Source organism: Marmota monax, unplaced genomic scaffold (genome assembly GCF_021218885.2).
Source record: "Marmota monax isolate L192 unplaced genomic scaffold, Marmota_monax_Labrador192_F-V1.1 WCK01_AAM20220418_F8-fsc00124, whole genome shotgun sequence".
Taxonomy (NCBI): Eukaryota; Metazoa; Chordata; class Mammalia; order Rodentia; family Sciuridae; genus Marmota; species Marmota monax.
Genome location: NW_026692505.1, coordinates 2267658 through 2411836, shown reverse-complemented (window position 1 = coordinate 2411836; position 144179 = coordinate 2267658).

Genomic DNA, 144179 nt, shown 5'->3' with positions numbered 1-144179 from the left:
GCCAGGAAGTGGTTGGAATTTCTGACTGTCCTCTTCGCTTGCCAACAGAGGCACAGAGACTAACCAAGTCTGTGGGAAAAAATAATTCCGTCTCTGTCATACATTTTCAGACACTTTTTATACTTTCTGCTCCTTTTTTTCACTCAAATAAAAAAATCCTAAGAGCATCGCTAGAGTCCATTAAAGTGTCCTTTCTTAGAGCTATTAGCTGGTTCTCCATGCACTCTCTTCACCCTCGTGTGAAGTTTCTGCCTCATGAATTGTTGGAAAAAAGACTTTATTAAAAAATCTGTGAATTAAAGGCCCCTTTGAAGAATGCTCCTACTGTGTTGATGTTTCTTTAATTTTTCATTCATGCTTTTATACTCTTCACCCTACCCAGATAATCATCTGGACTCTGGTGCTTGTGAACACCATGTTGATGCATGTCTTTTGTAGATTCAACTGTCTATGACATATAGGTGATCTTTGCTAGGCTCCTAATGACTATAAATTTTTCATTAAAAGAACATATCTTCAGAACTTTCAATCCTTTTTATTAACAACTATACTGCTTACATCTTCCTCAAAATGAGAGGAGTATGGTAGGGAGGCAGGTGGTTCAAGTTTTATCTCTGAGCTCTAGTTCTTGAAGTTCTTTGCATGTTTGTTCTTGAACTCCTTTTCCTCTCCTGAAAGGTTAAGCTCAATACTTCTACCCTTAGTGGCAAATAATAATCATCCGTTTTTTAGTAATTTTGATATTTTTGCTAATATATCCAGGCATTATACTCAACATCCTACATGCATCATGTTTTTCCTTGTGGTTAAAAACACAAAAACAAAGTTTATAATTTTAATACTTTAAAGTGTATAACATAGTAACTATAAGCACATCATGCTGCAAAATCTCTCTACATCTTTTCAACTGCAACTCAACCACTGAACAACATTCTTACCATTCTCCCTTTACCCCAGCCCCCACAACAACCATTCTGGAGATGTTCTATTTCTATATCCAGAAGCAATACTTCTGGATCATGAGGCAATTCTATTTTTAATCTTTTAAGGAAACTCCATACTGTTTATCTAATTCCTGTACCATTTACATTCCCACAAGCAATACATAGGTTTCCAATTTCTGCACATCCTCACCAACACTTGTTATTTTCTGTTTTAGAAATAGTGTCCAATTTGACAGGAGTGAGATGATAGCTTGCTGTGGTTTTTATTTGCATGTCACTAATGATAATTCATGTAGAGCATATTTGCTTCTTGGTCATTTGCATATCATCTTTGGCAAAAGGTCTTTCTAGGTCCTTTGCTCATTTTTCAATTGGATTTTTGTTGTTGTTGTTGAGTTGTAGGAGTCCTTTATATATTTTGAATATTAACACTGTATCGACTATATTTCCTTGAATTCTCATATTCTTACAATTTTCTCACAGATATTTTCTTGCATTCCATAGGTTGCCTCTTTACTCTGCCATTTGTTTTCTTTGCTACAAAGAAATTGTTCAGTGTGATGTAATCACATATTTTCTGTTTTCATTGGTGTCATACCCAAGAAATCATTGCCAAATCCAGTATCATGAACACAACCCACCTCATGCTTTTTCTAGAAATTTTATAGTTTCAGGACTTACATTTAGGTCTTTATTCCACTTTAAATTAACTTTTATATATGTAAAAATATTTTTTATTCATTTATATATTGGTATTCTGTTTTCCCAGCACCATTTATTGAAGAAAACTAGCCTTTCCCCTTGATGTAGCCTTAATTCCATTTTCAAAGATCCTTTTACCATATATATGAGGGTTTATTTGTTTTTTCTTTTTAATTCTATTCCAGTGGTCCATATATCTGTCTTTATGCCAGTACCATAGTATTTTGATTACCATAGATTTGTAATGTTTTGAAATCAGGAAGTGTGAGTCACCCAACTTTGTTTTTATTTCTAAAGATTATTTTGGCTATCCAGGGTCATTAGTGGCTCCATATTAATTTTAGCATACTTTTTCTATTTATGTAAAAAAAAACCAAAGCATTGAGATTTTGATAGAGATTACATTGCATCTGTAGTTCATTTTGAGTAGTATGGACAATTCAGCAATATTAATTCTTCCAATCCATGAACACAAAATTGCTTTCTATGTATTTGTTTTTCCTTCAATTTCTTTCATCACTATTTTATAGTTTTCAGGGGATGTTCTTCACCTCCTTGATTAAGATTAGTTTGAAGTAATTTATTGTTTTTGAGGTTATTATAAATTGAATTATTTTCTTAATTTCCTTTCCTGATTTTTTCATTGTTAGTATGTAGAAATACAATTTTATGTTGAATTTGGATCCTAAACTTTTCTGAATTTATTAATTCCAATAGAACTTTTGTAGAATCTCTAGTGTTTCCACATGAGATCATGTGTCTACAGAAGTAATTTTACTTTTTTCTTTTCTATTTGGATGCTTTTATTTCTTTTTCTTGCCTGTAGCCCCATCTAGGACTTTCAGTATTAAGTAGAAGTGGTGAGTGGTCATCTTTGCTTGGTTCCTGATATTATATGGAAAGATTTCAGTTTTGTATAGTGTTGTTTTGTTTTTACCATTGAGTGTGCATTAGTGTGGGATTTTTATATACAACCTTTATTATTTTAAAGTAGTATCATCTCTACCTATTTTGTTGAGTTTGTTTTAATTTTTAGCATGAAAGAATATTGCTTTTGTCAAATGCTTTTTCTGCATTGAGTTCATCTGTGATTTTTTAAACTTCATTCTGCTATGTTCAATCCACAATTTTTCAATTTTATAAGGATGTTGCAAAACTGATATGCATTCAATGGAAACCTTACTCCAAATTTTGAATTTTCACCCTTTCTCAGTTTAGAAATACATATTATGATACTCTCTCATGATAATGGGCAATGGGCAGTGAGCCACAGCTTGCAGTTAGCCATATAATCACAAGAGTAAATAAACAATATTCAACAATATGCACTGTGGCTAAGCTATGATGTTCAATATGGTTGGTATATTAAATGCACTTTCAAATTACAATATTTTCAACTTTTATGACTTGTTAGGATGCAGCCCTATTGTAAGCCAAGGATTATTTATTTTACATTGGTTGTCTTTCATACGTTGAACAATTTTTGCATTCAAGAAATAAATCCCACTTGGCCAGTGTGTATAATATTTTAAATTTGTTGTTGAATTTTATTTTCTAAAATTTGGTTGAGAATTTTTGTACTGATACTCATTAGTGATATTTATTTGTAGTTTTATTTTCTTATATATCTTTCTGATTGTGTTACCAGAGTAGTACTAGGCTTATATATGAATTTGGTAGTATTTCCTCTTCTTTAATTTTTTGGAAATGCTTAAGAAAGATCAGTGTTAGTTCTTTAAATATTTTTTAGAATTCTCTGGGTAAGTCACATGGTCCTGCTTTTACTTTGTTGATATGTTTTGATTATTGATTCAAATTTCTTATTTATTATAGGTCTGATCTGATTTTTAATTTCTTCATGATTCAGGCTTGATAGGTGTATTTATTTCTTCTAGGCTATATAATTTGTTGGAGCATAATTGTTCATAATAATCTCTTCATGTCCTTTCTATTTCCGTGACATCATTTATAATGATTTCTCTTTAATTTCTGAATTTTGTTATTTCAGTGTTCTATTGTAGCATAGTAAGCTTCTTAAAGATAATTTTTAAAACAATATTTGCCAGGTATCTTATAGATCACCATTTCTATAGGTTCCATTTCTGGGAATTTAATTTGGTCCTTTGTTTGGATCATGTTTCTCTCATTTTTGTTATTTTTGTGTGTGTGTATTTGTGTGTTTGTGTTGTTATTTTTTGTTGTGAATTATACATTTGAAATAACCAACCACTTCTCTCAGTCTTTACAGATTGGCATCCTATAAAGGGATATCCTCATCAATTAATCCAGTTAGAGATTCTGGAAACCTCTCAAAATTTTCATAGGGACATATTTTCTCTGAGTTTATGCATGTAATTTCTCAATTAGAGAGATTTGCTGGGTTTTTCTTTCAGGAACTTTTGATCTGTTTTCTATCTGAAGTACTACAGGTTCTCTAGAACTATAACAGTGGCTTAGCTTTCTTGTTGTCTGCAGCCATCAGCCATCCAAGAATGTTAGTTAGTCCCATTACAGTTTCATGTCAGATGAGACAGAAATAAGTCCTTCAGATAAACCCAAAAGCCAGAACAATGCCTACATATTCTACTTTTCTCTTTCCCACCCAAGAGAAACCACAAGCTGAGCAATCTCTCCTGATTGTGGTAAGCCAAACTAGCTTTTCCCTGACATAAGTTCTTTGGGGTGCTGCCACAAACTATTGAGCTCTCTTGCCCTAAGTAGCCTCCAGGCACCCAAATTATGCCAATTTCTCATTAGTGCTTTGAGTTAGGCACAACAGAAACCAGTCCCTTATCCAGCAACCCCAAAAGCTAAAACATTACACATGTGTTTCACTCTTACCTTCCAAAGTTGTGAGTTGGAATTTCTTCCAAACTACAAGCTGTGTCAGTCTACAGGAAGGACTAAATATGGTTAAAATTAAACACATATTCTTATCCATTTCAATGCAGCTGTTCTTGACTTTGAGCTTGCCTGGGGTACCATGATTTTCAAATTTTGGGGGGGACTCTCATAAGGGCTTTTAATATTATATATATATATATATATATATATATATATATATATATATATATATTTTAACTCAGGGTTTTCAGAGAGAACAAATTCAGTGACTTCCTATACTTCAGTTTAACTGACATCATTGTATTATGTCTTGATCTTTATTTTATAATGGGGTAAGCAGTTATCATCCCCATCTCATAGAAAACAGAGGCCCCCAGAAGCCAATAACTTCTCTAAGTTTATACAGCAAGATAAATGGTTATTTTTCTCAATAATGTAACCAAGGAATTGCAGTCTCAAGTACTATATATATATATATATATATATATATATATATATATGTGTGTGTGTGTGTGTTTATGTACATATATATGATGCATGTATATATACATGCACAAACACAAATAAAAAAATGTAGAGTAGGTTTGATTCTCCTATCTCTTAAGTATTTTTAAAAATTAGAAGTTCCTATATAAACATAGTATTTAAGCTCTAATCTTCCAATACCTAAGTCATTTGCCTATGTGTATGTTCACAATTCAGTATTAATTTGTTTATTAATGTTAACAGTAGTTAAATGTACAGGGTTCATGCCCTTTTGACTTCACAGTACAGTAGAGCATAACTTGGGACTACATTACAGATTTTTTAATAGATTTTAAAACTTGTTTGGCTTCAATATCCCTGGGCTTATCCTAGACTAGTGGTTCTCTACAAGGCAGTTTTGCTTCCAAGGGAATTTGGGCAATATCTACCAAAATTGGGAGTGTCATATGTTGTTGCTGGGACTATGAATCAGTACAACTACTCTGGAAAGCAGTATGGAGATTTCTCAAAGATTAGGAATGGAACCACCATATGGCCTAGCTATCCCACTCCTGGTATGCAGCCAAAAGACCTAAGATCAGTATACTATAGGGATAGAGCCACACCTATGTTTATACCAGTGTAATTCACAATAGCTAAGTTATGGAACCAGCCCAGGTGCCTGTCAACAGATGAATGGATAAAGAAAATGTCTATGTACACAATGGAGTTTTGCTCGGCTATAAAGAAGAATGAAATTATGGCATTTGCTGTAAATGGATGGAACTGGAGAATATCATTCTACATGAAGTAAACCAGGCTCAGAAAATCAAGGGCCAAATGTTTTCTCTCATATGTGGAGGGCTAGACTGAAAATAAGCAAAGAAAGGGCCGGGAGAATTCCATGAAAACAGAAGAGACATCAGTGGAGTGGTGGAAGGAGAATGAGCAGAAGGGTGAAGGGACAGGAAAAGGGAGGAATGGTGAGAGTGAAATGAAACTGGCCAAACTCTCCTATGTACATACATAAATATGCCACAGTAAACTTCACCTTTATATATATTTATAATGTGCTAATTTAAAAAAAAACTATAATAGAAGACCAGTAGCATAGAGAAAAGGGAAGAGGGGTGAGGAAGGGAAGGACACAGAAGTACTGGGGACTGATTTGGAGTAAATTATATTCCACACGTGTATGATCATGTCAAAATGAATCCTGATTATTATGTATACTTATCATGCACCAATAAAAATGTTTTTATTAAAAAAAAAAACTGGGAGTGCCTTTGGCATCTAGTAAGTAGAAGCCAGGGATATTGCTAAGCATCCTACAATGGCCAGAACAGTCCCCACAATAAAGAATTATCCAGTCTAAAATGTCATTCAAATGGAGGTTGAGAAACCCTGCCCTAGACAAACTAGAACTGGCACAGAGAAGGTGCATCTTTATTATCAGTACCACTGTCCCTCCCCAGTATGGGCAGACACACATACAGCTTCAACTCCTTTATGGTCAGTTCTCTTCTGGGATGTCTTATCTAACCACAGCTCATTCACTAGATCTTTCTGAGCCCTTCAAAAAGCTTTTTTTTCCCTTTTGGTTCCATTCTCAAAGAGCCTGTAAGATGATTAAGTAACCAACCTCACATACAAAATGCCTGAAACTTGGTTTTGAGTTATAACAGCCATTCACTGAATGAATAGGACTAGAAAAACTTGAAGTAATGTTTTCTATTATTCCTTTCCAAACCCTTAGTATATAGTATTTTATTTTCTTTGGTCAAATGAAGCCTAGCCTTCAGACTTACCATCTAAAATGAATATATCCTATGGGAGTCTCTAGGAGAACAGGTGGGTGAGTGGGTGTAATTCAGTCAGAAGATAAGAAATTTAATCTCCTCAAATTGTCAAGAATTTCCCCCCTGATAATTAGAAAAGTGCGTTCTGAAACTCTGCATAATTTTAAATATACTTCATGTGATAATGAAAAAGAACTGAGAATAGAAACAAATCTTTGCTATAAATAATCAATGCTATCAAAATGTCATGGCAAAAAAATTCTCCTCTGATAGGAGCAAAGACAGATCGTTTTCAAGAATTTTATCAAAGAGTGCCAGACTTGTTCCTTCTATTTATTTATTAGTTGGATGCCTCACTCCAACTACTTTCATAAGACTTTAACCTATATTCAACGTAAAATTCTATCTGTATGCTATGTAATACAGAGGGTAAAACTAGACCAAAGAGACTTGGAAAAATAATAGCTATTTCTGGGCAATTGAGAGTCCATGATTCTCCAGAGTTCTCATCAAATGATTATCACAATTGTTTATATTTTCCAGTACATCTCACCAGTGCGCTTGCTACTCCTTGAAAACACCTGTCTTATTCATCTTTATATTTCTTTTACCCAGCACAGTGGTCAGCATTTTAGAGACTCAATAAATGCATAACTGACTCCATGAATTAATATATGAGAACATTAATTTCAACTGACATTGAATTGCCAAGTTTCCTGGAAGCCTGAGGTTGAAACCAGAAAAAGGGAAAAAAACATATTAGGAGGGAAGAAATGATGTGCATTCATGAAAGAATGTGGTATGACTTACATTAAATAAGAGAAGAGCAGCTATAACAGGATAGAATTATTTTAATTACTTAATGAATTCATGAACAAATACAGCAACAATTGAGTGATATCATGATTATTTAAATCCTTCCAAATAATCCAAAATTCAGTGTCTCCTATAACATGTTGATTTGGGCCCTGCAAATCCAAAGATGAGCATGACAAAAGCCCAGCCTTTATAATACTCTCAGTGATGGTTCTCATCTTTTGACTACCCATTTGAAATACCTAGAGAGATTTTTAAATACTAATACCTGGCCCTTCTCCTCCCTAGAGCAATTAAGTCAGAACTTAGGGGATTGTGATCTACCTGGCATCAGTAGCTTTTATGATACCTCTGCAGATCCCAATTACAATCGAGCCTGAGAATCACATGCTTCTACTGTTGTGGAGGAAAGCAACAAAACCAGGCTCACTGAAGCAATGTGCTTAGATCACCTGGAGCAAAGGAATGAGTGGAAGTTAATGCATTCAGCATCTACTGCATGCTAAGCAAGGTGTCATGGATTTACATTAGTCTCATTTTATTCCCATGACATCCCTGTAAAGTAAGTATTGTTATCCACAGTTTCAAGAAAGAAAATTAGAACATGGATGACAAAAACATGGTCCCTGCTATATGGAGTTTTCAAAAAATAAAATGAAGGCCAGAATATAGGAAGAAACAGAAAAAGAGAAAGAGAAAGTGGATTCTAGTGGAACTCAGGAGACTTGGTTCATGTCTAAATATTGTCACTAATTATGTCATTTGGGCAAGATGCTTAACCTGTCAATATCACTAGAATATGAAAAATAAGGTTAAAATCTATTCTATGATTCTAAGACAGAATAGATATAAATAGTTTCATGATATTTAAAATAAAGAAGACATGACAGGACACGGGCACTGTCTCCCTGGTAGAGCATTTGCTTAGTTTGTATCAGGCCCTCGGTCAGTCCCCAGTATCACAAAAAATAAAAAACAAATAGAATGTCAGATAACACAGATGCAAGTTCAGCCAACAGAGTAGCTTCCAAGATGTGTTAGAATTTGGCCCAGGTTACCATTGTTTATAGACAGCCTTTGATTTTCAGATACAAAATTCTGTTGGACACTAGTTTGGCTCTTAGGGACTAATGCCTAACAGTATTTATTTCAAAAGGTTGGTATACAAAGCATACCACCAAAGTAATGTTGGATAAAGATAGAGATGTTTCCATTACCTTTGTTCAGTCCAAGGTCATTTGGTATATGAATTAGGCCCAGGGAACATGGTCATGTTAAGGAATTTTCTTCCTGGTCTTCATAGCCTCATTTACATCTTTTGCCCTTTAAAGCCTGTATACTTTTTCACAACAAAGCAGTTTTTTTCCTCTTTGAGATTTCTTTTATTGCATTCCATTACCACATCCTTCTATGAACATGGTCTCTCTAGAACACAATTGCTATTTCAGCTTCTTGATTGTCAGCTTCAGCTGTTCACTGTTTATAGGTGGTTGTGTTACACCTTCAGACATATGATCACAATGCATCAGCTGCCCTCCTCAGCTATGTTCCTAGACTCCTGAAGAAAATTAAAATAGGACTAAGATGAAATGACTGTTCTTGTCCAGGCTCTGCTTCCAATTGTCACACTGCCTTTGGCAAAATATTTGACCTTTCTTAGCGAGGCAGGAGTCCTTTTGTGAAAGGAGGAGAAAAAAATATTACTACACATATTTTCTATGTATGAAAGGTTAAAAATAATATGATCGTTTATTTATAATACAGTGGACATTGAGTAATGGCTAATGTTTTTGCTAACCCTTCCACCAAATCATCTTGATTGGTTTGATATCCCTAAATTATCTCCACCACTGGTTTATTGCAACAAATCATTAATCTAATTTGCTACAGTTAAATTCTTAATCATTGCACTTTGTTACTTTTTATTGATGTTATGGGGCACTTTATGTTTACCTTGGATTCTGATGACATTTCTATGCCATCCACCATTGTTTATAATGGTCTTTTATGAACTTGATGAAGTCTCTGGGAAAGAGAAGACATTGTTATTCCCACTTCACACATGGCCAATGAATGACACAGAAGGTGGGTGATAGACTAAGACCTTATTTTGATTCTAAGCCTGTCTCCATTGGGTACTCTCTGAGTTCTTTGACTCTACCCTATTTCCCCTTTCTCTTGAGGCTCTAGGCAGTCATTTTATTCCTGAGGTTCCAATTTTCCCCTGTGAAAAGGAAGTTAGTAAGTTGTTCCTCAATTACGCTTACCTTTTTCAGATCTTTGAGGACAGCATATGTGGAATAAAGCAGAGGGACCAAAAAAATACATAGAATATCAATTGAAATTAATTAAAGAATCTATAAATCAGACCCATAAGAGAAAAATTTAACTGGTTTGGGGTCTTTTAATCTAGACAAAATAAAAGAAGACCACACAATGACCTCATTAACTTTCTCTCTTTACATGGAGAGTTAGAACAGGAGACATTGACAAACTATCCTCAGAACTAAATACTAGAGAATTTGCAACTATAGGGATTTAGCTTAGAGCTTCCTGACTTCATGGATAATTACACTTGGAAACAAAAATCAAAAGGCAAGCTTCTTATGTAGACGCTATTCCTAATGATGTTAAAAGCAGAATTCTTGTGGGTGAAAAGAAGGGGGGTCACAGGTGGCTAAGAGCAATTGCATGACCTCACTTGGAAACATAGCAGCATTTTAAAGTAGCAGAAGTGGAGAATGTTAGCTTTTAAAGTATATTCAACACTGGAATATTACATATTTGTAAAGCTCAAATGGCTTTATATTTTCATGATACAGATTAAAAATTCAAGTGTATGAAAGACTTTTTGTATGCTCATGAGTCATGAAGATTCTTAAAGGGTAAGGGCTAGAGTCATGGCACCATTTTATGGTCATAAAAATGAGGGAAGGACTGGACAGATTGTTTAAAAAATTATGACTGAGGTAGAATCAACTTGGGGACAGAAGACCAAACTAGAGGTCTGTAAATCTTCTTCCTCAGGGGTCTGACTACCAGCTTGTGTGAACATTTGCTTTCAATCATCCAGCCATCCAACATTTAAAAAGTGCCTAAAGTACCCTAGACCCAGGTTCAACATTTGGGAAAAGACAAAGTATAATCTCTGACCTAAACAAACAAAAGACTTATGATTATAGCATGAGAGGCAGGTAATGTGCTATATATAACAATGAGGGGTGAAGAATAATAACAAGGGCAACGGATCCCAGAGGTATAATGGACAAGTAATATGGAGTCCACAGAATGGGACAAAGACTTGATCAGATACTCTTTCAAAAAGAGGCTTAATATCCAGAATATATAAAGAACTCAACAACCTCAACACCAAAAACTAAAAATAAAATAAAAGTAACCCATTCAATAAAATGGCAAATGAACTGAATAGACACTTCTCAACAGAAGATGTATGAATGACCAACAATTACATGAAAACATGTTCAATATCTCTAGCCATCAGGGAAATGCAAAAACACTACACTGAAAGTCTATCTCACTCCAGACATAATGGCAATCGCCAAGAATACAAATAACAATAAATGCTGTCAATGATGAGGAGGAGACTCTTTAAACACTGCCACAATGAAATGTTATAGTACAGCCATTATGGAAATCAGTATGGCATTTCCTCAAAAAATGAAAAATAGAACAACCATATAGCTAAACCACTCCTTGATATTTATCTGAAGTAATTAAAGTCATAATACTTCAGAAATACACACATACTGCTGTTCATAGCAGTGCAATTCATAATAACCAGGCAATGGAAACAGCCTAGCTGTCTGTCAACAGATGAATAAAGAAATGGAATATTATTCAGCCATAAAGAGTAATTAAATTATGGCATTTGCCAGTCAATGGATGGCTGGAGACTATTGTGCTAAGTGAAATAAACTAGTCCCCAAAACCCAAAGGCCGAATATTTCTCTCTGATTGGTGGATGCTAAACCACAACAAGGGAGGGTACAGAGGGGAAGATTAGAAGGTCATTGGATTAATCAAAGGGGAATAGAGGGAAGGGAGGGGGAATGGGAATAGGAAACACAGTAGAATGAATCAGACATAACTTTGGTAAATGATTTATCCTTAAATTATTAGTTCATTATTAATACACAACAATTATTTCATTATGAAACACAACCAGTGTAATTGCACATCATGTACAACCACAAGAATGGGATCCTAATTAGAATAAAGATTATACACACATACACCCCATGTGTGCACAATGTGTCAAAATATACTCTACTGTCATGTATATATAAAAAGAACAAATTAAAAATTTAAAAAGAATGTGGTACATATACACAATATAGTTTTATTCAGCCATAAAGAAGAATGAAAAAATGTCATTGAAGGCAAATGGATGAAACTTGAAAACCTCATGTTAAGTGAAATGAGCCAGAAAAACTATATATTTTTTATATGGAACCTGGTGGGGGGGAGGACATCATGAAGGTAGAGGGAGAAAAATAGGGTAGAAGAAGTGTAGGAAGGAAAGGAAGGAAAGGGAAGTAAAGTAAACCCTGAAAATTGGACTTGCCAGCCTCCATAATCACTTGAGCTACTCTATGTACATCCTATTGGTCTGTTTCTTTAAAGAACTCTGACACAGATGTCAAAGTTATGTCAGTTACTATGAAATCAAATGGATTAAATTATGTCATGTTCACATGCCAACATGCCACAATGAAACTCACTATGCTTTATAGTTAATATGCACCTGTAAGAAATAATAATTAAAAAATATATGAACTAACATAAAAATCTAAGGAAAAAATGTAAAGAGATTTATAGACTAAAATTTACAAAGTAAAAATGAACCTCGACTTTTCTTGAGCCTAGAAATAAAGAGCATGGATTAGAAAGGCAGCAAAAAATAATAACAAAAAAATACCAAAATATAACACTCATCTCCTTCTTACCTGTCTACCAACATATACTACCACTAACTTCAAGCAAATTTGTAGTCAGATATACAAAAACCCACACACAAAGCATTAAATAGAGCTGTTATGTATTTATCAAACATGGAACCATTGAAATAGTTCCAATCCGGGCTCTGCATATACAAAGTAAACTTTTGACCAGTTAAAACTGTTTTATATTTGCATTTATATATTTTTTCCCAAAATGACCCTGTTTATCCCGCTGTGAGGAATAGATTCATGGAAAGTTTCAAATTTTAAATTTATTTTGTACTAAAGTCATTCATATGCAAAAAATAATCTTAAATTGTTTTATAACATAGAGCTGAGGGTGGGCTAATTTTTTTTATTTTTCCTTTTTCTTCAATTTTCCCAGGTGTCATAAACAGCTGAACAGATATTTCTCTCAACATTCAACAATCAAAAATATTCATCTTTGGAGTGAAATAAAATATGAAAATTGAAAATTTAGGGAAAAGTTTCCAGTAAGCTCTAACCAAGCATACCAAGTTAGGAAGGCAATGACTGTGACATCTTACGTATAGCTCGCTCTTAGCAAAGACCTAATGACCCAAGCCAAGTAACTGCATTTATTCATCATATGTATATGTATGTAGTAAAAAGAAATACTCCTTACCCTCTAGTGGATTGGGTATTAACAATTAATCCAAGCAAAAATATCATCTGCTAATGTCAGGTTCCATTGTACCTTACTTTTGTGATTGCATATGCTTTTGAAAAGTTGGATGTAAATGACTGAAACATTCCTCATCAGTTCTATATAGGAGGCATAATCAAGATATTATCTACATGTTCCACTTGAATAGAAGGATGCTTAAGATACTACTTGTGTGTCCTGTGCAAGTTGAAGGATGCTCAAGGGACCACCTATGTGCTATATCAAAATTGAAGGACATTGTGATGATTAATCTTCTGTGTCAACTTGACTGGGCCATAGGATACCCAAATATTTGGTTGAACATTATTCTGGATGTTTCTGCAAGAGAATTTTTGGATGAAATTAGCATTCTGCTGGGTAAATAAAAACAGATTGCTCTACAATGTATGTGGGCCTTGTATAATTGGTTAAAGGTCTCAATAAAATGAAAGTACTGACCCTCCACCAAGTAAGAGAGAATTCTCCAGCAGACTGCCTTTAGACCTCATCTGCATCAATGACTCTCTTCCTCCCTGATAGACTTGAACAGAATAATGGTTCTCTTCAGTGTGACAAACCCTGATAATTAGCCTTTCCAATTTTCCATGTACTATATGTACTATGTGTACATCCTATCGGTCTGTTTCTTTAAAGAACTCTGACGCAGATGTCAAAGTTGTGCCAGTTTGTTAAGAATGAGTTGAAGCATACCTTTTGAATCACCTTCTTCTTTCTTCTGACACCACCCCCATGCCTAATCACAACCCAGTTAGACTTCACCCTTCCCAGCTAGCATAGGATCCCCACAATTAGTCAGTCCTCAGAGTCTGACAGCAAGGTAAGAGCATGTCTAATACAATTTCAAGCACAATAGAAATATACAAAAGGAATTTAACAACAGTTGAGAAAAATGGGCTCTAGTGCCCACTTTGTTGTAATTAAAAATAGAATAACCTTGGGGAGTCTCTAAACTAACTATTGTGGGTTTCAACTTTCATTAGTAAAATTAGGACGTTTGAATAATTTCTATATCATTGAGTACAGATACAGATTGCAGACTATCTGATGATTCCCACTGAACCATTTCCTGTTGTCCTGATTAGCTGATAGTAATCTTGCTCCCATTTCCCTGTTTTGAAGAAAGTGAGCCCAGGTTAGTATGTAATTTTTTAAAATGCCATGTCTTAATGTCTAATTTACTTCAGTTGACAGATTCACTATAATCTTTAAGGTTTATTTTCTCAGCTTTGAGTTAATGGTAAACAACCACTTAAAAGTTGGCTGTTTTCCAGATCAAATAATGTATTTAGAATAATAGCAAACCTTACCACCAACCCCATGCCCAACAATTCCCCTTAATACTTAGCCACTTTTGCATTTTATATTATTTAGTGAAAAGAAAATTTTTTCATGGACTATTAAGAATATTTTAGAATGAGACATTGTATTGACATTTAAGATTTGGTATGAAAAAGCTTCCTAGGATAGGAGAAAGTTGAGCTGAAATTTACAGGAAAGACTCCTTTGACTTAGTAGGAAAAACTGAGCATTTGATAACAAAAAGAGAAAGGTCCATTGCTAGACACAAAGAGAATCAAAATAAAGAAAAAAGCAAATAATAATTACCAGAAGAAACAAAGGTAATGAATAAAAGTAGGAGAGGACTGACAAATAAATGGCATACGAGACCCTCACCCCTTCACACTGGGTGCCCATTCTTCATCAATGGCAGATATTATTAATTGTTTGGAATTATTTTCCTATTGACTCCAAATACTTCCTGTTCAATCCCCAGTCCAAGGCATCCACTTTTGAATCCATTGGAGATGGCACATTCAGGGAAACCTATTTATCATCCTATATATAATATTAAGTGCCATAAATATTCATTGAACATCTGTCATTCACTAGTGATATAATGAGATAGATGGTATGGGCAATAGAAAAGATGAGGAAATGTCTCTCCCTACTTCCAAAATGCTTGCAATTTTAAAAGTATGGACTAAACTAAGAATTAAAGCATGTAACAGGAAGAATATAAAAAGTGCTTCATAAGAAATACAAAGTGATACAGGTTCAAGGATCCACAGGTATCATTTGGGGGAGCAGATCTACAGAGGCTTCTTGCCGCAGTCTGGCTGGGGCCACAGTGAGCCAATCAGCTGGAAGTTTGCTGGGGCCACAGTGAGCCAATCAGCTGGAAGTTTGCTGGGGCCCCTTCAGCTGTGGTTCTCAACAGCTTCTGAAAAAAACTAGCATGGGGGCTGGGAATGTGGCTCAAGCGGTGGCGCGCTCGCCTGGCATGCATGTGGCCCGGGTTGGATCCTCAGCACCACATACAAACAAAGATGTTGTGTCCGGTGAAAACTAAAAGATAAATATTTAAAAATTCTCTCTCTCTTAAAAAAAGAAAAAAGAAAAAAGCTAGCATCTGCATTACATTTTGGGAAAAGGAGAATTTCAAAGATGGAAGTGAACCAAAGGAGTTTGAGAAAGACATGATTACCCTGGGAGAGGAAGGTGCTGATGAGCCCTGTCACTGCTCTTAAGTTACCTAGAGGGACCTGAAGAGATGTGGTGTGATCCCTACAAAGATTGCATTAGAGTAGGATGTTTATGTAAGGGGAAGGAGCAAAGGGAAGTGTGGAGCAGGCCACATTCATGACAAACATGATCTAGAAGGTGCATTCCATAGACTTGGCCTCCGTCCAACAAGGTGCATGTAAATACAGGGGCAGAATTTGGTATTTTGACTGACACAATGAACTTCAGATCTTCACTGGCTGATAGGGAAACTAGAAGTGGAGACAGAAAAGAGCAGGGTCTTCTTTTATTTAAAGTAGAATGTCTTAGTCAGCTCTATCTATAACAAGAAAAAACTGTTCCTTTATTCACAACGCTTCTGACACCAAATGTGTGGGCTTTCCACGCCAAGACATTTTCTAATTCTCTGCAGACACCATCTGGGTGTCCTACAGTTTAATTCAATTCCGACACCAACTCTCCAGAGTTAGCACAGACCCCACAGTTTAAGGACTTAGTTTCATGAGACTGCTCCCCACACCCAATACTATTTGAACATAGTGGGTCCCAGGTTACCCAAACTTCTGTTTGACCTGGCTGCAAATGGGGGGTTCCTATGACCCTCCTCAGTGTAGTACAGTAATTTACTATAATGGCTCACAGCACTCAGGAAACACAACTTAGCATTACCAGCTTGTTTTAAAAGATATAATAAAGGCTCCAGATGAAGAGGCATAAGGGTCAAGGTCCAGAAGAGTTCTGTAGAATTAGGATCACCCTCCCAGCCCCTGTACAATTTCACCAATCTAGAAGCTCTTGGGACCCTGTAATTTAGGTATTTTATAGAGGCACCATCATGTAGAAATCACTAATCAAATAATTTGTCATTTGTAATTAACTCAATTTCCAGTCTTCCCCTCCCCAGAGGTCAGGGGTGAAGCTGACAATGCCAACCTTCCATTCATCAACCTTCTAAGTTGTTATCTCCTACAACCCTCCTCCATCTGCATTGCAGCCCACCACAAGTCACCTCCCCAAGTCACCTCAAGTATGGTTGAAAAGGACTTACTAGGAATAACAAAATATCCTCCTCTTACACCTATCATTCAGAAAACCCCAAGTTTTAGAATCTCTTGTGTCAGGAACCTGGGTCAAAGAACAAATATTTGGACAAAAGATGTTTCTAGTATCCCTTTAACAAGGGTTTTAGGAAACCTGTCTCACAAACCAGGGGTAGAAACCAAAAATACATTTCTATGTCACACAGCCTGTTAAAACTGTGTGGCTTAAACGATAGATAGTTATTTCTCAGTCTGAAGGCTGGGTGCCAGCATAGTTAGATTCTGGTGTAGGCTCTCCTCCTGGCTTGCAGATGGCTGCTTCCTCACTGGGTACTCACATAGTATAGAGAGAAAGCTCTGGTATCTCTTCCTGATCTCATCATGAAAGTTCCAACCTTATAACTTTGTCTAAACTCACTTTCCTCCCAGAGGCTTACCTTCTATTTCCATCACATTGAGGGTTAAAAGTTTCAACAGATGAATGTTGAGGGCATACATCCATGTTTTGAGGGCAAACATCCATTCCACAACATGGAGGAAGAGATTCCATGTAGAGATGTCCTCACATTGTAAGAAAAAGGAAAAGGTGGGGCAGACAAGAGTAACCTTGTGTGTTCAGAGATAGGCCACCAATCAGGCAAGGGCCACCCTCAACTTACACTAGGCACCAACACACCCAAAGAAAAATACATACTGAGAGGCTGGGTTGGGGATGTGGCTCAGTGGTTAAGTGCCCCTGTTTTCAATCCTGGGTACCAAAAAAAAAAAAAAAAAAAAAAAGAAGAGGAAGAATTATATGCCACTTGTTTATAAACCTGTGTTTCTTCTACTCCAATTTTTTTCTGTGCCTCCTATTATAGGTGGGTTACACTGGTCTTTATAAATACATTAATTAGTACTGAATTTATATTGCACTTATAATATACTTGTCTGCAATGGAGATGGTGAATCTCTCTAGCAAAGTCCCTGTTTTCTTCATCTGTGCTAGCTCCTTGTCAAGGGGTACCCAATACGCATTGACTGAATTGTTAATGAATGCACAGGTGGATGGATGAATGAATTAGATAGCTTATGCTCAGATTTCGTATGGAGAGAGCTGTGACCTAAATAACAACTCATCTACCTTTATATGACTCTGAACCACTATCTTGTGAGTTTCGTGGATTATATTTCAGTTGTCTTTTCATAGCACCTAGGAAATAGCCTGGCTCATGGGAAGCATGTAATAGATACATGGTTGAGTAATCAAGGAGACGACTTTACATTTAAGGTGATTCTTTCCCCTGAATTCCTGTCTAGAAACACAGGGAGGATTTTGTTTATTCAAGGCAGTAATCTTACTTCCAGGATCATAGATAACTGGTAAAAGTCTGGTTCCTGTTCTAAAAGAATATTTTTCTCCAGTTTAGAAGTTTGAAAATACACAGAGGATAAGGAAGGCAGTAGGATTGTAACACTCAAAAAACAGGGAGAAAGGGGGCTCCAGACTTGCTGCAGTACTCAACAGGGTGTGGTGATGAGGTGGGAGAAGGAGGGTAACACCCCCAGAGACTTCTTAGAATGCTGCAGTTTCCTCAAGCCATTTATCTTGTGCTTCCTCTGCCAAGTACTTTTATTGTATAATATGAAGCCACTACTATCACTAAGTTGCTTAGGGCCTTGCTAAGTTGCTAAGGCTGGCTTTGAACTTGTGAGCCTCCTACCTCAGCCTCTGAAGCCACTGGATCACAGGCATGCACCACTGCAACTAGCAGTTTTCAAGAAAAATAGACATTTTTTTAAGGTATAGAATTTTTAAACATAAACCCCCAGGACTCACCTGTTCCAGCCACAACCTACCTGCCTATAGTCACCACCAGTTAATACCTATCAGGGGATTAATGTACTGATTAGATTAAGGCTCTCATAACCCAATCGTTTCAATTGTCTCACACATGAGCTTTTGGGGCCACTTCATATCTCAACCATAAAGATGCCTTGAAGCCTACTTAAAAGTGTGAGGAAGTAAGAGTTCAAAGTCCAAAGTTCCCCATTCAGCTTCCTCCTTGGTTCCTACATATCTCCAAGATCCCCCTCCTGAATCTGGGTTCTCACAATATGAAAAATCTCTGCTCTCCCAGAACAAACAGTAGGACAGGTGCTACTTGGGTCCTTTTCCACGACCTCTGGCTGACTTGACAGATAACAACCCAAGCACTGCTTGACCAACCTATGCTTTAGTGTCCTCAACAGGAAAAGGAGGGTGAAGACAGGCCCATGTTTACTAACTCCCAGCAATCCTGGGAGAATAAATTAGGCACCACCTGCTAATCCTTGAGCTTCGAAGAACAAAAAAAGGGAGAGGGAGTGGAGGGCTAGCTCAGGCCTTATTAACAGCAAGCCCTTGACAGTCCCAAAGCAGAGGCATCTTGAGCAAAACACCCAATTACCACAGGCAATAGTTCTCCCCTGTGATAGAAGCTCACATCCTGAAATGTTGTTTAAACATTTTTGGTTCAAGGCAGAGAATTTTCAGATAAGAGGAATGATTTCGGAGTCAAGAATATAGTGATTCATTTGAGGATAGAAAGAAAGAGATGGAAAAAGAATGCCTTGTAAAAGATCAACTCTTCCCAGGGGATGCACACTCAGTCCCTTCCCAAGCTGAGGAAAGCAAGTTGATTGTTCCTAACTTCATTGACTTGACAAGGCAAACCAGCCTTGCCAAAGACAGTCCTTCGTGGACCTGAGAAGTCTAGCTTCACAGGGAGTGGACTCTGCCATGTGACTCTTCCTACTTTGGTGACATGCTGTTCCATATAAGCAGGTTCTGCCACCTCTCTCTGCTTCACACATTTTCCATTCAGCAACTTCTTCCTCAGTCCTGGTTTGGAATTGACAGTACAATTGTTATACTACAATGTTTAAAATAACTAAAAATAAAAATCTGTAATTAAAAGTATACAATTTTCTCTGGACATACACCAAGATGTATTTTCCTAAAAATTTTAACTTTAGTTTTTAAATCTCAGAAACGGGTCTTCAAAAAAAAAAACACTCATAATTCTAGAAAAATTAACTAAAAAAAGACATTTCTTCAGACCAGGGTCATTCTGCCAGCTCCATTTTCCCAGCTCAGGGGTCCACATGTCTGATAAATAAATCTGAATTGGCTATTTTCACTAGCTTATGTGCTGTCTGTGGCACACTACAAGGACAGAGTTGAGCAGTAACAACAGAGACTGCCTGGTCCTCAAAACCTAAAATATTGACTGTCTAGCAGTCTGTCCTCCCCCTTATCTAAAGGCCTCTGAATAACTCAGTCTGGATGCTGTTTTAGTCAGCTTTTTTGCTGCTGTGACCAAAAGACCAGACAAGAACAATTTCAGAGGAGGAAAAGTTTATTTGGGGGCTCAGGGTTTCAGAGGTCTTAGTTCATAGATGGCCGACTCCATTCCTCAGGGCCTGAGATAAGGCAAAACATCATGGTGGAAATGCACCACATTAATCCCTATTAAGAGGATTCATGCACAGATAATGCTCTCATAAGCCAATTATTTCACCTCTAAACTTTCTCACATTGTCTCACACATGAGCTTTCGGGGGACACTTCATATCTAAACCATAAAGGTGCCTTGCAGCCTACTTAAACTCAACATGTCCAAAACTGAAGTACCTACCTTTCTGTCAAATCTATGCCTTCTCCAAAGTTTACTTTGCTAAATGTCATTTCCACCAATCCAGTTGTCCTCATCAAAATTTTATTGATCAATTCTTCCTCCTTTTTCCACATCCTCAATACAATCAATCACCAGGTCCTGAGCATGTCATTGCCTTCCCTGAAGCTGGAAGAGTCTTTCTGAAATATTAACACGGTTCTGTCACCCTCCTGATTAATAGGGTTTAGTGGATGGTCCATTTATATTGTCCACAAAGACATATCAATCTCCTCCACAGCTTATTGAAATCAAGAGGTCATTGGCACTTGCCTGGGTCTTCGGGTCCCCTTCCTACCAGACTCCCAAGGTGCCATCAGTTATTCAAAAACCTCACTCAGGCTCCCTCTCACCTCCGATGAGATGCTACTTCCTTATGTCCCCCTGAAGAACATTTTCTGTATCATCTTCAGGATCCAGCAGATAAGGGGCTCCTTCAGGAGTTGCCTTTCCTCACATCTGAAGTATATCTTTGATAGTCCTGTTCATGGCTCTCTCCTGCCTCTGCAGTCGTCACACCTCACTGTTATTATTTGTTCATTGTCGTCTCAGCTATGCTGCCAGTCTTTTGAAGACAGGTCTCCTATCTATCCCAGTTACCTCAAAGTGCTTGAAAAATAGAAAGTTTAGAGTATATATTTGTTAAATGAACGAAAGGATCCAGCTTACTCCAGGAATTAGAGGCTTGAGAGAGAAAAGAGAACACCAAGAAACAGTTACATAGGCCACTCAGAGAGCTCTGACTTGCCTTCTACCACATTTTCTACAGAGTAGACAGTACATCACGAGGCTGAGGTGAACAAGGAAGCACGTGATCGTAGGTGTGAGAAAGAAAGAGGAAAACTGAAGAGATTATGGAAATGTCATGATATTGTATTGGCTAAGGCCTTGAGCAATATTAACAATGAAAGAGGGCACTATTTTTACATCATCTTTTACAGATTTAAGAACCAGATTATTTCTCCAAACTAAAAGAAGCCTTTACAATATAAGCTTTCTTTTAGTTAGTCATCTTACTCAGCTGAGTCAAGTTAAAAACAAAGCTCTATCTCTAAGTGAATTTATAGAACAGGAGGAACCTCTGCTAGTTGCACTTACAGGCTACTTGATGCTGTTGAGCATTCACTGATCTTCTAGGTTTATATCACCAGAGGCATGCATAGGTATTAAAGAAGTTTCCCAAGATACACAGGGAAATATTTCTGACCTTTTCAAGAAAGTGCCCTAAAGGCACTTTGGTTTGCATGTACAGCTAGTCTTTTGGTTTGAGATGGACTGAACAAATAGAAAAACTAGGAAATAAAAACCAAAAGTGGCCAAGAAAGGCCTTGTGTGATGCATACTATCATTTGTAATAATGCAGAGGAATGTATAAGCATGTTATTTGAAGATTTGAAGATTGCTTCTAAAATCTATAAAGACCAACATTTCCATGTAGCTGCCTCACTTCAGAAGGAAGCAGCAGAAACCAATGGTAGAAAAATATAAAATCCTCCCTCCAGGATCTCAGTTCCTAATACAATATGAATATAATGAAGACAGGAGCTTTTAGATCATAGTGAGATAACATCTCTGAGGAATAAGTTTACAGGCAGCATTGAAACAGAAGTAAAGATGATAAAATGGCAGTTTCTGGTCTTCAGAAACAGAGAGAGGTCCTGGGATCCAGAGCTTCCAAGGGCCTGAGGGCTAAAGTGCAATTGCGCTGACACTCCATAGAACAATAACCATGGAAGTGTAGAAACTTAAGACAGCAAAGAATTACCTTACCTCTGAATATCATGGAAGACCCTCTGGACAGCACCATCCCATTGAAAAATATCCATGAGTTTCTACAGATCACATATTTTTTCAGAGAAGCTACTTATATTTGGAAATGTTTGCTTTCTTGGAGGATAGCTTCTCAGAAGCTACTGGAATAGAGCTTGCCAATGAGGAGAGTTGAGAGATGATATCCTACATAGAAGTAGAATATCTTCAGGAGAATTTTATGTCCATTTACATGGACATTCCTTCATGCCCTGAGTGATACCTTCAAACCTCCACTAGTGAGCACCTTGCTAAGTGATGTAGTGTGGCATACCTCCACTTCATGCCCTGCCTGTTGCACATGGCCTACCTCTAAGATTTTGAGATATTGTTCTCCTGCCTTATTATCCAACAGACCAATATGGCAAATGTCTTTGATTTCCTAACTCTTCTGGAAAATGTCATTAGTACCCTTAGTCTGCAACCTGAAATCCTATGGGATCTGAGAGAAATTGGAGCAAACTCTGGAGGCTCTTAGAAATCATAACCTCTCAGGGCATCTCTCCCTAGACCCAGAACTGGATCAATAAGCAGGAAAGATATTGCACTTGAGCACAACAGAAATCAAAGGACAGCCAAAAGTAATAGCTGCCTCTGGGTATAAAGGACACACTTGTGCCTACAAAAGGAATCAGGAAACAATTTAATTATTTATTCAATATCAGTATTTTTCAAACCAGGTGACATAACCTATTAGTAGGTCATGAAACCAACTCACAGGGTCACAGCCAGCAATTTGCTGTTATTGCTTATTTTGTTTTGTATTTTAAAATATTTTTCTATGTTAATAAGTACTTAGGTTCAAATTAACTCCTGTTTTTACTATTTAATAGAAATCTAAAGTAAATATTGTTTTATATTTTTTCAGTTACATATTATGCATGTATATGTGTGTATCTATTGAGTTATAAAATAAAATTATAATTGTGTTTAGGTTTAGTTGTTTGTAAAGCACCGTATCTATGTGGTTGTGTTACTGATTTATTTACTCAGTGGGATCAGGCTACAGAAAGATTTGGGTTGATATACACATGACCTCCTGTACCAAGCTCCTGGTCAATTTGAATGAAAGCTAATTGCTTCTAAAACTCCACTGCTATTATTGGAATTATGTTGAAAAAAAGTACCAGATAACAGAAGATGCTGAATTATCCTGATATCAAGGAGTGAAAAAAGGCAGAGTATGAACAAGGAAGCTCCAACCAGTAGCCATTTCTACGTTAGCCAACTTAGTGGCTACAAGAAATTTATGTGAAAAAAATCCCAACATATGCATAGAAGGGATTAAGCAGAAAATCTTCCCAGGTTCTCAAGAATCAGGGACAGAGGATTTCTCAATGCCCAAATGATCACTATAGAACTGATAGAAATTTATTTTCCAGTTAATTATTTTCATTTTACAGTATGGATCAAAGTAGAAAATAAATAGGTAATGGATGGTATTAATTTAAAATATATGACCTGAAAAAGTGAAATTACTCAGAATACATACGTCAGGGAAGCACCAGTCAATTGTACAAACAGAAGTTAGAGTTCTGGGAACATGTAGGCCTGTCCCCATGCTGTGGCCTCCTTCAAGGTGTAATTTATAGAAAATGGGTATTTAGAGATTTGGAAGAAAGAGAAGAAGTTTTATCAAGTTCTATCAAGATTCTTGCACAAAAAGTGTATTATCTGGCTTCAAAAGAGTATGTTCAATGCTGTAAATGATTTTGTTCACATATTAAAACTATCCTATTCATTCAGAGTAATTGGGCTCACAAATAGCTGATGGGAAGTACTGAATGCCTAAGGAAGGGTCCACTGTGGAAATCACAACTGATAAGAAAGTTAGATTGTTTACTTGTTCAATGCCATGTCTACTGTAGGTAACATGATCTCACTGGCAAGATGGAAAACCACCAGAAGCTTTGGAATGAGCTTATTCTCAAGAGTAGAAGGCTATGTTGTAGAATTGGATAGTGTAGTGTGCTCAGGTTTTGGTAACACTGGAGGTGTCTCAATAAGGAATTAACCAACCAGAGTCAGTAGATGGTGGAGTCTGAGAACAGAAAAATAGTCCTCTCCATCCATATCCCATCACTTGCTATTCTTTGGCTTTGCTATCACACTTTCTGTTTTATTTTCTCTCTCTTTATTCACATCCTTTCTTCACTGGTAAAATTATTTATAAGAAAAGGCTTCCAAAGCCATAAACATTTTTGTATACATCTTAAAGGAGATTTTCAACAGATATCTAGGATTGCATTACAAAGAACCCATTGCCATTGGTAGTTGAAAACAAGTACACAGCAGAATCATACACACATTATCACTGTATATTTATCTTTCTGGAAAGATGACTATGAATATTTTGACTATTTTCTAGTCAAAACTATTTTATGTATTTTCTATTTTAAAAAAATGACTTTATAAAGATTGTTTAAAAGTTAGTCTCTCGGGAATAAGGTTGGGGAAGGATGAAGAATTGTTACTATTTATTATAAGCCCTTCTATATATTTGGTATTTTACTATATGCATTTATTACTTTAATAAAATGAAATTAAAACCTCATTTTATCTTAATTCAGCTAAATATAACTCTCATCTAACTAGATTTTTCTTCTCAGTACCAAAGAATCATATGAAAATGAAATTCACTTAAAATTTTTATAAAACTAATGTCTGAAATCATTAAGCATAGTAAGCAAATAACAATCTCTATATGTAACATTAAATTATTATATAATGGTTTTAAAATTTTTGCATTGATTACTCTGAGAAAATGCAAGGTCATTCCATACTGCATTTGGGTGATTCATATTTCTCATATATCCTTTTTGAAAATTAAAGGCCACCAGCTCTGGCCTTTCATTTCAAGATTTTCCCATGACGCTCTCCAGGTGAGTTCCTGTCAGCCAGCATTCTGCCTTACCATCGTATGTGTGCCACCTGGTGGTCAAACTGAGGCCAGCGAGCATGAGGTCAAAGGGTGATTTGATTCCTAGACACTGCCGTCCAAGTCACCTTCAGTGTCTAGGAATCCAATGCATGATGCAAATGGGGGCTTCCTGTATAATACAGTGGCATAAAATATGAATTATAGACTGAAAATATTGGGAAAGAGACAAAAATTCAATGTGCTTTAGGTAATCAGTTGATTGCCAAGAAAACCAATGAATAGTTACTTATTTTAACAAAAATGCTCTCTTGGAAAAAATCCAAATAATGCAGCTCGCAATCATTAAAATTATTCAATCCATCATGAAATTTTACTCCTTAAAAATAGCCATTTGATTGATTATGCTCCAAGGTAAAAAGCTGTGGGCAAACTCACTATAGTATAGAAACCTTGGGCTAAGAAAGCATAAAAATAATCACAGGACTAAAGTCCTTATAAATGATTTTCCAGAAACATTTTTATTGGTTTCCAGTTCTTACCCAGCACCAATCTATTCTGAAGTGAATTTCCATTCATTCAGCGCTTTGAGTAACTACCATGTGACAGGAGTTCTTCCAGGGGCTTAGATAAAGCAGGAAACAAGGCAACTAAGACTTTTTCTCTCTTGAGCATTATATATCAGTGCAGGAAGACAGTAAGAACAATAAGTAGATTATAAATTTAAAAAAAATAATTTTAGATCGTGATAAATGCTCAGCAGAAGATGGGTAAGTAGTAAGAAAGAAAGATAGCCAAGGCTAAGGGGATTCATCCTTTGAGTTGGGCCTTGAAAGTTGAGAAGGAGCCACCTTGTGTTGAGATAGGGAATGGGATTCCAGGCATTGGGGACAGCAAACAGGAATGCTCTGAAGTTAGGCTGTGTGTTATGTGGTTGAAGAATTGCTAGAAAGTTTTAATTGTGGCTCCAAATTAACTAGAGAGGGGAAGGTAGGGGAGTAGTAAGAGATGAGAATAAAGATGTAGACATGTTTTAGTCAGCTTTTTCAGTGCTGTGACTAAAAGACCAGAACAACTGTAGAGGAGAAAAAGTTTATTTAGAGGCTCATGGTTTCAGAGGTCTCAATCCATAGACAGCAGACTCCATTTCTTGGGGCTCAAGGGCAGGCTGAACATCATGAAGAGTGAGGCAGAGAGAAGAAGCTCACATTATGATCAGAAAACAAGAGAGAGAGAGACTCCACTTGCCAGACAAAAATACATACCCCAAAGTCACACCCCCAATGCACACCTCCTCCAGCCACACCCCACCTGCCTTCAGTTACCACTCAATGAATCCCACAGGTTATTAATTCCCTGATTATAAGAGCCTTGGGTTTAGGCTCTCATAACTCTATCATTTCTCCTCTGAACCTGCTAGCATTGTCTCACATGTGAGCTCTTGGGGGACACTTTATGCCCAAACCAAAACAAGTCAGAAGTCAATTATTTGAGGGTGGAAGGTAAGGAATAATATTTTATTTTAATGGTAAAACAAATATAAGAAGCCAAAGGAATTGAGAAGGGATAGAATATGGTCTAATAAATAATTTTGAAAAATTATTGGCCATGATGTGAAGATCAGACTGAGAGAGGTACCGTTGGAAACAGGTGCTAGAAAAGAGATTACTGAAGTTGTACAGGTAAGAGATGTATATGGCCGGAAATGGGAGATGGCTGAGAAGAGGGTAAGAAGAGTAAGATTCTGGATTTGTTTTATTTATTTATTTATCTATTTTATTTATTTATTTATTTATTCATTCATTTATCTACTATTTATTTATTTATTTATTTGGTACTGGGGATTGAACCAAAGGGGCTTATTACCATTAGGCCACATCCCTGGCCCCTTTTGTTGTTGTTTGGTTATTGCGTTTTGAAACAGAGTTCACTAAATTGCTTAAGGCCTCACCAAGTTGCTGAGGCTGGCCTTGAATTTGCAATCCTCCTGCCTCAGCCTGCCAAGTCACTGGAATTATAGGCATGTGCCACTATTCCCAGATCTGGATGTATTTTTAAAATAGAATCAATACCCTGCTGATGGATTGGATTTGGATGAGAAGAGAAGGGAAAAACTAAGACTGATAATAGGATCTGAGCCCTTAAGGAGAACTGCTAGGAGAGGCATGTTTTATTTAAACAGGAGAAAGATAATTTCAAGAATTCTGTTTGGCTATATAGAAAGCTTGAAGGACTTGTTAGAAACTCCTGAGGTAATTACTACAATCAAGAACTTTTAAAAGTCTGGTATATATCCTCACCAACTGCTGAATTTGAGTCATGACCAAAGAATGAATGTTGGGAACAAGACTAACTTCTTTATATTACTTCTTTTCTACCTCTTTACCAGGAATCTTAGATAGTGTGAAATTGTCAAAAAGAATGAATGTTGGGAACAAGACTAACTTCTTTATATTACTTCTTTTCTACCTCTTTACCAGGAATCTTAGATAGTGTGAAATTGTCAAACATACTGATTGCAATGTGCTTACCTAGCCAGGCATTCACCTGGGGGTCCCAGAACAATGGTGAGCTAGAGCTTCCTCTCTAATATAGGAGACAGATGTGAACAATTCAAACGATCATGACTATACAGCTAAAATCTTGATAGTAAGGGAAAATGCAGTTGGCTCTGGTCTTATCTGAATGTATGTCTATGAGCAGGAAATGTTTGGGTAGAGATCAAAGCCCGAGTCATAGAATGAGAAGCTACAGGGACATGAGGCAGGATAAGCAGGCAGTGACCAGAGTTAAAAAGGACTTGGGCTTTATCCTAAGGGCAGCGGAAATCAGGAAATGACAAGATCACATCTTGCTTTTAAATGGCTCTGCTACACACTGGAGAATGGATTTGAGGCAGGGTCAGAATCAGTCTTGTGGAGACACTATTTCCTAAAACAGTGTTTTAGGTCTTGTGATTGGGGAACAACAACAACTTGTAGCACCACCACTTAAACACAAGAATACTATTCTGTAATGCAAAATTTAACAATCATATAGTTTTCCATAAAATGGTATTTAATCTTTAAGTGACCCAAGTGGACATGAATGCTGATATATAAATAGACTTTTTCTCAACTTTTTTAATGACTTATGTTTGGATGGGGAAGAAATGTGTCCCTGATTTGTTGAGTACCATAAGCACATGCTCAGTCTACCAATAGGGAAACCCATTGTTAAGGAGAAGGAGGTAGTAGTTCAGGCAAGAGGTATTGATGGCTGGGATGAGGATGGTGGTAATAAACTACCTAAGAGGTAAAAAGAGCTGGGTGGTGAATTGCTAAAGGAAAGATGAGGGATGGATAGGAATCAAAGATGACTCCACAGGCTGAAGGCTGGGCTAACTACATTAATAATGTTGCTCAGTGAGACAGGGAAGTAGAGGACTCTTAATGATGGTCTATTTAAGGGTCACTAAATGGAAGGCACCAAGCACTTTTCTTACCCTGAAAAGAAACTGATTGTCAACCATAGAAAGCATCCTAACCTGCGTCAGTACTTCAGATAAGGCCTATTGGTCATCCCAGAGCAAGTACAGTACCTCATTCAGAAGGTAAATAAGAGCTGATTAATAAAATATACATTTCTACAGTAAAGGCATTTTGAGTAAATGCATCCCCTTGAATTACTTTTTTTTTAATTTTAAAGTTTAAAGAAAACATTTAATCAAAATTCTACATACCTACATTATGCTGTACTATTTTCTTACATCTATAATTTAAGAATCCTACCTGGATTCATAGTAGAACATTGGCAAACCACTAGAAAAAATAAAAATAAACCAATACTAAATGTAAATATATTAATAAAGCATAAATGTCAATCAAAAGATGCAAATTTAGAGTTGCATCTAATGGCTTTATACTTCAGGATTATGTGTTAATTCTGGAAAGAAAATGAAAGATGATCTAGTCCATCACTTTGAAGATGAGAGTGTTCCAGAGAGGTAACATTTCAGTCTCAGAATCACAGACAGACCTGTTAGCAACACAGGTCAAGCAGAATCTGGTGACTTCTAATCCCTAGCTCATCATCCTTACCTATGAACCACATTGTCTCCACGATACATGAGCAAATATATCCAGGAACCCTAGCTGGAAGACAAATGTGAAAAAATTCAGGAGAATTCAACCCACTGGATTAGATGCAATTATTACCAGTCATGTTCATAATTTCCTAGGCAATACTGTTTTAACAAAAGGACTTCCTCCTCATTTTTCCTGTTATCCTACCAGTGTTCTCAGCCATCACTAGAGCATCCAATAATCTACCCACAGGATAGCAGGATTTGTCCTTTCTTCTCCCCATCAGTTTATAAGAGGGTTGAAGGGATATAATAAAATGATGGGTGAGAATAAGATTCCATTTAAGAAAATTCAATATTCATGTATCCAAACTTACAAAGAGATAAATTAGGGGAGATCACTCAAATAATAGCAGACTCTCTTATAGGTTTGCTTTTAATAGCATGCTCCATTAGAACTTTCTAAATATTTATAGATCATTAAGTATTTGACATGAAGATTGGAGGTGGAGGGAGAGAGCCTTAAAATTAGAGTGTTAAAATATTCAACTAACTGATGGAGAGGGACGTTTTAAAAATAAAAACTACTTAAATTACATTGTAAAACAATGCAAAAATGTAATCTTAAGCATTAAAATAATCTCATATGAATTGAAAATTCTCGGGAGGGAGAGGGTTGGAGAATTGATTATCTGATCCTTGCATTTTTCCCAGCTCTAATTCAGTGGACTGAAGTATAAACAAAAGCATTGAAGAAGCTCCTGGTCATGTGTTCTAGGAACTAACTAAAATCCCCATGTTTTTCACTTTGAGAAATTTATTTTTTTTATTTTTGTCCCGACTTTCAAAATTAGAAGACAAAGTTTCAAACACAGTTATATCTGACATAGAGATGAGCTGATTTTATGATTTCTCTTATTAAATACCCTCCCCAATGTGTCACACCTATTCATTCTCAGAATCTCTCACTCTGAAACACTCCTACCCAATAACATACTTGCTCTCAAAATCACACTCCTCTGCTTTTGGCTTTTCTGATCTTACAGAACTTTGGGGACAAAGAAATCATATTTGATCTAGAATGGTTTAGAAAGTTTTTCAGTGGAAAGATGAAATCTCATTTTGACTTCTTCCTAAAATGCCAGGAAGGTAGAGGATGCAGTCACCTGAAGAACCAGACAGGAAAAGTGGACCCTTCTTTAGGAAGGAGATGCTCTGAAGTTGGAATACCCCACTTCATTGTGAAGTAGTTCAAAATTACTTGGAGGCAAGGAAAAGAAAAAAAGGGAGGACTTAGAGATTCTAATTAGAGGAAAATTGGCCTACTCAGTAGAGAAAACAAGTGTTTGGAGACATTTAATGCTAAAAACACATAGTGAGGCAACTTAGTGCAACACGTGGTCCTGGTCTGGATCCTGGATGGGAGAGAGAGAGAGAGAGAGAAGACAGAAGGAAGGAATGAAGAAGGAGAGAAGAAAGGGAGAAAAGGATAAAGGGAAGAAGAAAGGAAGACAGGAAAGAGACACTAGTGCAATAAAGGATATCTAGAGCAGATGGAGAAATTTGAATGAGGTCTGTATATTAGGTTATATCATTGCATTAAGGACAAATTCTTCAAATTTATAATCATACAGCAGAAGAGAATGTCTTTGTTCCTTGGGGTCATTCATATGCTAATGTGTGCAAGAGTAAAGGATCAAGATGGCTGTAACTTCAAAAAGTTTGAAAATAATAATGATACAGATGCATATAAAAGTGATAAAAGCAAAAATGTAAACAAATGAAAAAATCTAGGTGGAAAGTGTCCCAAGTTCATTGTGCTGTTCTAGCAACTCTTCTTTAAACTTGAATTTGTTCAAAATAAGTTTATGGAAAAGGATATAGTGCAGAGGTATTAAATAAAGAGACTTTATATTTTAAATATAAACCAGGGTCAGAAGAAAAATCAAAATAAATATATACATGGATTTCTCTCCTCAAAGCATTTGAGGTGATTTATGTAAATGCATAGAAAGAATAATCAGTATATTATTGCATTCAAATATAGCTCACATAGATATTAGCTAAAAATATTAGCTTAAGTCTTAAAAGTAAGACTTACTGTCTTCAAATTTGGGTTCTGTCATGACTAGTTGCATGATCTTGAGCAAGTTATTTAACTATTTCACACCTTAATTACTCCCTGATAAAAACATGGATAACAAACCGTCAGCATCATTATGAAGATTCAATGAAATAATCCTCACTAAGTGGTTAGATTATACATGATACACAAGGAGTACTGCATAAAATTTAAGTATTCTTAAATACTGTGACTAAAAAAGCTATAAATAAATGTAGATAATCAATTCCAAGATAAAGAAGACTAAAAGGCAATCATCTGGCATTAGCGTAGGTGTTAGAGATATGCTTCGAACTTGAATCTGAACATCCTGAATGTCAAAGTAAAAAGAGGATATAGGCAAGTACGTACAATTAATTATCAGAATAAGGGTTTCATACCTATTCCTGAAGGGACGTAAAACTTTTCCTAGCACTAAATTCTAAAAGAATTAATTTAGGAAGTAATTGAATATTCTAGAGGAAATAATGTTCTAAGCAAGATTACTACAAAAAGTGTAGTTATAGACGTGATGTGGCTTTTAAAAAAATGTAATTCTCTGATAAAAGCTAAGGGAATACCATTAAAAGAAAACTCAATTAAGATATTAATTCCAAAAGCAGCTAAGGTAAAAAAGAGTTCAACTATGAATAATTCTGAAAATAACTTGAGCCAAGAATAGAATCTATGGTATCTAGAGGAGTGGGTGAAAGGGAGATCCTTTGAATGGCCTGTCACAGATATCAATTCTCTTAGCAGGGCTTTGTTAAGAATCAAATAGCAAACCAGTAAAGATTTTACTCTGTCAGAGGGCCCACAATGGAGATGTTCTGTATTGCTTCTTAAAGCCGAGTCATGTTTAGGAGCAAGGCTAGGACTTGCAGCAACCCTAAGAGTGACTATCTCTTGAAATTTTTGTACGCTAGGTGCCTGCCTTGCCTTACCTTAGTCATGATTCTGTTCAAGCAAATGATTCAAGAGAAAGAATTGGCAACAATAAGTTAGACCTGCCACATTTCATATATATGCCATTGTTAGGAAAGCACAAAATAATGTTCTTCCTTTGTCCCCACCATTCAGAAGGCAGACGGGGCACATGTAGATCAAGAATATCACCTTCTACTTAATGATTGTATTACAGGACTGATTAACTTCTAAGTCAAAGGCTCAAGTGCCTTCCAATAACAGACCATTGTTACTCCTCTTAACAATAAATAGTATGAGGGTCTAGCATTTTGCTTGTGAACAGGTTACACACATCTCCATAGCTGATGTAGCTATCCATTTACACATTATACCTAAATAAACATCTATTATAATTGCTTTTATTCTTTAAATACATGACAGAAGAATGCGTCACAATTCTTATTACACATATAGAACACAATTTTTCGTATCTCTGTTTGTATATAAAGTATATTCACACCAATTCGTATCTTTCTACATGTACTTTGGATAATGATGTCCATCACATTCCACCATCATTTCTAACCCCCTGCACCCTCCCTTTCCCTCCCACCCCTCTGCCCTATCTAGAGTTTGTTTATTCCTCCCATGCTCCCTCTCCCTACCCCACTATGAGTCAGTCAGAGAAAACATTTGCCATTTGTTCTTTTGGGATTGGCTAACTTGACTTAGCATTATCTTCTCCAACGCCATCCATTTACCTGCAAATGCCGTGATTTTATTCTCTTTTATTGCTGAGTAAAATTCCATTGTGTATATATGCCACATTTTTTTTATCCACTCATCTACTGAAGGGCATCTAGGTTGGTTCCACAGTTTAGCTATTGTGAATTGTACTCGTATAAACATTGATGTGGCTGTATCCCTGTAATATGCTGTTTTTAAGTCCTTTGGGTATAGACCAAGGAGAGGGATAGCTGGGTCAAATGGTGGTTCCATTCCAAGTTTTCCAAGGAATCTCCATACTGCTTTCCATATTGGCTGCACCAATCTGCAGTCCCACCAGCAATGTATGAGTGTGCCTTTTTCCCCACATCCTCACCAACACTTATTGTTGTTTGTCTTCATTATAGCTGCCATTCTGACTGGAGTAAGATGGTATCTTAAACTTTTAAATTTAATATCTAGGCCATTAAATTTTAAAAAGAAATCTTTCTACCCCATAACCATGCCATTGCCCCACCCAAAGTCCTGAAGTAAAGACTTTCTGTGGTTGCCTTAAGTACCATCTTGGCTATTAAATTAAATAAGCAGAAAGTCAGTATCCTAAGGCTGTCCCCTTACTATAGTGAATTGCCAATCACAATCAGCCAATCATAAGCTGCCAATTGATCAGACCATGTCCAAATAGGATGAATTCCTACCTGTTACCAGTAAAACTACTTCTGTACTTTACTTCCATTTTGTTTCAGTCAGCTTTTTCACTGATGTGACTAAAGGACCCAACCAGAACATTTGTAGAGGAGGAAAAATGTATTTGAGGACTCAGGGTTTTAGAGGCTTTTTTCCATAGAAAGCTGACACATTCCTTGGGACTCAAGGTGAAGCAGAACATCATGGTGGAAGAATGTGGCAGAGGGAAGCAGCTCACAGGAATATCAAGAAGCAGATAGAGAGACTCCACTTTCCAGATACAAAATATACACCCCCAAAGCCATGCCCCCCAATTAACCATTTCCTCCAGGCCACACCCCACCTGCCTCCAGTTACCAGTTAATCCCATTAGGGATTAATTCACTGATTAGGTTAAAGCTAAAACCCAATCATTTCTCCTCCAAATCTTCTTGCACTGTCTCACACATGAGATTTGGGGGGACCTCACATCTAAAACATAACACATTTTCTTCTATAAATACTAATTGCCTATGTTGCAGAACAGAGCTCTCCAAACTACTTAGGATTCTGAAAGATGCCCTGTTCATAGATCATTATTTCTCTAATAAACTTTGTTAAATTTATTTTGATGAAAGATTTGTTTTTGTTTGACATGGGCTGTGTTTTTTATTCCGAGGCCAACATAGACACAATATTAGATTATCTGACTCTGCGCCCATTCTGAGTCTAAGTAGAGAAGTGTAGGCTATTGATGCCTTTTTCTACTTTCCCAGGAGCTCCTCCCAAGACTCACAGGCTTCCTCCTATTCTTGTTAAAATAGTAATGAAGACTTTATTCAAGACTATTGTAATAAGGAAGATAGATTGGACTCAACTCGCAGTACAGCAAAGACAGTAGGGGATTTATAACCAAGAAACAGAGTAAGGAGATTATTGTATGAAAAATTAGGTGTTTTTTTTTTTTTTAAAAAAGACATCCAAAGTAGGGAGATTCTTGCTAAACTGGCCTCACAGGATTCTTGCTAAATGTTGGCCAAGGTGGGCGATGAAAAATTTAAGTTCTTACAGTAGATCATATGTCCAGGGTGCAGGATCCTCCCCCAGCTGAATTAACAGGATCCTTGCTACAATGGAGTGAGGCAGGACCAAGACCAAGGTCGGGTCTAGTTGAGAGGGCACAGAGGAGCCTGACCAAAGTTTGATCAAGGGGAAAGTCTTTGTCACCAGACATGCTGAAGAGGTTACCCGAAGGAAAACATGGTACTTAGTTTTGTGGCTCCAAAGTAAAAAAAGTCCAGAACCATTACAGAAAGAAATGTTTACAATGTTGGAAGACAATGAACTTTCTCAAAATGAGCCATCTAAGCCCTCAGTGTGCTCAGTAAAGATGATATCTTTAATATATTTATTCCAGATCCCATTAGGATGAATTTTAATGGTGCTGAGGAATGTGAAATGCCTTACTTTTCTCGTGCTTTCCAGGTGGTAATTAAGAACCACTGATAGAGAATGGCATTTTCAACAGATTAGCATTTTAGCTAATTACATGAGTGTGTGTGAGATGTGGTGTATGTGTGTGCATGCCCATGTGTCTGTATGTGTGTGTGTACATATGCATGTGTTTATGTACTTGTTTGCTTTCATTTATTCAGATCATTTCTAAATATTGCCATATGGTAATTGAGTTGTAATGTTGCAGCCTCTTTGAAAGGAAGATGGAGTATGAAACGAGTCTCCAAACAGTTCAGCCCAGCCAACATGGGCCATAAAGGGGAGGGAAGAGGAGGGAAATATTCTATTTAACATCTTTCCCCTTGGAAAAATGTCGTTTCCGGAGAGGTCAGAATCCTACACTCCAGTGCCAGTCAGAATTAGGAACAATCTATTCAAATGTCCTTTATGAGCCCAGAACAACTGTCAGGGCTCTGTAGAAATTGTGTGGATCAGCAAGTATTTGAAATAAAACAGCTGTGCCTGGTGGTGGCTCGACTCAGTTAACATGGCTAATGTCTCAAACACAGAAGAGCCGGGGAAACACCTTCCCTTCCTCCTAGGAAGACCTCGTCAGCCCTCACCCTTGAAGTGGCTTTTTCTCTCATGGGTTTAGCAGGAGCATAAGTGTGTGTGGGTTGAATGCACACATTCTCCTGGAGTGCGGGAAGGGAAGGGCTGGGGTGTGCTGTGCATGTCTTGAGGTGGTTTCTCATTCTTTATATCCACCTCTAGCTCCCATCCACCCAGGAAAAATCAGAGACAGATATACAATGCCTTTGTTTAGTAGAAAAGATGAGCTAAGGAAGATAATGTGCGTTTTTAAAATCATGCTTTACTTGCATTACATCTCTTGTACCTCACAGTGAAGCCACTGAATTCTCTGAAGGCTGATTGGCTTTGAAAGTTCCAGGCAGCTTAAAACAAAACAAAACACAGAGCAGACTGGGTGCTTTGGAAATACTAACCACAACCACGCAGCAGAGTCCATAATGCAGGAATGATAGCTGGAGGTATGGAAGGGGCAAAGAGGCAGCTGAAGGCCAGGGGTTAGGATGGGGAAGATTTTTGAAGATCCCCTTTGTATACACCCTAAACATCCAGGGTTACAATGTGCTATCTGCAGTGAAAGGCATTTTCCCATGGCTTCTGCATGCTAATGAGCTCCTGATTCACACACTGGGCTCAGAAGGGGACATGGCAATGTCTCTTCACTACCAAGCTGATTCTTCTATGGCTGCTGACAAGCATTTCAACGGGAAGACCAGATTTAGTTATAATTGCTAACTGGCACCAAAAGCCTTAATGTGACTTCCAGAAACAAACAGGGAAGCAGTGGTAAGGTTTCCATTTGCTTATCAAGCTGGGGTCTCTGTCTTCACAGGCAGATCCTGAGGACCTATCCCAGCCTTTAAGGTTTTCCTTCCCAGGGCCTTTGAACAGCCCTCAGTGAATGGAAGAATATTCGCAAATGTGTCTCTAGTTTGTCATTCCTACAAGGGCACTAAGGACAGAGAATGTGTTAATCCCCCAAGCAAAGTCATTTGGACGGGTATCTGTCAATGCATAGAAATATTCCACTAAAGGAAATAAAAATGGCTTTGAATAAAATCAGAGTGATAAAAGCAAAGATCATCTTTTCTTCCTCTCACCCAAATGTATTTTTAGTAAAAATCACCATCTACCCACTCACATTCAAACATATTAACCCCGAAATCTGTGACAGCCTCCTGCTCTCTCTTTGAAAATAGAAGGAAGCCTGTTTGGGGGAGTGTGTATGCTCCCCCATTCTCTTTGCCTGTTTGCCTCCCAGCTCTTTCTTGCTTGGACCATATACTCAGAGAGTGAGAGCATCGAATTCTGAAGCACCCTAAGTGAGAGGCTGTTTACTTGCCAGGACCAACCTCAGATCACACATGAAGAGCAGTCCTCGTAGATCTATTGTCGTGTTTTAGTAGATAAAGATAGATGTAGTGATTCTAGATTTAAAGAGGTAAGAAAACCAGTCTAGGAGGACAAGCACAACTTCTAATCTATAAATCAAACTGAACTAACCCCTTATCCACATACTACTTCTCCAAATTGGACCCCAGGTTTCCCATCTCTGCAATGCGGCTGTCACCTGCTCCGTTGCCCGGATCATAAATCTGCTCCTCATCCTAGTTTTAGCCTTTTCACTCGCCTTCTGTGAAGTAGAACTGGTCCTATCTCCCACATGTCACAGTTGTGTTGCTTTTGTGTCGTTTCCACCTAGACTGTTGTATTTGCATGGTATGTATCCTTGATAACGTCATTCAAGTTACTGAGCATTTATTATGTGCTCAATGTCTCAGGGGAAACTACAAAAAGAGTGTATAGTGCCTCTATCTTGTTAAAGTTCAGGCCTGTAGTAGTTTTCTTTTCTCTTTTTCCCCTCTATACTAGGGATTGAATTCAGGGATTGTACCACTGAGCTACATCCCTAGCACTTTGTGCATTTGTGTGTGTGTGTGTGTGTATGTGTATGAGGCTGGCCTCAAACTTGCCATCCTTCTGCCTCAGACTCCCAATATGCTTCAATTGCAGGTATGCACCACAAAACCTAGCCCTGCATTTATTTTCTAAGGCTGCCATAACAAAATAGAACACACAAGGTGTCTTAAACAGAGATCTATTCTCTTACAATTCTAGAAGATGGAAATCTGATCAAGGTGCCTTCAGGGTTGGCTTATTCTGAGACCTCTCTCCTTGGCTTGTAGATAGTCATCTTTTTCCTGGGGCTTGTTCTTTCTGAATGTGTCTGTGTGCTTATTTCCTCTTCTTATAAGGACACACCAGTCATATTGAATAAGTGTCTACCAAAATAGCTTAATTACTCTTTTAAAGACCTGAAGTACTTCCTCAAAAAACTTGGAATGGAACCACCATTTGACCCAATGATCCCACTCCTCATTTTAAATTCATAGGAGTTAAAATCAGCATACTAGAGTGACACAGCCATGTCAATATTCATAGTCTCAATTCACAACAGCTAAGCTATGGAACCAATCTAGGTATCCTTCTATAGATGAGTAGATAAAAAAAAATGTGGTATATATACACAATAGAGTATTACTCAGCCATAAAGAAGAATGACTTTATGACATTTGCCAGCAAATGGATGGATCTGGAGACTATCATGCTAAGTGAAGTAAGCCAGTTCCCAAAAAACAAAGGTCAAATGTTTTCTCTGACAGGTGAAAGTTAACAATAAAAGGTGGGGGTGAGAGGAAGAAAAGAAGTGCAGCAGATTAGACAATGGGAAATGGAGGGAAGGAAGGGAAATAAGCAAAGGAAAGACAGAAGAACGAATCTGACATAGTTTTTCCATACACATATATGAAACAACACATGAATCCCAGAACCATGTACATCCATAAGAATGGGACTAGAATAAGATATATTCCATGCTTGTAGGATTACATCAAAAAGGATTCTTCTGTCATGTATAACTAAAAAGAACCAATAAAAAAAAAGAAGGCTTGAGATACTAGGGGTTAGGACTTCAACAGTAAATTTTCAGCATTCAGAGGAATGACCCAATTCAGACATAACAGAACGCTTTCATGTTTCTTACCTTTTTCATTCCCACAAGTTCTCAAGACAATATCTGAGGACTGGGCCAGGTACTAGTATTGGACTAATAAGAACACTAAAATTCAGAGAGCTCCAGTGATGCCCAATGCCACTAGCTTGTTGCTGGTCAGGCCTGGACTTGACCCCTCTCCTTTCTTAAACATTGCCACCTCTCTGGGCATTGCTGTTCCCATAAAATTCTGTAGTTATGATTATTTCAGACTCTACAAAGTTGCCTGCCTTGTCTTCTACTTTTCATTCAGATACCTTCTAAGTGCGCTATTATCTTTCTCATCAGTTCCATTTCTTGAGTGTTCTTTAGTCTGTGTTTGATTAATTTCAGTTTTTTCCTGTCTGATGTACACGGACTCTTCCCACCTTCACTCCTATCAAAGCTCAAGTGGAGCATGAAGTCAGCATCATTTTATCTGTGGTTAGCTTCTGTGGTTGGGACAGCAGCTTATCATCAATGTGTTGCCCATAGAGAAGGCTTACATCCTGCATACTAATAAACTGTAATCTGGCCCCCCATTAATGCTGCTAGCTCCAGGGGGAGGAGGTGCTGACTTGCATCACAATTTCCATTTCCTGAATAGCGAAACAAATGCAGAAATTCTGGCTAATTTATCTAAGGCTGTTTCCCAAATAAGGTGTCAGCCTGTTTGGGGGTATCCTAATTTTATTATTGGCACTTTAGAGTGGCCTGGGTTCCTTTATTTTATTTCCCATTCTGTATAGAAGTCTGAAAGCAAAAATGACAGTGATCTGGGGTGAAGGAAATACCGATACACCCAATACACCTATGGGGTTGGCAGGCAATTAGAAAACAGGGGCAAAGACATACCTGATAATTATTAAATAAATAAATAAATAAATAACAGCCATCATTAATGATTGTGTACTCACATGAGTCAGATGTTGTACTGAATGCTTTTACTTTCCCACCAACCCTTGGAATATTCCCCTTTAGGTAGTTTACTTTGGTTCCATGTACAATACTATATCATAATAGGGGTGCCCCAAAGGCAAGGACCAGTAGGTTTTCTCAACCACTTTAGAGATTTCTTTACTCTATGCCACTGTCAGTGTCACTTCCAAGATATTTCACAAAATGGAAATAGGATTAAAAAACAGGCCATTTTTAAATATTAAGAATAAAATTAAAATACCCCCAAACATACTGACCCTTGGCTGGGGAACATAGCCTTTAGATAAATTACTTCAGATAAATTCTCTGTACTTCACTGTTCCAGATACATCATAAGTGCTCAATAAATATTTGCCAATGGTATGAATAAATGAATTAAATTTATTTTATGCCATTGCAGAACGATAACACATTGCCCTTGCCAAGAAGCAATTCGCTGTCCTAGGAAGTCTGGATGAAAACTGCCCATAGGAGCAGGGTTAAGATTTAACATAATATGTGCTAATTCCTAGCTTAACTCTCTATCTTGTTTAGAGTATCCACATTCTACACATTATCACATGAGTAAATATCAAACTTACAATGAATTTCAAAAAGATTCAGGAGCCTGATTTTGAGAGAAAGGTGATTATGGCTAAATGTTACACTGGAAAGAGGCAACCTGCTCATTAAGTGCTTTCTGTTCAGCCAAGAAATGTTCTTTTTTCAAAGCAAGAACTAATCACTGATCCTTGCACAATTAGTTCTGCACCAGGAGTCTGGGGACCGTTTGAGAGTCTCAGAAACATTTGCAAACATTTCCAGTTTAACCTGTAATACCTCAGAAAGGGAAATGTCATGGAAGACTAGTTATACAGCAAGTGAATGTCCCTTTGGAGACATGTAACTAGTAGGTTACTGCCTGGCATTTTAAAAATCCAAGAAGAATGAAATAACCATTGCTGGTAACGAGTCAAATGCCAAAGCCAGTGTCTTTCAATTCACTTTTTCCTTTGATAAGTTTCTCTAACTCAGAGATGATACATAATACGTCTAACAATTTGTACATCTTAGGCTCTGAGTGAAGCTGCCCAAATACAAAACCAAATAAATTGAACAGCCTGACCACTTAGGTGCATGTTGATTGAAAACCAGACCAATTTCTGGCCACTTTTCTTCTTAATTTCATTTCCAGGCCTATTTCCTGTCTCCCTCAGTCACTTGGTGATATCAGACAACCTCTTCTAATGTTATGAGAGCAGACCTTTGCCCAGGAAGTAGAAGAATCTGGGTTTCAGTCTTAGCCCTATGAGTTTTATAATTTTAGGGAAAACATCTCATTTTTATATGTTTCACTTGTTCTTTAGGAAAACAGGGAGACTAAGATGAAGTTTCTCAACAAGAGTGCTATGAACACTACCATTAGCATGCGAGGAGCCATTGCTCATGGTGCAGGATTGTCCTAGCTGTGGCAGGAAGTTAAGTGGTACCCTCAGTTACTGAGACAACTCAGAAATCTCTACAACTTCCTACTGCTTGAAGAAAAGCAAAACTAGTCTAGATGGTCTCTAAGGCCCTTTTCAGTGTTAATCTTTCAATATTTGTTTCATATGAGCGTCAAGGGTTCTACCCTAGTGAGGGCTTTTTTATTTTGGACTATGGTCTTTTCTTGCTCTCCACAATAATAAGCTTACTGATACACAAGACCCAATGTTTATCACAGCTTCATGACTTAGATATGTAAAAGGCCTTGCCAACTTGGTAAATGAGAATCTACAGTGAAAAAAAAAAAAAAGAATCAGCAGGTCCCTCAACCAACAGCTGAGCAAATTGGCAGTCCTGGACTTTCAGAGGGTATCAGCAGTATTCAGTTGCAAAATACAGATACGTGAAATCAATAAATTTCAATAGAATGAGAGTTAATACAAGAAATTAAGAATTTCCTGATTTTAGAAGATTTGGAGGTTCTAGGTCAAACCTACAGAATGACTCCTAAAAACATGTATTTGAAAAATGGTCTATTGAGAGAGCTACTTTCTCTGCCTCTGTCAGAAAAAGGTAGAGTCTACTTCTGGAACTGTGGTCATCAACAACATGCTTTCCGAAGAACAGTGAACAGAAATCGGAAAACCACTGTGCTCACCACCACTCTCAGTCAACTGCCTCTTACCACCCATGAAGCTCTTGGCTTGTTCCTGGAAAAACTGTAGAAAAATCTACATGACCACCAAGACCCTTTCCAGAAGAAAACAACCAAAGAAGCAAAAATATGGCCCCCTGCCTCAATTTGCCTTCCAAATTGCATTTTAAAACATACACTTGGAAGACCTAAATGTATATCCAGTACAATAACAAGTGAGTTTGGAAAATACAATTTTTAACCATCCAGCTTCTACAATGCAGGAACTCACAAGAAAAGCTTAACGCTAAATGCCAATCTGCCATATTTACCAATATCCACCATGGAGGGTACAGAATTTTGTCATAATTTGAAGAAAACCATGGCTCTTCCTTGGGGGGCTGGGTGCAGGGAGCACATATTATACATTGTAATGTTGAATACATTTTGCATACAAATTTCATAAAACCCACATTGGCCCCTAAGAACATTTATACTATAGTAGTTTCTGAACCTGCACACAAGTGATACTTGGGTCTGGATAATTCTTTGTTGTGAAGCCACTGTAAAGATGCCTGATGTTTAGTAACATCCTTAGCCTATACCCATCAGATGCCAGATGTCCTCTCCACTTCAGTTGTGACAGCTAAAAGTACTTTGCAGACATGGCCAAGGGTCTCCTTGAAGACAGACAACTAAACACAAAACAAAACAAAATAACCCATTCAAGTTCTAGTTAACTTTAAAGGATCAATATGAACATTAAACTTTGTGAAGGGAAAACCTTGATCAACAGAGTCATAAAGAGAAGCATCATAAAAGGTAACAGGTAAAATTGCTGCAAGACATAAACAAGAACATGGATGAAGCTTCAAAATGGTTCTGGAAAACAGACTTAATAATACTGTAGTTGAGCATGAAGAGCATGGAACTAACTCAGAAGGCCTCCGTAATAGTAAGTTTTTTTATGTTTCACTTGACTGGGCTACCAGGTGCCCAGATACTTAGCCAAAAAGTATTTGGGGTGTATGTCTGGGATGATATTTCTGGTTGAGATTAAAATTCGAATCAGTATATTGAATAAAGCAGATTGCCCTTACTAATGTGGATGGGCCTCATTCAATCAAGATTGAAGATATGAATAGGTTGAGTAAGAGGGAATTCCTCCAGCCTGACTTTTGAGCCCCAGCTCCAGTCACTGGTCTTTCCCAGCCTTTAGACTTGAACTAAAACATGGATTCTTCCTGAGTCTCAAACCTGCCAGTTGCACTGGAACTTATAATCTGGTTCCCAGGTCTTCAAACTCAGACAAGAGCTACACACCTGCTCTCCTGGTCTTTTGCTAACTAAAGATTTAATACTTGTCAGTCTTCACAATCATGGGAGCCAATTCCTTATGATAAATCTCTATACATACACAGGCTGTTGGTTCAGTTTCTCTGGAGAATCATAATACATCTATGTTTAATTGTTAGCTCTATTACCCATTCTGTGAACCTGGACAAGTCAGTTAACCTTTTTGAGCTTCAGCTTTCTCACCTACAAAATGGAGCTTATGGAAATACTTATCTCATCATCTTACAGTTTGGTAGAAGCAAGGTAATCTTAGTAGTACTCTTTATATATAAGACATCAGAATCACGTATCTTTTAAAGCATTCCTCCTTCCTACCACAGCCACCCCACAGCCATGTTTGTTTTCCACCCTCTCAGAGTAGAATCAAGTGGACTGACTCTGTTCCATTTGATGAAGTTGATTCCTGCTGACCCATTTGGAAATTGTATAAAGATTTTTGATTTTGTGTTTGTTATTTCTTTATCCAAATAACATTGTCCTTTTTTTTTATCAGAGAAGGGGAAAAAAGCAGTAATATTGTGTTTGAAAATTATGCTCTGTATCTGGCTTTCCTGTGTATGTTAACCACTTTGATGTTATCCTGCTTCGGTTTTATAGTGATTAGTGAGGCATTCAATGCAAGTATACAGTTATTTTCTCATTAAACTCCCCCCCCCAAAGAAAAATACTTTTTCCATTTAACATCATTCCTAAAGATGAATTTGTAGAGTAAAATACTCAAACTTTAGCAAGTTTTCATCTTTGAGGGAAATTTTTTTTCATTTTTTAAATTGGAGACATTAAAGAAAACAATTATTGGGTATCAAAAATAAAGTGATTTCCCTGCCAAACTATAAGCACTGAAATTGTTTCTGTCAATGGAAACAGTCCAAGAATTTGAAAAACAATCACAGTGAAAACCCACAAAAACAAGTTGGCAATTACTTCTTTTAGATTTTTTAAAAAGATACCATAAACTAGAAGACATAGAGCTTTTTATTTTTTAAATTAAATTCTCATCTTCCAGCAGGAGCCATTATTTTCACAAATTAATGCTTACTGCTAAAAAGAGAAAGCTTAATGGATGAACACTGCAGTAAAAGTGAAGGACCCTCCAAACAGATTTTAAAAAGAAATTACAATTCAGTAAATTCTCTTTCCTCTCTCATTCTGTTTGCATTTCCATTGTCTGCTGTTGCTAATTCCAAAAGCCAGATTTTCATTCCACTCCTCATTCTGTTCATCTTTGCAACATGGATAAGTCTTTCTGACACAAAAGACTTTATGTTGTAGGAAAAGAGGTCCCAGCCCCTGGACTCAAAGTCTAATTTGAAGCCCTCTTGTGCCAAATTCATCCACTTTTTTGAGTACATAGCAATAACATAGTGAAGGTATTAAATCTCAGTATAATCCGTAGTTATTCAAATGTATCTAGAGAGGCAAGGGCTTTTCCTTAGGCTCAGATTGGTATGAGGGCCCAAATATTGTCCTAAGACAATAATAAAAATATTTTTCATCTTAAAACAAACAAATCAGGAAAAAAATAGCCCTGTATTTCAAAGAAGGGAGCCCTACTAGGGATAGTTGTCAAAAACTATTCATAAAATCTTACTGATTACCATGATTAATTTTACCATTTGTAAGATCATAGAATTTATAAGATTTATTTAGACCAGCAATCCCTAACCTATGTTATACATGGCATTAATGATAAAATATTCAAAGAAAGTAATAATAGGTATTGATATCAATTACCTTTGAAAAATACTAATACCTTCTTGAAATCTCATATTCTACATAGCATATTAAATGACCTGAGAAATCTTTTTTTTAAAAAAAATATTTTTTTTAGTTGTAGATGGATACAATATCTTCATTTATTTATTTTTATGTGGTGCTGAGAATTGAACCTGTGCCTCATGCATGTGAGGCAAGTGCTCTACCAGCCCCAGGACCTGAGAAATCTTGCAGTAAAGAAATCTGATGTGTAACCGATGTGATTCTGCAATCTGTATACGGGGTAAAAATGAGAGTTCATAACCCACTTGAATCTAAAGTATGAAATATGATATGTCAAGAGCTATGTAATGTTTTGAACAACCAATAAAAAAAATTAAAAAAGAAAGAAATCTAACTTTGTTTCTCAAGGTTTCCTAACCTCATTTGACTGCAGACCCCTGTTCCATTAGTTCAATGTCCTAAGAGTTGTCAGACTATAATTCTTTGCAAACACTGTTTGAAAATACAGGTTCAGGGTCTCAACCTACTGTATTGTCACCTCACCCTGGTCTATGTGCACACGAGAATACACACACACACACACACACACACACAATATCATGATTGCTCCTTTTGGAGGATGGAACCTACTTTTCTTTTCTGAGTATAGCTCTCCAAAACTAGCTTTCTCTCACCCCAAAGCACTTTAACCCTATGTAAACATTCTCAGGATACTGTTCTCTGTTAACAGATGACTTATCCAATCATCTAGATGAAAATTCCAGAGTTAAAATGAGGACTCTGGAAAATAAAAGTAACTAGATGAATCACAGTTTTATAATTTGTGAGCACTGTAGTCTTGAGCATGTTCCTAGATTCCACTGAACCTTAATTTTCTGCTCTGTAAATTGGGTGTGATAATAATGCCTATTTCATTAGGATACTGTGATGTTAAAATGAGACGATGCCTGCAGCAACAGGTCTGACAGACAGCAAGGGTCAAAACACGGAAGAAATAAGCAAAGTCATACACAAATTACACCAATCAATCTTATTTGATGCATTTATCCTTCCACTTTACAAATTTCCTCTTAGGTAAGGCTGTGTAAATCCTTGGGGGAAAGACTTGGTAAGCCTTTCTAATAAGCCTGCAGCAGACAATGCACAGTGTTCAGTCTTCCTAGCTCCCAGCTCTATCTCATGGCTCTCTCTTCTTGCTCTCTGAGCCAGTTCTAAGGAACCTCATCTGGTTTTTTAAATGTACAACTTCCTAGATTTCACACATGCTGTTCCCTGTGCCTGAATCACTCTTCCCTACCACTTCATTCCTTTGAAATAATCAGATTTTGGCTCATCTGATCCTTCTCTGGGAATTTTCCTTGATACTATCTCTCTACCAGTCTAGTTGAGTCACTCCATTTTATTCCCCTATAGTAATATTCATCTAGCTTTATTATACCATTCTTTGTCTCCTTAGCCTTACTTCAGGGAAAGTCGAGTCAATTTTCATTCTCTTCCCCATACTTATCACAGAATAGGATACACTGTTGTCTTATGAATAAATGGCTAGAACAGGATCTTTGTCCAACTGTCCAATCCCATCCTCCATTCTGCACATGGCGCAAAAGGAATTCTCCCATGCATAATTCTTACACGACCCTAGCATGTGGAGCCCTTACAAAGTTGCAGAAAATGTTTCCATGAACCAGGTGTAGGAAAGTTCAGAATCAGATTTAGAGTGACTTAAAGAAAATAAGGAAGACTGACTTTTATTTATTGCAATATTAATCCTGCCACAATGGCAACAGTATTTCCATTTTGAGGATACAATTTAGAGAAGAAAAGTAACTTGCCCACATCACACAATTAGTAAATGGCAGAGCTAGAATCTAAATCCTAGATTTGTAACTTTTAAGCAATTCCCCTTCAATTTTCACAACACCGTCCTGTCTGCTTTAGATATCATGCCAATCAAAAGTAGTATACCCAGAAAAAGTTCTGAATATAGACATCTCAAGACATATGGGGTGCAGCAGTGCCAGCAGATCAATGCCAAGCAACATCTATAGATGAGGGATTAGTGCTGTATGTGAGCAGCAGTCACCACCAGGATGAGTTCCTACCAGGCGCAGAAGTTCTCTGTCCTTCAGCCCTCCTAGCAAGAAGTGTGGGGAAATGGGAATGATTTTGAGTTTCAACTAATCAAGTCTCATTTTAATCACTGCTCTGTCACTTCATTGTTGGGTGATATTGGCCTTGCCACTTCCCTTTCTGAACTTCAATATTCTTGTCTGTAAAGTAGGGATAACTTTATCTATTTGTCAGTGGTAGTGTGAGGACCCAGTGACTTCATGCACTGGAGTCTTAACACTATCTTCCTGAGCAGCAGCTACTTTACCTACCTGCTGATTGATGCTACCCTAGGGGCTAGTTCTAAATGTTCACCTATTAACCCCCAAGAAGAAATGAATTTGACAAAAGAAGATAGTAGATCCTTTTTCCAATTTGACTTTGGACCCATAGACCTGAAGTACATCATGGAGCTCTGTGCAAAGAGAACACATTGGAAGTGGATGTTCTTTGATGGGGGATAAAGCAAGGCATGCTACTTAAGGCCTTTCACAATTTCCAGATTGTGAAACTCAACACCATTTACCATCCCCACAAAAACTCTCGAGGTTGTGTGGTCCTGAACAGCTGTCAGCTATCAGTATAGCATCCATCCATCTCTGGCCCCAGACCTCCCAAAGTCAACCAAACACCAACCTTCCTGGCAAGGCTTAAATGGAAGGGACATTATTTGGGCCTTGAAGTTGGTAATGTGAAACCTTGTAGGGATTCCAAAAGGGAAAAATTGGGAGCTTCTCTTGCATGGTGCTGTTTCTACTGAAGAGATGTCTTTGCCCCTGTAGTTCTCCAGAGCTACCTAATAAAGTCTCTACAAAGGAATCTGGCTCTACACATGGGTTACCTATTGATTTCATCAGTAATTCTGTAAAGGGTCCAATTAAGGGTGAGAAGGAAAGCAAAGCAAAGTTATGTTTAAACAGTGGGAAAACCCAGATCCAAAAAATGTGAAGTTGGAATTTTCAGTCTCCCTAAGTGTGATAAGAATCAGAATGTAGAAGATTGTGTCATTAAGGAGGGAAAAGAAGCTCACTAAAAGGGGAAAGAAAAAGAAAAGAAGTGGAGAAAACCCTTGACAAATTCAAGAAGACAGTGTCTGACAAAGGAAGTGTTTTCTTAGTCCTTCAGAAAAAGTCCTGTGTCTTTCTCCCTCTATGTCCAAATCCACCTCATTATTTAAAGTTATAGACATCCAATTTCAGCCACTGACCTTCATTATTCTTTGTTTATGCAAAATGTGAGCCTGCTTACTAGTTTTAGGTCTTGTGCTAGAGTTGTAAACAACAAAATGTGAATAAAACTAGACACAATCTTTTTGTCAGAAAACCCCAAAATATAATTGGGGAGATAGACGCTAATCAAATAATACCTTTTATGAATTCTTGATTATTAAGTGACATGTATGTGTTCTGAATGAAAAGAACGCGGTCATATGAGGTCACGTTGACCTCCCCTGGGTTGGGGAGTCTTTGGTGGCCTGTGTAAGGAAGTGGCTTATCAGCCAATATCAAAAGTATGAGTACTGCAGCCAAAGTACGTCAAAAGAGGAATGTATGAGGAGCATATCAGGTAAGGCACCAATGGATGGGGACACTGAAGGGAGGAATAAGTTCAAAAAAGCACAAGCAATTGAGGGAAACTTCCAGCAGAAACACCCCTGGACCTGCTGCTAAGCCTGCAGCCTCTCAGGTGATGAAGCCACTGAGTCCAGCAGTTGAGGCTCATGGACCCTTTGGCTTTTTGACACTAAATCAAGATTTAAAACCCCAGCTGTGCAATTCTAGGTGAGGCCCTAAGAAGGAGGCTTCCTTCCTTCTGACTCACAAGTGAGAGTTCCCCAAACTAGGAAGAGGGGTGGAATGCAGGAGGAAAGAAAGAAAGACAAGGGCGGAGAGAAAAAGGAAAAGGGAAAGGGAAAGGAAAAAAAGGGAAGGGGAAGGGGAAGGGAAGAGAAAGAAAGGGGAGGGAAAGTCTTCTGAGGTAGGACACATGGAAACAGTGCATTGCAGAGTGAAAATACTACATAGAGCATCCTTCCTTGAAGTGTAGAGAGATGGAACCAAGCTGGAAATCCAGGCAAAGTCATACTGACTCAGGTCCTTATGGGGTGTATAAGGGTTGGGTCTTTACTTTGAGACAATTAGAAATTAAAAATGATCAGTAAAGTAGGGGAGGGAGAACAGGGAGAGCATGGAGCAGACAGGAAGGGGAGATACTAGACAATGAAATTGACCAAATTATGCGCACGCACAATATGTAACAATGAGTTCCGCTATTATGTATAATTATAATTCACTAATAAAAAATGAATTATAAAAAGAACATTTTTTTAAAAAAAGAAGCTAGTAATAAGTTTATAAGCAGAAGAATTTCATAATGAATTTCATTTTAGAAAAATACTTCAGGGAACACTTTAGAGAACAACTGAGGGGGGACAGAGGAGTAGATGGAGGACAGTGTAGTAATACTGTGGTGTGCATCCAGGTTCCGCTTTCAGAACCCATGTGTGCTTTCCAGCTATAGAACTTTGTCTACTGACAAATTGCAGTTAAAGTCACTCTCTGAGAATATTCCTTAGCTCAAGTAAGCTGCCACAGGGAGGCTATGTCCCTCCCTGGGGATAGCGGACAGTGGATGACTGATCAGTGCTGTTACAAATGCTTCCATTCAAGGTGTCTCAGAAGAACCATCTGCACTCTAGAGCTCCTTATGGTGTCAGCTGAAGCCTTGCTGCAGCTGCACACCATTGTGCTTTGCCCTTTTTCCAATCCTATCATCCTCATTCCTTATGGGTAGTGATCCCAGGAACACGACCAGAAGTCCTCCTACATGCAAATCTCCACCTCAACATTTGTTTCCTGGGGAGTTCCACCCAATAAATCAGGGCAGTCAGAAAACTATGGAACCTGGCCACAGTAGCCTCTGCCACAGTAGCAATGAATATTGGGAAAGGAAGTCTAGCCGATGGTACTTTTTTCAAGACTCAAGAGTCCCAGAACTGGGATTGAGAGAACAGACAATTTGCAGAGTCAATGAAAGAAACTTGGTCCTCGATTAGAGGCTTTCAACTTCCCTCACACTTGGGTGGAAGAGAGGAACAGTCATTTCTTCGTACACTAGCCCCTACACAATTTCAAACCTTTTCCCCATTCTAATACCCACTAATGCTCCCACTGCAGTAGGCATCTGTCGCAGCGTGCAGTGTGCTGGGAACTGGCTGCCTCTGGCGCTCAGACTCTTCAGGCTGGAGCAGCTGTTCCAGCTCTGGCTCTCCTGTCTGATTCTTTGTAGCCATGTCACTGAATATCCAACAATCAGTTAACTTTATGGCCTCTTTCCCCTCTTTCGCTCATTTCAAAGTTGCTGCCACCCAGTACAGAGGCTGCCAAAAGGCTTGATTCCAAACACAGGGCTTTTAAAAGGTGACAGATGAGATGATGTCATGATATTTAAGGTAAAAAGCCCTTTCTTCCTCCAGAGTGGTTTAACCAATAAAAATAATTTGCCTGTTTAAATTTTAAAATAAAGACAAGATGCTTCTATTTTTCAATAAAGAAGTTTGGCAGGAACAAAGTGAGGTGTTTGCATGCTGATCTAGCTAATGGGGAGCCAAAACATGGACAGATCATCCTGTAGCTACAAGGGGAGAGCCTTGCCTCTCCCCTTCACCCTGTTAGTTGCAAAGAAAGATACCAAGATGCAGCTCTCTCCAGAGGAAAAACAGGCAGTGTGGGGTGAGAGCTGATAGAAGATGCAGACATTGCCCAGTTGGCCAGTTGGCCCACTTGAGCCATTGAAAGAACTTACCAATTCAGTACCATCCTCAAAGGGAATCACTGGAGCCCAGCAATGACAGTTTCCCAGCAGTATTCCTCCCCATCGCTGGGTCCCAACTCTCTTCGTCGTTTGTGGCAACCATCGAACAGATGAACTTTGCAAAGCCTCATGAATTTCTGGCAGCTCCTCTGCAGTGTCCCCAACTCTTGTTTTATCCCCCCAGCTGCATACAGATGGATCAGCATTTCCTCCACAGCCAGGATGGAAGAGCTGAGTCCCAGAGGGGCAATTCCATTATCCCACCCTCTGCTCTAGACTCCCCATGACCCACTGTTCAGAAGGATGGCTATTGGTCTCCGCTGGAGGATGACATTGACATTGTTTCTGTATTCAAAGCCAGAAAAACTTTGAAAAGGTCTGTATATTTGTAACCACTTCCCTTAGGACCTGCTTACCCCTGAAAGCCTTTATTTTACCAGGCCATCATTAACTCTTTAAAATTTATGACAGTCTGCTTTACAAAATGTTCTCATATATATGATCACATTTGATGTACCTGTCATCCGATTCTATAGGTGAGAAAACTGATGATAGAGGAGAAGGTGAAAAAGAGAACACTGTGTGTGTGTGCGTGTGTGTGTGTGTGTGTGTGTGTGTGTGTTTACTCCAGTAGGCATTCTAAACTAGGTGGAAGATTTATTCCATGGTAAGGAATCATCATGATAAGGTATTCCAGGTAAGGAATTACATCCCATGTACAGATAAGAAAAGGGGGGCAGAATTTACCTGATCACACAAAATCACATAACTGACATTGTATTTATACTTGAGCCAGTTTGCCTTTAAATCCTTCCCCTATGCTGACCAAAGGTTTACTCCGTGGCAGATGGATAAATCTATTGGGTCCATTCACTTTTCAACTGCCCTTCCAAGCTAGAATACCTAACAAACTCTCCCCAATGAGTATCTTTCTCCACGCTCCTGTTAAAAAAATACAAAATGCTTTTCATGCACCTAGAAAGACAAGTCACTCACACTACAGTTCTCATCTTCATTCGGCATCAAAACAGGGAATAGATCCAATGTTGTCATCACCATCATGCCATGTCCATTACCCTATCGTTACCATCATCATCATTATCTTCATCAAAGCCTGTCTTTGGAGCTCCCTCAAGCACTTTTCCTTCCTTAGTGGGCATTTTTGAGAACACGAAGCAGACACGGTCCTTGCTTTCGAGTTGCATTTTGTGGTAATGTTCAGTGAGGATATAGTCTCTAGAGCTGGTTGAAATTAATGAACATTTAGGATAAGTGACTTAGGGAAATTCAATGTATGAACCAAAGTAATAGGAATCTGTTTACAAGGCAACCCTCATAAATAGTATAAAATGAATATGCTGCTCAAAAAAGGAATTAATTAACATTTAACTACTGTGCATTTTCTATCCATTAACTAAACATCTCTACAAATGGCTATGGAATGGACAATTTATTCCCACCCTTTTTGGTTTTCATCACTAATGGTGGAAGTAAGAGGAGGAAAATGCTTGATGCATCAGCAAAATAGACACTCAGTCAAGGTTGAGAAGAGTTCTGTAAGAATTTAAACAGTACAGGATCATACGTAATCCTTCCTACACTGCTTCCTTCCCCCTTCACCAGGAAGTACAGAGCACCAGAGCACTTCCAGGAGATGCTGACAAACACCTGGCATTCCCAACACGGCCAGCTGTATTCCCAACATGTAGCAGTGCTCCTTCCTTCTGTATCTTGCACCTGTATTAAATACATCTTGAGTTAATTAATTAATGTCAAACTTGCTTCTTCTCAATGCTTTGATAAAAACTCTCCCTGCCAACATCAACTTCTCATTCCATATTCTAACCTTTTCCTTTTTCCACCCAAAATAAAAAGCAACTCTGAAATATGTCACGGGAGCAATGGTAATCAATCACTTCTCCATTTTTAATCTTTTCATCTCATTAGCATTCTGAAAATGGAAACAATTACTTTGCATTTGTTCCACTTCCTTAAACCCCCAAAGCAATATTTTTTTCTTCCTCTCCCACACTGCTTGTTATAGGTTTTCTTTTCCCAACTCTTCGTGAGGGAAATACTGGCATACTGTATGGTGGCATCTTCAACTACTTGCTCAGGAAATGTGTCCATAGTGGGTGCTTAAGACAGGCTTTTTTCTTTGAATGGGGACACACATTTCTTGTTCTCTGGAAACCTGAAGAGTTCCTATGCTGGGGGTATTTGAGATGCAGTTCCTTCCACAAGAAGAGGAAAAGCCTTAATAACTATAGGCCAACCCTTCCCACCAGATGTGCCCGAGACTCTACTCCCCTCATCCTTAGTGAGGCAAGGGTGAGGGAGAGCCAGCTCTATAATCCAGGCTTTCAGGTTTTAAGAATGTAAGTAATAACTCTGCAAGCTGAGTTAATGGAGCCCATGTCTCAGTGATGACATAGGTGTTATGTGGCCAAAATACAAAAGTGAGGCCATCCAGAAGGCCTTGCGGTTTGGAGGGGAGCAGCGAGGTCTGGAAAGAGGGCAGAGGAGCTGATTAGCACCATTTTCATTAACCTAGAGAAAACCATTAGTGTTCAACTTATGTACAAAATTTCCCTCTGGCTCAATTAATTCATTTCCCATGTTTGGCTTTTCCGTGTGTGTCTGAGTGCACGTGGGCTGGTAGATCTAGGAGTCTTCTGTTGCATGGTTGATGTGTGCATGTGTCTGGGATTCATTACATGACTGAAAATAGAAAGCAGCTGGAAATTCATGGGGCAAAAAGGCAGATCCTATTACTAGAAACATTAGAGATCGGGTCTTTGGGGAGGTAGATTATACTATGATAATTTCATAGAATTCTTTGGCATTTGACCCTGCTGTCCACCCTCTCAGACTTACAATTCTGTTGGGGGCTTTTACCTTCCCAATGTCTCTTGGTTCTCTTCTTGTCATTCAGCCTCCTCTTTATTCAAATAATAGACCTCAACCAATCTCAAGAATAAAAGTGTACCCCAAATTTCTATAGTACTTTTCACTGGATGAGACCATTCACTCGCATTACTTGCAGAGAAGCACTCCACAAATTACATCTCCATCCTATACCTTTGCCGCAGTCTGGCTGCAGCAAAATAACAGGGGGGTGACGAACAACTTGTGTGCATTGATACAGCATGAGTGGGAGCCGTTTATTGCAGGACAGGAGCAGTATTTATACATTCCACACAGCTTATCTAATTAGCATAAACTAGATACATCAGTCAACCAATAAGGAATCTCCACACTTAATGGCTCGCTTTTGTTACTTCTCAAACCACTCCCTCTGGCATTTTGCCAGGCACCATCCAGACTTGTTTACGAACTCTAACATTCCCCTGGCAAAATGCCAGGTGTTATTTTTGACTTGTTTACAGACTCTAACATACCTTCCTCCAGGTTCCAGACTTGTATGAAAGACCAAAACCTGTTCCTCCTCCTCTGTTCCTCTCAGTTGATGGCAACAGCACACACTCAGTTTCTTAAGATGAGGCTTCTGATCCATCTTCCCTTCATCCTGCATCCTCATTCCCAATCTGTGATCAAGTGAAACTTTTTCTACTATGAATGATATTTTTGTCTAAAATCTATGTATCATGTCCCAGGTTCTAAAAGTTTAGAACCCTGTAAGGCACTACCACCACCTCCATTTTAAGAGAAAGAAATTGAGATGGGGAGAGATGAAGTAACTTGCCCAAAGACGTGGGAGTTTATAAGTGGCAAAGACAGGAAAACCAAGGCAGCTGGCTGTTAGCACCCCTAACACCTTGTATCCTACACTCTGCTGCCTTTATATCTCCAGTTCTACTGCCTGGTCAAGCCATTCTCTCTTTGTCTACTACCTGCATATGAGATTTTCTTTTCTAAATCAGAAACTTCTTTTTTAATACAGTATCTCCAATATAATCTGCTCTTCATAGATATAATATCTACTAAATAAAATCCAAACTTTTCAGAGACTTTAAGTCCCTTCAGAAATCTATCCCCAACCTTAGACCCCAACCTTCCCTCCAAAACACTCTGCTTCTGCACTCTCTTCACTCTCGCCTTTTCTAAACCTAAAAGTAATTGTTCTAGCATCCACATATTGAGCATCTAGAATGTATCAGTCTTTATTATAGGTGCTTTCTGTATTTGTTATCCACTATTATCATAACAATACTACTTGTAAATACATTTTTATTCTTTTTTTCAATAAGAAAACTCGAGCTTTGAAAAGTTAGAACTCACCTACTACTCCTTTAGAAGCAAGCAGTGAATCAGAGTTTGAATATAGGTTCTAAAACACAAATCCTTCTTCCTCTTCAATAAATGGATTTATATAATAGAGCACATATAATTCTTAGAGGTATTCTCTAGGTTACAAACTTTCCATATGACAATGTTGCTGAGTGTATTTGGGCAATCTCTTCAGTATTATTTAAAACACCCATGAAAGGTGGTGGTGGTGAGGACGTGAATGGAGGACTGTGGGCCCATGGCTGATCCAAACAGGCTGAGCCAATGCTCCTGGAAATCTGGCTGCCTTCAACTTCTCCAGTAATCAGAAACTACACTCCCAAGAAGCTTTAGTTAACCATGATCAGAAAACAGACATGTGAGTAGCCCATCTCACAGTCTGAGGTTTGGAAAGAAGGCAGGGAAGAGGGTAAGGAAAGACGTTCTATTGGAAGCTCTCCTGAGTTTCTTCAGCTCCTGCTATGCAAAGGAAAAAGCACACTTGGATCCCACCAGATCTGCCAGATATCCTCACATACATGGCAGGGAAGTAAGAGGGAGCTTCAGAAGGTTTATCTTGGGCCCCTGAAGTCCCCATTGCTCACTTGCACCTACCTATATCATCAACACTTAGAACTGCTTTCCAACAGCCAAAGGTGTGTGGTTCCCCTCTGAGACCGGAAGTAATGGAGCCCACACATGAGATCTCCTCCTAGTCCCAACACAGACTATCCTGATTTTTGATTTCCCATTGACAATTTGCAGTAAAAGATCACGTATAGAATATAATGGCATAGAGGACTTTGGAGCTCTTCTTTTTGACAAGTACAGCAAAGAAATCTTCCTTCTTTCCATCCACTCTCTTGTCATCTCCTTGCCTGGCTCTCAATTCTCTACACAGGCATCATCCTAAACAACTACATGTGGTACCAAATTCACTTCAGGACTCCAGAGTCTAATTTTGAAACACTGTCCTCTTCCAGTTTTGGCAGCTACCCTTAGATGAAACCTCTCCCACCCCTTATCGCCCTGACTGTAGTCCTCTAATCAGGACTGCTAATTAGAAAAAGCAAGTATAGGTAAAGGAAGATGTTGACTTCATTCAGGCTGCTATGAAAAAAATCCACAAACTGAGTGATTTACAAATAATGGAAAATGGAAATTTGTCTCATTTCTGAGGCTGAGAAGTCCAAGGTTAAGGCAAATGTTGTGTCCATTAGTGCTGCGACACGTGACTAAATCAGTCAGGATCACTCCAGGTGAATTGGGTTGGCACTGAATAATCATACAGAGAGGTTCAGTGATGGCTCCTAGGCCCCAGCTCCCACAAGGGAAGCAAGAGAGGCAGGAGAGAGAGAGAGAGAGAGAGAGAGAGAGAGAGAGAGAGAGAGAGAGAGAGAGCGAGCGCACACCTGAAGCCCTATTTATTGAGGAAAGACAAGGAGAAAGTTCCACCTAAATGAGGCAAGGGATTGGGTTTCAGGGGGGTGTAGCCCAGACCCATTGGGTGACGTCCACTCCCAGAGCTTCATTTTCCTGCTGATCAGAAGTGAGGTCCACCTGTATTCACATGCAGTGGAAACCAGTTCCATACCTCCATCACTCAAGGCTAAGAGTACAGGCTCATCTCCTTGGGTTCAGCTCCTGTTCATGGCGGCCCTGACACATTAGAACCTGCTTTCTGGATAGACAGTGACTATATTCACATGGTGGAAAGAGGGAGGGGTCTTTTATAAAGGCACGAATCCCATTCATGGGACAAAAACCTTATCTCCGAACAGCCCCACTTGGGGGATTGGGTCTCAGCATATAAATTTTGGAGTTCAAATATTCAGACCATAACAGAAACTTTTACAGTATACTAACAATAGGGTAGGCTAATTATTTTGGTGTGTGTGTGCGTGTGTGTGTGTGTGTGTGTGTTGTGCCTATATTCTCTCAATCTTCACAGGAGTTAAATGACCAGTGGTACAATTTCATTTTACTGATGATAAAATTGAAGTTCAAGGATATTAATAAACATTCTCAAATGTAGCATAGATTGAACATTTCTTTGAATGAAATAATGGAAACTAAACAGAAAAAATATTTTCATAGACCATGCCTGAAGCTAGAAGTTGGCAAATTATAGCCAATGGACCAAAATACTACCATTTGATTTTATAAATAAAATTTTGTTAAAACACTGCCATACCATTTGTTGATATAATTATCTGTGCCTGTTCTTATGCTACTATAGCAGAGTTGAATAGTTGCAACAGAGACTTTATGATTAAGAAAGCCTAAAATTTTGTCCATTAGCCTTTTGCAGACAGTTTTCCAACTCCCACTTTAGGTATATGTGATTTGAAATACAGAGAGAAGTTCTCACTTCAAACTTTTAATGGTAATGTAAAATTTTCACTTACCCCTTTAAGAGCAGTATCACCCCATGGCCCTCTCAAATTCAAGGTATTAAAACAGGACTTAGGAGCTGCAGGTGACTCAGGGTTCTGAGAGATTACTTCAAAACTTCTCACCAGTTTAAGAGCAGAGAGAAGGATCTGAATGTGAAGCAATGGTGTCACCAGGCACCTTAACATGTTGTGGCTCAAGCAACTTTGCTGTAGGAATAAACTTAATTGAGCATAAGACAATGGGACACTCCTTGATGTGGCATGAGTGCTATTATTAATTAGTCTCTGGATTTCTAGCAACTCCAAGAATTCAATGGAGTTCTTGCTTCTGTAACAATGCTGTCCAAAGGCTCCAAAGCCACCTGCATAATGAACCTGATGGCAAACCAACAGACTTCCTGCCCCACACACAGAAGCAGCTTTTCCTGGAAGCTGAAACAGATTGACCGCTAGGATTAACATCTCTGTTAGATTTACTGAGACTAACCACTTTTTGCTCAGCTAGTGAAGTAGCAAGAAGACACTAGGATTTGCCCAATAGTATGTTTGGAAATTACTAGAAATACTTGCAGATAGGGAATCTCTAAAACAACCTGGACATCTAGCCCTGTGAGATTTGGAAACAAGGCTCAGTGCCATCAAAACTAGGTTTTTAATGTTGATGCAACCTCATTTGTTCTCAGAAGCTGAAGAAACCCAAGAGCTTTGACTTCCATATTCGTTGACTAAAACAATGAGAAGTATATCACTGCCTCTCAAGAGGAAGAAAGCAAATTATTTTCAAGGCATTTAACCCCACTTTTTTTCTTATAAAGGGGTTCTAGTTGCTACATTAAACATCTTTCCACTCACCATGCACCTGTAATAATAAGACCTACAATTCTCTGTTGCCTGCTATCAAAAAGAAATGGCTTCAACATGTGTAAGCCAATCTGACCCCTTTCCTGCATTCATACTCTTTCTTGCTATACTATAACATTTATAGCTTTTGTGGCTAATCAGACTGCAGTATTAATCCCAGTTATTATCTTTAAAAGTTACAGTAAGTCATCTTGACCAATTTATTCACCATCTCCATTTCTTAATCTTAAAAAATGGTGGATAAAATACTTGTATCACAATGAGGAAGGGCACAAAAATTGTGCTGGATGGCATCTTCTGGCTACTCAATAACATATCATTTGCTCAGAACACCTAGCTAGATCAGCGGTCTAATGAGGAAAGAACCCAGGGTCATCTCCCTCTTTCCTTAGGAAGGTCTTCCTTCTGAAACACAAATGGCCAACAAATATATAGGAAAAAATGTTCAACATTGTTAGCAATCATAGAAATGCAAATTAAAACCACATTAAGATTTTATCTTACTACAGTCAGAATGGAAATGATTAAGAATACAAACAATAATAAACCCTGGTGAGGTTGTGGGAGAAAAGGTACACTTATACATTGTTGGTGGGACTGAAGGCTAGTACAACCACTCCAGTAAGCAGTATAAAGATTCCTCAAAAAACTAGGGATGAAATCAACAGTTGAGCCACCAACCCACTCCTTGATATTTTCCCAAAATAATTAAAATCATCATACTACAGCAACACATCCAAACCAATATTTATAGCAGCATAATTTTCAATAGCTGAATTATGGAACCAACCCAGGTACTCAGATTAATGGATTAAGAAATTGTGGTATATATACACAGTTGAGTTCTACTCAGCCATAAAGAAGAATGAATCATGGCATTTGCCAATAAATGGATGGAAATGGAGAACATCATGCTAAGTGAAATAAGCCAGACTCAGAAAAGCAATGCTGAACGTTTTCTCTCATATGGGGAAGCTAGAATAAAATAAAGGAAAAGGGGAGAGAAGAATAGAATATCATAAAAATATACAGAAGATCAGTAATATAGAAGAAGACAATCAAGGAGATCAAAGAGATCAAGAGGCAGAGTGGAGGTATTGGAAAGAGGAGGCAATGCAAAATTGAATTCTTAAAAAAAATTGAATTCTTAAAAAATATGCATATATAAACACGTCACAGGGAATTTCATCTTTATGTATAAATAAAAAGAACCAATTAAATATAGATAAATAGATGAGTGAGAGGAAGCCTAGTGGAGTAGAAGAAGGAGAATGGGGATGGGGAAGAAGGAAGAAAAAAAGGGGGATTATGAACTGAAGTCAGATTCCATGAATGTATAATTTTTGTCAAGATTAACCCAACTACTATGTTTAATTATAAAGCTCTAATATAAAAAAAGGAATATCTTCCTCTGGCTGCCTGTTTCCCAATTCTTCAGGCATGGGTTGATGACCAAGAGAGTTCCATCTCATCACACCTGATTCCATATCCTTATCTATCTCTCCCAATTCTAGGTCCCTTGAGTTTTTCTAAAAGTTTAAGGGTTTGCTTGCACATTAGCAAGTACAATAGCTAGATTGACAGATTTCACCTGTCTTAAATTTATACCTGAGGATGGGGGGATGCATCATCAAGTATTAGGTATCTGCACTAGTAAAGTAGCCCACCAGGTGATACCCTGAAACTCAGGATGGTCAGAAGACACAGCTCCTACCTTCTCTTTCTCATTTGGTTAGTTCCACTGTTAAGATAATGGTTGTGGTGGTGGTTTGGAGATGAGGATGACGTAGCAATCATTTATTAAGAATCTGCCATATGTCAAGTATTATATTAACCCATAGACTATCTGAATCCTCAACATCTCTTTATGATGGCCGTTATTGTGTTCATTTTAAAAGGAAGACCTGGGGTTGACTAGCCTGACAGTTTATAATAACTGAGGATCCAAATTCAGTTCTGACTCTAGAATTCATGCTGTCTCTTCTTTCAGCACTGCCACTTAGATGTAGGGTTGCCACATCTTTCTTTCCCCTATATTTGCCCTCCCTCCCTCCTTTTTTCTTCATCCCTATCTCTTTCTTCAAAAAGAGAAATAACATTTTTAAACTTCCTTGTCTCTTTTCCCTGGTTTTTTTTTTCCTCCTGAGAAACACATTTGAGGAATCATTTTTAACGACATCAAATCATTTTTTATTGGTGCTTTGCAAAAATGATAGTGGTGTCACACCAGTGTTCTGAAAGGCTGGTATATTACAGAGGGAAAATGCTCAAACTACAGCCTCATGCTGTGGTGCTGCTCACAACTGCTTCTTAATCTGCCACCCTGGGGCTATGAATGACAACCTGTAAAGGTTCTTAGAAAGTTAAAGCTAGGGGGAAAAAAGGTCCAAATCCTCATTCATTTATTTAACCAAAGTATATCAAACTTGTACTGTGTTTAAGAGCCCATCTTAGGCATGGATGTGAAAAGATGATCAAGCCATGATATCACCCTCATGGAGCATGTGATCGGTGTGGAAAGTAAACAAGTAAACTGTGGTAATTAAATTACAATAGGTTGAGAGTCATGGTAGATTAGTGCAGGGTGCCATGAGAGAGGAGGAGACAGAAACACAAAGGATGAGCGCAAGGGGTGCATGCTCTTAAGCCAAGTAAACCGAGATATGAGGATAGGTTCACATTAAGTCCATTATGCTGGACACCATTGTCCACTTGTCCCTGGTTCTGGTTATCATTTCCTGAGAAACAAACTACCCCACATTTCAGTGACTTAAAGCCACAAGATTTATTCATTGAGATCAAGAATCTACAATATAAAACGTGTGTGGTGAGAAGTACTGGTGTGCACTATGTACCGGGGCGACTCTACTGAAGGCTGAGGATCCAAGGCTGCTCTCTCACAAGGCTGAGCGGACAGTCACCTGGGAGCTCAGCCAGGGCTGAGGGCTAGAGGGATCAGTTCTTTACAAATGATTCTATGTGCCCTGGGCTTTCTTGTGCATAGTGGATAAGTTCCTAAGGGAAGTATCCAAGAAAAAAGGGTCAGGTGAAAGTTAAAAGTTAAGTGGTTTCACTTCCACCCTATTGTATTAGGTGGGGCAGTCATAAAGTCCCACCCAAGGAAATGAGATCAGACTCCAGCCTCTCGGGGGGCCTGTGGCAATGGCCTGGAAGAAAAAGGCAGGGCAAGGAACAGTGTTGCAATCATATCTGACAAATTAGCTACGACACCTCTTCATATCCACTGTCCATGCTTTTACTCTGCTCTTGCTTGGAGAAGCTAAGACAGTATATGGATTGATTCAATCTCTCGTCCTCTGGTTTCTGTTGGGTTTCACTAAAGAGGTCATCAGCAAGAAATTGAAGGGAGAGTGAATTCAGGATATTCATCCCTCAAACTTTTAGAAACAGATTCACTTTGGCTGACTGTGCCCCTCAGAAGACTTGTGCCCAGATCTTGATTTCTAAATGCTAATTGCTATTAAAAGGAACCACAGCTACCTGAAGAAATGGCCAATTGCTGGGCTGAGGCCAAAATGTAAAGATTAGCTTGAAATATTTTGTTATTTAAAAAAGTAAAAGAATACTAAAAAAAAAAAAAGAGGGGTATGTCACAAGGATATAAGAGTTAGCTTGAAGGATCTCTCACTGGCCAAATTTGAGAAATTTGATCCCTGAAATAAATAAGGACAGCAATAGGCCAAAACCTATTAAGTAAAATGGAACCAATGGACCTATACTCTAAATAAGCAAATGCACAAATTGATTTTTTAAACTTCCTTTTATTCCTACTAGGAATTTTTAAAAATCCTAATAAAATGCTGATTATAAAAATAGGAAAAAATAGTGGAATTTTAAAAGTCACTAAGTTGCAGCTATCAAATAAGAAATGATCCAAGCAAGAATTATCCCCAGATGCTTATCTGGGGAGCAGAAAAATTTGATGGAAAAAGGGTATATCTGAAAGTATCTCTCCACAATCAATTAGTGACTACGAAATAAAACAGAGTAACCATACAGTGTAGAAACTGGACAATACTTTCATCCATCGATCTAAATTAACATCATCTATAAGAGGCAAGCATACATACCACTTCATAATGCCTAATAACATTTATCATTTATCTAGCAGTCCTTCCCCAAATGCAAAACCTATTCTAATCATGAGGAAACATCAGAGAAACCGAATTCAGCCAGACATGGTGGCGCACAACTGTAATCCCAGTGACTCCTGAGGCTGGGGCAGGAGGATTCTGAGTTCAAAACCAGCCTCAGCAAAAGCAAGGTAATAAGCAACTCAGTAAGACCCTGTCTCTAAATAAAATACAAAATAGGGCTGGGGATGTGGCTCAATGGTGGAGTGCCTCTGAGTTCAATCCCCGGTCCCCCTCCCCTAAAAAAAGAGAAACCAAATTCAGGGACTGCATCAAATAGCAGCCTCTCAGATTAAAGAAGAATAAAACCAAAATAACTAAAAGCAATACATGACCATAAACTGGGATTTTACAAAAAAGATTCTATATAAAAATACCACATTATTTGGGGAAAATGATAAAATTTGAATGGGTACTGTAGATGAAAGTGGTCAATATAAAATGTCTTGAATTTGGGTAGATGCAGTTTGATGGTAAAGTTCACTTTGGTGGACAGAATATAAGACAGGGTCCTTGTTCTCAATTAGAATATAATTAAGAAAAGAAAACCAGCACATGGAAAAATCAAAGAGCAGAACAAAAATGGTGGCAGATTATCAGAAAAGAACGTGATTAACATGAGGCAGTGATTTGAGAAGTCATTACAGAAGAGATGGAACATCAATGAGAACTTTAGGAAGGATGAGTTTTGGGTAAGCAGCAAAGGAAGGAAGGATTTCTTTGTAGAGGGAACAGCAGTATAAGCAAGACAAAGAGGTGGAAATAAACACAGCTCATGGGATAAAGCATGAGGAAGACTTTTGGTAGAAATTTAGTGATGGAGAACAACAGGAAAATTATTTGATACGTAAATGGAAAGAAACCTGATTTTCAAATAAAATTTCAATACACATCAATTTGGTCAAAAAAATTAGATTATGGCAACATGGGGTTTTTATATTATTATTATTTTTACTTTGGAACCATTAAAAACTTTGCTCAAATCTTCTTCTCCTAAGAGCAAGTCCTTTTTTTTATGTGGGAGACATCTGTCCACTTCTGTTAAAGAACTTCTCTGATGATGGAAACATTCTGTATCTATGCTGTCTCATATAGTGGCCATATGTTGCTAGTGAATATGGCTAGTGTGGCTGAAGAAATGAATGTTCAATTCTATCTAATGTAAATTTTAATGACCACAAATGGTCATTGGCTACCATAACGTACTGGACATTGCAGGTGTGTACCAAAACTCTCTCACTGCAGGCATCAATGATACAGACCAATCAATGTTGCCTTTTCCCTTTTAACCTTCCACATGTAGCTACAACTCCAGTACTCTCCTCTAACCCTTATTTTTTTTGTAAAGGCAGCAGGTATGACAGTACCAGAGAGCTTAGAAAATAATTAGGTCAGGGTTTCTCCTTTCTGAAATGTAAAGGTCACCATGAAGGATCAGGAGAGTTGAAGCAAACTTGAAAACTAAGCAAATATTTGGAATTCCAGTTTCTTTCCTTAAGCTCACCCTCTGCCTGCTGTAATGAAGTCTATGATCAAAAGTTCACAGCAGTCCTCACAATGGCCTCCTACTAAGGCTCCTCCATGGAGCATATGAAGGGGTCATGGCATGGGAACTCTTTCACTGTGATCTGAGCTCCTTGAACCCCATGAGGCAGAACCAAATTAAGCTGCCCATCTAAAAATTCAGCTCCCAAAATGTTGGCACGTTTGGGCTTTTCCTTGGGTATAAAAATCCTTCAGGCCCTTATGCTCAAGAATGTATATTTTCTCTCCTAAAAATAAGTGAGCAGCAGGTGCCATACCAAACAAGTCTTAAATGATTTAAGCTGCAGTTGGGAAGGCTCCATAATATAATTCATTCCAGTTACTGCTCATTTGGAGCTGGGGGAGGCTTTTGATCTAGCTGCATGAATTTCAGATCATTTCTATTGGACAGTTATAATTTTGTTATCAGTCTTTGCAAGTTGAATTTATAAGTCCATTTGGAGTAATGAGCATGCACAAGCACACACACATCCCTATCAAAGGTCAACATCAGTCAATGCTTCTAAGAATAGGTAATATGTAATATTTAAGGCTTACCCCTAATTCCTTTTCAGCATTCCTTATGACATTTTATGCTCAAGCTTTATTTTATCACTGCTAGAAAAATGCCATAAATAATTGGCTTGGGATGGGCAAGGGAATGTGCACAGGCTCTCTTCTGATTATAATATAATGTTGTTTTGTACAAGAGGCATAGAAAACATTTTCCTCTGTTTCTAGATGAGGCGAGTCCACATATTTTATCAATTGTTCCCATCAAAACTTGCTAGAAATTTTCCTGACGTCTTGCAAATCAATATTACTACACCTGAAATACACTTAAATCTCCAAAAAGGGAAGTCAAAAAGGATAAACAATCACAGTTCAAACAAAATTTATAGTTATTCTTGAAAATACATCATTTGTCCTAATTAGATATGCATATAGTTATGTTTATAATAATATCAACATTCAGGAGTGCATGAAAACAAGAGGTTTCTACCAAGAAGAAGGTAAGAAGTCAGTTGAAGGCTGGAAATCTTCCATCGTTATCTTTGATGGACACCTGCAATTCTCATGGATAAGGAGCAAGTTACACTGGGAGAAGAGATCCAACAAAGATGCTTTACTAATGAGTATCTATCTATTCCCTTGTGAATCTGCAAGGAGTAAGAAAGATAGAGCAGAGACCAGAGAACACCTGTGGAAGTATGACATCATGGGACGCTTCTGTTTCTTTGTACCTCAGATCCTAGGCAGGTGATATTAAACCAGTTTATTTCCAGCTTCAATTTATTCCCATATAATTTCTTCTCAAAATGTCCTCTATGCCCCACATCTAAAGTAATTAGCTCTCAAGTTTGTATGAATATTTCAATTCCAAAAATTATTCAAAATAATTCCATGATTTTGTATAAAACAACAATTTTAAGCCTCTGTAGTTGTATGCCATGGAAACAAAAAAGGCTGAAGTTTTGTCATTTCCCCTCCTCCAAGATGACGACAATGCCCGATGCTGGAAAAGGTTGCTTTTTTCTAATTTGCACAACTGCATGATGTAGGCTAGCAATGGCCTTCCTGGTTGGCTTGGAGATGCCTCCCAGAAGGCCACTTCCTGGTCACAGAGTTGTCCACACAGATTCTGTTTGATTCAAGGCTATAGCCAATTAATTTCATAGAAAATTGGATGAATTAAACAAACAAACCAAAACATGGTCAGCATCATTGGAAACCAGGAAAAAGAAAGTCAATGTCCAGCTGTAGTGGATTGCATTATTTCCCCAAATTCTTCACTGTTCCCAGAATCCACATCATTTTCCACTTGCTTTTGCAATGGCTACCATTAAAGTGGCCAAGTGTATTTCCTCAACTTTTGACTTCAGGTTGAGACATGTGAGCTGTTTTGGACAATAAAATGGGGCAGAAATAACAGTGTGACAGATCCTAACCTACACTTTGAAAAGCCTTGTGTATTTCTGCTTCTGGCATTGACATAAGAAGAACATTCTCTAGCTTGCTCACAGGTCCTAAGAAGGTGAAAAACTAGGTGGAGCAGGGCTGTACCAGTTACCACAGCATGAAGCAGAACCTCCCCACCAATCCACAGACCTGTGACTAGTAGGGCCACTACCCAAGCCCAGACTAGATCTGAGAAAACCCAGAAGAACTGCTGATTTGTGAACAATTTTGAATGTTGCTTTAAACCACTGTGGTTTGCAATTGTCTCTTACACAGCATTGTTGATATAACAGCAACCTTAGATCAGCCTCCACAGGAGTCCACTAAAAGCACTGTGTGTTGATAAGAAACAAGACTCTATCATACCCAGAAAATCCTACTCCTTTACTTTTCCTCCCACAATCTCCAAATAAGGTCATTCCCCTCCCTCCTGATGAAGAATAAAAACCTTGTCTTCCCCCAATCTGTACAACTCAAGCTTAATGTCTCAATTAATTATATTTTTTTCTACATGTCTTTGATACTTTACCTACTTTCTGTAAGCTCTAGTTTCTTATTTGGCAAGTGGGGCTAACTGTAAAATGCCTCCATTATTGTTAAATTAAGTGAGATAATGCATGTAAAGTACCCAGTAGTATTAGTAGGAATGTACTAAGGACACAAAAACCAATAATCACTATAATTCTCATCCTTGAAAATTGCTCTTTTTGTATGATCAGCCCTGACACCCAGAGATAAGAAAAATTTCCTCTTGATAAGACTGTGTGAGTATAGTTAAAGATAATTGCTAACTCTTCCCATTTTTTTAATAAACAGTATTTACATGACTTGAAAAAATTACTTTCAATTTAAGCATATTTTTAAAAAATATTTATTTTTTTAGTTGTATTTGGACACAATACCTTTATTTATTTATTTATTTTTATGTGGTGCTGAGGATGGAACCCAGGGCCTCGCACATGCTAGGCAAGCACTCTACCGCTGAGCCCCAGCCCCAGCCCCAAGCATATTTTTTATTGCTCTTTTCTCAGTTTTTCTGAAGTTTGGACACTTTTTTAATTACCTGGAAAATGTTCTAATCTCTTTGGAGGTGTTTCATTCTTCATTACCTCAAATATGTGAGATTCAAAACAATCAATTAACATTTCAGTCGTTCATTGAACCAATATTGAGCACACCGACAATACACCAGACTCCATGCTAGATGCTGCATGAGGTTAAAGGAGCATTCGATGATTTATTTTCTCCTTGGAAAAATTACAAAACTATGGGAAGTTGGTGCATTGACATAGAAAGAACTACTCCAAGTGGCATGTACTAGACTCAATTGTGAGTGAAGCTGGCATTTAACTAGAGTAGAAACCTAGGTAGAAAATAGGTGGAATACTTGAATTGACATATTTACAGAGAGATTAATGGAAGGACTATGTACAAAGATGAAGATAGAGTATGTGGAAACCCTAAGGTGAGTTCCATCCTGCGGAGCTGGCAGCAGTGGGGCAATGTCACCACCTCACACTTGAAGGGATGAGAAGAAAGCATTTACCTAAACCAGATGAGAAAAATCCATGTAAAAAGCAATGTCTGACCGGAGTTATGATTTGAGGGAAGGATCCAGCTCAAGCAAAGGGCAAGGGAGAGGGAGCCTACTAATGTGATCCATACTTGTCAGCCTCCAAAGACACAGAGCAAAGAGGAAAGAGGGTCTGACGGGCAAGAATAGCATAATCCAGCACACCAGGTCCCAGGAACCAGCACCCAAGAAGGTATTTTCTTAGCCTAAGATACAGATGTGCTTATGAGTGTACTGGTCAACTTTGACAGTGAAAATTCACCCCACCTGAACTCTCCCAGGCATTTGGAATTTGAATTATGTTGGAATAGCCCCAGGGAGACTTCTCTACAAATCCAAGGGGCATTAGAAAAGATGAACCTTGGATAAGATTGTGGTATGTTGGAAAGTGATCTATAAATGAAGAATCCTAGGCTCTTTCCATACCTTTACTCCAGAGGAAAAACATAGGCAATGGTTCTCAAAGTATCTCCCCTCTAGCCCTGCTTATTTACACTCAGAAGAGATTCTGCCAAAATACTCCATAAAAGAAATGGAGGTGATTCGAGATTATTTCTTAGCTAAACTGCAAGGTAAAGTTTTAAACATCATCTAACTGGACTATTTTCATGCTAGTTAAAATAGTTGGCACAGTATATTTTTCATGAGTGTATTGTACTAAACCTTTAACCCTAGATTTTCCTGGTTAAAAACAAAAACAAAAACAAAAAGTAAAGTTCACTGCTTCTAATGGGACCCTATACTTCCTGCCAATGTAATTGTGGATGGTGGTGCCATTTGGAAATAGCAATTACCATTTTCTATACTGTTAAATATGGGTCTGAGTTCCAGAGAGCTCTGAAGAGAAAGTGATATTTTGGCATTTTCAGTTCCTTGCTTGCAAAATGCATTAGCCTGTATGCATATGTAGTTGCTTTCCAATTCAAAATGAGGCTTTTGTTTTGAATCCCAATGAGTTTCCCATCCTTCCTGAAACCTCCAAATGATTTCATTGCCATTATTTTCTTAGCATCATCAGTGGATAAAAATGCAAACAAAATTTCAAGTCTTCCCTGGCGTCTCTGATTCTCTGAGGGTTTTATTTATACTAGCATAATAGGGACTGATTGTACTATAGGATAAACAACCTTCAGCTTATGTAGGAATGTTTTCAATGTGGCATTCTCCATTCCCACATGTTCTCAATAAGAAACTCATCAACCAAGTCTTATTTTCTGTGATCTTCAATGCTTGCCTTAGGGCCTGTTCTTTTTCCTAATATTGCAAAGTAGTAGCAAATAATGCCATAGTTAAGATTTCAAAAGCTCAACATTATAACCTCCTCATCTCTATTGCCTGTAATGAAAATCCATATTTCAGTCATAGTTTTCAAAGGACTATCTCATAATCAAATAGTATGCTTTTTGGAAATCCAGCTCTTCTATTTCATTTTTTAATCTGAATCCTCTAATTGAGAAATTTTGATGGCTTCTGGTTCTTTACAGGATGAATACAAATCTCCTTAGTATGATATTTTTGCGTTGCACAAATATTTATTGAGTGCCTTCTCTGTGATAGGCATTGTTATAGATGTAGTGGCTACTTTAAATATGTCCTCACTGAACTGCTTGACTTTATCCAGTGTCATTTCTTTCTTAGCTTGGTTTTTACCTGTGTTGCAGTCCAGACCACATTTCCAATTATTCTTCCCCATTTTCCTGAAAATTATTATTTCTCCTTCGGCACTCTCCTATGCAGCACCTTTTTTAGGAGTCCTCTCCCTGACCCCAACTATTTCTGGCTGAGTTCATTGCCCCTTCCTCTGAAGCAGACTGAGCAGAGTTCTCCCCAACTTAGAGTCCTCATCAAATCAGCTGAGATTGTGGACATGTCTTTCTCTCCCCCAGTCTGTGAGCTCCATAACACTGAAGTTGGGGTTTTGTTCATCTTGAGCACTTCGCACAGTATACATGTTCAAACACTTGCTAAATAAATAAATGAACTTAATGAATTGAGAACAAAGCTCCTAGTCAAAAATCCTGAGAAGAAATTCTCTCATCCATAATTATGAGTTATTCAGTTGGAAATCAAAGCCATCATCGAGACCACAAGTTATTTGGAAACTTCAGCACCAGGTGGGAGGCAGATAGGCTAGGCTACTGGTGATTACAAATCCTGGAATCTACATTAGTTGTTCCTCTTTTGCCTGTCCCTCAGCACAACCAAATGAGTGGCTGTATCTCTCTGTTTTCTTTTCAATATTTATTTATTTATTTGTTTGTTTGTTTTTGCATTACAATTCTTAATACACCATTATATCATAATTTATCATATCTCTGATTGTATATAAGGTATGTTGACACCAAATTCACATCTTCATACCTGTTCTTTGTATAGTGATGAGGGTCTCCTTTCACCATCCATGCTATTTCCCTTCTCCCTCCCTTTCCCTCCCACCCCTATTCCCTATCTAGAGGTAATCTTCCTCCCTTGCTCTCCCTCCCAAGTGGCTATATCTCCAAGGAAGCTGATCTGCATAACCTCAGAGACGGGTAAATACAGAACAGGAACTCAGGAAGTCCTGACTGCTGTGCATACATATCCTTGTGTCCAATGTTCATTGTCTCTCCAAATTGTAAACTTCTCCAAGGAAAGAGATGATGTCTTAACCTCTTACTCTTTCTCTTACCCCTTGTCTGACACAGGACAAAACACTCAGTTAATGCTTAATAGCACGTGATTTTTTTGTTTATTTGTTTGTTTTTTGTTTTGTTTTGTTTTTTAAGAGAGAGAGAGAGAGAGAATTTTTTTAATATTTATTTTCCAGTTTTTGGTGGACGCAACATCTTTATTTTATTTTTATGCGGTGCTGAGGATAGAACCCAGCGCCCCACGCATGCCAGGCGAGTGCATTACCACTCGAGCCACATCCCCAGCCCAGCACATGTTTTTAATATTTAATTTTTAGTTGTAGGTGAACACGATATCTTTATTTTTATGTGGTGCTGAGGATCAAACCTGGTGCCTCATGCAGGGTAGGCAAGCGCTGTTTCTCTGAGCCACAACCCCAGGCCCTAATAGTACACTTTTAAGGAAGAAAATTTTTCTAGGAAAATAAAATGAGGATGAGATTCCATTCTTAGGGAAGATCAGCTGCTGTAACAAATATATTACCCCACCCAACAACAACAACAACAACAAAACAGTTTTCTCATGGTGGAGCTTTTATTTCTGGCTTGTGTAGTGGTCCACTGCAGACTTACTGCTCAACACACAGCTTTCCTCCACGTGGTGGTTTAGAGTCCTTGTACAATTGGGGCTACAGCATCTCCTTCTTCTATCTAGTTGAAAGGGAAAGAAAATTTGAAGGAAGCACACCTGCTGCTTACAAACCTTGGCCCAAAATGGCACGCATCACTTCTGTTCCATCCTAAGGGTAAGCTTAGTCACCTAGAGGCAAACAGCTGGGAAATGGAGACCTTGCTGGGCAGCCTCTTCCCAGGAACTACTCCACATACTAGAAGAGGAAGCCCTGACTTTGGTGCTCAGGAACATTCTCTGATACAGAAATTCCTTAGGAAGTGGTAATAAAGAAATTTGGTTCTATCAAATGAATCCCATTTCTCCAAAACTGAAGCTTTTTGTGACCATAAAATACAATCATCTTGACTTATCCTCTTTTCTATATAACCCACTTCTTCTACTAGAATTGCTATTTAACTTCCATAGTCAGAACATTAATTTGATGAGGGTCTCCTTTCACCCTCATCATTATACAAAATACATGTATGAAGATGTGAATTTGGTGTCAACATACCTTATATATAATCAGAGATATGATAAATTATGGTATAATGTTGTATTAAGAATTGTAATGCAAAAATAAATAAATAAATTTTAAAAATAAAACAAAGAAGACAATCTCCAAAGACAGTTCAAAAAAAAAAAAAAAAAAGAACATTAATTTGAGAGTTCAGAGAACTTTCTCTCTTGAAAAATTATGCTGAATAAAATACAGCATTTCCCAAACTGTGTTCTACAAACCATTGGTATATTCATGCCAAATTTTTTTCCTAGCAATTAAGTTTGAGAAACCCAGCATGGTATACTGCTGTCTTGAAAGTACATAATGAATATTAACACAAAACAAACACCTCTCAAACTAATTTGATCCCTAAGTTTCTATTACAAAGAACATCTGTTAATCCTGAAAAGTAAAAGAAGAAAAATAATAGTAGAAATAAGAGTGAGCATTCATTGAAATCTCTTATGCATCAGACATGCTATCCAATTATATGAGAGCAATGCCCTATGTGGCAAATTTCATTTCTCCATTAAGGCAAGAAAAAAATTAGCCTCAAAGAAAATAAGTTTTGGAGTTTCACCATTAAGATATGAACTGTTTGGGTCACTAAGAAAAATTATCAAGAGTGTATATTTCTATCCTTTTAGAGATATCATCAATGAAAATAATGCAAACAGTATTGTCAGTTCCTCAGCTTCATGCCAGATGAATGGTGGGAGTTCATCCAAAGCTTAGCCAGACCAGCCCAGCAAAACTCTTCAAGAAATACACTGTTTACTTTCTAACCAGGCATACTGACATGCATATTCTGTAATGAGAATGAAAGAAAAACAGAGGGAGGTTCGGGATCCTGAGTATAGAATTTCTCTCAGAAGTTTCTCCCTCTGGGACCAATAAGTTCCAGTTCTCAAGAAGTGCTAGGACTATATGGGAGCAAAGTTTTACCAACAGCCTTGCTAGGTAGAGGTAACACCTCATTAAATTGTATATGCCCACTCTTAAAATGCTTAGCTATTCACTTGGGGAACCCAAAGAGTGGACATTTTGTTCCCATTTACCACTCCTGTCTCCTGGAAATGCCTGAATTTCCTGAAATTACAATTATGTCATTTCCATCATTGCAGTCATTCAGGGAAGGAAATGCTTGAAAAGTGTAAAAAAGCTATTTGATCAGGAATTGAATCATCATCACCATTTTACTGATAATAAAACCAAGGTTGGAGAGGTCAGGTAACTTGCACAAAGTCACATGAAAGGATTGGCTCTATGACTCTGTGATCCAGATGGATGGATCCCAAGATCCACAGTCTGATCAGTTCCTCTACTGCCTCCTCTTTAGTCTTTACATTTTTCATCCCAAAGCCATTCTCTCATGTTTCTTCCCACTTAAGTCCATGATCTACAGAACACACTCTTTAAAAGTTATTTGCTTTCTTCTAGGAACAAGCTGTAACTTTCAAAATATGACAGGATATCTCGATATTAAATATTATGACAGAGAATCACAATTACTAATCCTCCACATAAGGAGAAAATTCATGGTTCAGTAAAGCAAATGAGATCAATATTATTCTCAAAAAAATGAACTTCATCAAAATGGTGCACGCTGTAGAGATAGAGAAGATTTACTCTGAATCTAATGAAGCTGATGTTTTCTAGGCCCTGGCAGGGGCCCATGTGTTTTTAATTTTTTCCCATGTGTTTTTTATATTAATAATATTTGTATTTTTTCTCAAAGAGGGTCCTGAAATTATATAAGCTTCAGAATCCTTCACTGTTTAGTAGATAGGAGTGTGGACCATGTGGTCTGCCTTGGATACAAATTATGGCCATGATTTAATAATTGTGTGACTTTGAGTGGTTATTTCACCTCTCTGTGCCACCATTTCCTTTTTTTGAAATACAGGTGTTATGATACAGGATAGATGTAGGATTATTATCTAGATTAAATAATGTGTTGCAGTAAAGCAATTAGCACAGAGCACATGAAGTGATCAATAAATGTAAACTACTATGTAATTATTTATCTATAATTACTATGTAATTATTTCTGTAATTATTAATAATTACTATGTATTTATGTGATTATTTATAAATAATTTGTAAATAATTTATAATATTTAATTATAAATTTATGATATTTATAAATAATTTGCAACGTAAGTATTTGTGACTTTAATAGCCCATAGGAATACAGACAGCATATACACTATTTGAGTAAAATTTAATGAGCTGCAATACTTTTATACAATGTCTACGTTGCCCTGCTGGAGTGTCACTATTACCAATCATCAAACTTCCTGGGATGTATTTATTATTCATAGATTGAGCTTTATCAAATAACTTGAATCTAGTTTCTGGCTTTTAAACAAGAATTACTGTAGGTTCCTAGCTTTCCTATTAAGTCCTTGAACCATCTTCTCCACTCTGAGTTCTTGATTATCAAAATTAAAAATCATCCTATCTTCATTGTCCCAAAGTACACATTAGCCATGTTCTATTTGGGTTTCTTTTCCTGTTTAATTGGAAGCATATTAAGCTACTCACTTGCTCAAAACTAAGTGCAAACCACCATGATAGCAAAATTACAATAAAAGCAACTAAGTTGGTTTAATAAACAAAAATTCCATCTAATCATAATCATAATGCTGTGCTGTAGTCCAAGAAAGCCTCATTATTTTTTTACACATGCAAAAACAAATGAAGTTGAGAGTAGTGAAGAACCTTGTTCAAGTAACGTAGTATATAGTGGAACAGGTGTAGAAAGCAGAATATCTAGGACTCCAGTTTTGCACTAGTATACTTTTCAAAATTCTAGAACCTTGGGCTGGGGATGTGGCTCAAGCAGTAGCGCGCTCGCCTGGCATGCGTGTGGACCGGGTTCGATCCTCAGCACCACATACAAACAAAGATGTTGTGTTTGCCAAAAACTTAAAAATAAATATGAAAATTCTCTCTCTCTCTCTCTCTCTCTCTCTCTCTAAAAAAAAAAAATTCTAGAACCTTGGTCGGATAATGCTTATTCTTTTATTTTTCCAAAACTATATTCTCAGTAGAGACTTATATAATCAGGTAAGACTTTTGTTTATAAAATCTATCAAATCCATTAGAATAAAGTGAAAGAGGTGTCAATAAATGTATCTAATACACTTCTAGAGTATTTTAATAATTTTAATAATTTCAGGCATACTAACATGTGGGGAAGCTCTCATTTAATAAGAACCACTGCCAGGGCCAGATGTATGCATATGTAAATGTAATAGAAATTGTCTTGTGAACATTATTTGAGGAAGTAGGAAAGACCGCCTACCAAACAGCTCCTCTCCAGACTTACTGTCACACCAGAGAGTGCTCCATTATTCCTTTTGAGTTAAAACTTTGCCCACCCAAGGAAGCTTAGTTTTCATATGCAAAATTCTCTGGAATAGTCAACAGTTGAAAGGCACCAAAGACAATTAAAAAACTAATGCCACAGAAGTAGGTAAATGGGAACCATAATTAAGAAGGAGACCACAACCAAGAAAGGTTATAATTAGGAGTTAGAAGGCCTGAGTGTTCATCCTCCTTTTATTTTTTTCCATTCTGGTATTCGCTCTTCTCAGCATAATGCACTTATTTTTTTTTAAAGACATTACCTGGTACTCTCTTATTCAGACTAATATTTCTGGATCTTTCAACCTTCAGAGTTCTTGTTTTTTTCCTGTTTAGCCAATTCTACCAGTGATCTTAATGAAGGAGTAAATAGCACATTAATGAAATTTTCAGCTGATATTTTTTTAGGAGGTGGTGGAAACACCAATGAGGGCAAATAAATAAGGCAGACTGATAAAGATATATCAAGGTCCAATTTAGGAGGGAAATGCACGATATTTCCCTAGGAGCCAATAATCTAAAATACCAGTGATGAGATGAAGTAAAATAAACTTGATCATAAAATCAAAACACTCAAGCTAGGAAAATGAAGGCATATTTGCCATTAAAAGTAAAGAAGTCTTAAACTATTCTATGCCCCAAAGAGTTTAATAGTACATAATGCTACCCCATAAAATCAGGAGCCACTAGTAACAATGAGTGATTTTGAATCTAAGAGTCAATAGATGGTTGACTATCATAGGGTTCAGGGTTGTAGAAGTGATACTTGTAATTTTCATAACAATAACAACAACAATAATAATGCCCTAGGTTTGCATTGTACTTTACAAATTTGCAAACATTTTCACATGCATGGCTTAATTTGAGCCTCAAAATGACTCAGATGAACAAGAGTAGAACTATGATTTCCACTTTAGGAGAGACAATCCTAAGTGAAAACTGGAACATAATTTTTACAAAGTTATTTAATTCATGGATCCAGAACCACCATACAGTATCAGAACTTGATGGTTTCTTAAAAGCATATACTCTAATTCCCTCTTTTACACACTAGGAAACAGAGTCAAGAGGGGAAGTGATCTTCTCTAGAAGAATCTGGTTAATTAGTGACAAAGCAAGCAGTTGAACACAAAGGCTACCTAATCAATCTTTTATCCAAACTCTGTTGCCTCCTAGATGGTCTTGAGAGGAAAGGATAATTAAATAAGTTCAGGTTAGTTTTGAAATTTGGCAGGAAGAGTCCAGAGATGCCTTTAATATTAGATGAGAAAAAAAAAAGATTTTCAGTAAGATATTTGCAATGATAGGGACATTTGCAATGGAATAAATGAAGGTAGTTTTGAACACTCCAAATCAGAAAGTTATAGGTCATATAGGAAGAGGGGCAAAAATGACACCAATAATATGAGCAATGATTTATGAAAAGAGTCTAGAAGATTAAAAGTGCTAAATATGCATGACTTGGCTAATGACTTAGCAAAGACAAGGAAGTCTATAAATATTTGAAGGGTACAAATGCTATAGAGGATGCAAAATTATTTTAAAAGCAAGAGAGGAAAAAGTCAACACTATAAGGATAAATGAAACCCAATGAAGGAAGGAAAAATAAATGTTGAACACAAGGAAATAGTAAAAACAAGATTTATGATTTTCCAGGTATATTTTCCAAGACCAATGGCAGAGTTTATAGTGTGGGGCATTTAATATCGGATAGGAACAAAATCCATCATTACTTAGAAAAACAGGGACTGCACCTTGAAACCTTGGAGGTCTTTTCCATCTCATTTTTGTAATCTTGGAACAACTCAACATTGTTTTGTTTGTCATTCATTATGAGACCATTGCTATGGAGCTGTGTAGTAAGAGTAGTGGGCTCTTAGGGTATTGACACCTCTGTTCAATTCAGGGTACTAGAGAGGAATAAATTAGAATTGACTTTATAAAGCTATTCTCCAAGTACATGAGAAAATTTAAAATGGCAGCCTCAATGGAGGGAAATATGAGTGTATTCTACTTCCACCTACCCTTCTATTCCCATGTGAAGAGTTGGGAAGAACTAGCTCTTGACCAGCAAATGGCAGCTAAGAAGCCCTTTGGCTGAGGCAAAGATGGATCACATTATTGTTTCCTTGTTGCTGTTATTTTACGTATGTCACCTAGATTCTAGCCTGTGCTCCAGGCTTAGAGCTTTGCCATGTCCACCAGTAAATATTTGAAGAGGCCTGACTGGCCTGGGCCTACCTTGTCTTGTTCTAAACACCCATGCCCTTTTTGGATCTGCTTCCTTGGGCAGCTATTGCCCTGCCTTGCATAGTAATATCTATGCGGTTTGATACTAAGATGCAGCTGGTATAATGACTGTGTTAATCAAAATAGTACTACGAATTGACAGTTTACTTGCTAAGACAAAAATTGTTAAGTCCACTGAAGCTCTTATACAGACTAAGCTTCCAAGGTTCCAGTCTGCCTTGCCCACAGCTTGGACTCTGGTTGCCTGCTTACTCCTCCATTCCCAGGGACAGCGTACCTACCTTGCTCACAACCAGTATCTAAGAAGTGCCATATCTGGCAGAAAATGAGTGTTAAAAAATATTTCAATGAATAAATGAACCCTGTTTATTGAATGCCACTAATTTCAACATTCATTTCAACAAAGGAATAAATGTTAAATGGAAGACCCCAGCCATGGGTTGACTTTGTATCTTTAGATCTTGGTGGTTTGTTTCCAGGCTCCATATCCTCACCCACTGGTGGGATCCTGGCCTGAACCTGGAATACTGACACATAGCCTATGTTTTAAATAAGTGACTTCCCAGAAATTCTAGTGATTAGGCCCTATTTACCATATTGGAATTATGTAGATTCTGCCACTAGCTTCATAAAATCTAGTTTATTACATTTGACAATGTAATTTGGGTGTGTGGTCATCACCAAGGTTCTCTGTAGGTTAGCACTCCAAAGCCTGGTCCCTTCATGTTACCTAGATGCTACTGGAATGTCAACATAACTCCCACCAGAACACATCCCACTTATATAAGCAAATTGCTTTTTCTTTTTGAGTCCTTTTTCTCCTTCCCTTCTTCTGAAGACTCATTTGTTCTTCCAAATGCAAAAGTATTATTGAAGTTTTCAGTAGGAACTCTGGTTGCCATCACATCTTAGACCATTCATTAAAAATGTGTGATATGGAAAACCACTGAAGATCATTACAGCTGTAGTCAGAAGCCAATGTGCCAGGATAATGAAAAACAATTCTGCAGTTCCCCATGCTCTGTTAGTTGTGTTTGTCATAAATGAGTTGCTGAGATTTGGAGTGAATGATCCATATCATATTGAACTGTCCTTTTTTATCGCTGACAATTGAAGGTGACTGAGAAGCAGGGCCAGTGTCAGACCATATCTAATTAGAAACCTTCCCTCATTAACGTCCAATGTTGACTTGTATTACTTGATGAAATTAGGACCACAGTGGAATGGATTTTATTATACTGAATGAGCTGGTTGAGCTCTCTTCCATTGCAGTGTTTTTCTAACCTCATCCCATCCCTAACTTTGTGGCATAAGGAACCCAGCAGAGCAGGAATTTTGAATAAGGCAGGTCTGTGCACAAACAAAGCAAAACCAGTAACGTAGTGAAGGAAATTGAAACCATATGGACTTTTATGCCACATATGTTAGAGCAATTCTTGGGTATTGCAGTGGAACCAGAGAACAGGGGAACATCTGAGAGGTCACCTTGGCTCCAGGTCTCCAGGCAGAACTGCCCTTAACCCAGACCAAGCAGTTGAGAACTTATCTTGCATGTAAAGGATGTAGCATGGAGATAAATATCCACATCTTCCCTCCATCATTTCCTGGTCATTGGCTGCCTTGATATAAAGCACTCTTAGATGGTCTCATTAAAACGTTGCAACTTTAGCTATGACATTGTTTTTTAAAGAAAGAAATGTTTGGATGAAGGCATGGAATTTTTACTCTAGCTATGTTCCTTCTCCTCTGAACTTTACCCTCTTCTGGATAAGAGGAATATTCCAGACTCCTGGAAGAAGAAAACAAAACAAAACAAAACAAGACCTCCCAAAAAAGAGACAAGAAAACAAACTTGTTTTGCATAAGGAAAACTTTGCCAATGCAAACTGTATGATTTTTATTAAGTACATGCTAGTGACATAGAGGTTAAAGTTTTGCAATCTAATTTTTGGAAACCCACAGAGAGGACAGGGTTTTTTTTTTTTAATAACTCTACGAGCCTCAGAGTAACTAAAGTTTGTAATAACTACTTACTTTCTGATTAGTTGAGCATTTCACAAATGTAAAGGTGCTTTCAAAAGATTTTAGAAAAACTAGAAAGTTTAGAAATTTCATCTGGAGAACATTGCAAACCAGTACCCATGCACAAGACTTACTTATTTTCTCAAAATTCCCTTAGCTTGGAAATATGGTTTTTTAGAATATACATTGTATTGGCTCAGTCATCGTCATTTACAGAAGAAGAAGCAATGACTAGTTTTAGTTATTTTAATGCCTGCTTAATGCCTGAATTTTTTATAGCCTTTAATTCTATTGACCCTGAGATGTTATGATCCAACAAAATTTAGGAGACAAACCTATTCTCGACAAAACCATGGTATTGGCAAAGTTGGTCCTCTGGGCCCCTCGGTCCTCTGTCTATATTCTCTCCCTCACTTTTCACCCCTTCCCACTCAGTGACTGTACCAAGACTTTTTACTATGGCAATAATTTATAACTATATTTTCTTTATAGTGTTTCCTTGTGTTTATCTCAAACCACATTTACTTGTGTTTCTTGGTAAAAATTAAACTTCAAAACAAATTGACAATAGTATATTTAAGTCAGTGTCACACTTAATACATTGTTCAGGAATAGCTAGGAATATTTGGGGATACGTGGAACCCCTAATTCATTGTGCAGTGTCTTTTCCTACCTATATGGAATTTTGTCCTCAAGCAACAATGTGAATTCAGTGTCATGACATTGGTTATATTACATCCATCACCTCCTGGGTTTCAGAAAAGCACAGACTGTTAGATCTGGAAGGAGCCTTGCAAGCATTCACTGTGTTCATCATTTTTCAAATTAGGAAATGGAGGCCGAGAGATTTAAACTGATGCCCAGGGTCACTTAAAGTTAATGAATGAACTGAGTCTGGAGCTCAAATTCTGACTGTAATCTGGTGCTCTTTCCACCATAGCACATTACCACTTCTCTCCTGCACTGCTTCTGATCCCAGGTGCTTCACTCAATGCTACCAAGAGACTTTCTGTCAAACATAGAATTCCCTAGATCAATAGGAGAAGATGGGAGAAAGGGCAGGGTGATGTTCATTCAAAATCCATACTGCCATATGTATATCCACAATGTCTAGTGATATTGATAAGTCGTATCATCTCCCTAGATCATTCTACAAAGAAAGTTCAATGCAGGGATAATTTGTAAAACCTTTTATGTCATAAAAATATATTTGAACATCCTTTTTATGCTCGTACATTTTTGCACTGATAAAACTTCCACTAGCAATTCTTCAGTAATGTCTTTGTAGAAAAGGAAATTAAACAGAGCTGGAAGATTGTTGATGGGTAGTTGGTAAAATGTAAAGACATTATACGGTTAGTAAAGCAAGTAGGATTCCATTGCAGAATCAAAAACTGTGCTAATATAAAAGGACTTCTATAAACTAGATGTTATGGGGGCCTCAGGAGAATGCTCTTTTAAAGAGTCTATTCACACACTGTACTTTGTTGATACCAAACATCTGGCTGGAGAGAAAACCATGCAGTCAATCAACCAGATGTTTAGTCTACCCCCTGCCAAACATCTGGGCAGTTGATGGGATCATTTCCTTTTCATTAGGGAGCTTGGCCACAATGACCCCGAGGTGTAATCAAAGCACGGGAACACAGCATGAGGATGACGGATGTCTTGATCCTCCAGGATCCCCAGGGTGGGACATTTCTCAGGTCATTTTGGGTCAATTCAACATCACTTTAGTTTAAGATTTGTTGGCTGCTTGTTATTCTGAGACACTTTGATGCCAGCACATTTTTTAATCCCTACTTCATAAAGAGCAGAGACCCTAGAGTTGAAAAAGAACACCTTATTGACATTCAAGAATAGAAGGCCATTGGCTGAAAGCTACACTGGTTTCCTCCCAAATTGTCATTAAGTGACCTTCCTCTGCTTTTTTAACTGCCGCGGAGGAAAAGGTGCCGACATTTTGTTGGCACTGGCCTAGGGATTTATAATGACTATAGAACTTGGCCCCATTACAAAACATAATCCATCTGACAAAATGAAATCATTTAATGGGCACTCTCTTAATTATAACAGTTTAGAAAAGGAAGAAGTTGAGGACAATAGCAGAAAGCATAACGAGGTCACTTAATGAGAATTTTGTCTTTAGATCCCTTATGGTAGACCAGCATCCCTAATGGCTGGAGAGGAAAAAAATCAACATTTACCAATATTTTCCTCATCTATTCTAATCAAAGATGGTAGGGGAAGAGGCAAAAAAATAAAACTGAGGTAAATAAAGTACTTTATTGTCTTATATATGAAGGAAGAACAGGATATCCATGACATTTGTAATTTATTATGTTATTCTCTGGAATTTTCTTTTGGAAGTGGAGGGGTTCTCTGGAGGAAGATTATTGGCAGTCAGCCACAGGTCACACCTTGCTTAGGAGCATTGTAGAATCTGATCTAGAGTCTTCACAAACAAGGTTTGCAACCTTGCTGATAGCCTCCTAGTGAGACTGTTCCTCTGCAGAGTGCTCCTATCTTAGTTTGTCTTCCTTGTTTACAATAATAACTATGGTAATGTTTTACAGGTGTTCAGAGTGCTTTTGCACAATAACTTCTTTTGACCCTTGCTCTTTGCTAGGTGCAGTTTAAAGGAAAAAGAAGGAAGAACATAACCAAACATGCACTTTATGCCCGTCCCTTTCCAGATGCTTTGCCAAGCACTTTCACATGGCATCTTATTCAGCACAACACACACCAGGGCACATGTGTTTTACTTCCTTTTTAACTAAGGAAGACAATGGGCCCAAAGAGGTTAAGTAATTTGTCCACAGTCACCCAGTCAGTGAAGAGCTGGGTTGAAATTCAAACCCAAATCTCTTCACAAATTCCATGCTTTATTATACCATACCGCTGTCATAATTAATGCTTTCAGTTTACCAAGATAAAATGAAGCAAAAACTTTCATTGTAGGATTCAGAAGCCATAATATAAATTACTTAGGGACACACACACACACACACACACACTCACACACACTAACATATAATGTAATATACACAAGGCATCTACATTTGAATCATCTTGGAGGCAATCCACACTAACATTAGACCCTCTCTATGTGTCTGAGTAAAAGCAAAGACAGCCAACTTGGTAAGTTATTTAGTCAGTTATTGAAAACCCATAGAATTACCATGTACTTATCATTGCATATTAAGCTAAGAAAAAGAAGTATAATAGATGATCCCTCCTTCAAGATTTCATTAAACAAATTAATGAATAGCCTGTGTAAATTAGTATAATAGTGTTTAGGTTAATATTTAAATTTTACCAATTTATATAAAAACTATTATACATAGAATAAGATGGAATATACCTGTTAAATTTTTCATCCAGAAAATAAATACTGTGGAATTCTGCTAAATAAGATCCAACAGACCAGGAGTAGGGTTTGAAGGAAGTAAACTAATTTTAAAACCTCTTCCTATCTGGGGGTCTCTCCAGAGTGAAACTGGAGGAGGCCATTAATGGGTCACATTCTCATTTTGGAGGAAGGGAGGCAGTATTGCCCTCATTGTACTGATGAAGAAAGGAAGGCAAAGAGAGAATTCAAACCAAGTGTCTCTGATTTTAAAGGTCAAACTCTTTCTTGTAAATTCAGAGAGGCATAAAATTTAAAAAGATAAAAGGACAAAAGATGTGTATTTTGGGTGAAAGTTTCAGGAGATCTGGGAAGCAAGACTGAATGAGGCATGTTTGTTAGACAGCAGTGTGAACTGGGTTAGAATAAAGGTCTGTACTTTGGGGAAATAATGTGAGATAGTTAGATCAGAGGCAGATTTTAGAGGACCTTGAAAGAAAAACAAGAATTTGCTATAGAAATTAAGAAACCATTGTCAATTCTTGACCAGGATCTTATCTGATTAGATTGATAGCAGTCTTTGGAATAGATTGGGATGTGGAAATACAAAAGTCAAAGAAACCAACCAAAAAAATTGGAAGTTATACTTCATGTATGTATGATTTGTCAAAATACATTCTTCTCTCATGCATAACTAAAAAAAAATCAAAAAAAATTAAAAAGAAACCAGCTTTTGTTTTAAGGTCATTGTGATGATAAACTCATCTTAGTAATAAAGGAAATCCATTTAGAGAAGAGCACTGGCTACTTATAACACGGAGTTCAGCACAGATGTAAACTGGTCAAATCTGCAGGGGGAGGGTTGAAGGAACTTTACCACTGAGAATCGAATGATACTTTTTTCCCCCCTTTTTGTGGTGCTGGGGATTGAACCCAGGGCCTTGTGCATGCAAGGAAAGCATTCTACCAACTGGGCTATGTCTCCAGCCCTTGAAAGAAACTTTCTTAAGTCAGGTTACTTGAGTTATAGTGTATACAGAATAAAATGCATCTTTTCAGGTAGTCCTTTTTTTAGTTTAAATCTACTAATGCACAAAAATGTTAATCGTTTCAATTAATTTTGTTGATTGATTTTTAAATCTAAATCTTAAGTGAAGATTTGAGTTTCTGTGTGAAGTCAGACACCTTCTGAACACCAATTAGCAGGTACATTGACCCTGGGGCAAGTGTGAAGCAAAAATCTCCCCTTGAGGGTTTCATTTTCATTCTATTCCTTTCTGAACTACCTGGGTAGGCCATACAGCTGCCTCACAGGGACTAACCTCCCTCCTGAAACCATCTCTGAACTCAGCCTTGCTCTGGAGCCAAACATGGATGCCTTCTGCCTCCCAACAGCATGGACACTGGAACTCACCACTTCCTTTCATGGAGCACTCACATGACCAAAACCATAGCCAGTCAGTTCGCTTGGCTCAGCCCTGCCTGTGCATTTGACACCGTCCATCTCTCCCTCCTTTCTCCATGTTTTCTTCACCTGACCCTGGGTACAACTGGTTTTCTTGGGTTTCAGATCCTCTGGATGTTTCTCCTCATCTTCCTGACATTGACACTTTGGAATACTCTAGGGCTTCAGCCTCCAGTCTCTTCCTCTTCATCTACACTTGTCTCCTAAACAATCTCATTTAGTCCTGGTTCTAAATACAATCATCTATACCCTGATGACTCCCAAATTTATACTTTGGGAACTAAATTCTACTTGAAATCCAGACAAATTGATACAACTGTTCTCTCAACATCTTCACTTAGATATCTAAAAGTTATCTCAAATTTCATGTCGCTGAAATTATACTTTTAATATTCCCCAAATATGTTCCTTGCACTTCATCATTTCAATAAATAAAAGCTCCATTTTACCAGATATTGGCATAAATCCCTAGGATAACTTATGACTCCACTCTCCCTCTCCCCACATCCATCTATCAGCAAATACTATTACTATTAGATCTTCGTTTAAAACAAATCCAAGTCCTCTCTTGCCTTCAGGTATTTTCATGCAATTATTCTCTGCCTGGAATGATCTTCCTACAGATGTATTCATGGCTCATATCCTTTCTTCTTTTAGGTCTTTAATCTCACGTCCTCAGAGAGATATTCATCTACGTTATGTTCAATTGCTCCACCACCACCCCACCCCACCCCCAGGAAGAGCACTGGATAGTGTTAGAGCTGAGTTTGATCATCAGAACTTCATGCTGACAGGTGGCATGACCCTGGACCACTTCCTTCACATGACTAAGTCTCAGCTTCGAAATTCAGGAAAAGGGCTAAATGTGTTCTCTCCTATAGAGTTGTTGGAATTAAATAAAATAATATAATATTATATGATAAAAATATTATAAAATATTACTCTGTGTTCTTATTCTCACCTAAGTCAGTACTGGTAATGTTTTATCCACATCCAATTGACCACATCCTTGGCCTTAACTGGAGATCACCATAGACACTTCCCTTATAGCTTATGGCTTTCGTTGTCTTGCTAACTAATGGCATTATTGATTTCCTCTGATGATGGAAACCTATTCAGCCTGTGTACAAAATAGGCCAGAAATTCTGAGCAGTTAGCACCTTAGGAACCAAAAAGAGATAAAAGTTTGTAGATGAATACCCCAGTGTTTTTCCCCTCAAGAAGACAACCTTAACAGTCTTCTACATGTACTTCCAGGGGCTGCTCAGTGGGATTCAGCCCCAGTTGTCTGCAGTGGTAACCCACTTATTAGTGTACCTTTTATTAATTTTCCTCCCTTCTCTGTCTCACACATCTAATCTCTCATTTGGCTTCACAAGGTTGCTTCCTAAATAAGCTTTCAGCCAATACTTGTCCTAGAGTCTCCTTTTGGGGGAACCAAAACTGAAACATATTTTATGTGTTTACTTGTTTATAATCTGTTATGTCCCACTACAAGGAAAATTCCATAAGGATAATAAAGTTGTTTTGTTCACAGTTGTATCCCCAGCATCTACATTCAAGGCACACAGGAAACACTCAATCATTTTTTTTTTTTTTATTGAATGAACATGAAAGAACAAACTTGATTTCCATTTGCATTTGATTTCTTCCCCCTGTGTTTTCCTGCCACCATCATGAGTTGGAAGTTCTGTGCTGTAAACTTGACAGAGAAGACAGAATAGAAAAGGGAAGGTGAGGTTGGGGAAGCTGGGAAAAGAGAAAGAAAAGAAATTCACACATTTTTTTTAAATCAAATTTCTTTCAAGAGTCCAGGAGCAGACTTCTATAAACAATACCCGAACCCGGAGTGGGGCTTGGTGAGGGAGACGCTCACCAAACTTGGCCTCATCTCAGGGCTCTTCTACCCAGTGTGATAGTGGGTTCAGTCACTGGGGATCAGCAGGAAAATCAGGCAGGGAAGGAGCCTTGGACCAATATTGTATCTTTTTCCGGTGCTTTCTTTCTCTAGTCACTGGCCTTCGGGAGTCTGAACCACAGAGCTGCTTTGAAAGGCTACCTCCCTTCCCTGTCTCTCACATCTGATCTCTCATTCACCTTCACAAGGTTACTTCCTAAATAATCTGCTTTCAGCCAATTCTTGTCCTAGAGTCTATCGGTCAACTAGCTGAGAAGAAAAGTGACCTCAGTGGACATCCCTTTATCTGGCAATGAACACACTGCTCTATGTACAGCAGAAAGACTCCACCCAAGTAATGAAAAGAAAGTTTATTGAGATTTTTCTGGGGGCAAAAATCTTTACTGAGAAAACAACAGACAACCTCATTGGGACAGGTACCATTAGTGCATCTGCAGCTTCAAACACATGGTGGGTGAAAATGGCAGGATTTTACTTTCTGGAGATTTCAGAGCAAGCACTCAGTGACAGCTGCAAGGTGACAGGCAGAGGACTGGTTAGTGTGAGAGCTGAATTGTGGTCACCAGAACTTCATGCTTACAGGTGGCATGACCCTGGACCACTTTCTTCACATGACTAAGTCTCAGCTTCCAAATTCACGAAAAGAGCCAAATGTGTTTTGTCTCACAGAGTTGTTGGAATTAAATAAAATCACATAAAAATGTCCTGGCACACGTAGGTGCTCAATATATGCTGAAATACTCCTCAGCACTGCTCCAAATCCCACCTGCACTAAATATAGCCACTGCTTCCTCTTTATGAACTGTACTTCCTCAAAGGCTAAAGTATTTCCTGTTTTCCAGGGAACAGGTGATGAGAGAACAGATCAGAGAGTCTGATCAGATACATAAACAGAGATGAATGTGAACATGTGGTGGGAGGTAGGTGACATCAAAATCTGAGCCCATATCATGGAGTGTCTAGGGAAATCCACTCCTAGGGGAGAGAGCTGGAGGCCTTCTATTTTTTCTTTTCCCATAATTCTATACAACTAGAGGATCTTACAGGACTTCAATAAATACCTTTCACTGATGATATCCATGATGTTCCCCCTCCTCTCCCTTATGGCTGACTATATTTGAGACAAAGCAGACCTGGCAGTCTAAGCCCCTTTGCAATCACAGCAGTCAGGATGGGCAGGCAGTTGTGGGAAGTGGTAGGGTAGAGCTGTTGGTAGCATTCCATTGACAGGCATCTGTGGGTTCTGGGAAAAGGAAGTCCTCCTCCACACCTAATGGAGGAATACCCCTAGGGTTTGGTGCAGGAACCAGAAGACCACTGAGAGGATTCCCCACTGGGGCTGGATATCCTGAGGAAGGCAGAAGATGTCTGATTTGCAGGACCATCATGTTCTATGCTCTACCTGTTTAGCTAGCCCAAGACTCCTGAGTATTTTACAGTCTTCTACAATTACTGGTCTTTCAAGGTCTTAAGAAATCAAGGAGAGGAAAAGAGTTAAGAAAGGAGATGTGTTTATTGAGCACCTAGACATTGCCAAGCTGTGCATTTAGTTAATCTAACAACTCTGTGAAGTTAGTGATGATTGTTATCTGTATTTTATTTGAGACTCACAGAGGTTAAGAAATTTGCTCAAAGCTATACAGTAGATGTGCTCCTTTTCACCTCACTCCACTGTTCAAGAAATTCAGGTTCCAAAGATGCTTCTGGCATGTGCCAACCAGAGCAGGTCATTTTGCCGTTAGATGTAGGCATTTTGGCTGAACCCTTTGGATGCCACTGCTGGATAATCAGACATGTCATTATGGTCCCATGACTGGGTGTGCACATGTGAGGGCTTGGGAACCATCTCAGCTCACAGTGGGGATATGATCTCTGAGAACCAGAGGGGAGAAGAGCCAATTCTTGGGTAGAGGGCCACACTGATGGTATGAAAAGTGTAACTGTAAAGATGGTGTCAAAATCTAGGTACTAGGATAGCCCTCCCAGAAGAATCAACAGAGGATAAACAGTAGGCAGCTAACCCTGCAGAATGTGACAGAAGACAAGTCATGTCTATAATACCCTGAGTTCACAGACCCTGGATGAAGTTCCCTTGCCTGCATAAAATGTTTCTAGGATGGACTAAAAGAAAATGTGAGGTAACTTTGAAGGGAGAGAGTTCAGTCTGATGGAGTATGACAGTCTTTACAGCTCTCCCCCTCATGCTTCTTGTTCTCTCCCTTACTCCAGGTACCCTCTCCAGGTGTCCTTCACCCTAGACACATCCTTCAGGACATCAAGCTTTCACTGTCACTAATTTCAGCACTGCCGTACACCACCCTTTGTAGTGGCAAAAAGCGAAACTTGGAGAAAGGGGGCTTCAAACCAAATAGGGACAGATTCTATAAAGAATGAGATTTTACACTAGTCACCCATCTGATTTTCAGTTTTATCAAATAAGAAAAAAAGGAGGTTTCTACGAGAATTCAGATAGATACCAAGAAAGTCAGCCAACACACCTGCTCTATAAATGGTCTCAGCTATTATACTTATGGTGGTGATTGCTATTCCTTTTCTGATTCTGAAGTTTCATAAAATTTAAGTGCTGCACTGTCTGCTGGATGTGAAGAGGGCTAATAAAGATGGCAAGTTCTCTCAGCTCCATTCCTCATACTGACATTTCTGGTTCCAAAGAATCCAGGGCATCTATGACCCTCTTTGGGTTTGAAACAGCAGACCAGAATCAGGCTAGCAGGCACCCACCTGTACAGCTGTATCCAAGGACCACAGATACCTGACAGTGGAGTCCAGAGAATGGGAACAGAGATGGGAATGGAATCTACAGCTCAGCACTAGCCTGGGAGCCAAGGTACAAGTCTTCCCTCTTCTACCACAGAGGTCTAGGCTCTGGCCAGATCCATCATGGTGCCCCCACGGGCTGCCAACTCACAGCTTTGCTGTCTGGTAAAGGCCAAGACAAACCCATGAAGCAGATGTGACCTTACCACTAACCTGGCTTTTATCCTGATGTCTTAGCTTATCCAGGACACTAACCCAAGGAAGGGCCTGGGGGAGTCTCCACACCCCCACAAGACTACACCAAGCTGAAGGTGTGGACAGGGTAAAGGAGGTAGGAGAGGAAGAAGTGAACAGGGCTGCTGTCCCTCCAACAGAGTAAGGTAGGAGAAAGTGCTAGATTAGAACTCAAAAAATGGGACAAATTGCCAGCTCTCCCACTTCCTGGCTAGCTTGAATCTCTTGAGATTCAATCTTTCACCTATAAAATGAGGTGACTAAGCTATATCTCTAAAGTTCCTCCTACATCCAAAATTTTGTAAGGTATAGGAAAAAAAATGATGAGATTTTAAAACTGAAAGAATAAGCTACTTTTATAAGTAATTAGGTAGACTCCATGGGAGTCTCTATATTATATTATATTATTAGAGTATATACATTAAAAGAGACATACTGCCTGGGTCCTCAATTTATGATTCTGACCTGATATTAAGGGCTGATTAAATAATCTATTGCAATATACAGTGATGGTCAAGTTAAAATGTAGTCTGAATTAGGAATCAGAAGACCCATCTCTGAATCCTAGGTTCCTTTCCTCGAGCTGTGCATCCTCTGACAATTTACCTAATGACTCTGAACATGACCATCCCCTTTTGCCTACTCCACAGAGTTTTGGTAGTGATAAAATGCAATCATAAAAGTGAATATATTTTGTAATCTGAAAAACTCTGTATAAAACAAGATTTCACTATCATCATGATCATTCTTTTTTTTGTGGCCTATTCACCAAACTCTTCCTCAACGTTTCTACCAAGGCTGTATTATTATAAAGTATCCACAGTATCAACCCATTTGAATTTAGCCAAACATAGGTTATAACTCTATCTCAGCCTCGGCTGATATCCTGAGTCCAGGAGCTGCCAGTCACCTTGGCATAGAGACAAGGCATAATCATGGGGAGAGTGGCAGTCACTACCTGTAGAACAGGAAGTTACTGAGCAAGCAAAGGAATCAACAAAACTCCTAGCTAATCAGCCAAGTAAACTGCACAAGGCAAATTCAAGAGTTGAGAAGATAAATCCATGTTTAGAGGTGTTCCCTGGCACTGGTCTAAACAAAAAATCTGATCAAAGTAAGATTTAGAAGAAGAGCTCAAGATGATTTGATTGGTAGACATGAAGGTATTGTTGCAGGTGATAGAGTTCCAACCAGCACAATGAAAAACTTGGTCCTGTATCATTCTATACTCAGTCAAGACGCCAACATAGAAGCTAAAGAAGCCTTGAAGGTCAGTATTGAAGGTCAGTAGCCCTCTACTACTGCTAGGAGGTTGTGTGTGTCATCTTGAGGGCACCCAGGGTCCTTTGCCACAGCACCCAAGCCAGGCCTGTTCTGCCTGGTAACTGGATCTCATCAGCTAATCTTGCTCCCTCAGCACTGAGGTTGGGTGGTAGCCCACCTAGTTAGGCAGTCAGATAGCTTATAACATGGTTGTGGTGCAGGCTAATTCAACCAGGTCAAAGGCAATATTCCAACCCAAACTAGGTCCACGAATACGCTAAATCTACAAGCCAGGCATCTAGTGGAAGCCAATTCCTAAAGCCAAGTATGAAATTCAATAATTAGCCAAGTAAACTGCACAAGGCAAATTCAAGAGCTGAGAAGATAAATCCAGGAGCTGAGCTGCCAAACCAAAAGTGTATTCAAAACCAGCTGAGGCCAATTACAGTGGGAAGGCTTGGATAATCATTAGCAGTGAAGCTCTACCAGGAGAGTCAAGAGACAGAGGGTCATTTTTGTGCTTAGCAGCTGCAAGTTTTCATTCAGCCCCTACATTCTATTGTGTATGTATGCCACATTTTTTTATCCATTCATCCACATTCCTGAATGAAGACAGTAGTAAAGAGGCCAGCAAGGAACATCACTGCATGATCAGTTCCATTTTATTCTCTTCTTTCACCACTGAAAGCTACTGTTCTCAAACTGAATGGAAATGCATGGAAATGTTGTTGGAGGGACTGGATAAGGAGACTGGATATGGGACTGGGCTATGTTTCTTCTATTTTTCTAAAATGGTCTCGTGTGAACATAAATTATTTTGAGAGGTAAATAAAATATATAGTGTAGTATAAAAATATAAAAAAGAAAAGCATTTACCATTCCTTATCTCAGTCACTAAAGTCTGCTGCCGCTGTCATATAGCTAGAGTAGATACTTCGACCAAGTGCTATGGGAGCACTAATGTGCCAATTACAGAGTCCCATATCTCTTTTACCAAAATGACACAATGCCCCATTCCCCAGTAGTGGTGACTAGATCAACTATGGTTGACACTCAATTCGAGTCTTCATACATGTACTTTGGATAATAATGTCCATCACATTCCACTGCCCTTGCTAATCCCCTGCCCCCTCCCATTCCCTCCCACCCCTCTTCCCTATCTAGAATTCATCTAATCCAACCATGCTCCCCCTCCCTACCCCACTATGAGTCACCCCCCTTATATCAGAGAAAACATTCAGCATTTGTTTTGGGGGGATTGGCTAACTTCACTTAGCATTATCTTCTCCAATGCCATCCATTTACCTGCAAATTCCATGATTTTATTCTCTTTTAATGCTGAGTAAAATTCTATTGTGTATGTATGCCACATTTTTTTATCCATTCATCCACTGAAGGGCATCTAGGTTGGTTCCACAGTTTAGCTATTGTGAATTGTGCTGCTATAAACATTGATGTGACTGTGTCCCTGTCGTATGCTGATTTTAAGTCCTTTGGGTATAGTCCAAGGAGAGGGATAGCTAGGTCAAATGGTGGTTCCATTCCCAGATTTCCAAGGAATCTCCATACTGCTTTCCATAGTGGCAATGGTGTCAACATAGTTTATATACAAACAGATATGAAAAATTGTGGTATATATGTGTAATAAGAATTATAATGCAAAAAGAAAACAAAGTATTGTATAAAGGCATGAATTGGCATGAACATACTCTATATACAAAGATATGAAAAATTGTACTCTATAGTGTGATAAGAATTGTAATGCATTCCACTGTCATGTATTTAAAAAATAAAATCAATAAAACTAAAATAAATAAATAAATCGACTTATGGGAGGTGCCAGACTGTTGCTATTCTTAGCAGGATTTTTGGCTCCCTTCAAATTATACCCAAGGGAAGTTACTTCCTTGGGCTACATATGCTTCTTTGCTCTTGGATCTCTGGAATGTCTCTGATAAAGAGAAGGAAAAAGAAAAGGAATCAAGGACATAGTATTTACACATGTACGACCCAACAAGACACCATGGATGAGTGTCCCCACTGAGGGAATGCCTCTGTTTCCTAATCAAACTGAAGAACAGCTTGGAAATAAATGGAGAAGAGCCTGAAATGCCAATTTTTTCATTCAGCAACTTTGATTAACTTTACATGTACAATCAATTCTGCTAGAACACTTGTTTCGAAAATAGGAATTTGTTCCAATGTGATTGATAGATTAGGTAATAATTTGAATGTAATGTGAATTTCACATTTACTCATGCAGAAGTTTATCTGTGAGTAAATACTGCAAAAAACTGTACTTCGTTGAACACAGCACAGAAAGTCACATACACACATACTACACAACTCAAATGTCAGTCTGCTACCTCACTTAGCTGCCAGTGTCCTGAGCCTCTCTGACTCACATCCAGTATCCAACTTCCCATCCGATTTCAAATGACCCTCCGTCCAGCACTTCATGATAAGTCACAAGCTATAACCCTCATGCATGCCCACTGCCATAGGCAAACCACAAGCCTTTTTCAAGGCAATATCATTTTTATTTTATAATCTGCATATATCTCCATTATTTAACTACATATAAAACTGTACTAGTATTTTTATTAGGCTCTTATCTGTTTTTATGTGTCACTGGTGAAGGTTTTGAGGTGGTAGGCCTAGCCCCGTCTTTCTGTGGTTTTTCTTATGTGATTTTACATAGCTCAGTGAGTTTCAGAAACATATATGTCATGTTACAGAACTGGCTACAAGGTTCTGCTCTCTGCACAGTGGAGAAAGCAGATATAACCCAGACAGTGTATTCATGTACTAACTCCTTCTCAGCATTCATTGGGAAATTTATGTAGTTTAGATTTTCTAAATCTGAAATCTCAAGGAAATGTCAGTAGAGAAATTGAGAAAAATGGGGAAAAGTATAATAATTATCCTATGAGAATTAAAGTTTAATAATGAACATGGAGACATTACTGGCACCAAGGAATTCACTTACTTCAAGCAAAAAAAGAAAACTAGGAAATGCTGACATATGGAATTAAAAATCAATATCAGCAGTTCCAATAACTAGAAGAGGAATACATGGGGGAGAAGTGGTCAAGCTCTAACCTTGAGTAGTTGCTGACCATGTTGTCAGTAAGTAAGCATAGCTCTATCTAGCTGCTAACAGCAAGTCATGCTTACAATATAGATAGTGTAATTTATACATTCTATGAGTGACATTTTTAAAAACAAGTTTTGGAAGAAAAATAAGTTCTTAATTGGCAATTCTGATACTTGATTTTATGTAGCTCTCTTAATCCAGCTGAGAGTCAAATATATTATTTGAATACATACTATTAAATGATATTGCTGGTGTTTTCCAGTGTTTGTATATTAATTATAAGTTATATTTCTTGGTAAATCCTACTAAAATGTTTTTTTAGAAATTTTTAAACTATCTATTACAAATCCCTAATAACAAGTAGAGTATGAAGAACTTGAATCACATTTAAGAATAACTTATTAAACCATATTTCAAGAATAACATGATTTGAGGCATTCCTGAAAATGCTTAATAATTCTGATTTCTCATTTCCAAACCCTAAAGATTAATATCTTTCTGAAATTTGGAAACGCTAAGCCTAGGCATGATCCTTGGCCAAAATAAAGCTTAGATTCGAAGGAGCCTAAATGGCATGTTCCTTAAAGACATGTTATTGTCTTGAAATCCAAGGTCCAATGTCCCTGGAACAAAATTTTATATCCTACAAACGTTCTCACTTCTTTCTTGAACCATTGTCTGAGATAACTGAAGTTGTAATTCAAGACCAGCTTATTAAAATATTTTTTAAAGCTCAGGTTTGGGATTTACACACATACATATGTACATGTGTATGTGCACACACAAACACAGATGAGACCAAAATTATAAAAACCTCCTTGGTCTTTTAAAAGAGCAGTCTCCCTTGGCCCAGAGGTCCCAGTCACTGCTCAAATGATGGATAGAGGTTTCCATGTCTCACTCGAACAGTCATTCCGTTCTTTTTCTGCACCCCTTAATTTCAGAGGAAGCAGGAGTTTCTCAGCAAGGCTCTTTTGAGGTTCACAAAGGCACAGCTGCCATAAATCAAATGTGGATGGCATTAGTGAAGTTAAGGAATAGTGTTGCAAGTAACATTTTCCCTGACCTTGCTGAAACTGAGTCAAGTCTAGAGTTTAATGAAATAAAAATTTCTTCATCGTGAACATGAATAAGACTGCTGGAGCAGTTCTCTTTTGAAGTGACTTAACTAGTCTATGAAAAGAATTAAGCTCTGTCCCCAAATCCAGAAGCAAAAGCAGGCTTCACCCCCCACCCTTGGTAGAGCCAAGGGAAAGCTGAGCTCTGTGCAAGACCAACATCTTGAAGGCATAAGGGGAAAAAATGAAGCAAGCGAATGAGCATGAATCCAAGAAGAGCCAGAGTCCCCTTCATCTCCCAGGCAGTATTTTCCCTCCACAGGGAATGTGAAGACCCATCACTGGCAATGGACTAAGATGGGGATGCCGTGGTCTGCCTTCCACCCTATGCATTCAAAATTAACTTCTCTCAAATCTGCAGATGAATTAAGTCACAAGAGAATTGAGAGACATTATAGCTATTTATACGCTGCAATTATCTGGAGAGATTTTTCAGAATACTCTGGTAGAGTCAGTAAGCCCATTGAATTTAATTTGAATTTCAAAATTCTTATTAAAAACATTTGTTTGTGTTTCTTTTTGTTTTCATTTCTTAACCAACAGACAATTTTGTCCCTGGGTTATTAAGGATTAATGAGGTACAAAGGCAGAAGTGGCTTCTATATCAGGAATTTTATTTTTTTTTTCTAGCTCTCTAGAAAATAGAGAACTAGAAGGAGGACAAAGAACATACCTGGGCTGGGGATGTGGCTCAAGCGGTAACGCGCTCGCCTGGCATGCGCGGGATGCTGGGTTCGATCCTCAGCACCACATAAAATAAAATAAAAGATGTTGTATCCACCGAAAACTGAAAAATAAATTTAAAAAAAAGAACATACCTAATGTTTTTGATTACCATTGGCAAAGAAATGAGTCCCCATCCTCTCAGTGGCCAATTCTGCTGAGATCTACTGGTAGGTCCTGATGATTTTACTGGGCTTATAAAATAAAGAGTTCTGAAGTTGAAAGAGTCCACTTTGGGAAGATCTGATCCAACTTTTATCCCCTTATGAGTACAGCCCTGACCTATGAACCTATGAAACTGATCCAATGGTTCCAGATGGTGAATTCTGTGTTCGTGGACAGAGGGTTCTATGGGCCCTTCACTCTTGATAAAAATTCCCTGCCCTGTCTAATGATTCTTATTAACTGTTACCGATGGGTTTTCCTCTGGGTACTCTCTCAACAGCCAACTTGCATTTCCCTTCTTTATCTTTATAATATAAATAAATATAAATATTAGTTTGAATACCTTCTGTGGTATATTTTTTCAATATTATAATTTCCCACTTTTCATAATTTTTACACAAAACATTTCATAATTCTAAACAGTATTTCCACAGTACTCCTGAACTGATAAGGTCATTACAAATATTCATGGGAGAAGAAAAGTGAGGGACTCTAATGATTCTGGATTAACCCAAAACTCTACTGCCGATCCCAGAGCACAATCAATATTTAATTATAATAATAATAATAATGAAAACCAGAAAAAAAAAAAAACTCCTTTGCCTCACACACCTGAGTTCCTGTAGATATATGCTTTTGCATGACTACATGAAATACAGGACAGAGGAATGTGACCCTGAGTTCCAGTCTCAATGCTGCCTAACTATTTGTATGAATTTGGGGGTCTGTCAGTCTCTCTGGGTTTCAGTCTTTCATCTGAAAGATAGTGGAATGCAGAGAATGATCTCCAAAGTTCCTTAGTAACTGTGAAATTCCATGACAATTGTATTTATTTCTTAACAAATTAGCATGTCTTAAATTAGGATGCTTTTCAACAGTTACACCTCAAAATTGCTGTTAACCAGGTTATCACTTTGTAATTGTCTGACAATGTGGTAAGTTAAAGAATAAGCTGTTGTATAGTGACTCAGTTGCTATTATTGGAAAAAAGAATAAAACATTGTGTCCTTTCCATATTGTATCACAAGTCATATAATGTCCATGGGAAGGATGAGTAGGAGGATTGGTCATAGTTTGAACATCTTTAAGAGAAACTTAACTTGCAAAATGGCTAATTAGAGAAATCCTGGAGACAATATTGGTGCACACATAAGAAATATTGCAACACAAAAGATTTGTGATGGCAGACAGCCATATTCTGGGGGGAAACACAACCATTGACAATATGTTGCAAAGTAATTCAAAAGAGTCACCCTTTGAATGTGAAGAAATCTCAAAATTCATAAACCAATTTATTTGGGTTTTCTTTTGTTCATTGATATGAGTGACAATAAAATATATGTCTAAGTAAGTCTAAAAGAACTTTTGTATTAAATACAACGTAACATGATATGATATAATTTAACGTATATTACCAATAACATAACTACTAGCCTTATAATGATTGGAATCACATAATATTATATTCAAAGTAATGACAAGACCTTATCATAGTTGCATCAACAACTTATTTTCTTAAACTGTGCCAACTAAGAACAGATAAAACATGGTATGTGTAAGAGAGGTATTAGAGGATTCTTAAGCAACTTCTGTTTTTGTTTTTTTTTTTTTTTTTGCCTGGCAGCAACCTTGAAGAAGTCATAAGCTCTTTTTAGGATTCTTCCTAAGAATTCTTTGTGTGCCAAAGTATTATGAGGCAATGTTGATTTTGCTAAAAAATTCCTAAGAGACATCAAGAAGAAACATCAACATCACTAATTGCCTAGTCTATCCTATAAAAAAAGTAAAATCCCCATTGGACCACTTCCCTCCTTTTTTTCTCGGAATCTTCCTCTTCCTCTGCTGAATTTGTCTAACTCCTCTTCCCTCTCCTCACCTAGAGTCGCTTATTTCTTGCAGAGCTGGGTACCTGTGTGATGTCAGGGTTGCCAATACTGCTGGAGCACGCTCACCAATGCCTCCTTTTGATATCTCTGATCTTTCCCTGGAAAGGAATTTTCATACTTCTTCTAAAAAGATAAAAATGTCTTCATGTTACCTGTGATTTATTTTCCTTCTCAATTGGTAATACTTGCAATAGAAGAAGAAAAAGATGAAAACCCCAGTCAGCAATTTGAGACACAGATTTGTGTCTGGAAACTTATAATTCTCTACTCATGGACCTTACCGTGATTTCCCAAATCATAAAATGGTGAGCTACTACAAGAGAAAATAGACCTAGATCAAAGGAAGGAATGACACGTCTGATGTCTACAGTAATAAAAAAAATAATATTTAACAATAAAGACCCAACTGTGTGATTTATAAAATGGAGGTCTCCCTAGGAATTTTTAACTCTAGAGTCTAGGATCTGACTATACATTTTGCTTTAGGGTTTGGATTTAGCTCACAAAAATGTAGTTCACAAATGGCTGCTACACCTTTTGAAAGGGTTTTGTTTGTTTGCTTATTTTATATCTTGCATTAAGCCTGTGGGAGTGGATATATAAAGTGAAAATCGGTTGTTTGCCTGGCCGGCACCTATATTCACTTCCTATTAAATAATACTTTTCCTTTTGAGGAATTCACCACTTCCCTCATATTTTGCCAATCTTGTTTGGAAAGGGATTGACAGAGATAAAATAAGATTGACCTGAGCCAGCCCCTTGCCCACAGGGATTACCAGAGATTAGCACTTAACCCAGTCTGAGCCAAGGAGACATTTGTTGGGGCTTCTGGGAAAAAGAAATTCTCAGTTTTCTGGCATTAGTTAGAATGAGAATATAAAACTCCACTTCTGAAATTGCACCAGCCACCCCAATACTATGAGGGGGACCTATGCTGTAGCTGAAGACAACATCTGGAGGAAGCTGTTGGCTGATCACATTGTTGGAATCCTGAATCAAACCACTCCTGAAACTAGGTTTATCCAGAATTTTCAGTTACATGATCCAAGACACTCCTTTTTTGCTTAAATCACCTTGAGTTTATCTTGTTTGCAACATAAAGTGTTCTAGCTAATATAATGTAAGTCTGTAAAATCTAAGGTAAGAATATATATATATATATATATATATATATATATATAAACATATATGTATACATGTTAAAATATATATATTAAATATATATATATATGTTAAAAATCAGTGAGTTAAAATATGTATATATATATATATATATATATATATTTTTTTTTTTTTTAACTCACTGATTTTCTAATCATTTACAGACTGCCTATTCTGTATCAGGCAATAGATATAAGGAAATGAATGCTACCCAGACCCTGACCCTCAAAGAGAGCAATAGAGGTCTGAGTACAGTGTTCAGTGGGTGATAATGAAAGCAGCCATCAGAAGGCAGAGGAGAAAGAGATTAATTCAGTCTAGGAAGGTCAGTAAAGAAGTTCAGCAGGCAAAGAAAGAATATTCTAAGAAGAATAAATAGAATGTACAAAGAAGTATAAATTTGCATGACTCTTCAGGGGAACCATTGAGAGTCTGTCTGTTACGTCTCACGTATGGGTGACTGAGTTAAGCATAGATATGTGGCTGGAAAGATGGACTTTGTTACCAATTTTGAAGGGTTTTATATGCCTGGTCATCAGTGACTTAGGGGCAAAGACTGTCTCTTCAGTCCTGAAGTTGAGAAAAATGCAGACAACGTGCACAAGTGACAGCAAGAAGGGTCTTCCTTTGTCTAAGGGCCTAAATCTGCCTGATTCTTTGAGATCCTGGCTAGAGCCCGAGTTGGTAGGCCTCTCCCTCCTCCCCCACTGTTGCAAAGAATTGTGAGGCCGATGCTGACAGACTCCTGTGCTATTGTGCATTTCAGATATTCATCTGTGCTCTGGAAAATGGCTTGAAATTCTCCATGGAGAGTGCAGACAGAAAGGTCACCAATTATGCAAAATGAATAATGGGCTTGGAGCAATCAGGCCACGCAGCTGCTGCAATGAATTCTCTGAAACCCGCCTGCCAGGTGTCTGTGTCCCTTCCCAGTGGCCCCGGCCCGACGTCTGCAAGCCAAGCCCTTCATTAACTAGTATTCCTAGACAGCTAGGGGAGATCCTGAATGGAAGCAGAGAAACCCGAAAGACCACAGCTCTGGGCATGAGGCTTGCCGAAGGCTCCAGTGGGAACCTGTTCTCAGAGGTAAGGTGTGAAAACAAAGAACCAAGCACTAAAACTCTAGCCAGGGACCAGCCAAGCTTTATTGCACAGCCATGAAAATTCTAGAGGCCACTTTCTGTTTTGGAAGGATACCACCCAGCTTTCCTTGGAGTGGGAATATCGGCCAAGCAGGAAACACTGCTGAGAAACTATGTGAGAGGTGCTGGGGAACACAAAGCTGAATCCCATGCAGCAATGCTCAGGAAAAAGGAAACTAGTCAAGGTGTTTCAAATGTTGGGCAGTGAACTTGAATGCTTTGGTAAGAGAGAAAGGGCTTCTACACATGTAATGTATGCATCTGTTCAAATGAATGACCATTTCACAAGACAGGTAGCATCCCCAATGGATGAAGAAGCTGAGAACTAGCAAATTAAATTACTCAAGATGGGAGAAGAGAGACTGGCAACCACATTGGCCCAGTTCCCACATGGAATCTCTTCCACTTTGCTATGGAGACCAGAAAGCACAGAGTCTAGAGTAGACAAAGCTCAGCTCCTGGTGCAAAGTTTCTAGAGTCTTGCCAAAGCCTGAGTACAAGAAAGGGCCTATCTTTCTACAATGCCACTATCTTAGTCAGCTCAGACTGCTATAATAAAATTCCACAGGTTGAGCAGCTTAAATAACAGAAACTTATTTCTGATGGTTTTGGAGACTATAAGTCTAAGATCAAGGTGGCTAGTGAAGGCTCTCTTCCTGATTTGCTGACATCTACCTTTTGTATCTTCACATGGCCTTTCTTTGATGTATGTGGTGGGTGAGAAAGGGGGAGAGAGAGAGAGAGAGAGAGAGAGAGAGAGAGAGAGAGAGAGAGAGAGCTCTTTTTCTTCTTAAAAGACCACCAATTCTATAAGAGTAGGATACCACATTTACAGCCTCATTTAACCTTAACTACCTCCCAAAATCCCTATTTCCAAGTACAACTGCATTGTGAGTTAGGTCTTTAAGGTACAGATTTGGAGGAGGGGCGGGAGAAGAATTTAGTCTACAGTAGTCACTTTAACTTGAAAAATTAGGAATCAGTGGAATTGGGGATTTTGTTTTGTTCATCAAAAGAAACTCAGTTCTCTACGGCTTGGTATCTTTAAAAGGAAAATGTGGACCTTCTGGTTGTTTCATAAGGATTCTGAAGCCTAACCTTAAGGATGCTCTGATGGTAATTTTTGAGAGATGTTAGTACAGGGGATCAGAAAAAGAAACACCTGGAAAGGTAGGATGGAGCAAGTGGGTAGAGGGTCTTGAATCCCAGCCAGATAGTAAGCAGGGAGAATCCCTGAATGCTGATGATTTTGACCATTTTGTCTTGGTCACTCCAGACTGCCCTCTCCATCCCCTCCCCTACGGTGAGCCCAGGACTCCTCAGCTGGCTCCCTGATCTCTACTCTCCCATTGGGCCCCCAGCAGGAAAGCAAAGCTAGAGTATTTATCTCCCAAGGCTCACTGCTGGATCCCTGCAGATTATCTCCTCCACTGAAGGGCACAGAGCCTCCCACACAGCCATTTCTATACAAATGTGGCTCTCTCCCCCTCTGTCTCTTTCTGGGTTCTAGTCATTTTCTCTTCCTTTGCTCCTTCAGTCCACATGAAATAATGGCTTCCCACTGCTCCTATCCCTGCAATAGGGCACGACCTTGTATTAGTTTCTATAGATCCCACCTACACATTTGAAAACAGTTTTTTTCAGGGCTGGCTTCTATGATCACACAGGTCCCACACTTGATTTAATAACTGTGAAATTCTTAACAATTTTTGAACAAGGGTTCCACATTTTCATTTTGCTCTGGGCTCAGAAACTATATTGCTGTTCCTGGACCTTTTATTACACTCTCTTCAAGTATCCACTTTGAGTGTGTCATTTGCTTCCTGCCAGGACCCTGACTTCTATACCTTCCTGTGCAGAGAAAAAGAATACTCCTATATAATTGACGTCCTCAGGAGGAAGCAAGGCTCCCCACTAAAATAAAGGGGACCTCGGGAGAAAGACACAGGTGTTCTTACTGGGTCATTTTGCTCCTGAGGGAAGTAAAATCAAAACCATAAAACGTAGCTCATTGAGGTCTGTGCCCAGGACTCAGGAGATGGATGTTCAAGCCCTAGACCACAACATACTATCTCTGAAGCTCTCAGAAGTTCCTCTCCCTCTTTGAGTCTCAGCTTCCTCATCTGGATAATGCCCAGTCAAAACACAGTTGTCAACTGAAAACACTGTAGACATATGTAAATCTTTGGTACTTGACAGAATGTACAATAAATAATTGTTAAATAAACACAAATTTGATTTGTAGAAAACCATCCTGCCTTTGGACTCAAAACAGTCTATGAACCTGAGGAGATATGGAATAAAATCCATTTATCAATCCTTCTTTCCCAGTGACTCCTGCAAACCTAGGGTGCTACCTGCTGGAATCAAGAGTCAGGCAGAAGCTCAAGATTGTGAGCCCAATAAGCAAGTGCTCCAGATTCCAAAGCCCATGTCTCTGAGAGAGCCATCAGGACCAGGAGGGTTATTGGAAGAAAATACAGTAGTATAATAGCCCAAAGAGTAAAATACACTGTCTCTAGTTCCCACTTTAGTAAGATGACTAGTACCATGACCAAATTGCCCAGTTGCATCTGGGTCTTAAGTAAGGACAATATAGTGATGGTGTAACAGTCCTGCACTTATCTTGCCCACCCTTCCCCATGGCATAAGAGCACTTTGGGCCCCTATAAATCACAAGGTTTTGCTTACCGAGCACTTAGTGACAATCATTCTTACTATGTGCTAGCACCTTGCTGGAGGTATTGCCTAGACCATGGTGCTGCAAATATGTTCTTAAAGGGCTGATAGTAAATATTGTAGGTTTTGCCAGTCAGATTGTCCCTGGTACAATTAGTCAACTCTTATATTATAGCAAAAAGCAACCTCAAATAAGACATATATGCATGAGCATATCTGTGTTCCTATAAATCTTATTTAGAAAACCAGGTAGCTACTGCTGTTGCCAACCTCTGGGCTGGAGCAGTGGATCTCAAACTTGAGCCTGTATCAGAATACCCTGGAGAGCTTGTTAAAGCTCAGACTGCTGGGTCCCACCCCCAGAGTTTCTGATTATGGGATAAGCCAAAGAGGTCTGGGGTGAACCAAAGAATTTGCATTTCTCACAACTTCCCAGGTGATGCTACTGCTGATGCTGCAGCTCCCACACTGTGAGGACCACTGGTCTAGACAATATAGCGGACATTTTAAAGCACAGCTCGAAAGCCAAGTAGCCTGCTTGAATCCTGTCTCTTTCACCTACTACCTGATAACATGGGGTAGTTTGAGTTCCTTTGTATTTCCTGGCCTCCTTTGTAGCATTAGAATACTAATAAATGACCCCATGTATGTGAAGGTTAAATGACCCCATGTATGTGAGGTGTTTAGAATAGTGTCTGGCACATAGTCAGTCCTTTAAAAATATTAATCTTTGCTAAATCATAGCTGATGTCGCCTCATTTTAATTCTCTCAAAAGCCCTTTGAGGTAGATCTGTAGGCCATTGTATAAATGAGATAGTATAGAGAGAGCGGTTACATACATTGCCCACAGCACAGAGCTGGTAAGTGGTTAACCCAAGGTCCTCTGCCCTGTTCTTCCTCTCTAGTGCCTATTAGCACAGACAGATCTTCCTCATTATAGAAATGTAGGCCCACATGGGAGGTAGAACTTCATTAGCCTGGTTGTCCCACTGCATCCCAGGATCCAGGACCTGCAAAAAATACCTTGTTTCACCATATAACTATCACAGATTTTATGTCAAATATTTTTTGCAAAAAAAAAAAAAAGGGGGAGGAGTGTAGCCATCATGTGAGGCTCTTTTCAAAACAATTGTGCCAGTATTAACTTTTAAAAAAATCATTTATTAAACTGTTCAGATTAGAATACATGGGATTCTCATTCTATCTCTGAAGCTAAAATTGAATAGTCTAAATCGAAACCCATCATTTCTTTGTGACAGTTTAGTGAACATTTTCCTATTTGGGGGCAAAAGTTAACAAATTAGTTGTTATTGATTTATGCATTATAGTCAAAATATTACACTTGATAAAATTTACTACAGTGTTGCAAAGTATGGACTTACAAAATCTTCTGTGTCAGAAGATTCTGCCTGGTTATCATTGGTTTCGTTATCTGATATACCATCCTCAGCCCCACTCGTACTTACCAGTAAGCACTGCAGCACTCTCAACAAACCACACAAGTCAGCTTTTGGAAATATATTGACAACACGTGTTCGCTGAGAACTCTAGGCTCACAGTGTTAGAGAAGACAAATGTGCACCTAAGTACCACCGGTGAATACACTGCTGCTCCATTTACTTTTTAAGCAGTGTGAGGAACAGAATTACACCTTGCAACAATTACACAGTGAGAGATCATCAACCAATTTTTGGAATGAAAAAAAAAAACAGGGTGTGATGATCATGCAGTGCCGACAATTATGCAGTGAAATATGGTACACTTCTGGCTCTGAATCCCACTCCCAGGCTTCTTTAGGCTTTGCTAAAGAAGAAAAAAGAACAATGAAGCCCTCTGCCTCCATACAGCTCTTTTTTATTGCTGTTTTACATTTAACCTAATTTTACTCATGCTTGCCTTGGGATGGGGAATAGATCATTCAGTAAAAACGTACAGTAAAAACGAAAAATGTCTTATCATGTCCAACTTTTAAACTACAATAATGATGTACCTTAATTAATCCCAATGCCACAAGTCTAACATTACAGTATTTATTTTTAAATAAGTACAATTAAGACTTCTGGGAGTATTTTCTAATAAAGTAATTCCTAATTTTTCTTTGTAGATAGATTAAGCACATCCAAAATACAGATTCCTATCCACAGTGAGTACTTTACTTAAAATGAACATTTAATTAAGCACATGGGCAGCCTTAAGATAAGCTTATAATATACATTCAGCTAGGAAGGCAAAAAAAAATACAGTGCCAAATGGAAAAAGTTATAGTTGCAAATAACATTATAAAACTAAGTTAACTTTATAATTAAATACAGAAAATATACTGATTTGCTAAAATAAGTAAGTCCATACAGCTCTTGACACCCCTTTTCTGTCAGAAGTCTTGGTCTTGCTGAGCTAGGTTAAGAAGTCTAATGACAATATTTAATGGCAATGGGTTAAATGTTTTGCCTTATCTCTTTAATCCTCAATATAATCCCATATGGTGAGGGTGATTACTATCCTCATGGGATAAATGAGGAAACAGAGACTTAATGAAAGCTGATCTAAGATGTATAGCCAACAAGTGAGCATGTCCGCGTGGAAATACAGATATGAATGTTTACGAAGTTTGTATGATCTTGCCTCCTTAAAAGACTGAGAAGCAAATGATTAAGGAAAGGGAGCACTGGTGAATGTTAACAGCAAAGGACTTGAAATGTCCAAAATGTTTCTTTATCTTTTTGGCAACTTTGGTTAATTTCTCTTAAAAATTTTTTTGTTTTGTTTTTAAAGTGTAAATTTAAGAGTGAATCCAAACCACTCAGGTAAAGATAAGTTTGCAAATGTACTCCTATCAATTTGAAACAGGAAAAAAAGATGTGAGTCTTGCTGGCATGTGGGTGGCTTTCATGAGAAGAGGGAGGGAGCCTTTTATGAGAAGAAAGGCAGAGCTGGAGTAGCTTTGACCCCTTATTCTTAAAAAATGAAAAGGAAGAATAATCAAATGTACACTGAAAATATAACAGCAAACAAGCTCCGAGGTGACATTTGGGCTGTGTGGTTTTCTTCCGGCTGTGTGACAACGAGAGCCTGTTCAGCTGGCTTTTCCCAAAGCCAGGGAAAGGTCTCTCAGCTAAAATGTCACAATGCATCTTATTTTCCATTTTCAGCATGCGTTCCAAGGGGAGACTGACACTCTGTCCTGCCCTCACGCACCACTTTGAAAATAACAACAGCAAAGCACAAAGAAAGGTAGGAAGGAAGGGACAGGCCGGAGCTGGCTTGAGCTCTCTGACTTTCATTTTCCAGAGGTTACAAACTTCAGGGGAGAAAAGGCAGAGGAGACTAAAAGAAAGCTGTGACATCATATTCAACAATGACATTTGACCTATTTTGCACCATCACGTGCACTCTGAAAAGTGATTGTTGGAATTAGATTTAGAAACCAGAAGATATTTTGCTGATAATTTAGAGATTATTACTAAAGGCTAATGGTCTTTGGTCCACAGGATAATCATCTTTTGGAGACCTGAAGGTTTGAACCCTGCCTCAAAATCAGGCATGACCCTCCTTTCTAAAACCAGGCCTGCTCTTTGGACCTGCAAGGTCACATGTACTCTATCCCCCATCTACATCTCCAGCCTTTTCTCTCATTACACATTCCCTCTTCCGTGTTCTGCTGGTAATCTGGTGTCATCATTACCTACAGAGGGTTCACACCCATGTGATCCCCTCTTCACAGGATATCCTTTAACCCCCCACACACACCCACCTTGTACTATGCCCATCTCCTTCTCTGCTACTTTTCCTTAACCCTTAGAATCTGGGCCATGTTATTCAATCTCAGAGTGTATTTGTAGTCAGAGAAACATTGTCTAGAACCAAAATGTATTTTCAAAATTAAACAACTTTTTCTCCTAGACAACAAATCTTGATATTACTATCTTCTTCCAACAGGTGACCAATTACTAAATCCATATACAAAGTAGCCTGTTCTAATCCATACTTCATCCTGCCTCCAGAGCAATCTTTCTAAAACATGAGTCTCTTCTGCCTATCTCCATTTTGAGTCTTTCTTCCAACTACTCTAGACCAATTAGGCTCCCCAAACAGGCCATCTCTATTTATATGCCTATGTTTTTGATATGATCACTTTTTTTCCTTTTCTTTTCTTCCCCTCAGTATTGGGAATTGAAGCCAGGGGCACCCTAAATGATACCCTAATTTTTTTTAAATTTTGTTTTGAGACAAGGCCTCATTAGGTTGCTGATACTAGCCTCAACTTTGCAATCCTCCTGCCTTAGGCTCCTGAGTCATTGGGATAACAGGTATGCACCACCATATGTGGTTTTATCTGATCATTTTCTTAAACTGGATTGCTCATCTTTCATTGGCCTGTCCACACTGTAATAACCTTTCATACCCAAGTTCAAATGTCCTTTTTTCTATACACATTTCAACATCAGACATTGTCTCCTTCTGCTCTGGGTTTTTCTGTCCTATTTTTCAGGACTTACAGTATAATTTGCATTACTGGTTGTTTGTTTTGTTCATCTATTATATGCCCACCCACTTCCACTGGAAGATGAACTCCTTGAAGTCAAGAGTTTCTTCTCAATTCAGTTTTGGGTCCATAGCAAAGTGATTTGTATACTAGGTGCTCATTATATGTTTCCTGAATTTAAATTTATATAACACTTTAACATTTATATGTATTCTCAGTTATTCATTCGTCATCCCAAAAGATCTATGAAGTATACAATATCATCCCAACTTTAAAATGAGAAAATCCAAGCTCACAAAGTTACTTGACTGATCCAAAATGGCACATCTTCTTGTTGGCTGCTCTAGACTCAAAGCAGGGCCTTCCTCTCCTATTGCAGTTCTGAACTTCTAAGATACTATAATTTTATTCAAAATTTTATGCCAGAAAGGAAAGGAGAATGATTATTTCACTATAATATTGTAGAGAAAAAGGGCTGGCAAGTGCTCTTTCCTTATTTGCAAGGCTGTATTATGCCCCATTGGAAATGAACATTATAAACATTAGCTTCAGCAATGTAACATAACAGCAGCTTCTTTTATTATCATTGTTTAAACATTTGGGTAGTAAGCAGGTACACCTCATCCAACATATGTTCTCAGTCAAACATATATCCTCTATGCAAATTTTATGGGGTTATCTTTATTATTCAAAAGGCAGAAGGTGCCAACGTGCAGAAAATAATGAACAAAACTGGACTGTGGAAAACAGCTCAATTATGTAGGTCAAGAGTCCTTAACCAGACAACCACAAAGACTTAGTAGCATTCAAAAATCACTTTACAAAAGGTGGGGGGTGCTGGCATAGGAATATGCATGTATTATTTCCTGGCATATTTAATAAGATCTAACTACTGTAAAACCATTTTACACAAAGTCCCCAAAAGAGCAGAGATATTTTCCTATAGTTTGATGATGCCAAAATCAGTACAATAAGGGACCAGTTCAAGGGGGAACATGTTTTTATAATCTGCAGGTCTTTACTTGGTTCTCATCTTTGCCACATAGAATCTGGGTGATCTGGGACAAGTTACTTCATCATTGTGGGCCTCTTCGTTCTCATTGTGAAATAGGGGAATAACACTGACCTCACCTGAATATTTTTTATTAACTGATAAAACCTATGTGACGAGAAAACTTGAAATATAACACATACTTACTCAACGAATGCATATTATTCTCACACTAGCTTCTCAGGGGCCTAATCCTCAACATGGGTTTCCTGGATAAACTGTGAGTCAGGAAATTTGAGAGGATGTCATTCTGTATTTTTTTCCAGATTCCATAATTTCCTTCCTGAAACATACCTTATTTTTTTTTAAATTTTTTATTGTTGGTTGTTCAAAACATTACAAATTTCTTGACATATCATATTCCACACTTTGATTCAAGTGGGTTATGAACTCCCACCTTCACCCCATACACAGATTGCAGAATCACATCAGTTACACATCCATTGATTTACATATTGCCATACTAGTGTCTGTTGTGCTCCGCTGCCTTTCCCATCCTCCACCATCCCCCCTCCCCACCTCTCCCCTCCCCTCCCCTCCTCTCTCTCTACCCCCTCCACTGTATAACCCTGAGGGTCTCCTTCCATTTCCATGCAATTTCCCTTCTCTCTCCCTTGCCCTCCCACCTCTCATCCCTGTTAAATGTTAATCTTCTTCTCATGCTCTTTGTCCCTACTCTGTTCGTAGTTACTCTCCTTATATCAAAGAAGACATTTGGCATTTGTTTTTTAGGGATTGGCTAGCTTCACTTAGCATAATCTGTTCTAATGCCATCCATTTCCCTGCAAATTCTATGATTTTGTCATTTTTTAATGCAGAGTAATACTCCATTGTGTATAAATGCCACATTTTTTTTTATCCATTCGTCTATTGAAGGGCATCTAGGTTGGTTCCACAGTCTTGCTATTGTGAATTGTGCTGCTATGAACATCGATGTAGCAATGTCCCTGTAGCATGCTCTTTTTAGGTCTTTAGGGAATAGACCAAGAAGGGGAATAGCTGGGTCAAATGGTGGCTCCATTACCAGCTTTCCAAGAAATCTCCATACTGCTTTTCAAATTGACTGCAACAATTTGCAGTCCCACCAGCAATGTACAAGTGTACCCTTTTCCCCACATCCTCGCCAGCACTTGTTGTTGTTTGACTTCCTAATGGCTGCCAATCTTACTGGAGTGAGATGGTATCGTAGGGTGGTTTTGATTTGCATTTCTCTGACTGCTAGAGATGGTGAGCATTTTTTCATGTACTTGTTGATTGACTGTATGTCCTCCTCTGAGAAGTGTCTGTTCAGGTCCTTGGCCCATTTGTTGATTGGGTTGTTTGTTCTCTTATTGTCTAATTTTTTGAGTTCTTTGTATACTCTGGATATTAGGGCTCTATCTGAAGTGTGAGGAGTAAAGATTTGTTCCCAGGGTGTAGGCTCCCTATTTACCTCTCTTATTGTTTCTTTTGCTGAGAAAAAACTTTTTAGTTTGAGTAAGTCCCATTTGTTGATTCTAGTTATTAACTTTTGTGCTATGGGTGTCCTATTGAGGAATTTGGAGCCCGACCCCACTGAATGTAGATCGTAGCCAACTTTTTCTTCTATCAGACGGCGTGTCTCTGATTTGATATCAAGCTCCTTGATCCATTTTGAATTCACTTTTGTGCATGGCGAGAGAAAGGGATTCAGTTTCATTTTGTTGCATATGGATTTCCAGTTTTCCCAGCACCATTTGTTGAAGATGCTATCCTTCCTCCATTGCATGCTTTTAGCCCGTTTATCAAATATAAGATAGTTGTAGTTTTGTGGATTGGTTTCTGTGTCCTCTATTCTGTACCATTGGTCCACCTGCCTGTTTTGGTACCAGTACCATGCTGTTTTTGTTACTATTGCTCTGTAGTATAGTTTGAAGTCTGGTATCGCTATACCGCCTGATTCACACTTCCTGCTTAGCATTGTTTTTGCTATTCTGGGTCTTTTATTTTTCCATATGAATTTCATGATTGCTTTCTCTATTTCTACAAGAAATGCCGTTGGGATTTTGATTGGCATTGCATTAAACCTATAGAGAACTTTTGGTAATATCACCATTTTGATGTTAGTTCTGCCTATCCATGAACAGGGTATATTTTTCCATCTTCTAAGATCTTCTTCTATTTCTCTCTTTAGGGTTCTGTAGTTTTCATTGTATAAGTCTTTCACCTCTTTTGTTAGGTTGATTCCCAAGTATTTTATTTTTTTTGAAGATATTGTGAATGGAGTGGTTGTCCTCATTTCCATTTCAGAGGATTTGTCGCTGATATACAGGAATGCCTTTGATTTATGCGTGTTGATTTTATATCCTGTCACTTTGCTGAATTCATTTATTAGCTCTAATAGTTTCTTTGTAGAGCCTTTTGGGTCTGCTAGGTATAGAATCATATCATCTGCAAATAGTGATAATTTAAGTTCTTCTTTTCCTATTTTGATGCCTTTAATTTCTTTCGTCTGTCTAATTGCTCTGGCCAGTGTTTCGAGAACTATGTTGAACAGAAGTGGAGAGAGAGGGCATCCCTGTCTTGTTCCAGATTTTAGAGGGAATGCCTTCAGTTTTTCTCCATTCAGAATGATGCTAGCCTGAGGCTTAGCATAGATTGTTTTTACAATATTGAGGTATGTTCCTGTTATCCCTAGTTTTTCTAGAGTTTTGAACATAAAGGGATGCTGTACTTTGTCGAATGCTTTTTCCGCATCTATCGAGATGATCATATGGTTCTTATTTTTAAGTCTATTGATGTGGTGAATAACATTTATTGATTTCCGTATATTGAACCAGCCTTGCATCCCAGGGATGAATCCTACTTGATCATGGTGCACAATTTTTTTGATATGTTTTTGTATCCGATTCGCCAGAATTTTATTGAGGATTTTTGCATCTAGGTTCATTAGAGATATTGGTCTGTAGTTTTCTTTCTTTGAAGTGTCTTTGTCTGGTTTAGGTATCAGGGTGATGTTGGCCTCATAGAATGAATTTGGAAGTTCTCCCTCTTTTTCTATTTCCTGAAGTAGCTTGAAAAGTATTGGTGTTAGTTCTTCTTTAAAAGTTTTGTAAAACTCTGCTGTATACCCATCCGGTCCTGGGCTTTTCTTAGTTGGTAGTCTTTTGATGGTTTCTTCTATTTCCTCAATTGATATTGGTCTGTTTAGGTTGTCTATATCCTCCTGACTCAATCTGGGCAGATCATATGACTTAAGAAATTTATCGATGCCTTCACTATCTTCTAATTTATTGGAGTATAAGGATTCAAAATAGTTTTTGATTATCTTCTGTATTTCTGAAGTGTCTGTTGTGATATTGCCTTTTTCATCCCGTATGCTAGTAATTTGAGTTCTCTCTCTTCTTCTCTTCGCTAGCATGGCTAAGGGTCTGTCGATTTTGTTTATTTTTTCAAAGAACCAACTTTTAGTTTTGTCAATTTTTTCAATTGTTTCTTTTGTTTCGATTTCATTAATTTCAGCTCTGATTTTAATTATTTCTTGCCTTCTACTTCTTTTGCTGTTGTTTTGCTCTTCTTTTTCTAGGATTTTGAGATGAAGTGTGAGATCATTTATTTGTTGGTTTTTTCTTTTTTTAAGGAATGAACTCCAAGCAATGAATTTTCCTCTTAGAACTGCTTTCAATGTGTCCCATAGATTCCGATATGTTGTGTCTGTGTTTTCATTTATCTCTAAGAATTTTTTAATTTCCTCCTTGATGTCTTCTATAACCCATTGATCATTCAGTAACCTATTGTTCATTCTCCAAGTGATGTATGCTTTTTCCTTCCTTCTTTTATCATTGATTTTCAGTTTCATTCCATTATGATCAGATAAGATGCATGGTATTATCTCTACTCCTTTATATTGTCTAAGAGTTGCCCTGTGACATAATATATGATCTATTTTTGAGAAGGATCCATGTGCTGCTGAGAAAAAAGTGTAACTGCTTGATGTTGGGTGGTATACTCTATATATGTCAATTAAGTCTAGGTTATTAATTGTGTTATTGAGTTCTATAGTTTCCTTATTCAACTTTTGTTTGGAAGATCTGTCCAGTGGCGAGAGAGGTGTGTTGAAGTCTCCCATGATTATGGTATGGTGGTCTATTAGACTCTTGAACTTGAGAAGAGTTTGTTTGATGAACATAGCTGCACCATTGTTTGGGGCATAAATATTTATGATTGTTATGTCTTGTTGGTGTATGGTTCCCTTAAGCAGTATGTAGTGTCCCTCTTTATCCCTTTTGATTAACTTTGGCTTGAAATCTATTTTATTTGATATGAGTATGGACACTCCTGCTTGTTTCCGAAGTCCATATGAGTGATATGATTTTTCCCAACCTTTCACCTTCAGCCTATGTATGTCTTTTCCTATCAAATGCGTCTCCTGTAGGCAGCATATTGTTGGGTCTTGTTTTGTGATCCATTCTACTAGCCTGTGTCTCTTAATTGGTGAGTTTAAGCCATTAACATTTAGGGTTATTATTGAGATATGGGTTGTTCTTCCAGCCATATTTCTTTATTTCTGTTACTAAACATGGTTTGTTTTCCTCTTTGATTATTTCCCCCCCCCTTTACTGTCCTACCTCCCACTGTTGGTTTTCATTGTTATTTTCCATTTCCTCTTCCTGTAATGCTTTGCAGAGGATGTTTTGAAGAGATGGTTTTCTAGCTGCAAATTCTTTTAACTTTTGTTTATCGTGGAAGGTTTTAATTTCATCTTCCATCCTGAAGCTTAATTTTGCTGGATACACAATTCTTGGTTGGAACCCATTTTCTTTCAGTGTTTGAAATATGTTATTCCAGGATCTTCTAGCTTTCAGAGGCTGTGTTGAAAGATCAGCTGTTATCCTGATTGGCTTACCCCTAAATGTAATCTGCTTCCTTTCTCTTGTAGCTTTTAAAATTCTCTCCTTATTCTGTATGTTGGGCATCTTCATTATAATGTGTCTAGGTGTGGATCTCTTATGATTTTGCACATTCGGCGTCCTGTAGGCTTCTAGGATTTGGGATTCTGTCTCATTCTTCAAGTCTGGGAAGTTTTCTCGTATTATTTCATTGAATAGACTGCTCATTCCTTTGGTTTGGAGCTCTGTACCTTCCTGTATCCCAATGACTCTTAAGTTTGGTCTCTTAATGTTATCCCATATTTCTTGGATGTTCTGCTCATGGTTTCTTAACAGTCTTGCTGAGCTGTCTATGTTCTTTTCCAGTTGAAATACTTTGTCTTCATTGTCTGATGTTCTATCTTCTAAGTGTTCTACTCTGCTGGTAGTATTCTCCATTGAGTTTTTAAGTTGGTTTATTGCTTCCTGCATTTCTAGGATTTCTGTTTGTTTTTTTTTTATAACCTCTATCTCACTGTATAGTTGATCCTTTGCTTCCTGGATTTGTTTGTGTAATTCATTGTCGAAGTGATCTTTCATTGTCTGATTTTGTTGTCTAATGTCTTCCTTGATACTCCAGATCATCTGAAGCATGTATATCCTGAATTCTTTATCTGACATTCCATCTGCTGCAGCTGTTACCTCTTCTAAAGTTGCGTTGACCTGCATTGCTTGTGGTCCTTTCTTTCCTTGTCTTTTCATATTGCTTGCGTTTCTTTCCTGCAGGCGCCGGCAGCGGCTCTGCTCTCTCCTTATTCCAATTGGGGTGTTGTGACTATCACGCCAGCAGGCCACCGGGCCTGATCCGCCAGTCAGTTGTAGGTTTGCCTACCCTGCAGGCGCTGGCGGCGGCTCTACTCTGCCCCTACTCCCAATGGGGTGACGTGTCTGTCGTACTGGCAGGCCACTGGGCCTGTCCCGCTGGTCGGTCGCAGATCTGCCCACCTTTCGGGCACGGGTGGTGGCTCTGCTCTGCCCCTACTCCAATTGGGGTGTCGTGACTACCCCGCCGGCAGGTCGCTGGGCCTGTTCCTGGCACGGGCGGCGACTCTGCTCTGCCCCTACTCCAGTTAGGGTGATGTGTGTACCACGCCGGCAGGCTCTTGGGCCTGATCCGCCGGTCTGTCGCAGGTCTGCCTACCTTGCAGGCGCGGGCGGTGGCTCTGCCCTGCCCCTCCTACCATGCCTGCGGCCCGCTGGGCCTGATCTGCAGGTTGGTCACAGGTCTGCTCACCCTGCGGGCACGGGTGGCGGTTTCGCTCCGCCCCCACTCCAATTGGGGTCTCGTGACCACCACACCGGCAGGGCCTGATCCGGGTGTGGGCGAAGGATCTGCTCTGCCCCTACTCCAGTTGGGGTGACGTGTGTACCACGCTGGCAGGCCGCTGGGCCTGACCCACCAGTCTGTCACAGGTCTGCTTACCTTGCAAGCGCGAACGGCGGCTCTGCCCTGCCCTTCCTACCACGCCCGTGTACCACTGGGTCGCGGGTCTGCCCACCTTGCGGGCACGGGTGGTGGCTCCGCTCCGCCCCCTCTCCAATTGGGGTCACGCAGTCACCATGCTGGCGAGCTGCTGGGCCTGCTCCGGGCGCTGGCGGCGGCCCGGCTCCTCCCCTCTGGCTCGACGACAAATCGAGAGAGACTCGGGTGTCTGTGCCTCACCCCCCCACCAGGAGACCAACTGTTTCTGTCGCCGCTGGTATTGATGAAGTTCTCTCCTCCGCCGCTTTCTGATGACATCAGATCTCTGCCATGTTGGTATCCTATGCGAATGGCAGCATTTCGTTCCCCTTGCCGGGTAACCAAAGCAACGGGTGAGTCCTGACCGGCCCTCAGCAGGACACGGACCGAGAAGCAGTTTCCGCGGGCTCCTAGCCCTGGGCCAGGGCAGTTCCGGGAGCCGGAACTCGGCCGCTCCGTGCTCGGTGTATGCTCTGATAAGAGCAGGCTCCAAGAAGCAGCCTCCGCAGGCTCCCCAGCCCTGGGCCAGGGCGGTTCCAGGAGCCGGAACTCGGCCGCCCCACGCTCGGTGCAAGCACCCAGGCACTGAGCCCAAGCAATCTGTCTGCAAGCCGCAGGAGAATGGCAACCTGAAATTACCTGTTCTATGGCTGAATGAGCTGCGGTCAGTCGAAAACAGGGATGGTGACGTCAGCTTTCCAACATGGTGGCTGCTGGCCTCCTCTGTGGTCTGACCGGTGTGGAGAACCGAGATGGACCGCTTCCTTCCCCCGTCTCGAACCCAGAATTCAGCCCTGAGTACGGTGCTTGCATGGCTGGCAGAAACTGCAGCGCTGTATCCCTGCGTCGCTATCTCCTCGTTTCCCAGCGCATGCTGCAGACTCTAGCCGCGGGGCGATTTGCTGAATAAGCAGTGTTACCCTCCATACGACAAACCTCTCGCGTTTGAGTCCCCGTAGCCGATCCTCGTGCGATGGAAATCCTTCCTCCAGGTTCTGGAGCACCCCACTACTGCTGGAAATTCCTAACAAGATAGCCTTTAGCCGTCCTGACTTGTCATACTCCCACACAGTGAAGCAGCACACGGGGGTAATGCACTCCCCTCGCCGCCATCTTCCTCGCTCCCTCCTGAAACATACTTTAAATTCAGTTTTCCTCATCCCTTAAGAGCAAACATGCTAAATATCTCTAAGTACTCACCTCTGTTCAATTAGGAACAAGGACATTCAAGATAAGCAAAAAGGAGAGACAGGCAAATTCCTAAAGACATAAAACAAAGATATGCATCAAGAGAAGGCCTTTCCCACCTCTCCCCCTTTACAATTCCTTCTTTTCAACTCAACTTGGATCCAAATGCAGCACTATTTCTCAACTGGAGGTGATTTTTTTCCCCAAGAAACACTTGGAAATACATAGAGACAATCTTGGTAGCCCCACTAAGGGGTACAGTTGGCACCTAGTGGAAGGATAAACATCCCACTGTGCACAGGACAGTGCCCCACTTCCAAAATTTTCTGACCTCAAGTGTCAATAGTGCTAAAGTTGAGAGACCCTAACTGAACAAGCTATGACCAAACTAGAAGTGGATAAAAGTAAAAGGTTCTAATCCTAGGAAGATTTAGCAAGTTCTTGGGGTAAAGCTTTTTACTAGGTCCTAGGAAAAATGATCCAAGAAGTTCAATAGAGCTTAAAAGCAGGAAAGGAATTTGGCAGTTGGAACTCAATGTTTATATGGAAAATTCTGTCCTGAACAAGATTCTGATTTCCCTAGAATTAGATTTGCAGGAATTCTTTTGCAATAGGATATGGTTGCAGTTTATGTCAGAGGTAGTTTGTAAAAAATTCACAGGTTCTAGGGAGTAATTAAAAGAAGTCTTTATGTGCAAATTACCAGCTTCACTTAGCTAGAAGCTATCTCTGGATGGAGTTACCTAAAGGAGGAACTTTCAGCTCTGTTTTAAACATTAATTGGAAGTAAGCTACTTCTGACCAAGAAATAAAAGCCCAAGAAATTTAGTTTGAGATTCCTGCCATTGTTTAAGCGGAGGAAATCACAGATTTATCGTTCCACATTCTAATCCCCAAGGTTATAATGTGATGCTTTTCCTTTTCTTTCACTTCAATTACATTAAAAAAAAATTAGTGGGGAGGGAGCACTGCCAAGAAGGTTAAAGAGTAGGCATTGAGTGTCTATTCAATGAAAGGTTTCAAAGTATGATATACACCCCACGCTGTCTTTCTCCTACCCCCTAGTCTTTCCTGGCTTCAGAACACAGTACCAGGTGACAGACATAGCCAGTACCTCTAACACCTATATCTTGGTTAGTGGAAAACTTTCGAGTTAAAAATTAGGACCTCAGATCCCAAACTGAAAGTTCAAGTTTTTAAAATGCCCATGTGTGTTCACAGGGGCTGGCAGTAAATAGGTGGATATCATTGATCATAAAGTACATTCCTGATTCTTGCTAGGAGTGTGTTGGACAGGGAGCATCCAAAGACCTATCACATGTATAAGGGACATAATGAAGGAAATGTCTGTGCCTGTTGGCCCTTCTCAGCCAAACACAGCACTTTATAAGGAGGAACTCACAGGATCCAGTTACAGGAGCCTCAAAGCTGTGGCAGAGGAACTCAGCATGTCCATGCAGATAGTTTAAAATCTTAAGGTTGAATGTTGTATAGATAAGAGGCAAATGATGCCCAGGGACTGCATAGAGATCTTGTGCTGGGTCAGGTAAGTCACAGAGAGGTTCATGAGTACTGTTGCCATTGCAGGAAGGGCCCTCCTATCAATTAACCCACTGATCACTAAGGACTGGGGGTGGGGATAAAATGGAATGAACCACCACAGGAATCTGCAAAATTAATGGGCTGAGAGCTGGTCTTTAGCTAAGTGGAAGAGCACTTGCCTGGCACATGTGAGGCACTGGGTTTGATCCTCAGCACCTCATAAAAATAAACATGGCATGCTGTCCATCTACAACTACAAATTTTTTAAAATAAAATTAATGGGATGAGTGAGAACATATCTGGAGATAGGAGTGAGATGACTGGGACCTAGAAATCAGGCAGACAATCAGGGTCAGTGGGTCAGGTATTTTATTTATTCATATATTTGTATATATTTCAGTACTAAGGAATAAAATCGGAGGACTTCATGGAGCCCTAAATTTATTGAATACTGTGGAATCCCCAGCATGTATGAACAGAAGAGTTTCAATAGGCAAATAGTATAAAAAGGCCTACCAAGAAACTAGTGTCTAATTACCATAGTTATATCTCTCACACTTATTGAGCAATGATAGCAAATCCACATAGCAATCCTATAAATTTATTATTAATATTCCACTGCACTGTTTGAAACAGTAAAAAGGTGAGAGACATTAAGTTTTCACAGGTGAAGAGACAAAGGATATCAGTTTCCCTCACCTCTAAAACCTATTCTTCTCCCCCCATACTACACTGCCCTCAGAGTTCTCTGTACAGAAGCATCATGGAAACCAGGAAGCAAATGACAGGATCTCAGCTGCAACTTTATTTAGGTACAAGACACCAGACATGGGTGGAAAAGAGCCAACCCCAACCTTTTGATGCAGTAGTGAATTAAGGTGGCCTGAGGAAAAAGGAGACAAAGCCAGCAGAGGAGCAGCAATTAAGATAAGCCATTGGCCTCCTGGCCTGGATCTCACATTCCCAGGGATTGTCTCTCATAGTGGGGTAAAGGATAGGACACTCAGTTAAATTTAAATTTCAGGTAACAATGATTTTGTATTAGATATTTTTTATATTGCATGAGACATACACTAAAAAATTATCTGGAATTCAGATTTAATTGGATAGCTTATATTTTCATTTGCTAAATGTGACATTCCTAGTGAGAGCACAAACCTGAACCACAAATAGGAATGAGGGGGCCCCAGCCATGAAGACAAGAAAGTCATAGGGACAACATACTCAATAACTATCAAAAGATGCCTCCCACACACACACATTTTTTAATAATAAATTTTCTACCAATATACCATTTCATTCGGTAATACTAAAAATGTATTCTTAGGGTTTAAAAATAAAACAAAATTTTAAAAACACAACAATAGGAACAGGAATGGTGGGACACGAATGAGGCCTTAGCTTGATAAGCTTGATAAAGAACCTAGGTCTAAGCAGCAGTCAGCCCTTACTTAAGATTGCCATGGAGGGCATCTGTGCTCAAGCTGGTGGAAGGGATGCTGTACCAATTGCAACCTAGTATATCTCCTTCTGAACTATAAGTTTGGTGGTTGGGTTATCAAGATATTACAAGTTAAATTTATTATTGCAAACTAGGCAACTTACAATCATATATATTATCCTTTCTTTGAGTAAATGTCTTCTAAGTTTCCTGCAGTGATCTTACAGATGCATCTGAACAAAATAATCTGTAATTAATTGTGGTTTCTCTGTACAACACATTATAGCTTGATGTGTGTCCCACTGTCCACCCTTGTCTCAAGCCAGCCTTCCCTGGCTCACCCACTTGGTCATGGTTCTTCTTTCAGCCCTAGATCATCATAAGCCCTTTCCTCTCTTGGAGCATCTGCCCAGCTCTCCAGGCCTGTGGAACAATCCACTTCTGGCTTTTGGCATGGCTCCTTCTTCTCCCTCAAGTGTCCTTTAACAGGCCTTCACTAACAGCTGCATTATCTAAATGTTATTCACCTAAGAACCCTGAAAATTACCTCCACTTGTTATCAAGTAATATATTAATAATTATTACTTATCCCCCACTAGAATATAAATATCAAAGGCAAGGTCCATCTCTGTTTTACTTCCCACTCTATATCCAGAATCTAGCACAAGTTGAATGTGTGGAAAGAATGAATGAGAGAGTAGAGGAAAGCATGGATGGATTAGCTGAATGAATGATTTAGGGGGTGAACAAACAAATGCTTATGTCTTTTCTCTGCAAATCATGCTTTGTTTCTTGTTTATTGTTTATGATTAGGACAAGATCTTTTGTCAGCTCATGTTAGCATATCTTAATTGCAGTCAGGCATACATCAATTTATTATTTTTTTCTTTAATTCATTTGAGATCCCTTTTGTATCAGAGACTGTGCAAATTTGAACTGTGACAAACCAAATTCAACTCAAAGTAAAATCAGAAAACATGTAAAGTGATGGCAAACATCTCAGGCTGTTTGGGGTCAACAGCATATTTTATATAAATCAATTTCCCTTCCCACACGCACCTCACAAGGCCCAAGTTCATTAATTGGAACTTTTGCCTCCAGCCCCATGTGCTTTCTGGCTCAAATCTGAAATCCTTTTGGAACATAGGAAATTGCCAGAAAGGGCTGCAAGGCAGAAAGATAAAAATGAAAGAAGGGGATGTTTGGATGAGATGAAGAATGAACAGGGAGCAGAATTCATATTAGCTGTGCTGTCTTCTCCTGCAGCAAACCTCATCCAACCAGGCACCTTCCCCAGTCCCTCTGCAATCCCAGAACCTGACTTTTCTCACTCTTCCTTCATGAATTAGTTTCATGGCAACCATTGAATGTATGTACTGTTTCTTGCCTTGTTTGTGAAAGTAATTTGTGCTTACGTTCTCCCCAGCTTCTCCAAACCTGCTAGCCCACACGTGGTCCTGCTTAGAAGAACAGTAATGGCTTAGCTCTATCTCATGTGGTGTCTTGATTTCGCCCTTCCCTCAAATAAAACTCTCTTCTTTCCCAGATCCCTGCCTCTTGGAGAAATAGCTCAGGAGACAGACAACTGGCCTCTTAGTCTGTCTGGGTTTTAATATCCTATAGCAGGTGATTCAGAGCCGCCAAAAGGAAATTATTGAAAAGCAAATGAGAAGGAAAACATACAAAACTGCTGTCAAGGTCGCTAGTATATTTTTGATACAAGATTGCCCTAGGTGAAATTATTTTAATTTACCAATCTGTAGAGATAAAAAATATCCCACTGTGAAAACCACAGCATTCACAGTAGTGTGTGGCACTGATGAGTTGCACCATATGATAAAACAAATTGAGATCAGGCATTTGCAAGACCATTTCATGGTGGGGAGAAAATCATGTGAAGAGTTATAATATGGTTAATGGCACTGCAAGGCTGATCTCACTAATTTTACAATTCTCTTTTATGCATAGGTTATCATACTAATTAGCTACATCTGGAATATTTGTCATTTTAATAGAGCAATTTCACATCTCCCTTTGCTTTAGTTCTGTGGCCTTCAACCTGATGTTCAGAGGTTCCAACAAGTTTTACCACATCAAATGCTCTTTATGATTTGAGACAAGTCTCCTTGGAGTAGGAAAACCTTAGAATAGGCAGCATAGTAGAAAGAGCATAGGCTTAGAAATCACACGTGTCAATGATGATGGCAGTACAGATGTCAGCAGTTTTTTCAATTTCCTTGAATGTGTTTCATTAAAAATGGGAAATATAGAACCTAACTTGTGGGTTTATTTTGAGGATTAAAATAATCTCTCTCATATGGTTAACATGGAGTTCAATATTCATAAATATATATAGTAATGATAAAGCACAATTCATTTTTTCCTACCCTTTTGATGGTTGCAAAAGTCATGTGCATAATAAACCTGGTAAGGAGAAAATAAAAAATTCAAGAACATTGAGAAGAGTAACTTCATATCCTAGAAGCTTCATTCCTTGTCTGTTCACTCCTCTTGGGCAAGCCAGCAGTTCTGCAAATGGCAGCTAATACTTTTCAAAAATACAATTTTCCATAATGGGGAACAGAGCTTTTAGGCGAGAAAATAAAAATCAGTGATGTTGGTTTTAAGTCCAAGCATATTTAAATATTTTACTATGACTTTATGAGAAACTAAATCCAGAACTTGCCCTTTGATCACGTGTACATGTAATGATATGCATCATGGAAATGGAAAAGGTTAGAAGGCTGACCCGTAGATAAGTATTATGATCTATGTTCTACTAATGTCAAGCATTATTATTATTGTTGTTGTTATTGTTAAAATACAGAAGAAATCTGGGAAATCTGCCAACAATAACAATGATTATTATTCCTAAAGTACTAACAAAGGCAGGAAAAAACTGCAAGAATGTGGTTCACTTACATAAAACTCATGCCAATTACAGTTATAAGCATCTGGAAAGCTTATCATTTATTGTTAATATTTCCCTCCAGAAATTAATACCAGCATGAAATCTGAAAAACTGACTCAATAAAACAGGAGCTGGACTAAATTTTTGACAATGGTTGCTTATGAAAAATTTGAAACCATCTGGTGTTTCAACCTGAGAAACTCCACCTGTCTCAGTACAATGTAGATAGAATATTCAAAAGTTATAATTTCCATCTTTGTTTTCAGTGTCTCCACCAGATCCTTATTTTCTTTCTGGCAGAAGTGCTTAGCTGTCCCTTTCCCCAAATCATTAATGCCATATTTCCATGCATCAGTATAAAAATGGTTAGAACTTTGAAAACAACGTGAATATAATGTGCACTAGACTCCAGATGGAGTGTTCTGGGGCAAATGGGACTAAGCTACACCATAGGCATAATGGAATTAACCTCTAGATACATAGACCCTAAAGGAATTTGCTCCTTACTGCTTCTGCCCCATGCATCTGAACTCTTAGCAATAACTGATATGTATCCCACTCTTTTCCACTCCAGAGCAGTGAGCAGACTCCCAAAACAAGAACATTCTTTCTCCACTTTCTTCATTCTGATAATTTGTATTCATCCTTCACATTTCATCTTAGATATCCCTTGAGAAAATCTTCCCCAACCATTCTCTCCCACCATTGACCACCAGAATCAATGCTAGTTTTGATGTTCCCTCCATGTGTTCCCATACAAACTATAAGGAAGGATTTAAAAGACCTGTGAACAAATCTGTTTCTCTTTCTAGTCCATAAACTGCTGGGAGAGAGCTCTGGGTCAGCTTCCCTATTTTGTTTGCAGCACCTCATGCAATAAATATTAGTTGGGTTAATGGGTTTTGGGAATCCTATCTTGAAAGCATTCACAACAAATAAACTGATTCCTCAAGAGTGCAAAGCAAATTGCTCATCATACAGCTAATTTCAATTGTATAGGCAACCTAAATGAATAATTTGGACTTGAATTATATAGCTTGCTTTTGATAAAACTCATCAGCCATCACCTTATCTCCACTTTTCTTTGCTGTGTAGACACTTCTCTGACATTATCTTTTTTATGATTTAGTTTCTGATCAAAGCAGGACAACCAAGATACAAGAGGCAGGAATGTGCTGGCTCTGCCATTAACCTTGGGGCTTTGTAAATGTTCTCCGAGCCTCAGTATGCTCTGTCAATGTCAGCCCTGCCTACCTATTCCAGGAAAGAAGATGAATGAAGGAATACAAAGGTCCATGGTGAGCCCATGAGACCATATACAGATTGTCATGGGGATGAACATGGGTGTTTTTTGCAACTAAGTATTGGTGGTTCTCAACATCACAACTTCTTCACATTCTATCACTTCCCCCAAAATATTCACATTGGTTTCCATTGTTTCCACATGGGTCTGAGAGGCAGCCCAGTTCTCTGTTTAGCTTTTACAACCCCATTCGCAGATTCCTACTAACCAAACCCAAAAGGTCAGTACCTCCTAAACCCAACTTGAGCTACTCCCCAGGCAGGCCAATTAAAGAGCCCACCTGCTGTAGATTGTGTTGCCTCCCAGAATACCATCACATATGGCTTCTTTAAAGGGGGAAAATGATGAATGGCAAAAACACATGTTTATACTTAAACCTGTTATGCACGGAGCTTTCAACTCTTTGGTAAGAAGGTTTCAGTGGGGTTGTGTGTGTGTCTGCTGCCTGTAAGAATGATTGTCTGTCAAGAGGTTTTGCAGACTCCACAGATTCCCTAAGGGCTGTAGGGAAAAGGCAGAGGGATTGTAACCTGGAAACCAGAACAAGTTGAGGATTCATTCTCACCCTGTGACATCTGCAGTTTGGGAAATGGGAAGGCTGCAGAATGATCTCATTCAGTTGAAGCCTGAGACTCACACCTCCTCCCCTGCCCCTCTGTCTATCATCTGTCTATTTTTAAAGGCAAGGAATCTGAACTCTGCTTTAAAAGATCTCAAGTGATGCTAGAAAAAAATAAAGTTCCTGGTTCAATGACTGGATCTCCAAAGAGAAGCATTAAAGATTTAGCTTTATCAACTATCTCTACCAAAGCATGCAGGGAAAAAATTTAATAGCTATTTTAAAATTACAATTGAGTTTATCTCAATTATTTTGGGTAATAATTCCCTGATAACAGGCACTTTGACCATGAACAGAGGGTACTTGTTCTCCTTTAAGCAATCCTCTGAGCCTGGTAATCCAAAGTGAGTAATCTCTTGGTGATCTCTCAGCTTTTTCTTCTCACAGGAAATTTATTTCAATATTTTACATAAATTTGTATTGTGTGGAAGTACATAGAGACTACAGCTGAGACAAATCTTTAGTTTTTGCTATCAAATCTGTCAGAAAGTAAGCATAACAGCCTTACCTTAAAGGAAAATGCGAGCATAAAGAGCATCATAGTATTTAACAAGCTCTCCGTTAGATCCACTTTTCCACCCAGTCATGAAGCTTACAGTCATTCCTTTTAATGAGACCAGTGTCAGCCAGTAGAATAATAGAATACTTTTTTTAAAAAAACAAAGTATTAGATAATTCTAAGTGGATATTTAAATGAACGAGCACAGATACAGAGAGAACGTTTTCTATTCCCCAACTCTTTCATTTCCCCAGATCAGCAGCCTGAAGTCTCATTCTCACAGTAGTGCTGAGGTCAAGGAATGGGTCTCATTGTCCTTATCTATAAAGAAGAGGGAGTGAGAGTGGAATAGATCATCTGATCTTTAAGACAGAGCTCCCCAACTGTGATGCTATGGCACTCTGGTATGTCACAAATAGATTACATTTGCCAAGCTACTGATCAACCTTCATGATGCCTGAGCAGTCTTGGCAGAAAGCACCTCTAGACTGGTCATTTCCAGCCCCCAATTACTTGTCTCTTTCAATGCCCTGTAAACTCATTTTCATCTTGTGTGTCTGCCATGATAGGAAAAGCTATTAGAAAACATGGGTTTAGTCTTTTCTGACTGTGTTATTCAATTATTTTAATTGCTATTTCCTTTAAGACCTCATTGATAACTACTGCAGGATGACTGAATACCAATAGGGAGGTGGCTCTTGGTGTTCTGTGTGATGGTACAGTGGGGGATAGGGGGGTGCAATATATGAAATGCTCACCCACACATGACAGCTCCAAACCAACAAAATCAAGGTAAAAAGAGAATAAATTCATGACAAAAATATAGTAGGTGCTAAAGTAATATTTTTAAGCAATGAAGAGCTTGCCTAATATCCTAATACTTAGGACCATAATTGGGAAATAGGTAAGTCACGGTAAGTAAAAGAACTCATTTTCCCTTGAAGGACTCATTTTCATGGACACTTAACAGATATCTTGCAGGACACAGATGAAAATAGAAAAAAACAAAAAGGGAAATAAATAGAAGAAGCAAAGGCTCCCACTTAACTCTTAGAAAGGCTCCAAGATGGGCTGGTAGCCTGCCCTACAGCATCAATGAACTGAAGATCTCATACTCTGTAGCAGGAGAATGACTGCAGAGAAGAGACCACTGCAGTGCAGAACTCTGTATTATATTTATATTTTTCTTTGGCCCAAGCACCAGGAAATTTGAAGGGATTCTAGGAAATGAAAAAAAAAATCAGAGTTAAAAACTCTATTTTTTTTTTTTTTTTTTTGCAAGAGGCTGAGAAAATGACAGCACCTTATTCCTAGCTGAAGAATTGTACCACTGGTGTGGAAAAGGTGTCTCCCACCATGAGCCAAGGGAATGTGCTAAAGCAGTGTTATGAAGGTAAGAGAAATGACATTAAGGTCGCAAAGTAGGTAAAACAGTTGGTGGTTCACATATGCAGCAAAAATTTGAGGTAAATTCAGCAACTTGGGAGGCCTTCAGAGAAGCATTCATCCAACTAACACAAACAAAAATTTTATTTCATCTATTTGTATCTGCTAATTATTTACTGTCTTGCTTAATTTTAAAAATCGTGTATACTCATTGTAGGAAACCTACAGAAACCTGAAGAAAATGGGAAAGTATTAGACAATAAAAAATTTACTATTAATAGTTATAATTCACAGTCATTCCTCATATTGCATAGATGAACTAAAATGTACTTTTCAATTTTCCTACATTAGACATTTAGACTCTTTCAAGTTTTTCATTATTATAATTTTTATAAACACTTCCATAAATACATTCCCTTATCTTTGATCATTGGGAAACAATATCCATAGTTCCTATCCCTGGTTATTTCTTGAGAATGGATTCTTCTCTAAGATAGGCTAGGTAAAAGAATATAAGCATCTTAGGATCCTTAATGCACACAAATAAATGGCATGCTTTCCAGAATCTTTGTACCAATTCCCACCAACATTAGAGAGCACTTCTTACTGTGCCTAATTAGCATTGATTAGCATCTTTAACATACCTTTGCTAAACTGATGGGACATCTCTGTGTGTTTCAGTTTACATTTCAGGTGGAATCATTTTTATATGTTAATTACCAATAATATAAATTTAATGACAGGGGAAAAAATTGCTCATTGACACCTTGACCCTACCGGGGAAGGAGGGAAGAGATTGGGCAAGAGGGAGTAGGGAAGGAAGAACATGGCTTAATGGTGAGCCAACTACTGATCTATTTTTGTTTGGCCCAGAAGCTAAAGATGACTTTTAGATTTTAAGTGCTTATAAAAAAAAGGAATTATTTTGTGACATATGAAAATAGGAAATTTAAATTTCAGTGTCCATAAATAATATTTTATTGGACCACATCCATGCTCATTATTTATGTATTGTCTGTGACTGCTTTCACACTGCATCAGCAGAGTTGGGTAGTTGTGACCGAAATAGTATGTGGCTCACATAGCCTAAAATATTGACCATCTGGCCCTGTGCAGAAAAAGAGTGGTGACCACCAGTTTGGGTCCCTACCCACTGCTGGTAGCACTGTTCAGATTAGTAAGGAGTGTTTGAATTACGAACCTTAGTAAGAAGTGCTTGAATTACTCAAATGTCTTAAATAGGAATGTTGGTTCATCTAAAATATTCATGCTTTTTACCTTTGGGGAGTGTGGGATTGCAAGAAAGTAGCCCTGAGCCTAGGTGAGCATGGTTCAGATGAGCAACAAGGGCAACAAAGACAAGGGGAAGGCCAGACTGATCTCTCAAGGTAGTTTCAAAGCACAAGAGGATTTGAAACTCATTCTGAGTCACTGAATTATCTGTTTGCCACACTAAGAGAGATGTTCATATTGAATTCAAGCCATAAATTAGGCTAGAAACACACATACATGCCAGGTTTCTGTTCTCACAACTAAAAGGCTCAGAGGTCACTCTAGTTGAACTGGGCTAACTGGGCTGCACAAAATAACCACACAAGAGACACAAATACCTTTTTCTTTGGGGTCACCTTAAAGGTCCGAAGGAAGAGAGAGCAAGAGCATGCGCTGACCCCTTTTATTGAGGAGAAGCTATTCAAATGAGGCAAAGGGTCAGGTTTGGTTTCAGGGGGCTTAGTCTATCTTCATGATGTCCACTGTCAGCAGGTTGACTGACACCTGGGTAGGCCACACCCAAGGGAACAGTAAGAGAAGGGGACACACACAAGGCACTTCCATGGAAGATTCTATCCTAAACAGGGCAAGGGGTTACATGACAAAGGAACAGGTGAGCATAGCTTCACCCATGGGCTGTAGCAAGACACACCCATGCACGAGACACTGACCCTCGAACCTAAGAAGGGTGGGGAAAGCTCTGCCACATTTCTGTGACTGAGCGCCTCAGCACCCAGCCGGGGAGTGTGACTCAGTCACAAGCAAGGTTGGTCTCCCACACATACATATGTGTATGTATCTAGTAAAACATATATAATATGTTCATTTATACATACATAGGTAAGTGTGTGTATAGATAGCTTATACTTTAAAAGATAACAAAGAAAATCCTTGAATTCACTCAAGAGCAGGGAAAGGTAGGTGGCCTGGGCATTAGGAAATTTAAAATAAAAGGTAGAACCTATCATTAACTTGCTATGTATCTTTGGGCAAAGATTATCTGACGTGTCTGAGAGGTGGGCCTGGGGACAGTTGATGTATCTTCCAGCTCCACCATTTGCCAGTTTGGGTTAGTCTAATTCAGTGCTGCCTGGACCAGTAGCAGCAGCAGCACATAGGAAGTTCTTAGAAATGCAGATGCTTGAGCCAGAAATTCTTCTGTTGGGACCCAGCACTTAGTTTTAACAAGTCTTCCAGATGATAATGTTGCATGCTAAAGTTTGAGAAGCACTGATTTAAACTGTGTTTCTCTCTTAAAGATAACTTTTCCAATTCCAAAAAGAGTTTTGGAGATATTTGATTTTTAATTCACAGTGAGACATTTTATCTTTGCAAACATCTCACTGGCAAAAACGGCTCCCAACAACTCATTTTCTAATTTCATTGAAAGCACTGGTTTATTTGAAGACCATTCTCTGAATATCCTCTTCAGCAGGATTATAAACCTATAAGAAATCAGAGAGAAGACAGACGCCCACAAGTCAGCTCACATACTTGGCACATAGACACCAAGAGTGGCAGCCTGAAGTCAGCCCACTCAAGCAGATTCAGACCCTATTAGTAAGGGGAGACTAGTATGGAACCTGTTGTTCCTCAGTGTGGCAATTAACATTTAGCTATGAAAAGTCAACCTCAAAAGTCATATGAGGGTTGTATCATTCTGTGTTTTGATCTCGAAATTGATCAGAAGCATACAAATGAATTTTCTGCCTGATGGCAAATGTGGAAAAGCCATCCTATCCATTGGTGTTGTGGAAATGAACTATTCTAGAAACTTCGATGCCTGGGCTCATCTGCCACTCTACCAAAGACTGATTATGTGACCCTGAGAAAATTGCTTAATTTATCAAACCCTCCATGAACTCATTTAGAAAAAGTGAGTAAGATCAGCTATCGTACCTCCCTTGTAGAGTTCTGGGGAAGATCAAGTTTAAAAAGGATTACAAAAGTCCTTAAGCTCTATCAAAAGGTAAATTATTATTATTCATTAGTGCCAAATAGTTTCCAGAATATATTGCTTGTCTCTGTTAGGATTGTATGTAATTAAATATAAGAGGTTCAACTAGGTTAACTTATCAGACATGGTTTATTTTTTCCCCCCATGAAACAAGTCCTAAATCAGGCAGCTGAAGACTGGTACAGTTGCTTGAGGAATTGGAAAGGATCCTGGTTCCTTCTAGCTTCCTGTTCTCTATGCTTAGCATTCCTTTCATCTTCACAGTTGCAAGATGGTGACCCCTCCCCACCCTCTAGACATCTGTGTTGCAAACAGGAAGAAGTTTGCCTGATGAATCTGCAACTTTACATCAGGAAAATAGCAGCTTTCCTAGAAGCTCCATCTAACAGGAAGCATGTGCACCAGAAAATTAATGAAAACACCACTTCAAATAAAACATACGGTACAGTTAATATATGTATGTTATGTTGCTAACAGTAGGAAAATATAGTAAGTATAGAAGTCTACCTTTATAAAAGGGAAGTGGTGGTAGAGTACCATAATGTCAGAATGGATGAGGCTGCTTAATGATGTTGGCAAGAGCTAAATTTTCAAAGGCCAGCAGATGTGCACAGGTTTGTGCTCTGGTTGCAAAAGAGGCTGGTTTGAAACACTTGAAAATCTAGTGTTTTCATACTCTGGCATGAGATAAGGGTTCTACCATGAAGAAATGGGCTAGGAAGGGAATCTAGAATGACTGCTGAATAGTCCATCAAGAGCATTCATCATCCTTACAGCTTTCTATCCTTTTTGTTCCAACCTCTTAGTGTCATTAGCTTGCCTTTTGTGAATATATTACTACTGGTTTGGTTTCTCTTTTTCATTTTTTAACTTGTCTGAGATGTTTTCTTTTAACAAATCAATTTATACCCTTTGTGCTGTTGTGATCCAAAATATATTTTGGAATTATTTTCACCACTTGATTTTGTGTTTTCTATTCAGTCTCTCCTGATTTGCTTCTTTTTCTCTTTTCATTCCTCCTACTGGAATGATATTTATTTCTCTTCTTGCCCCTAGAATTTGTATGAAATCAGACATTCTCTTAAGATCCTGTTATGAGCCACCTTTAATTTTTACCATGCATGTTTGACTTAGAAATATCTAAACTAATTGTTATCTTCTTCTTCCTCTTAAATAGCATAAAAACCTAAGAACATTTTAATTCAGATCACACTTCCCCTTTCTTCCATGTTTTCATTATTTAGTATTTTAGTCCCCTCTAGTTTTTAGCAAACCTATCTACCAAATGAGTATCTCCTGGAAACTTTCAGTCTGATTTTTAGTTACAGAGGTATTTGGTTCTGCTCAGTTTGTTCTTTGCTCTCCAATTTCATTAACAGCAAACTCTTCTACTCCAATATCCAATTCTCCCTATTCATCTTTGTTCTCTATCTTGCTCTTGGTTTTTCTCAGATACTCAGACACACACAGCAGAAGTGCCAGTTACATTTCTCACCTTAAGTATAGTAATTAAGGATGCATATAGTTTCAAGGAGATTTTCCTGTCCTCCTCTTTCCATTGGAATCCTCTATGGTTCATGCCGTTTCTGATCTTGCTTTTACACACTGAGTACTAAGTGCCCCTACCTCAGCCACTTCTCAATAATATCATATACCTTTGCATTGACGATGTTGTACTTGGTGCCACAGTTTCTATTCAGCTGCTGGATCCAAATTTTCATATCTCCATCAAAGTCAGGGTTCTGTTTGTTCCAAATGGAACAAACTTGGCATATTTGTTCCAAGTGAAACACATGTCTGAATATCTGAATATGATATAGGTAGTTTGGCTACCCAATGACTCCAGTATTTTATTTTTATTTAAAAGTAGCCTTGTTCATACAAGTTGGATACATTTTCTCTGCAATAAAATTTCTTCTGTGTGTCCCAGTAACTGGCCTGAAGGAAGTGACTAGGCAACATCTTTGATTCCACTATGTAGGTGACCATATTGCTTAGTTTCTAAATGGAGATGCTCTTGAGCATGAAAACTGTGCATTTTGCAATTACAACAAGATGACAGGCATAAGCCAGGATATAGTGGGAAAACTGCCCTACTTTCAGCTTCTCATGGATATAAGAACCCTAACTGCTTGCCTTGACCTCCTACAGTTTCAAATATGTGCACACAAACACACCCACACTACAGACATACACATATTAGTTCCAATATGATCATAACTCCGTCAGGGAAGTGGATGGTCTACTCATGTTTCCTAGGGCAGGTTTTGTTTATGAGACTGAAGATATGTAGAAAACAAGTATGAAAAATGGGACAGCAGTTAACAGGGGCAGAGAATAACAAGGAAGGACAGGCATAAAGGTAAACCACAGGGTCTACAATTAGAGTAGTTTAGTCCTCCTCTATACTATTGCTTTGCCTGAATCGTACTGTGCCAATTTGACACTGGCCTAGACTAAAAGATTTTATGAGAAAGAGCTTCAAGAAGACCAGAAGAGTGGAGGAAGGGAGGAGAGGAGGTTTGGGAGAGCAAGTACTGGGCACTGAAATGGAGCAAATTAAATTCTATATTAGATGATTATGTAAAATGAATTACACTATTATATGTAACTATAATGTACTAATAAAAACCATTAAAGACACAAGAAAGTGCTTCAGAAGATGTGTTCCTGTTGTGTTTTTGAGGACATAATTCATTATGATTTCTTCTTTTTAAGAATTCATTGGCGAATGTCTCACAATTTTGTCTTAGTACTAAGCATTCATGTCTACCCTACACAATTGCTTAACATTATGTTTATTTTATGGGACTTTGAATCATGTAATCATGTAATTATTTACCTTTTATACTTTTCAAACTAGGAAACCCAGAATGAAATTTGTTTCATCTAAGAACTATACATATTTCTTATATATATCTTATATATCAACTCCTTTTTCATGTTGTCCTATCTTTCTTTTTCCTTCTAAACTGATTTTTCTCACCTGTCTTTATTTCATTTCATCTTTAAAGTCACTAAAAATGGGATAGAAATCTCATCTAGTTCTTCACCAAGAAATTTACCACTTTTTCTTTTTAAACTGTTTTCTTGTTTTGATGACTATAGGATTATAAACTTTCTTAGAGTAGTAACATATTCAAAGATGCATATGTAAGCATAGATTTGGACAGGACTTTTCACTTTGTGAATGAAAATACGGCAGAAAAAATCAGGTATATATGTCAGCAGGATTAACTCAGACAATTCTTCTTATCAAACATTCTTCATTAAAAAATCTCACTTGACTAATTTTACTTTCAAATGCCATGAACACTGTCACAAATCATTTAGAGTTTCTAGAAGTAAGAATCTGTTATGAGGAACGTGCTATAATGACTTGGACACCATCCTGACATTTTATTCCCTTGGTATAGGATTTCTGACAAGCTATGCTTAATGGGGAAAAAAAAAGTTTGTAATAAAGCTGAACACTGCAATAATTGACTACAGTGTAAATAGAATTTCCCAATGCAGTCTATTTCCACCACCTTTATTTTTCTTTTTCTGAAAATTGTTTATTGGCCATTACATCCAAATGTGGAGCATGGCCTTTATTACCTTGCAGGAAGATATTTCAAGATGTGCTATATAAATTCCCTACTGTCCCTCTGTTTCCTCTCTCCAGCAGCTCAGTCATCTGGATGATAAATAAGCTCGCGCTGGTGTTAGAGTTTAACTAGCAATGAATTTCACTTTATTGCAATATTTATGAAAGCTTTTTAAAATGTGGTTAAGTGAAAGTCTTCTCGTGGGCTGCAATCAATATTTCTTAACATGATGTAGAGAATCCAAGTCTTCAGAGTTTCTTTTTATTTGTCTATACTGCCTTCTTGATGAAGGACCCCAATTTTCAGTAGTCAGGAAGACTCTTCATGTTAGAAATACTTTTATAGTTTTTTGTTGTTGTTGTTGTTATTATTAAAAAGTTGTGACATTTGGTGTTTTTCCTTTTTTTTTTTTTTTCTTATCTCTCCATATTCACCCCCCACCTCCACACCCTCCCTTGGCTGTAAGGGAACATGCAGCCGGGGAATTTAGGCCAAGAGACCTGAGTCACAATAATTACCATTTCCAAGCTGCAGCATGGTGTTTTCTCTTAAGCCTGTAGAGCAATTAGCAATGTTTTATAACAGCTGTGAGAATTGTTGCTTGACCTCTTCTGATTACAGTTCTGACACTTTTGAGAACAAATTGGTAAACAATGTTGGCTTCAGAGGCCCTTTCGGAGTGTGTGGGAGAGGAGCTGGCCTGTAGGGAAGGAGAGTCTTTGACAGAAATGGGCTCAGAGGTGGTCCATGTTGGAGACAAATGATCCAAGAAAAATATTGTCTTGTTAGCATGCAAGGACAGCTGGTTTCCAAAGGCAAAGCCCATGTCAGCATTTGACAAACCTAAAAAGATACCAGTCAGGCAGATCCAAGGTGAGTAAAAAGACAGCCTTTTAGTTCCTAGAAATAAATTGAGGAGAGTAACTCCTAGACAGGGAAAGAGGTACCATAACTCAGGTCTTCCAATTTTTTTGTTTATTTGATTGAAATGTCAGCCTTTGCAAGGAACCCTTTAGTAAGTGTCTCTATTGTACCACCAAAGTGGACTTCTGGCTCCAACATGGACCTGCTCTAATCTCTAGTAAAGGCACAGAATTCCCCAAATATGGTATAGTTACAGCATACAGGGATGACTGTAGATAGGCACTGGAGTCAGCCAGAGCTTGGGTTGAATCCCAGCTCATCTGTGACTTGGTTATGGACAAGTCCTTTAACCTCTGAGGTTTAAATCCCCCTTTTTTTTTTCTAAATTAGTGCTGGAATTTTAACAGTCCAGGGCAGGAATTTTCTTGTTTTCTAAATGAGTGCAGGTTCAAAGTGATTCATACAATAGTACTATGCACACTCTGCAAGCTAATACAACTTTTTAAAAGCAGGAAAAAAAAAAAGAGGGAGACTTACAGTCAGTGCTGTAGGTCCTACCAATATCCCTGGATGTACCCATGGAGCATATAGCTTGTCATTCCACATGGACCTCAGGCATTAGTTAGAATGCCTTCTGCATTCTAGGTAAGAGAATGTCCAGAGAAAAGTGAAGCCCTCAAACAGGGCTTGCTCCTCACAAGTATTTTTTTTTAGGTTAAATACACATGTGTTTGTATCTATATCCACAAGTAGGTAGGTAGGTGGATATAGATAGGAGACAGAAATCCAGGACAACTTTTCTTTGCCTGTTGGCCAGAACAGCCACAGGTTCAACCCTAGATTAACACTGACACAAGGACAAATGACTGATAAATATTTCATTAAACCTATCATAATTCATCCCTGGAAGAGGACATACTAGTGACCTAACAAGGTAGAGACAGGAGGAAATGACTGCTGCCAAAGTGGTTAGCAGTGTTTCCATAGACAGTAGCTTGAGAAAGGTGAAATAGATTTCCCTGTTAGGGTGTGGAAGAACTCAAAAACTTTGGCAAAATGTATTTGTCTAAGAATATAACAAATTGTTTTAAAAGGTCTCAAAACTCAGGCTTTGAGTTTTAGTGATAGATCACTAGCCGATGAATGCATTAAAGCAGCATTTCCCAAAGTGTGTTGACTGGAACAGTCCCTGTGGCAAAACGTTCTAAGATCAAGTACAGTTGGGAGATGTTGCATTTATATCCTCGCATTCCAGATTTCTAAAATACAAGCTAGGATAGCAAAGTCTCAGCCCTGCAATAAAGAAGGTGTTCAGTTTTGTTTTGCTTCACCTGTACATTTACAGGGGTTTATATATGGCATCATAGGAATAGGAACCCTGAAAAGATGACCCGAATTATTATCCTCATGGATGAATTGAGAAAGTTTATCTTTACCAAGTGAACACAGAACACATCCATTTGCCTCCAAGAATACTTGGGGAAATTTCTTCCATCAACAAGTATACATCTGAGTCCCCAAATTCCTCCACTGCATCTTCTGTAGAAATGATCCTAATGGTGAGGGCACATGATGTCTTCAAGCATACCATTAAACTTGACTAGTATCTGAGGTCTGTAAGGGCAGACTGAATGCTTGAGGGGTAGGACACAAGCACAACTACAATTCTGTGCTAGTTTTGTACACGTATTATGGCTCTTGATAAGGTATAAACCCTTTTTCCCTTGTTAGCTTAAGTCCCCTCTTCTACACTATGGAGTGAGATTAGGAGAGGGTAAGGCTAATGGTTAAGGTGCCAGTCTCTTTTCTCTAAAGCTATATGATAAGTTTAAACAATTCCCATTCCTTTTTTTCGAGAATTAGTTTTTTACTCTGGTCCCCTGCTTCACCCCAACCCCATATATCTTTCTCCTCACAGCATCCCTAGTGGAATAACATGGGATTTGGAAGTAAATAAATCTAGGCTCAAATCCTGCTTTTCTATATCCTGGCCATGTTTCCTCTCAGAGCTTTAAGCCACTCATCTACAAAAAAGCAGATAGCACTTATCTTGAAATAATGTTTTGAGAATTATACGATAAACATATAAATTGCCTCTCATCAGTTTGGGGCTAAAGTAGGTATTTGTTGCTTTTCCCATATTTGGTTGATAGCTATGAAGAATAATAGCAAACATTTACTGAATGTTTATGGTTTTCCATGCAAAGTGCTAAATGCTTTATACTAATTATCTCATTTAATGCTAATAAGAATCCAATGAGGTAGATGCTATTATTAGCTCCGGAGAGTCCATGTAACTGAGCAATCTCACCAGCTAAGTTTCTAAAAGAGATTTGATGAACCCAACAGCTGTACTCTGACTGGATTGAGACTCTATGATAGAAATCACAAGCTTTTCCAGCAAAACTTACTCTCCTTACCTTCCAGAGTTCCCAGACTTTGTCTGAATCCATGGATGGACTACATTTCCCTGTAAGCTGGGTGGCTGAGTTGTCCTCTGTGGAATGTGAGCCTAAGTCATGTGGTGTTTCTTCTTGGGTTTCCAAAGAAGCAGGTGTCTCCTTGTGCTTTTTCACTTTTCACCAGCTGGTTGCCAACAATGACTAAGTCCTAGGTGATGGCAGAGCCACCATATGGAAGGAGTCTAGGTCTCTGAATTTCCAAATGGAGAGTCCTTTGGCTACCCAAGCATCACTGTATACTGTGACATAAGGAAGAAATAAGCTGCTTCTCTGTGCCAAGTCATGTATGGGTCTATTCACTATAGCAGTTTGGTCAACCCCAAATGAGAAAGCCATAAAGACTGACCTACTGTGCACTCATCTTGGCATCATTGCTATGGACATAATTAACCAGTCCTGTGTCCCTTTTCATCTGGGAGGGCTTGCCCTTTCTATTCTTTTTCTACTGTCCATCCAGGATCCCCCAGACCATTTTCTTTTCTTTTCCACCATGTTTTCTGTCATCGCTCTCTCCTCTTCTACTTAGCTCTGTGCTCATCCATCCCAAAGCCTCATTCCTTCCTGGATATAATCAGCTTCATTTCATTATGGTGTGACACTCAAATATTCCCAATGCACCTGGGTGACAAGAGCATCCTTATCCTGTTTCCCAGAGTCTTGTGAAGCATTTAAAAGGACATACAATGCCAATGGCCAGAGAGGGAAAGTTGTATTAGCAAAGAAAGCAAGTGGTGGGGGAAAAACAATGATAAGATAGTCACACAAGCTCTACCCCGCAGGTAACTTTATAGTCGAGAATGAATGCTGTAATGATTGCCAATGTATGTGCTTAGGACTTTCACTAAAAGATAGGAGGAGCTACTAAAAAGGATATATGGAGAGTCCAATAAGTTCAGATAGTAGGAAATAAGGTTTGAAACCTCATCTCCAGCTCCACTGAAGTCAAGATAAATTCATAGTATGTGTACAGAGTGCTTTCAACACTAAAAAAAGAAAGATGCATGTTTTAAAAATCCATTGAGTGTTTACAGAAACCACAGTATATTGTCCAGGACTTAGGCCTGGATGCCCTTCTTCTGTGACAGAGGAGGACAAATGGGCACAGCTCCTGGAAAGGTCATCTTTACTGGAAAGCTCTGCGTCCCAAAGCAAAGAGCAGTGCACTGGGAAGCTGCTGTGGCACTTCCCCTTTGAGGGCAGAAACATCATCTTCATTCTTCTTAAAGGGAGAACATTGAGCATGATTTAACGTTTTTTAAAACAATGGCGGTTTCCCATGGTTTAATATAGTGAAGCCCAGTGGGACAGATATATCCACAACATTCACTCTTTGGCTTCATGTTTCAAACCTTCTTACTGAATCTTTTGAGTTCTTATGGCAGTTTGGATCCATTTTTCCACCAGGCCAGCTGTTGTCAATTCTATCCATTTTTAATATGGGTGGTTCTATGAAGTTTATTTCTGAAGTTAAAATTTGGCCCTTCCAGAATTAGATGAAAAATAAGGGGACTGGGAGGACCAATCTTATGAATAAAGGACACAAGAAGATACAATTGGTTTCCATTTAGACAGAGCAAACCCTTGTAGCACCTTCTATGAACAAACCAACCCATATGGAGGGAGAAAAGTATACTAAAGTCACCAGGATCATCAACTCTAATGATTGGCAACATGAGTAATGAGTTCCCAGTGTGTGCCGCCATTCATCTTAGCTTTGAATCCTGATTCTATTCCTCTTACTTTTGTCATCATGCACAGATCACTTCTCAAAGCTTTAGCTTCTTTGGAAACCAATGATAACAATACACACCTGTAGGAGGTTGTGGGCTAGCAGTAGAAAGGGTTAAACTGGGCAATCAGCAAAATATATGGCACTATTCGTTGCTCATTTTCAGTTGGGAATGTTCCCTCCTACTGAAGAAGGGGAATTCTCTCAACTTTACTTTTATTTCAAGCTCATTTTCTTTCAAGCAACCTGAATCAAGAAATAGAAGAAACACAACCCCAGCCAGCTCTAAACTAATGACTGATTGTCAATAAAACTTCCCTCCTCCCCCTGCCTGGTCAAGGGGTGGTGATGTGTGCAATATGAAACCAATCACACACTCTTTACTGGGAATCAGAAACACGTGTGAGTCATTAATGATGAAAAATGGTGGCAGCTCTGTGTCTTAATGGCAGCTCCAGGAAAAAGAGTACAAATCTCCTTAATTTCCTCATATCTAGCTCCAGTGAACTCTCGTGGTTCCTACTCTTGAAAAGATTCAATAGTTCAATTTTGCCTTAGAGTCTAGCCTCTAACCAGTCTCCTTGCTACTGATATCCTTTTTGTCCCCAGAGTTAGCATTGGGGGGTTATATGCTTGCAAACAAAGAGTACCAACTGAGGCAACATGCCATCTTCTCTGGAGAAATAATAGAACTAATATAGATGCACAGACTGTGATAATGACTTCTTTATAATCACCAACACTCTAACCCAAGGGAAAATAACCAAACTAGTTTCTATCATTGTATAAAAGTATTGACTTTTAAAGACAATAGTGACTGATTTCTCAACAATGTAAAAATGGCCCCATGTTGACAGATGGAGGCTGAATTAGATTTCTTACCTAACAGATTCTTGATTTTTGAAGGTCAGAAACAACAGGGCTATGGACCCAAGGGTAGCACTAAGTGGCCACAAAAGACAAGGTCTTGCCCTCTTTCAGAGCAATGTTTAGAGAGCCTCACTGACCATGCTCAGGGCTGTTTTGTTTGTTTGTTTGTTTGTCTTTTGTTTCTCAAAAACAATCTATAGGAGCCACCCAGGAATAGTACCTCAGTCAGAAGAGCCAACCCTGCAGTATTGACAAGTGAGTTTCAGGTTGAGGTTCCCAGCATGACCAGACCAGAGTAAAGTTCCACCCACACATCAAGGGCAGCTTGCCCCGGATGCTTGTTATTAACAAACAGACCACATGAGCCATAGAAGATGTGGGTAGATGCTGTGAGCCCTACTCCCTAGAAATGTAAGCCAGGAAAGCACAAGACAATAAAGACAGGAATGAAAAGCCACGGTCCAAAAGTAAACTAGGAATCCACTGAAGCCAGGTGCAATTTAAAAGGAAATACTTAAAATAAAAATATTTCTCACTTTAGGCAATAGATGTGCTAGGAAGAAATAGTGCCACATGGAATCATTGATGTCAAATCATTTCTAATGTGTAAAAGATACCTGTTTTTTATAGTAAGCCTAGGATGACCCCCTGTAAAAACTCAGAGAGCAAACTGTTCTTTCGAGTCATTTTATTGGTTTCCAGTTTGTTCTTTACCCCACCTGCTACAGGTAAACATCTCATTTTCTTCTTCCATCTGCTAATTTTCAACTTTATTTTCTTCCAAGCAACCAGAATGAATAGAAGATACACAATCCCAGCCAACTCTAAACACACTTTTTATTTCATGTATTATCACTTCCCTTCCCTCTCTGAGGAAATATATCTCCATCTTTGCCAGATTAAAATCTTTCTCAAATCCTCTCTATTAATTCCCTCTTTAATGACTTTACCCTAGGGGTAATCCTCTTTTTCTCTCCTCTTGATCTTTTTTCCTTCTGCGTCTTTGTCTCTGTCTTTAAAAAAAAAAAAATTGTACAGGGAATTAAATCCAAGGGTGCTTAACCACTGAGACACACATCCCCAGCCCTTTTTTCATATTTTAATGGTGACATGGTTTCGCTGAGTTGCTAAGTGCCTCACTAAGTGCTGTGGCCTCAGCCTCCCAAGCCACTGGCATTATAGGCATGTGCCACTGCACTCCCTCAAATTCTTTCTATATCAGCTTCCTTATCACCACCACTACCACATACACACACTTACATGCACACACACATTTAGACAAAATAGAAGGTTTCTGTGTGTGTGTGTGTTTGTGTGTGTGTTCGACTGGAACTAGGGATTGAACCCAGGGGCACTCTACCACTGAGCTTCACCCGGGCCCTTTTTATTTATTTATTTTTTATTTTGAGACAGTCTTGCTAGGTTTTTCAGGCTGACCTAGAAATTAGGATCCTCCTGTCTCAGTCTCCCCAGTAACTGGGATTACAGGTGTACACCACTGCACCTGGAAGAAGGCATTTTAATTTTCTCTTCTCCCACTGTTTCTAGTAATAGAACAGGTTCTATTATAATAATGCAACTCAGACCTGGGAGGAGATAACCATTCTTTTAGTATAAGAAGCTACAGATATTTTAGAAGCAAGGGATCATTCTTCCCAGTGCTAAGAGTCTGGATTTGTTTTAGATCCTCTTCCTATAGTTAAGGCCCACTATATAATATGTGGGGCCCAATTCAAAATGAAAATGTGGCACCTTGTTCAAAAGACAGGGGAAAAGTGTTATAAAAACTGGCAACATATGAAACATTTTCCTCTGCTCAGGGGTCTTTTGTTGACTTGTCACAGTATTTTTTCATTTGTTATTTAATATCATGCTCCCATATGCACAATTATATTTGCTGGGCATGTGCAGACCCTTGGAGTTTCTCAGGGAGGGACCTTGTTCTGTGATTCAATGCAGAACTAACTCACTCAATGCTGGATTCCCCTCCTGACACTCACTGGACTGCCCTTCTTGACTGGAGGCAAAGAAGTAAATCTTGCTTTACCATAGGCCTGTGTCTCCAACTCATGGTGGAGGGGTATTCCCAACAGACTGCACTGTCCACACGAGGACACACTCAAGACCTGAGTAATGCCTGTCCAAAAGACTTACCCAACTAAGTTGTCCACTATACTATCATGACACTCCACGTGCCAGAGTACCACCCTGTAAAAGCACAGGCCCCACCTGCATGGGGCCAGGGGACGGCAGCAGTAGCTGGCTCTGGATGGGGAATAAAAGGACAGGTAGGTCTGGGGTACCAGGAGGCAGGAAGAACATGAGGCCAAGGGATGCCTTCTCCCAGGGATGCAAAGATATGCAGCTTGAGTCAGGCTTTGAGCCTCCAGGGTGTGCTCCATTATCTTTTTACTTCACTATAAAAATTATAAAGAATATCAAGACAATAACAGAACATTAGACCCCAAGCATAAGTCCCCTCTAAGAACATAGGCCTGTGTGCCAAGTGCATAAAGCTGTCCCTTTCTGGAGCCAGAGCTCTGTGTCAACATCTCACCCTATCCCCTTGATCACCCTCATGCTATGCAATCTCCTCTCACGTCCAATTTTTCTTTCAATCAATCCACACTCTATTCTGTCAATACATTATTCTCAGGGCTGGGATTGTGGCTCAGTGGTAGAGTGCATGCCTGATACGTATGAGGCACTAGGTTCAATTCTCAGCACCACGTACAAGTAAATGAATAAAATAAAGGTCTATCAACAACTAAAATATATATATTATATATATTAGGATCCTCCTGTCTCAGACTCCCCAGTAACTGGGATAACAGGGGTGTGTGTGTATGTGTGTGTGTGTGTGTGTGTGTATTATTCTCCCTGAAACACAAGTCTGATTATTGATTATGTCTTTCCACTGCTTAAAATCTTTCAAAGGTTTTCCCCTGTCTTCAGAATAAAATTGATAAGAGGTCAGGAAATAAGACATACTCCCTAATTGAAACTGGAAGAGTTTTAATTTGGAGAATTAGGTGCTTAACAAATTCAAAGGGCTGAAGAAGTGAGCTATGGGTCAGGCCAGTTCACCAGGACTTGTCCACCAAAGGTACTGCAGCCACAAACAAGCATGGAGAGCTGGAGGCTGCTCACCTTGTGGGCTTCAAAATATATGGCTGTGGTTGTAATCTCAGGATTAGGAAATTACTGTCACCACAATAGCCTCTCAATACCTACAAAGAGCCAGATTAAACCCATGGAAAATGTGAAATCTTCCCCAATATGCCTGCAGAAGATACAGTTAAAATTATCAGGAGATGGGCTTCACCTTGCTTCTGCTTTCCAAATCTCAAGGAAGAACATCTGATTGGTGGGGCTCATCTACTGCAAGAGTCAGAAAAGTTAAACTTTCAGGTTTTCAGACTCTGAAGCAGAGGAAGACTCCTTGAAGGAGGTTGGAATTGGACATGATCACTTCTTGTATATACCCAAATATCACCCTATTTTCCAGTCTTTTCTATCATCTTCTCTCAATTATTTTTTTCTTGTGCATTATTCAGTCCAGCCATGCTGAGGTTTGCATTACCCCAGTTCTCCAAGCAGTCAGAAGACTGTGGTGTTCCTTTCCTGCTTGTATTAATCCTAAAAAGCCTATTTCTTTATTTTTAGGGCTGTTGAATACCATTGAGTCTTTATGGTCCACTTTCAAATGTCACCTTCTCTACAATTCCCAGTCAGAAGTAATCACATCCTCCTTTCTGTCTCCCTTAACCATTTATTATGCATCACTGTCACCAAACCTATTCCTCTTGTGTTTCAGTGTCTGCAAGTCCCCACTAGGCAGAGGGGTCAATGATAAAAATTATCTTGTTCCTTTCATATTCCCCCTTTGCCTAGCTCAGAGTCAAACATACAACAAATGTATGTTTACTAAATTAATCTGTAAAGCAGAGATAAACTTCTCTTATATCAGATTGCTGGTAAAGTGAGTAGACCCATATATATAATAAACCTACAAACAGGTTATGAATGCTGAATCCATTAGCGAGACTAAAGTAATTACAGAGCAGAAAAGACAGTTGGTATCTCATAATAAGAGGATAATATAAAGCATAAAACCTCCCTCTTGCTCTCTTTTCTCAGAGGAGTTTAGAATATGGAACTCATCAAGCTTAAGTATCAAACAGAACAAGTCAAGTGCCTAGCCTGCTATTTATATATCTCCCTCTTGTGGTAATTAGAGAGACTTCATTTTCTTTTCTAGTAGTCATAATTAGACTTTAATAGAAACAAGACATACTTCATTAAAAAAAAAAAAAGCTCCAACATTCATGTGACTTGAGGTATATTATCCCAGCAAGTTTCAGTTACCCGTGTCTCCTTAAGGTCTTAGTCATAAGCCACATAGACAAGAAGAATTAAACATTCCGCTGGGTCCTTTCCCCTTAGTGATAACTTATACTTGATTTTTTTTCTTATTCAGTTGACACAAATATTTCAATAAAGATGCAGGGAAGAGACCATATATTTTATGATATGAAGATTCTTTCACAGAATATTTTTCTTTGAGTAAGATTCTTCCAGTGCCTTAACTACTTCCTTTCAAAATTAGGCCTTCTTGGCAGACTTTAATCTTGGAGTTGAATCCAAAATGGCTCTTTTTAATGGCCACAAGGACAGTGTTGTTTTGGTAAAGCTCAAGTCCATTATATTCATGAAGCCATATAAAACTGCCTTGCCAATCCAGGGTCTTCTTTCTCTGGATCTACCTACTTACTGTATTTAAGGGTACAACTTAAATATATGTTCAATACACTTTCCAGGACAGGAATGAAATAAACCAAGATCCTGGGCTCGAGCGGTTCACAATTCAGTAAGAGAGAAAACCCTCTGCCTAGTGGCTATGATATTAGGAAGAAAATAGATAAAAGACCAAATTCTGTGGTTGTTAAAGTGAATAGGAGGATTATATGCAGGATATATTAAAAACATCTTTCCATTACCAAAAGATGACATTTTGAAAGAGTGTCCCAAGTGATTCTAATGTATACCTCTTTCTTCTTTAAGGACCACTGGAACTAATTAAGGGATGTAAAGATTATTCCATGAATGGAGATGTATGGGTCAGGATGACTTTGGGAAGGAAGTGACAACACGTTTAGTACTGGAAAAGAGAATGCAATCTCCAATGTCAACAGAGACCAAGAAGGTAATATAAATAAGTAAAGCAATTCAGGTCAGGTTGACATTAGGAGTATTGAGAACTATGGCAAAATGTAAAATGGAAAGCATGTGTTCCTTTTTAATATGGAGTAACCCCAACTGCAGTCAGTTGTTCCATGCAGGAGAGCAAGACTGATGCTGCTACATTTTCCTTTCCTTCAAGAGATAAATCTGGGATTATCTGTTGTATTGGCAATTAATTTGAAACAACTGAAAGCACTATGTGGATCCACAGAGCTCAGGCATAACCAAATATATGTGTGGATTACATTTGACCTCTAGGCTATTGGCCAAAACTATTTCAGGCCCTGTGCTAGGTGCTGGAGTACATACAATGTTTGTGCCTACAAAGTACCTATAATTCAGAGAAAACAGAATATTAAAAAAAGGTGATAACCATACCATGTAACCATGGTCTGAAAGCAAAGTGAGAGCACAAAGAAAAATAATCGTGTGGGATTATGGAAAGCTTCAAGGAGGAAGAGATATATGGGTTCAGTCTAGAGAAGTGGGTAAGCATTTTCCAGGTGGGTGGCTGGAAAGAGGCAAAAGGAATAGCATTTTGAAGGCTCTGGAATATAAAAGCATTTCTCCCCAGAAATATCAGAAATTCCACCAAGCCATTGAGCTTCTTTGTTTCTCTTTAGTTCGCTTTATCCAAGGCTAAGCATAAAAGGCCTTCTAGAAAGAGTTCTTGATAAATAGTGAGACCGAGGGAGATGAGATACATTAACATTAAACATTTTACTTTAGTGATATAGGAATTATCATAATCTCTACAAAACCCAAGACTCTCAATTTGCTTGGATACATCAGGACCTAGAAATAAATGCTCTTAGACTAGGAAGAAAACGAAGTATGAAATCCTCTTCCCAAAGCCACACATAGCTAACCTTCAATTGCTCATAGGTTGACTATCTAGGAACAGAAATTAACACTCTTTGCAGTTCTCTCTCTCTCTTCTTTAATTCCTTTTCCTTTGATCATATTATTCTGCATCCGAAAACCAGTTAGGAGTCAGACATTCAGGACATCAACTTTGTCCCACATCAGTAACTTTGAAATAAGAATTGGAAGGACTGACCAGACTTATTGGTTATTTCCACATTTTCTGAGAATTTTGGCCATCATCTTCTGGTCCCCCTTTACTATAGCTGCACTGAGTCAACAAAACATTTTAAAGCCCAAGAGAACTGATGCTTCAGACTGCCTTGTCCACAGAAGAAAACTGAGTCCTAACTCCCTTTGCACAGGAGTTGGGACTCCTAAGCAGAAACATAATGTCCTCGCTTAGGCTCCGGACAGCTGCTACCAACTCCCATGAGAACAGAGATAGCTAAACACTTTCTAAGAAGAATGGATGTGATTTCAAACTGTACTTGTCTTCAAGCAACTGAATTTGGAAATTCCTATTATTTTGTGTTATAAGCAAGAAATGGAAACAGGAAAATATATTGACAAACAATGCACTGTGGAGGAACAGTAAGGAGTACTGCAGAAGCATAAAAGGTGAAAATAATTTTCTTCCCCCATTTTCTAAAAGCTTTAAGTCTATCAGGGTTAAGGGAACAAAAGAAAAAAAATTCTTTCCCAAACTATCTAT